Consider the following 133,542-nt stretch of genomic DNA (forward strand, 5'->3'; position numbering starts at 1 on the left):
ATGACAAGAGTACAAGAAAGTTAAACCGCCCAAGCAGGTTCTCGCTTTAATATATTTCATGAAGAAACACATTTTTAGTATCTCTTTCTCTATCATTTTGGGTTTCATTTTCATTGTCTTTGATATTATATATTGGTTCATTGTGGTAGATTACTCAAATTGCTTATGAGGATGAATTGGCAAGGAAGAGAATGCAGATAAGTACTTTATTTTGGGTTTTGGAATTTTGCTGCCCATGAATTGTAAAAAAAATATTTAATAGTTTTTTCCCTTGACAGGTTTGGTTAATGGGGCAGTTCTCACATATTTTTTATGATTTTGATGAGGTTAGTCATTTTGAGTTATGTTTCTTGTGGGCATTTAGATTAGTTTGATTATTTCATATATTAATTGATTCATCAAAGAATGTTGTTGTGTACTTAAACATAAATGCAATGTTTCTTATAGAGGTACTCTACGTGCATTTTATTTGCCCATGCATGGAGTTATGTTTCTCCGGATAAGTTTTCCTGCTGAATTCTTTTAGTGTTGGTTTCTTCATAGTGAACTTTTTTTTTTGGCCTCAATCTTGTTAGGCGCACAATGCTTATCATGGTGTTGGCATTGTCAAATTGATGGGCCGTAGCAGTAGATATATAGCTATGCATGCATCCCTAGCTAGTGGACAAATTGACATATGTTTGATTCATGAGGTACTTATTACTAGCAATTAATTGGATAGTTATCTTTGTGAGCTGTTACTGATTCTACTGATATGCACATCTAAGGTATCTTTTAATTTGCACGGGCCTCATGGTGTTTTGAGTCATCTGAAATACCTGATTGAGACAAAGGGTTCGGCTGTTATTTGTGTCGCAGAGGGAGCACGGCAGGTGAGTTACGTAAGGAATTCATATTTTCGCTTTTGGGTTGAATACTATTAATTGATCAGGAGATTTTAATTGTGCAGTTCTTTTTTGGCTTCATGAAATACTGTGAAAAACTGCCTGTGTTCATTTCATTGCATTGCATAGATCTTATAACTTCTTCATTATATTTTTCCCCAAGATGAAGAGTAAAATTCAGTATGTTATTGTTTTTTGATGCAGAATTTTATTCAGAAAACTAATGCTAAAGATGCGTTTGGGAACATTGTATTTGGAGATTTCGGTGTCCACATTCAACAAGAGGTTGGTGGTTGTATTTTGACTAATTTCATGTGGTCTTCATCTCTCCATGACTCTTGAGACAAGTTAAGTGGGTTGATAAATAATGAGCTGACTAAAAGTCTAATTTTTAACATCATTGATATGTGTTGCATGGATAAGAATGGACTGCACTTTGGCGTTTTAGTTGTCATTTGTCAGAGTTACAAATATGATATATTTTAAGCCATCAAGATCTTACTCTATTAGTGACTCTTTTTGCTAAGACTAGTCAGTTGCTTTTTTGATGTTCTTTGTGTGAATTGAGAATCACTTGAACTGGAAATCATTAGAAAACGTACTGATGCTGCGATCGATCGCACTTGGGAGTGCGATCGATCCCAAAATTTCGAAAACCTACTGATGCTGCGATCGATCGTACTCAAGTGCGATCGATCGCAGCATCAGTAGGTTTTCGGAAAATTGCGATCGATCTCACTCCAAGTGCGATCGATCTCCAAATTCCGAAAACCTACTGATGCTGCGATCGATCGCACTTGGAGTGCGATCGATCGCAGCATCAGTAGGTTTTCGGAAAATTGCGATCGATCTCAGTCCAAGTGCGATCGATCTCCAAATTTTGAAAACCTACTGATGATGCGATCGATCGCACACAAGTGTGCGATCGATCGCAGTTTTTTTTTTTTTTTTTTTTAGGGACCATTAGGGTCGACAATTGTCGACCCTAATGGTCAACTAATCAGCGTCTACTTCAAAGTGGACGCTGATAGTCAATTTTTTTTTAATATTTTTGGACCATCAGCGTCCACAACTGTGGACGCTAATGGTCAACTATTAGCGTCGACTAATTCTTTTGTGTACATCATCTTTAGAGTCAAACACATGTATCTTTTAGCGTCGATAAAGTGGACGCTAAAAGTCATCATTAGGGTCGACTCTAAGTGGACGCTGATAGTTAGTTTTTTTTTTAATTTTTTAGGACCATTAGCGTCCACTTTTGTGGACGCTAATGGTTTAACTATCAGCGTCCACTCTTATTTGGACGCTAATAGTTATTATTATTATTTTTTTAAAAGGGATATTAGGGTCCATAAAGTCGACGCTAATGGTTAACTAAAAGTGGACGCTATTGCTTGACTATTAGGGTCGACTTTCGCTCCCGTTTACATCATCTTTAGGGTCCAAACATTGCGACTTTTAGGGGCGATAAAGTGGACGCTAAAAGTGATCATTAGGGTCGACTTTTAAGTGGACCCTGATGATCAGACGTTTGATCATTAGGGTCGGACTATTAGGGTCGACACTTTTAGGGTCGAAAAGTGGACGCTGTTGCCAACAGCGTCCACTTTAGGGTCTTTAGGGGCGACTTTAAGTCGCCCCTAAAGAGCTAATTTCTTGTAGTGATTGCATCAAATTGAAAGATCATGGTGTGAAATTGATAGCTTTTGAAATTTATGGGAGTCTTCTCAAAGAGCGTGGTACTTCAGGACATTAAAACCTAACAATTAATAATAGAGGCGAAAGCAACTTTTTGCCAATTTATGGACCAAGTTTGGATGGAAGAGTCCAAATAATCTTTCTTTTATTTTATTTTTTATTTAAAAAAAAATAGTATAATCTGATTATTTGGACTTCAATTGGTTCAACTAACATATCCACATGCATAATTGCATATATTTTAATCTTTTTCAAGTGAAAAAAAGTTAGCATAATCATTTATTTATTATTATTATTATTATTTTATATTTTATGCCGGCTTACTACTTGTGTTTCCTTCGTCAGTCCGTTGCCTTTGGCCTTACTTGTCAAATTAACCCTTTTTTTTTTGAAATAATAAAAAAAAAAAAATTATGATCATGTTATCAATTCACATGCACAAGCTCACAACCGTGTGTATTTAACATTAATTCTCCATTTTTCTCTCTCTCTCTTTTTTCTTGTAATTTGGGTGGCATGGCTCGCTATGTACGTCTAGAAGTTATATTCATTACCTTTACAAGTCGAAGGAATAATAAGCTGTCGTTGATGGAAATAGATTTGTAACTTGTGCATATCACAAGTTAATCAAACGGACCAAAGTCAAATAGACTTTTGTAACAGCTGAAACAGATTGAAGTTAAATAGCTAGACTTTTGTAACACGTGAAACATAATGAAATGTAATAGACTTTAAACTTTGAAATAGTCTTCTCATCCCCAAGAAACTAATATATATTTTATTATTCTGTTTTTTTTTTCTTTAATTTTTATAGATTTATGTTTTCTTTCAAAATATATATATATATATATATAGACGATTCATTCGTTTCAAGAAGTTATGCATCTACCTATATATATTGTTGACTTTTCAAAATAGCCCCACAACCAAGGGAAACAAAAGTGAAAAGTACGTTTTTATCTCATTTTCAATTCTTTTCTTTGCATAGAAAATCAGAGATATGACTTTTCTCTTCCAATTAAATGATGGTGTAAAAAAAAAATATATTTAAAAGATAATGTTGACTCTTCCAATTGTGTTAGTTATAATGTGAACACCGAGCTTATTCCCATTTTGGTAACAAAATATAGGATGAAAACTTCAAATTCAAATTTGATACTTAATAACTTTATTTCGCAAAAAGAGCGTATATAAGATGCAATTTAAGAAACGTGCTTTTGTTTTTTTTTTGTTTTTTGTTTTGTACTAATGCCTACATATTATCTTATTAATATATCAATCTTAATACATATTTATGAAGTTTAACAAATATATTTTTTGTTGCACACAAATTGTGTTATAAAAAGGTTCATAAAAAAAAAACTTTGGCCCCTCCAAAGATTAAGTCGTGGTTCCGCCACTGGCTTAGGGAAAGCAACTCTTTGCTAATTTATGGATCAAATACTTTTGGATTTACTTTGTTATTGATTTGAATGAAAATCTAAATTTTTTTTTTTTTTTTTTTAAGTAAAAAAAAAAAAAAACAACTCATGCACTTTTCATACGCTACCCAAATCTTGATAAGTGACTAATTAAATATTTGTTGCACTAAAATTATAATATCCCAATTTCAAAGTTAGCTCTCATGAAGTCTTGGTCGTCGGGTGGAACTTTTGTATTTAAGAAGATGAAGCCACCATAGCTTGGGACTCTCGTGCAAACCAGCTGCTACGTACTCTCGATCGGCCGGCCGCCATGAACTCAAAGTCACCTACTCTCGGCCAATGGTCCACCGGTCTATATGATTGCTCTGAAGATTACGGGAATTGTAAGCCCTTTATCTTTATGTTTTTCTTTTTATTTATTTTTTTATATATATAAAAAATAGTATCAGCTTATTATTTGGACTGCTACTGGAGCATGCAACGTGATCAATATGCATGCATATATTGCATCTAATCTTTTTTAGTTGAAAAAAAAAAGGTGTAATAATTTTTTTACTGTTATTATTATTTCTTAAGGTTGTCTTACCTGGTGCTGTCCTTGCGTCACCGTTGGCCGCACTGCTGAGATCGTGTCTAGAGGTGCAACGTGTGAGTAAATTCTGCTCATCTTTCTTTTTTTTTTTTTCTTTCTTTTTTTTTTTTTTTTTTTTTTTTTCTTTTTGTTAAGATATATATTTTAAAAATTCACAAAGCTCCCTTCAACTTTTATGCGTTTGAAATTAAACTCTCAAAAAAGTTAAAAAAAATTATCAATTTATAGTATCAAACTTTCAATTTTTTAATTTGCAATGTTACCAATTCCTTAGTTTTTTTCTTTTTTTTCCATTAAATGCCGTCAAACTTCTGAAAATACCCATTTTCCTTTTAAAGAAACTTCACAAAACCCTACCTCTAAACTTTCACTCGTTTTGAAAGTATCTCTCCAAAGTTCAAAAAATCTCAATTAAAGGTATCAAACTTTCAATTTCTCTCAATTACCCCATTTAGTTATAATTTTTCTTTAAATGTTGTAAAAATTTTCAAAATACCCATTTTTTTATTATAAAAAAATTGTAAAGATACATGCTTTTATTATTATTTTTTTTAAAAAAAAAAACATATTTTCAATATTTTTGCAACTTCATTGCATTTTTTTATATATAAAAAAACAAGGGTATTTTAGGCATTTTGATAAAATTAACGAAAAATCTTAACGGAATGGAATAATTAAAAGTTTGATACCCTTCATTGAAAGGTTTTAAACGTTGAAAGAGTTGTGTCAAAACGAGTGGAAGTTATGGGGTTTTCAAAAGTTTCCCTCTTTTTATTTATTTATTTATTTATTTATAAGAAATAAAAAATTACAAAGATTCAGGCATACATATTTTTGTAAATTTTGTTAAATCCTTACTAACACCTGAACCTTTGCACCCCCTCCCTTAGGATTTAACGGAAAAATGTGATGGAGAGGTGACATTACAAAAAAATTGGAAGTTCAATATAATAAATTGAGAGTTTTTGAACTTTAAAAAGATAATTACAAAAGTGATGAAAGTTCAGGATGAACTCGTTGATGTGAAGTTTTCTCTCATACTAATTTAACTAAAAGCACTAATTATAATTAAATTAATTTGGCTTCTTTCATACTTTTTGCCGCTTGTTGTGCTGCGGGAGCAACCTATGTCCTCCTTGCCTATTTCGGTTGTGCATGTTTGTACACATGCACATTCCGAGACAAACTCAGAGCCTTGTTTTCCTTGCCGGAAGATCCGTGTGCAGATTGCTGTGTCCATTTTTGGTGCGCTCCTTGCGCTATTTGTCAAGAGTACCGCGAACTCGTAAACCGTGGATTGGACCCTTCATTAGGTAAAACACCATCGTCTTATTTTTTATTTCAAAGGAAAAAATATAAAGTCAATTCATGTGATTTACCTAATTTATAATTAACTCTATATGATATTAAAATGAATTCAAAAATTTATAAAGTATGTAATAAAAAAAATTAATTCATACAATTAAATTAAATTCTGTGTACTAATTTAACAAATTCCATTAATGTTTCTTCATCAATTGTGATCATATTATCAATTCACAAGCACGTACGTACAACTGCATGCATGCATGTATTTAACAATAATTCTCCATTTTTCTGTTCTAATTTTTTTTTTTGTTTGGCTTTGGATGTTGGATGTAATACAGGTTGGGAATTGAATGCTCAGAAAATGGAAGCTGCAGTCACAAGTGCTCCATCTGTTGCAAGGGGCATGGCTCGTTAAGGCTTTCGGGCTTCTTCCTTTAAGAACATGATCCTTTTTAGTTCAAATAAACTGAAAAATATATAGTTAATTATATTTGAAGGGTATATTTGTCTTTTCACTTTTTGATGGGACAAAAATTATCCTCTACTATAACTAACTGTATATTCTCCGGTTCAAATGAATTAGAGAGAATCCTAATTATCCTTGTGTTCTAGTTTGCCACAATTGTTACGTAGGATAATAATAAAATATTATTGCATGTCTTTAAGTTAATTATATTACCTTAATTTACATTTCTAAGGAATAATAAGTTGTTGTACGTTGTTGTTGGACATGATCGTACCGACTTGCATGCAACTTGTAGTGGAAGAAACCTAGAAAGCAATGTTTAGTTAAATATGAATTACTTTTATATATATATATATATATATATAAAATATCGATTAAATGATTAAATTTACTTTTTCTTACTAGCTTAAGATTTTAGAATATAAGTGATGATTTAATAATATTATGGTATCAGAGCCAATGTTCATGAGTTCTAACCATGACTCTATCATTCATTCCCCATTTAATTAAAATATTATACGTGTCAGTCACATCACGATGTTAAAGTATTGATTAATGATTAACTCGAACCGTAACTTCATCAATTTACTCTTTATTTCAATTAAATATTTTACGTGTTGGGTCTCACCTAATAAAATGAAGTTTGACATCTTTCTATTAACTTAAACTTTTGGAATAAGTAGTGATTTAACAAGTAGTAAATTGTATTCCCCATTTTTCATTTTTCCCTTCATTGAACCAGTATTAAAAAAATAATAATAAGAGTAAATTGTGTACCTTGTTAGAAAATTCAAAAAATGAGGGCATGTTTAAAAATATAAAAAGATATAAAAAGAAAAATAGAAACCTCTTTACATATTTCAAACACTAAAAACTCCTTCAAATATGCGTTAATTAAGCGGATTTTTCGTTGTGCCCAAACCATGAACACACTTTTCAAAACAAACTTCCAAATACTTCTCAACTAATAAAATACAAAACATTTCTCATGAAATAATTAACATCATATTTTTTCAAGTAGGAGGCTGTTGGTGTATAATATTTTAAGGTGCAGGGGTCCGGATTAAATGGATAGCAAAAATAAATAGTTTTTTTTTTTTAAAAAAAAAAAAAAAAAAAAAAAGAATTTAGAAAAAAGTAGGAGTCGTGCTAGGGGGCCACTTCTCACGGAGTGGCCACCAAACAAATCTAAGAGTTGTGCAGTGATCACTAGTTAGATCTGGTAGCTTGACTTGACTGTCAGGGCTGCCGGATCACCATCACGATGGATGCCGCCATTGTGGAGCAACACCTTTTTTTTTTAATTGTTTTAATTTTATTTTAAATTTATATATTTTATATTGTTAAAATTATTTTTTATTTTTTATTTTTCAAAAACACTTCTCAAAGTTTTACACCACAAGTCTTCTGGTCCTCTTCTCAATGACTATCATCTAGAGTCCAAAACTTGAAAGACCAAGTCATAGAACAAGAGAGTCAAGAGACACAATCAAAGTGTAATTAGGCTTATCACAAATGGAAAATAATTGCTTAAGGAGAGCTCTAAAGGATAAATAAAACTAGATCCAATATGCCTAGCTAGTACACATGCCATCTAATGACTTCTCTTAAGTTACATTAATTACAACTTATTCCACTAAAAGTTGTAATTGCACTCTGTTGTAATTACAATTCATGTGTTAGCCACATAGCACAAGAGAGTCAAGAGACACAATCAAAGTGTAATTAGGCTTATCACAAATGGAAAATAATTGCTTAAGGAGAGCTCTAAAGGATAAATAAAACTAGATCCAATATGCCTAGCTAGTACACATGCCATCTAATGACTTCTCTTAAGTTACATTAATTACAACTTATTCCACTAAAAGTTGTAATTGCACTCTGTTGTTTATTTAATTATACAAGAGCTTTATTGACTCTTTTCTATATTTCACCCCTCAATGAACTATCCATCGTGAAATAAAGTCAAATTGAGTAGATGTGGCCCTCTCATTCTTTAAGGAGTGAGAGGGGCAAGGGGAAAGGGTGGGTGGCCCCTTGCGCGCTTTAGGAGGAGCCCAGTTCCAGAAGGAAAAAAAGTTCCCTGGGCTTGGGCTTGAATGCCGGTGTTTTGCTAGAGAGAGGCCAAAGTAGGGCAGAGCAGGACTTCTTTCACGCCGTGAAAGGCAGGCCTTTTTCATGGCGAGTCACCTGTGGTGGCTTCTGTGAAAAGCAGAAGGAGAGTGGTGAGACGGGCCCCTTCACTCAATATCTGTAAGAGAGGTTGTATGAGGACTGATTCGACCCCCGGCTGGCATCCGATTTTGCCCGCGGACTAGACCTTATAGAATGGATTTAGTGGCTGAACCGCGTTACTTGCGATGGAATAGAGGTAATTCGCCGGGTCTTTCTTTTGCCCGGAGATGTGGGTTCGACTCCCGCTCATGACCATTCTTAAGAGTTTGTGCTCGACTAGCCAATTAAGTAAATCAATCGAAGAATAGGACTCTAGATAGTTCAACCAAATCTATCATTTGTCAGCTATATGAGATAACCTTTTCTCATTTTGAAAGAGCTTGTTAGGGCTAAAAAGAAATTCACTGATTTCACAGCTATATGAAATGAACTTTTTCACTTTGCATCTCTGTCATATAAAGGGAAATCCCAATCACAGATTTTTCATCTATATGCGCATGCAAAATTAAACTTTAGATCGTAGGTTTATGAATGGAAATTGATGTTTAATGAAAAATCCCAGGTTTATAGAATCTGGCGGAACAGTTGGGAGTGGACTTCCTAGCCCGGGGAAGGTAAAGAAAGCAGTATCGAAGCCGGCCACTGACTTAGAGAACAGGTCTCCCCCTTTTCGAGTGAAGAAAGGAGTCAGTGCACTTCGGCATAAGCCTTACTATTCATTACTATCACTTTATTTTCACTATTTCTTTATTCCTTGTGTCTCCAAATCAAATTCTTGATTATTCTTATAGTCTTAGAATTAAATTCTTGAATATATTTCTTTTAGACTAAAATGCTCAGGTTCTATAGTTAAAATAATTAATCAATTCCCATTAAATCTATTTTAAATTGGATATTTCTTATCTCTTTTAATTCCTATTAATGAGATTATAGATTTCATTTGTAAAAGTACTAGTGTTCCCGCAATATTACATGTGATCAACCAATGCACTGATATTTTGATCAACAATTATCTCACTACATGGAATTGTGATTTAGATCTTTTGTGGATTGATCTGATCATTAACACGCCGAAACCAAATATTATGGACTACATTTATCAAATGAATGAGCGATTTTGTTGTTCATCTCCAAAAAAAAAAAAAAAAAACAACTTTAATAATAACCTGTGAACTATAAGCACAATCACATAAAAATAAAAATAAAATAAAATAAAAAATCACAATCGGTACACGTGGAATGAGCATTTGCCATTACTGCCACAAACTAGGCAACCACATTAAACAACTATGTAGGATTGGGGATTCTTGCTTGCTCTACTGAGGGACATAAATTTGGTACAAACTGGTTTGTAGTTATTTTCATATAAAGCTATCTAGTAAAGTGACATGTATCCCATAACTACTAAAAAAATATGTGATTTTTTGTCCGCATACTTCCTTAATTCTAGCTTAGACGACATCTTATCCTAGTTAATTCCAAGAATTCGTAGAGTTTATCGCTCTAATACCAACTCTATAAAAACCCTAGGTTATTTAGCGGAAAATAGTTTAAAATGTTACCACTAACTCTTCATCATCAGATAAATTGCAACAAAAAGTATATATCCTTTTTTTTTTTTTTTTCCTACCACATATAACTATGTATATAATAATTGTTGAAATAAACTATAGAATACTAGAGAATATAGGGATAAACTGAATATTGTATTTATGTGTGTTTAGAACTGTATACAATGGGGTAAATAAGGCCAGACAGAATAGGAATTACAATCAAGGAATTAATGTACAATATTAAAAAATAATATCAATGTATATACAGGGAAAATATATCAAATCAGCAATTATGGTGATTATCAGAATATAATCAGAATATATTCTGATTATATTCTAACATCCCCCCTCAAACTCAAGGTGGTAATGTAGATGCCAACTTGAGTTTGGAAACAAGATCACGGAACCGTCCAGGTGGATGTGCTTTGGTGAACACATCGGCCAACTGATCAGCGGAAGCAATGGGACAGAGACGGAGAGTCCCCTGCAAAAGATGATGGCGCACAAAATGACAGTCGATCTCAATGTGTTTAGTACGTTCTTGAAATACATCATTATGCGCAATTTGAATTGCACTTCGATTGTCACAAAAGATAGGAGAACTAGAGGTCTGAGAAACACCCATATCATGTAGGAGTCAACGAAGCCAGAGGAGCTCAGAAGTGGTGTCGGCAAGAGCATGATACTCAGCCTCGGTGCTAGAGCGTGCAACAACTGATTGTTTCTTGCTACGCCAATAGATGAGAGAATCACCAAGTAAGAAACAATAACCCGTGGTGGAACGACGATCAGTGGGATCACCTGCCCAATCAGCATCTGAATATACATGTAAGTCTAATGATGATTGAGAAGAGAAATGTAAACCATGAAACAGGGTGCCCTTCACGTAGCGAAGGATGCGAAGAACAGTCACATAATGAACTGAGCGTGGCGCTGTCATAAACTGACTAACAAGGTGGACTGCATAGGCAAGATCCGGTCGTGTCACAGTAAGATAGATGAGACTGCCAACTAACTGTCGATAGAGAGTGGCATCAGAAAGTAGCTCACCATCAGTGGCACGAAGTTTGACATTTGTCTTTAGAGGGCTATCAACAATTTTGCAATCAGTAAGGCCAGCTCGTGAGAGGAGATCTGAAGCATATTTGGCTTGAGAGAGATAGTAACCATTTGGATCAGAAGACACTTCCAATCCAAGAAAGTAGCTGAGAAAACCCAAATCCTTCATCTCAAATTGTCGGCTCAAAAACTGTTGAAGGTTACGAATACCAACAGTATCATCTCCAGTAATAATCATATCATCAACATATAGTAAGAGGAGAATGAGACCAGCATCAGATCGCCGGATAAAAAGAGCAGAGTCATAGGGGCTAGAAACAAACCCAATATGCGCAATAGTGGAACTAAATTTGGCAAACCAAGCCGGCGGAGCCTGTTTCAGACCGTATAATGCCCGGCGAAGTCGGCAAACCTTGTGTGGCGGATGATCGTACCCAGGAGGAGGCTGCATATAAACTTCTTCACTAAGATCACCATTGAGAAATGTGTTTTTCACATCCATTTGAAAAAGATCCCAACGACGCACAGAAGCCACAGCAAGGAGTGATCGAACAGAAGTAAGGCGAGCCACGGGTGCAAAAGTCTCCTCATAATCAATACCATACTCCTGATTGAACCCCTTTGCCACAAGACGTGCCTTGTATCACTCAATAGACCCATCAGATTTTGTCTTAATCTTGTATACCCACTTGCACCCTACCACAGTTTTGCTTGGAGGTAAATCAACTAAGTCCCAAGTATGGGTTTTGGAAAGGGCATTAAGTTCTTCAGACATAGCATTCTGTCAAAGAGAGTTAGCATGGGCCTCACGGAAGGAGTGAGGTTCATGGAGAGTAGCAAGAGCAGAATAACAGTGATAATCATGAAGATGGGAAGGAAGAGATGTTACCCGAGTAGAACGACGAGGGATAGAGGGAGCGGGCTCAAAAGTAGATGGATCAACATCCAGGGCAGAGTCATTGGGGTCGACCGTCGGAATGTCGTCTGGAGAGCTTGTCATCCCTGCATCAAGATCAGTAGTGTCGGGGAGCAAATCAAGTGAGACATTAGTGAAGATAGGAGAAGGACTAGAGGGACGAGTAGGAAAAGACTCCATATCACTAAGTAGACTATGTTCCCAAAAAGTGACGTGCCGCGAGATGCGGAGCCGTTTGGAAATAGGATCATAACAACGATATCCTTTGTGTTCAATGCCATACCCAAGAAAACAATATAGACGAGAACGAGGTTCTAATTTTGTTCGTTCATGGGATGGAAGTAGCACGAAACAGACACAACCAAAGAGGCGGAGAGATTGGTAATCAGGAGGAGAACCATACAGAAGTTCATAGGGGGACCTATTTAAGGTAGTGGGAGATGGGACCCTATTAATGGTATAAACAGCAGTAAGAGCGGCTTCTACCCAAAAGTGTTCAGGGATAGAAGCAGATAGGAGCAAAGCCCTAACAGTGTCTAAGATGTGCCTGTGTTTATGTTCAGCACGACCATTTTGTTGAGAAGTATTTGGGCATGAGCGATGGGGAAGAGTGCCATTTTGTTTGAGGGTAGTAAGGAAGGTAGATTCACGATATTCCATAGCATTATCAGAATGAACAATTTTTATGTTGTGAGAAAATTGGGTTTGAATCATCCATTGAAATTCAGAGTAAATTTTCGGAAGTTCAGACCGATTTTGTAAAAGATAAAGCCAGGTGTATCGAGAAAAATCATCCACAAAAATGACAAAATAGCGAGATCCACCCATGGTGGGAATAGGCGCAGGGCCCCATACATCAGAATGCACCAAATCAAAAGGAGCAGAAGAAACAGATGTACTATTATTAAAAGGTAAAGCACTTTGTTTTCCAAGTTGACATGCAACACAATCAAATGACTCAGACTCAACAAACCCTAATTGACCACTTGTAGCTAAAGAACAAATACGAGAAATAGATGCATGTCCTAAATGAGAGTGCCATAAATTGAGGGTGGTAGAGGGAGACCGAGATGGAGTGGCAGCTGACACAGCAGGAGGAAGATGGAGTGATGAAAGCTCAAACAGACGTCCAATCTTACGGGCGGTCCCAATTAGCTGTCCCGTCTGTGGATCCTGCACATCACAACCTCGGTTAGAAAAGTGCAGTTCTAAGCCAAGTTCACAAAGTTGACCAACAGATAAAAGATTTAACAAGAGATTAGGCACTAAGTATGTATCAGACATAGATAGTTGATGAGTTGAAACAGACCCGATGTGACTAACAGCAAGATGGGAACCGTTAGCAGTGTAAATGGTGGTAAGCCTAGGTAACACAGATTTTGCAGAAAATATGGAAGAATTCGGTGTCATGTGGTTACAACAAGCAGAATCAATATACCAAGAGGAATTACCTGGTGTGGTGGACATGGCGGTATTAAGATTGGACTTAGATAAAACCTGATGAATGAGAGCTTCGATTTCTGCAGGAGAAAGAGTACTGGGCTGGGGTGCAATATCGGTGTAAGACATATCTGATGTATCAATATGAGTGACCGCAGCAGCCTTATGACTAGGAGCTCGATGATTCCCACGAGAAAGTCTTTTCCTGCATTCACTATATCTGTGGCCAAACTTCTGACAATAGTGGCACTGGATGTTCCGATTGGATGAGGAAGACCCGACAAGAATAGAATTAGGAGCACGCGCATTGCGGGATGCAGTGGCCATGACCATCTCAGAGGTGTGTAACTTCATAGTAGAGAATCGAGTCTCTTCTGAAACAAGTTCACTAAGAGCACTCTCCAAAGATGGCAGTGGTGAGCGGTGAAGAAGAGAAGCTCGAGTATGCTCAAACTCATCTCGAATTGCCGCAAGAAACTCGGCTAGGCACATGCTATCGTGAAAAGTGATGTACTCAGAGGCATCAACCTTATCCCTCCACTTTGGCTCACACAGTGCTAATTGATTCCAAAAACAAGTCATTTGTGAATAAAAATCAGTAATACTCTGACCTGGTTCCTGGCGCATGTGATGGAGCTTGGTCACAATCTGAAACCGCTGAGCAAGATCAGTAGTGCTGTAGCGCTGAGCTAACATATCCCATACATCTTTGGCATTGTCAAGATTGCCAAATGTCATGCTGATGGAGACCACACAAGTGTTGGAGAACCAAGAAATAATCTTGTAATGGATACTTTTCCATGTACAGAGGCGGGTTGAGAAAGCCGCAGCAGGTTCCTCTTTTCCAGCAAGAGGCTTAGGTTCTTCACCAGAAACATACTCCCAAAGACAATGTCCTTTGAGCCACCTACTCATATTTTGAGACCAAGCCGGGTAATTGGAGCCATCGAGAATAGTAGGGATAGGTTGGGTAATATCTTTGGTGTTTGGGAGAGTGGTAGGAGGTATGGCCATTTTTTTTAAAAAAAAAAAAAATTTATTTTATTTGGGATATAATCCGGCGTGGTTGGGTGTAGGGTAGGTTCTGTGAGCCTGGTGCGAGAATTAATCTGGTGTGGTCGAGTGTATGATAGGGGATATAAGCTTGTTTTTAAGGATTAGGATCTGGTGTGGCTGAGTGTATAGTAAGGAGTATAGGCTTGGTTCAAGAGGGCTGAGATCTAGTGTGGCTAGGTGTACTGTAGGTGTGTGAGCTCAAAAAGTAGGAATAATCTAGTGTGGCAGATTGTATTGTAAAAAAAAAAAAATGAGCTCAACAAGACAACTTACAAGGTGGCGGCGCGTGGCGACTCTGGGTGGCGCGTGCTTCAGCTGGTTCGACAGATCGGCAGCCTCCGATCACGAATCTGTGATTCGTTTATGAAAACGGCTGACAGGGGCGGCGCGTGGTGGCCGGAAACAGTGTGCGGCGGTGGTTCAAAATTCCACAGAAGGTTGTGGCGGCGCGTGGGGTCTCCTGGTGGCGCGTTCTTTCGGCAGGTCAATAGATCGGCAGCCTCCGATTTGGATTCTGGCAGAATTTTTTGAAAACGGCTGACTGGGGCGGCGCGTGGTGGCCGGAGGCGGCGCGTGAGGCGCGTGAATAGTGACACAGAGACTTCAGGCGGCGCGTGAGAGCGCGTTGAAATTCAGAACGTTGATCTAATAACTCCACAGGATAGATCGGACCTTTTTGAGCCTGTTGGTATAATAATTATACCAAAACAAGATTGAAAAAAGCCTTTGAACGGACTGACTTCCTACTTCTCTAGACAAGGCCAAAACTTGGCTCTGATACCATGTTGAAATAAACTATAGAATACTAGAGAATATAGGGATAAACTAAATATTGTATTTCTGTGTGTTTAGAACTGTATACAATGAGGCCTATTTATAGTTGAATAAGGCCAGACAGAATAGAAATTACAATCAAGGAATTAATGTACAATATTACAAAATAATATCAATGTATATACAGGGAAAATATATCAAATCAGCAATTATGGTGATTATCTGAATATAATCAGAATATATTCTGATTATATTCTAACAATAATTACGTAACGCCTCCAAAATTAAACTGATTAATTCGATCAATCTTTAAAAAGTCATTGGCAATATCCCAGACCAATTAACTAGCTAGTAATTGATTGGTGGTATTGCGTATTAAACAAGTCACCACCCGTCATAATGAAAATATGCGGAAAACAAAAATACATGATATGAGATTACTACAACTACAACTATTGATGAATATTATACATGTATCATTAACTACATACCTAAAGCTGCTAACAATATTTTATGGACATTAATGAATAATTATCCAGACTTAATAATACGAGTTATTCGCTTGACCTCTTCATCCTAACAAACTTTCTCACTCTATACTCAGACAAGTCCTGCTAAACCATAAAGCAACACAACTCTAATATGTTCGGCAGGTGAAAAAAAAAATAGCTGTGTAAGTTTACAACTTAGTAAGTAAATATTACTAGTTGGTAATGCAACGAGCCTTTAAATTACAATTTATGACTTGGAATTGTAAATGTGAATTTTCACAAATATAATGTTTATTAATTATCTTCGTTACTATGCCATAAAAATGTGGCTAATTTGTTTTAAAAGAATGATGAGGAAGTTTAAGGTTCTTGGAATTATGCTAACTTGAGGAGGCTCAAGATTCCTCAAAATATTTTTTCCATTGTTTTCTATTTCGTTGAAATTTCAAAGCAAACAATATATGGACCACCATCATTTTCTTATGAAGATGAGAAAAATAGAAGAAAAGTGTGTAGATACAATGGCTCGTCTCCATCAGTGAGTGAGAAAGAATATTGATTAGGGCCCACTTAACTTGTCTTAATGAAAGCATAGTCACTTCTCATCGTCCAGGTCTTTGCTTGTCATCTTGACCACGTCTTGGTCGTTTCGAATAGGACATTAATTAAACATTTGCATGCTTGACGAGGTTCCACTTCGTCTCATACACGTTTCAAATTTCTATGTTTTGTTTTTTAACCTGTTTTATATTTTTATTTGAAAAAACTTTACAAAGACTTTTGAACTACAACGCGTTTTAAGAAGATATTTTCAAGTTTTAAAAACTCTCAATTTTACCGCTCAAATTTTTTATCTAATGCAATTTGCCCACTTCGTCAAGTTTTTTAGTTAAACCCTATCAGAAACACTTAAAAATATCAAATTACTCTTCGATGGTGACCCAACCGTGAGTTTTGATTTTTTTTTTATACTAACTTTAGTTTTTTTTTTTAAAAAAAAAATACTAATTTGAAATAAGTGTAAATGTAAAATTTTATGAAAAAAGTCAAGAGTATAATGGTCATTTTATCGCTTTTAACATTTGCAAATTGACAGATGAAGTATATTGCGTAAAATTAAAAGTTCATGAGAAGTGAAACTCAAAGTTTTTGAAATTTGAAGGAATCTTCTCAAAACACCCAAGTGCAATTTTCCCTTGGCAAAGCTTGATTATATTATAATTTATTAAGCTTTATATTAAATATTAAGCTAAATATACTTAATATTTAATATAAAGCTTAATAAATTATACTTGCAATTTAATGCTTAATATATATGGCTCAAGTTTTTACAACTTATTATAGTTTGACTTATTAATACACGTACTAAATTTGATAATAGTAACCACAGAATGAATGTCAACCTCTAAACACTTCTCACTGAAACAATTTTTTTTATCATCAAATTTCTGAAACAATTTATTTTTTAATTTTTTAAAATTTTTAACAATTTTGGTAACGTGTTAAATTGACACGTTACCAAATGGTAACTTGTTAATTTAACATGTTACAATAATAGTAACGTGTCATATGAACACGATACCATATTGTGACGTGTTAAGTTGACACGTCACAATATGGTTACGTGTCAATATGACACGTTACAATAATAGTAACGTGTCAATATGACACATTACCATATGGTAACATGTCAATATAACACGTTACCATATTGTAATGTGTCAACTTGACACGTCACAGTATGGTAACGTGTTTGTTGCACACGTTACCATAAGATGACGTCATCTTATGGTAACGTGGCATTTTCCATACGTCACCAAATGGTGACATGTGGAAAATGACACGTTAGTATAATTTATATTGACGAGTCGACAATCAACACGTCACAATTTGGTGACATGGCAACAACTCATGAACAGTTGCCACGTCACCAAAAGCTTAGTTTTTTGTAGTGATATGACCCAAACTTGACACAACCCAATACAAAATTAGAAAATTAAAGTTCGGGGATTTGACTCATTTAATTAAATGGATTAGGTTAGGATTAACCTATATGGTCTTCTACTAATGCTTTGACACGACCCGAACCCGACACGCGAATACGAATTGCCACCCCTACTCCAAGATTTAAACTCGTGATGTGGTGCTTATTTTGATAGCGAATGTTAGGTATCTGACCAATACATCAAAAACTCCAAAGATGATGGAACGTGGAAAGTTAGACCCTTAAACCTATCTCATACTAGGCTAGCCCATTTTAGCGTGCATACCTCAAATTGAACCTCATCTGGATCATTACAATCTCTGTCTTTTTATTTTTTACTTTTTTATTTTTAAAAAATACACATACCCCCTTCAAATTAATACTCAATTTGCAATGTCCTCCCTAAACTTTTAATTGAATCAACATCCCCCAAACTACTATAAATTGCAATTAATGTATCCCTTTTTGTCCCATAAATAGACAAAAATGACCCTAAATTTTTTTCAATAAAACAAAAATATCCCTATAAATTTATTTTTTTTTTAAAAAACCACCATGACGACCCGGGTCCGTGACAATTGACACAGTATACTTTTCCCCTTTTTTTTAGTTGATAATGTCCTCACTTTTTTTTTTGACATGTCCACACAAGAGAAAGGAGAGGGTAATTCAAACTAGAGACCTCCGCTTCACGAATTAAGGACCTCACCTTTTATTTATTTTATTTTAGAAAAAGAATTGAGGACGTCACTTAATTATGAAAGAAACTGTATCTTATCCATATAATATATACACACTTATCACAATTGGATAATTGGTTATTATTGAGATATTGTGATTAATTGCAGTGGAGATCCATATTTCTTGGAACCTTTCTGGATGCAACATGCAACAAGTAGTGCACTTGTTGTGGCGGGTTGGCATCGAATGGGGTATTCATACAGTGATCACTCTTCCATCTCTCCAGAGCTCGAGAGCCACATCCGCACTTTACATTCCGTCGTCGGAAATGCTATCACCGCCGGAAGGTACATCGTTTTCGGCGCCGGCTCAACCCAACTTCTTAATGCTGCAGTGAATGCACTCTCCTTCGATAATTCCTCTACTCCTGCAAGGGTCGTAGCTTTATTTCCTTATTACCCGGTTCGTACTTGTTCTAACATCCTTAAACTACAATTTTTTTTTAACTATTATTTTCAAGTTTTTTACTACAATTCTTTGACAAATTCATACGGCATTTCACATGAATGCCACGTGATGTCAGTTGGGCAAAAAAATTTGACAGATAAATTTATTTATTTAGTGGTTGACATGGTAAGCACCACGTTAACTTATCAATTTGCAAGGAAAGTTACTTATAAAGCTGTAGTGTTCCTAACCGTACTATTTTAATGAAATTGTTTATGTTTTATTATTGATTAATGACATATACTATATTTTTATTCCACAACTATTCACAAAATATCAACTCTTGGTCTTTTTCTTTTTAAAATAAACAATGATTGATTTAAGGGTTGGTTGAGATTAGCACGCCAACAATGCAGATAAAAATATGGTTTTTAACATTACTCATTATTATTTTAGTAAAGACATAATAAAAAAAATGTTATATACTATACTTTTATTTTACTTTGTTAATAAGGGCTGGATGACAATTTCACGTACATTAGCAAAATATAATAAAAGTGTGACGTATAACATTTCTTTATAATGAATTAAACAAAAATTAAAAAATCAAAATTTAAAGAATTTCATGGTAACATATTCTTAATAATCTCAAAAAAAAAAAAAAAAAATTCATATATGGTTACTATATTTATAAGTAAAGTATTTTTCCTTTATAATGGAGATCGATCGTGAAGGTGAAATCAAAATATCACAGGTTTATAAAATGCAAACAGAGCTTTTCCAGTCGAAGAACTACACATTTGAAGGAGATGCATCCTTGTGGGAGAACAGTACCAGTAATGCTTCTATAAATTTCATTGAGTTTGTAACTTCGCCAAACAATCCTGACGGACACCTGAGAAGATGTTATGATTTTTACCATTTCTAAACTCACTGGTCATGCCGGCCTAGATTTGTGTAAGAATTTAATGACCCATATGACAGATTTGAATTTTTAGTAATTTGCTGTCTAGATTGTTAGAATGTGATAGAGTTTTATTGGTTGATATTATTATATTAGCATTGTGAAATAATTGTAAGGTAAAAATGTAGTTTTTAACATTACTCATCTAATCTTAATCCTATTAAACTAACAGATCGAATTGGTTTCCTATGAGATAGTTAAGATCTTGGACTTTATTGAATATTATATATAGATCATGTTTTTACGGAAATCCCATTATCTACCCTCATAAGCACTTAATAATAAACTGTTACTAAGGATGTTAAAGTAATGGTTAAGTGATTAAATTTATCTATTCTTATTAATTTAAGCTTTTGAGATAATTGGTAATTTAATATGGTATCAGAGCCAAATGTCCTGAATTCGAACCTTGACTCTGTCAAATGACCCCCATTTAAATTACATATTCCACGTGTCGAGAGTCACCTATTAAAAGGAAGTTTGAGCCCACACGTGAGGGAAAATGTTAAAGTAATGGTTAAGTAATTAAATTTATCTCTTCATATCAGCTTAAACTTTTGGGATAACTGGTAATTTAATAAATGATTCAATTATGTATGTAAGTGCATATGAACTTGTTCCTCATCTTGATGCAGCGTGACTTAGTGGGCTGCATCAGTGATTTTTATAAAAATAATTACCCTCCCCTGCATCTGTCCAATTCAGCGTGACTTACAATACCGATTATTTTTATACTGATATAAAAATAATTATACCGATTAACCGAACCAGCCAACTTCAGTATAAAAATCCTTAACCGATTACCGACTGACTTCTGGCGGTAGGCGGTTAATGTAAGATCAGTCACAGTCGATACGCGGTAAACGGTTAATCTGTCCGCCCCTAATGAAAAGTATTTAGTTTGGGATTGCGTTCGTAAAAAATTGGGGGCATTTCTAAACCGGAGGCAAAGGATTTTTTTTTTTTTTAAAAAAAAAAAAAACCCCACGATTTTAAAGGCCAAACCCTAATTTTATTAAATGTTTAACTGCATTTTTAAATAATACATTTTAAACACGTGTGAATTTAATAAACGGGGTTAATTGAAAAATGAGAAAAGATTTATGGACTTGAATTGCAGAATTTCTATAATTTTAACAATAGTAAATTGATCATGACGGCTTATGCATGGTTGAAGTGTGAGAGGGAAGAGGATAGAGATTGCTATTCGGTCCTGGAAGCAGCCAGTATAGCTGACCGGGAAGGTGGCATGTTTGGTGCTGAACTAGATCGTTATTTGCGTCTCAGTCTCACCCGAAGCCAAGATGATTTTGATTTACTCCTTCATCGCCTAAGCAAAATCTCAGGGGAAGAGGGGGCCAAGCCTTTCTAGTTTAATGTAATCAACATCAATTGATTACAATTACAAAGCTATTGGCATTTATTTTGTAACAAAATCATTATCTAGTGAAGTGGCCGGTCATGTCAATTGACCCGCTATATATATGGAAGGAGTAATATTGCTACTGGCTATTAATTATCTCACGCAATGGTTAACGGGGTGAGATAGTGGTAGAATAAAAATATAATTTTTAGCATTATCTAGTGAAGTGGTCATATCTATTGACCCGCTTAAAAATATGGATCCGGATTTTTTGCAATTAGAATTTATTCTTAAAAACCGGCTTGTAAAAGGCGGGTATCCAATAACTTATATACATATTATTAAGATTAGACTTAATCTATATGAGACACAAATATCGTAACACCATTCCAATCGATTCTATGGAAGCAGGGCGCTGGCCTTATTAGGCAGGCATCTCGGCTAACTTCATTTTTTAGGGCAGCAATATCCAATGGCGGAGCCAGACAATTCATATTGAGGGTGCCGCTAAAATTTTTTTGACGTCATAAAAATTTTCTCCACCCTAAAAATTTGGTAATTCACACAATATATGCATCGCAAAAAAATATCTATAAAAGTTCATAAATATGTGCTCAAATTGATATATTAGAAAATCATCTTCCATTTTGTTGCGAAGTCGTGTTTTAACAATTTTTTTTTAAAAAAAATTTGTTGTACCTGTGGGTGATCTTCAAAATTATGATGTGATCATTCACTTCTAATTATCCGTTGAATGATCACATCATTTTGCAAGCATATTACCAAATTGGTAAAATAGACGAGTTGGGCTTCAGGTGAAAGTTGTTTAATGAACACTATGGATATTAATTCACTTTCAATGAGCCTCTAGAATTTTTTTTTTTTTTTTTTAAAAAAAGAAGCTTTGGGGACACCCACAAAGCCTAAAGTGGCTCCGCCACCGGCGATATCGAATTGCAAGGAATCGGGTTGTACAGACTCGTCCACATGAATTCAGAAATATCAAATACAAAAGCAATTTTCCTAGAGCTTAGAGGTGTGCTGATTATAGTACAATTCAATCCCACTTTATCAAGTTTTAATCAAAGTCTTTGTACGATCATTTCCGCCCTTCTGTTTTTGTGGGCGAATCACAAAAACAATATAATATCATAGCACATTAAAAACACTATCAGAACACCAAAAAACATTTCTTTTACCTTATATTTATCACGCAGAAAGAAAAAAAAAATAGTAAGTGAAGAAAACAAAAGATAAATCACAAGTTACGTTAATTCAGAGTCTCATTGTAATAATGAAGAGAATGGAATTGAACCAGAGTTTCACTGGTCTTGGCAAAGTCTCACCACCTAAAAAAAAAGGGAAATCACATCTCAAAGGAAGTGCGCAGCTAATTTTTCATTCATCATAATCTGTCTATTACAATAAAACATTATGCTTAAATAGTCTAGGGGACTAAACTCCAACCATAACCCTAATGTGACTGACTCTGGTTCAAGTCCATTATTTACAAATAACTTAAAATTTTGGGTCGAGCCCATTATTGAATGACAAATAAAATTAATAACATAAAAATAAAACTAAAGGACCCAATTTATCTCTATGTTGAGTTCTCCATCTTTACTGGGGATCCATCTCTGAAATGGTTATACTTGTTGAACAACTAGGTAAATTTGTCTCTATCAAATTTATTTGAGTAGAAAATGCTATTTGTTTTGGAGTAGGAAGTGACATAGTTTCATTAATAAGCATAGAGATAACATCATACATGGTTGGCCTACCCGCTACAAACTCTTGTACGCATAAGAGACCCACGTGAATGCATCTCAAAATCTAGAGAGCATAATAGGATTCAACCAGAGTCAAATCCATTAGCTCCAAAGTTCTATTTTCTCTCCATAATTCCCAAGCCTACAACCAATCCATGCATGCCCCACAATTTATTTTCCTGTGCAATTTGAACATATAGAAACGAAGCATGATAGTATCAAGAAGTACAACACGATAAATATCTTATAGGAGAAAATTCACTTTACCCCCATGAAATTTTAAGTGTTTTTCAATTTAAACCATCCATTACAAATTTCCGTTTAATTGGACGGAAATCATCCAACGTGCGTCTCACGTGGGATTTTGATGCCTTCTATTCCAATTTTGCCCTCTACGTAATTACACTTATTCAAACCTATAAAATTGAAGGTAATTACGTAATTTCATAGGTTTTAATGAGGGCAAAATTGGAATAGAGGGCATCAAAATCCCACGTGAGACGCACGTGGAATGATTTTCGTCAAATTAGACAGAAATTAGTAACGGAGGGTTTGAATTGAAAATTTTTGAAACATTAGGGGGTACATTGCTAATTTTTAAACATTAGGGTTTCAATTGAAAAACTCCTGAAACTTCAGGTAGGTAAAGTGCACTTAACCCTATCTTATATAAATAATAAGATAATAAAATTACTTCCCATGTAATCCTTTTCGCTCATTCAATTAGAACAAACAAACCAAAAAAAAAAAAAGGTAAAGTCTACATTCCCCCCTCAAACTACCACCCAATTGACAATGTTCTCCCCCAAACTTTTAATTGTGATAATGTCCACTCCAAACTACCAAAACATTGTGAATGTCCCCCCAAAGCTAGCAAAAAGATAAAAATATCCCTATATATTTATTAATAAGATAAAAATACACCTATAAATTCGAAGAAAAAAAAGTAAATAAATTTTTTTTTTTTTTAAAAAAAAAAAAAAACAAAACGAAAATTCTAATTAAAAAAAATGATTTTTTTTAAAAATGAAAATTTTTATTTTTTCAAATGAATAATTTTTTTAAAATGAATTTTTTTTTTTAAAACGAAAACTTTTTATTTAAAAAAGTTATAATATAATTTTTTTAAAAAAAAAAAAGAAAAATGAAAATTTCAATTTTTATAAAGAAAAATCGAATTTTTTAAATTTTTTTGTTATAAAAGAATTTTTTTTTTTTAAATTTAAAATTTGGCCATCCCTTGGATTTATTTATTTATTTAATTTTTAGGTATTTTTTTCTAGAAATTTTAGTTTTTTTTTTTTTACTAAGGGTAGTTTTGTCATTGGGGGAACTTGACAAATTTTGGTAGTTTGAGGGGACATGGTCAATTGAATGGTAGTTTAAGAGGGAAATGTAGACTTTACCCAAAATAATAATAATAATAATAATTTTTACACAAAAAATATTTATAATACCAAAAAAAAGAAAAATATATATAAATAAAACAAAAAAAATCAAAATAACTTTTTTTTTTCTTAAAAAAAAAAAAAAAAAACAAGTTCAAATTATTATTATTTAAAAAAAAATAGAGGGGTGGGGAGGTGGTTCGAAAGGCCACCCCTACTGTCCTACCGAGTAATTCTAGTTGTCCTACCAGTGTCTAACTAGGGCTAATGTGGCGTGGACTTAGACACGCCGCATTAGCCCTATTAAAAAACAAAAAAAAAAACCTAAAAGTGAGTTGGACACTGGGAGAATTACTCCCTTAGGGGTGGCCCCCAAGCCACCCTAGAGGTGGTTGGGGGTGGCTTGCCGCCATCCCTGGCCCATGGGGGTGGCACGCGGCCTCCCCCGGAGCGAGCCACACCTCTCCCAGGGGTGGCTGCAACCCCTCTAATTTTTTTTTTTTTTTAAATATATATTTTTATGTGTATGGGTAAAAGAGTAAGAAATTTTGAAGTTGTTGGGTGCATGTGGTTGTTATAAACACAAATTTTGAGTGCCAATATTTTCAAAAATTACTTAGCGAAGTTTGAACTATAAGCGACACGTGAATAGTAATATTATTTAAACGTCACTATTTGTGCTCTTTTTTTTGAAGTGACGTTTGAATAGTAAAACTCGCATTTTAATGACGTTGTTAAATAACATCACTGTCCCAAATGTCACTAATTAGGCTTCCTTTTTTTTTTTTGAAGTAATTGTTTGAATTTAATAAAAAGCTTGCGTATTTGCTAGGGTTATAAGCTAGTTTTCCATAAGATTACAACTAATATACGTGAAACAATTGGAGCAAGCAGCCTTAATTACAAATCACGCATGCATATTATCACAAATTAAACTAACTTGTTTTAAAATAGATACTTGAAGTTGCTTCGAAGATCAAGTCTAACTTCTGGAAAATTTGACCAGGTTGTCATCCTGCTTACGGGAACAGGTATTTCACAAGACGCAGTCATAAATTAATTAAAAGCAAACCAGCCATATTCCATGTAACTCAAATTCCAATACAAAATAGAATATTGAGAGTTAATCTAAGTCAAAAGATTGGAGGACAAAAGAATTTAGGCTCGTAAAATGGTTTTCAGAAAATAATTTCCGCATTTTATGGTGTTTACTGTGACGTAAAATAGTGGTTAATCGAAAATATTTTCCTTTTGACCGAAACTTCTTCTTTAATTTTATAAAATGGTTTACGGTTTTCAAAACCGCATACCATTATCCGACTTTAAGCATCTCATTTTCAAATCGACGGACCTATTGAGGGTGACATGAACCCATCCATTTGGTAGTGGGCCCATGAGGTGGCTTCTCCTAGTTGGCTTTATTGTAGGAGTATTGTTTTACCGACTCATTCTCCAAGTCCTCCTAGGTGTAGGAGTTTGAGATTGACTGGGAGAAGGTTTTAGTCCACCTTGCTTTTGGATTTCCTTTGACCGACTTTGAGCCTTATAAAAGGCATGCTTCAGCTTGGTTCTAGTGTGTGCCAAACGTGAATGTATGTGAGCACCAAAGGGAGGAGAAAAGAGAGAATTTGATAGAAGGAGGTACAAGGGCTGCTGTTGTGCAAATTTATTTAACTCGCAAGTATACGAATCAATTGTAGTTAATAGATTGCAAGTGCGAGGTTGAACCCACAGAGAATTGTATTTTTGAAAGAGCAATTTAAATCTAAATTAATTAAATCCTAACCTAGTTCCAAAAAGGGTTTTGAATTTTGGTTTTAAAAATTAAAAGACAAACATAAACTAAATAAACTAAACTAAGAGATAAAATCGAATCATAACAACATACTTCCATGTTTTTATCAATATTAATCTGAAGTTCTCACAATTAAAATTTTAGATATATTTTACTATGCTTCAACAGTTAATCAAAATCATCCCATGTATCCATTCATTGCATAAATCACAAAAGGAATCCAATATCAATTAAATCATCAGATATATCCGTAAATCACAAAAGATATCCAATCTTAATTGAAACACTAAATGTATCCGTAGAACAAATCACAAAGGATATCCAATTATTTAAGCAAATAAAATCAAGCAATCAATTATGTGAAATTATCTTAAATCATCAAGTGTATACTTGAATCACAAAAGATATCCAAGAATCACTCCACATATTGAAAAGAAGTAAAACAATTGAAATATTAAACTCAATAAAATCAGATAAATAAAAACTTACATGAAAGTATTGATGTTCTTCATCGGTAAGGTTTCATCCCCAACCTCAGTTGGGAATTTAGCTCCACATAAAAATAAAACATAAATCTAAAGAAAACTTAAACCAAAAAGAGAAAAACTGTACAATTTTGCTCTTTGAAATTCTCTATCTCTTTTCTTCAATGCAAAGAAGTCTATTTATAGGCCTAGGGAAGTCCTACAAGCCCTATTAAACCTAGATAATTCGGAGGTCTGTCTCCCAGTCAAAATAGAAGTCTGAAATCGGAATAGGATTCGTCCAAATTTGCGTCCTTTAATTGCGGGGCGATTTTGGCATAGTAACCGTCTGAATTAGGAAAATCCTATTTCACAACAAATTGTATTATTTTGAGTTAGCTTTCCAATGCCACTACAATCACTCCAATCTGATATTTGACCGGAAAGTTATGGTCAAAATACTGAGACATGTGTAGAATCTGAATTTGAATCCAATCTGAAATTTTATCCAATCTGATCTTTAATCCAATCTGATCTTTAATCTGATTTAACATTTTCTTAGATTTGGTTAACTTAACCACATCATCTAGGTCTTCTCAAAGTATGCTATCTTCCAAACTTTGCATTTTTTCTTTTAAAGCTGCAGTTTTTCTTTAATGACCTACAAAACACTAAAAACACAAAACTAACACAAAATATTAAATACCACACAACTAAAGGATTAACTAATGTAAATAAATGGGTCCAAATATGAATATTTGGCACTTATCAAATACCCCCAAACTTACAATTTGCTAGTCCCTTAGCAAAACAAAACGAAAAATAAAATGAGAGCAAGAAACATAAATCCTCTTTCGTGGGAGAGACGATTGCATTTAGTATATGCAACAAGCCTTTTAAACCCTTAGGCATCCCTAGTGGACGAGTGAAGTCTCGTGAAGGCTTAGCAAGAATGATACCCACAAACATTGTGCACTATGTTGTTAACAATAAAGAAGTTTCACATAAACCATAGTTCTTATTTATGAGCAAACTTAAAAAGACAAACACCATCATCACAGTTAAAAGGAAATCCAAAATCAAATTACTCATAATTGACAATTAAGACCTCATATGTACTGAAAAGTGTAAAGTGTAATTAACATATAATCATGAAGCTTTTAGCTTAAACTCAAGACAAGTTCCATAAAATTTGTAAAAATCTCCATCAAATGAAACAACCAAGGCAAGATATGCATTTTTTTTTTTTTTTTTTACAAGCTCTGCAATGTCTAACTCCCTTAAGCTTTTTAATTGACTAATGTAACAAGTGTTAGGCCAATGACTCCCAAGCTAGGTGGCTTTAGGGCACTAGATGTAGAATATCTCTAAGGGCTTATTAACTTAAGTCAAAAAGGCTACGAAGCCATACTAGCCATATCATAAATCAACCCTGAATTTCACACCTTTTGACGCGAACACTTAATGCTTAATGAGGCAAAAGGTCTGGTTACTCAGCGGAAAACTCAACATGATCTTTCTTTTCTTTTTCCTTCTGTTTTTTTTTGATTTTTTATATCTTGGAAGCCAATGGTTATTCATCAATAGGTCATCCAACAAATCTCAAAGAGAACAAGCTTAAGCTCAAACATCATACCTCACAGAAAACATGCTAATGTACTCATAAAAATTTATCTCAAAACAAGTGAAATCTCTTTTACCCAAAAATAAGTCAAAGGATTCAAACTCCTAATGACATAATGATGTGTTCAATCCTTTAAGCAAGCTAATGAAATGCAAATCACAGTTACAGTTTAACTCAAACTTAACAACAACATAGCACAAATTTTTTTTTTTCAATTTTTTTTAAACACAAAATGACAAATAAAAATAAACAAACAAGAACAAAAATAAATAGACAAAGTGTTTTTCCATACCCCCAAACTTGAATTAGACACTGCCCTCAATGTGTAGTATAGAAATACATTACTGGAAATAGGGAAATCTCAAGGTGTGAAAAAGGGGCAAGGCATCCTCCAAACTCAAACACCAAAACACCTGTCAACAAAAACTAACAGTAAATTATTTATTTATTATTTTTTTTTTTTATAGAAACAAAAATCAAAAGATTAATTGCTGTTAGAAACAAAAACAAATAAAAATAACATGTAATGAAAAAGGAAAGAAAGAATTTGTGGAGTGAAGTGCAAAAAATAAACTGGAGGAGAAAACTTTACAGCGCTTCCCCTATCATGCGGATGTCCAACCAATCATTTCCACCATTTCTTCTTCAAAACTTCATACCCCTTTGGAAGGATATTTTGCCGTCTTTTGTAAAATTTCTTACTTTGAAGGATCTTCGTAGGAAAGTTGTTCCTAGATTTGTGTGCTTGTGTGCACAAGTCCTTGAGTATCTTGACATAAGATGGCTCTTTGAGACATTCAGGCGATGAAGCTTTGGGCTCTTGATGTGTCTCAAGAGGGACAGTGATGTAGGCAGGAGCTTCAGTACTCACTTCCATGTCACTAGGTAGATTAGGATCCATTGGGAGCTCACTATTCTCATGGTACTCAACTTGCTCAGGGTGCTCGACTTGCTCAGAGTGCTCAACTTGCTCTGTGTGCTCAACTTCTTCTTTTTCTTCCTCCTCAATGTTATTCACAATTTCCTCCTCATCAATCATGTAGTTTAGAATGAATGGACACTCTTCTCTCTTGTGATAAGGATTATAACAATATGAACATGCCTTATATAGTGGATGATTGCTAGGCAATGTTAGATGGTCAACTCAAGCTTCTTTGAACTAGGCTAATCTCTCGCCTATGTCATTAACATGGGTAGTTGGAAAATGTTGCACTATTGCTAGAGAAGCATAATAAGATTTGACAAATTCATGATGAGATATGCTAGCATCATCCTCCATCATGCTTACGTAGTGTAAAAAGAATGGGCATTCGCTTTTGTGGTGAGTGGGATTATAACAATATTCACAAAACAGAGATGGTTCACGTTTCTTCATAAATCTGGCATAGATAGACTTAGCTGCCCTGAGTTGGTATTTTTTGCTATCTAAGTCATCAATGTGAGCAGTTGGACAAAGTTGCCATATATCATCTTTAGGAAGATAATTTAATGTAGCATTTTCCTCTCTTTCAAAGTTGGTGGTGGCTTGGACATGCTCATGATAAGAATTTCCGGACTCATCCTCATCAATCATGTAGTGTCCTTTAGCCATCAACTGACTTTGAAGCTCTTCTTCCTTATTGTTATCCTTTATGCTCTCATTGTCCCAATATTGAGTCATTGGGTCAAGTTGATGTTCAGATGGATGTTCATTCTCACTCTCGCCAATCCATTCTTCCATCCCTGTGGTAGCTTGAGTATTGGCATCTTTGAGCTCTTGATTGAGTCTGTTCATAGCTTGCTTCATCTCTTGCACGTTCTTATCAATTGATTGCATGAATGCTTTCATCATGTCTTTCAGTGATGACTGTGGTGCAGGCTATGGCATTTGAGTAATGGATTGATCCACAGGTGCATGAATTGTTTGTAAGTTGAAAGTCTTGAGCTCTTGTACAACTTAATGCATATTTTGGATGCATGCTTTGAATGTGTCTTCCAATGATAACTCTTGTGGAAGAGGCTGTGGCACTTGAGTGATGGACTGATAAGCAGGGAGTTGAGCTTGGTGATTGAACTGCAGATAGCCTGAGTGGTACACTTCATCAAATTGGTGAGTGTAATTTCCTGTAGCCTGAGCTGATCCTGAGAAATCAGATTGGTTGCTCCAGTCCTGGTTATAAAAATTGAAACTTGAATCAAACCCGGACTGGAAAAACTGGTGTTCATTTATTCATATGAAAGTTAGATCTAGCTGCTCTGATTTGGTCAAATTTGTACCATAAGTCGTTGAGCTCAGCTCGTAGATTTGGACAATTGTTTTCCTCATGATAAGAATTGAAACAATATGAACATGGTTTATGTGGGTAAAAATTTTGATGGTAGTTGGTAGGAGCTAGTGTCCTATAACTAGGAGAAGCATTAAAATCATTAAAATGAAAATTCATGCTTCCCCCTCACTTTTTAGCATGCAGATATCCCACATAAAACATTAACCATTTAAAAGTTTTTTTTAAAAATAAAATAAACTAAAAAAACAACTAACACATTAAAAAAAATGAAAACTAAAATTTAAAAACTCACAAAAAGGGCCAAAAATAAATTTTTGGCAAAGATCTACGGAACTGCTGCCTTTGCTGTGACTGCGATCGATCGCACTAACAGGGGCGTGTGGAAGGTGCTGTGGCAGAACTGTAAAACAAGCAAAAACAAAAAAAACAAAACAACAAGAAAAATCGTTTTTTTTTTTTTTATTAGTAACACGAATAAAACAAAACAAATTCCAGAAAAATAAAATCCTAATTATAACTAGTAGAAGAATATAACTAATTTAGAAATAAATTTTTTTCAAAAAATAAATAATTCCCCGGCAACGGCGCCAAAAACTTGTTGTACAAATTTATTTTACTCGCAAGTGTACAAATCAATTGTAGTTAATGGATTGTAAGTGCAAGGTCGAACCCACGGAGAATTGTATTTTTGAAAGAGCAATTTAAATCTAAACTAATTAAATCCTAACCTAGTTCCAAAAAGGGTTTTGAATTTTGGTTTTAAAAATTAAAAGACAAACATAAACTAAATAAACTAAACTAAGAGATAAAATACTAAGATTTGGGAATTCACACTCATTGAATCATAACAACATACTTCCATGTTTATCAATATTAATCTGAAGTTCTCACAATTAAAATCTTAGATATGTTTTACTATGCTTCAATAGTTAATCAAAACCATCCCATGTATCCATTCATTGCACAAATCACAAAAGGAATCCAATATCAATTAAATCATCAGATGTATCCGTAAATCACAAAAGATATCCAATCTTAATTGAAACACTAAATGTATCCGTAGAACAAATTATAAGGGATATCCAATTATTTAGGCAAATAAAATCAAGTAATCAATTATCTGAAATTATCTTAAATCATCAAGTGTATCCTTGAATCACAAAAGATATCCAAGAATCACTCCACATATTGAAAAGAAGTAAAACAATTGAAATATTAAACCCAATAAAATCACATAAATAAAGACTTACATGAAAGTATTGATGTTCTTCATCGGTAAGGTTTTATCCCAAACCTCAGTTGGGAATTTAGCTCCACGTAAAAATAAAACCTAAATCTAAAGAAAACTTAAACTAAAAAGAGAAAAACTGTAGAATTTTGCTCTCTGGAATTCTCTATCTTTTTTCTTGAATGCAAAGAAGTCTATTTATAGGCATAGGGAAGTCCTAGAAGCCCTATTAAACTTAGATAATTCGGAGGTCTGTCTCCCAGTCAAAATAGAAGTCTGAAATCGAAATAGGATTCGTCCAGATTTGTGTCCTTTAATTGCGGGGTGATTTTGGCATAGTAACCGTCTGAATTAGGAAAATCCTATTTCACAACAAATTGTAGTATTTTGAGTTAGTTTTCCAATTCCGCTAGAATCACTCAAATATGATGTTTGAGTGGAAAGTTATGGTCAAAATACTGAGACATGTGTAGAATCTGAATTTGAATCCAATCCGAAATCTTATCCAATATGATTTTTAATCCAATCTGATCTTTAATCCGATTTAACATTTTCTTGGATTTGGTTAACTTAACCACATCATCTAGGTCTTCTCAAAGTATGCTTTCTTCCAAACTTTGTATTTTTCCCTTTAAAGTTGTAGTTTTTCTTTAATAACCTACAAAACACTGAAAACACAAAACTAACATAAAATATTAAATAACACACAACTAAATGATTAACTAATATAAATAATGGGGTCCAAATATGGAATATTTGGCACTTATCAGCTGCCACGGTGTTTTCTTCTTGGTGGTTTTTTGAGGAGCCAAAAACAAGTGATTAGAAGAAAAAGGTGTTGTAGAGTAAGAGAAGAAAATGGAGATCAGCCGCCATTTGTTTCAGCAAAAGAAGAGTTTGTATATCTGTCTTTTATATTATATTTTGGAATAATCTCCCTTGTGTGATAGTGAGATTTGGGTGTATTGGGGCTTTGGGATCTGAGTTATTTTCTCACTACTATTTTGTACTCTATATTTTGATAGTGGATTTTCTCTGAGTCGTCTCCACCGGTGGATGTAGGCTTGTTAAGCTGAACCACTTAAATCTTGGTGTCGTGTGTTGATTGCCTAATCTTTGTTATTCCACGTTGTTCTTATTTTTTGCATCTAACGGGTCTTGGGAAATAGGATTAATTTCTTAACAACTAGTATCAGAGCTTTTGGTTCAAGTGAGAGCGATGGCAGTAGAAGAAGGAAAGATAGGAATTGAAAAATTCAACAGCACAAATTTTGGGTACTAGAAAGTGCAGATTGAAGATATTCTTTATGGAAAGGACCTCTATCAACCTCTTTTAGGAGAACAACCCGACGACATGTATGATAGCGAGTGGGCTCTTCTTGATCGTAAAGCCCTGACAGTTATCAGGTTATCATTGTCAAAATCAGTTGCACACAACGTTATAAAGGAGAAGACCACAACAGGTCTAATGACGGCTTTATCAAGTATTTATGAAAAACCGTCGGCTAACAACAAGGTGCATTTGATGAAGAAATTGTTCAACCTAAAGATGGCGGAAGGGGCTTCAGTGTCACATCATCTCAATGAGTTCAACACCATCACAAATCAATTGTCCTAGGTGGAAATTGATTTTGATGATGAGGTTCGCGTATTGATCGTCTTGGCATCTTTGCCAAATTGCTGGGAAGCTGTGAGGATGGTTGTGAGTAACTCTATAGGGAAGAGTAAAGTGAGCTATGAAGATGTCAGAGATTTGATTCTCAGTGAAGAGGTTCACAGAAGAGATGCGGGTGGAGCCTCTTATTCTGGTGCTGCTTTAAACCTCAAGATTCGGGGCAGAGGACAAGACAAAAACTCTGGTTAAGGCAAATCAAATTCCAGAAAAAGGGAGAAGCAAATCTAGATTCGGACAACAACCTGAGTGTTGGAACTGTGGCAAGACTAGCCATTACAAGAAGAATTGCAGGGAACTGCAGAAGGAGACTAAGAATGATTATGCAAACATAGTGACAGAAGAAGTATATGATGCCCTACTTCTCTCTGTTGACAGTCCCCTTGATTCTTGGGTCTTAACCTTAGGAGTATCTTTTCATACGACAGCGATTCGTGAAATTCTCGAGAACTATGTTGGTGGAGATTTCAGGAAGGTGTATTTGCCTAATGGATCGGCACTGGATATTGTAGGCATGGGTGATGTTCGCATTAGAGCTCACAATGACTCGGTATGGAAGTTATAGAAGGTCAGGAATGTTCCGGAGCTGAAGAAGAACTTGATTTCAGTAGGATAGCTTGATGAGGAAGGGCATTCAATTCATTTCTATGGTGGAAAATGGAAGGTCAGCAAGGGAGCTAGGATTTTAGCTCGTGGTCATAAGACGAGTACTTAGCTCGTGGTCATAAGACGGGTACTCTCTATACGACTACGGACAGTAAGGATATAGTTGTTGTTGCAGATACGGGTGTTGACTCAAAATTATGGCACCTAAGGCTTAGGCACATGAGCGAGAAAGAGATGAAGGTACTTATGTCAAAGGAAAAACTATCGGAGTTGAAGTCAGTTGAGTCCGATTTGTGTGAAGGTTGCATCCTCGGGAAGCAGAAGAATGTGAGTTTCACGGAAGTTGGCAAAGCACCTAAGCTTGGAAAGCTGGAGCTGGTACACACGGATTTGTGGGGTCCCGCACCAGTGGCGTCTCTTGAAGGCTCACGGTATTATATCACGTTTATTGATGACTCAACCAGGAAGGTATGGGTTTATTTCTTGAAAAGTAAATCTGATTTAATTGAGACTTTTAAGAAATGGAAGGCCATGGTTGAGACTGAAACGGGCTTGAAGCTTAAGTGTTTGAGATCAGACAATGGAGGAGAATACACAGATGGGGAGTTCAAGCAGTTTTGTACAGTGAATGGGATCATAATTGAGAAAATCATCCCGAGAATGCAGCAGCAGAATGGCGTGGCTAAGTGTATGAACAGAACTCTCAATGAGCATGCTAGGAGTATGAGGTTGTATGCTGGGTTACCAAAGACTTTCTGGGCTGATGCAGTGAGCACTACGGCATACCTGATAAATAGGGGGTCTTCTGTTCCCCTGAGCCATAGACTACCAAAAGAAGTGTAGAGTGGAAAAGAGGTAAATCTTTCACATCTGAAAGTTTTTGGTTGCGCTTCGTATGTCCATGTTGAGTCTGATGCTATAAGTAAACTAGATGGTAAATCTAGTAAGTGTTTCTTCATTGGATATGGAGATGAGGCCTTCGGTTATCAATTTTAGGATGATCAAAATCGGAAGATCATTAGAAGACAGAATGTGACTTTTAATAAGTGTGCTACGTATAAGGATGGGTCAAGTGCAGAACCTGAAGTTACAGAACATGAACCGAAGAAGTCTGTGTTTGTTAACTTAGATGAGCTTTCTGAAAGTATAGTGCAGAAAGAGAAACAATTCATGGAGGTGGAGCTTGATGAACAATGTTCACTCACGGATGAATATGATGACGGAAAATCTTCAAGAGACTTACAGCCCCGGAAAGAATCTTATTCTTTAGCAAGAGGCAAAGAGAAACGTGATCAAAAGGCATCGGAGAGGTATGGCTTTGAGGACATAGTTTCTTTTGCTCTAACAGCTAGTAATGGAGATCCATCGTCTGTTCAGGATGGTACGCTAAAAGAGGTGGAGTTACTACGGAAAGGTAAAGCTTGGGAATCGGCAGAATTACCCAAGGGAAAGAATGCTAAAGGGTGCAGATGGGTCTATAAGAAGAAAGATTGATTAGAGAAAGCTGTATGGTCGACGGGGCTGATAGGGAGGCATGGTGTAATGTCTAAATTAGGTCCTATGCTCAAATTCATGAGGCGCTTGGACTTGAGTGACACTCGTAGAGTATGATTGCCCATAGGGGTTGAGGCGGAGACATCCAGAGGAGACACGTTTTGTTAGACTTGATGGGATTCAAGTCAAGGTGGAGATTGGTGAGGGTGACATGAACCCATTCATTTGTTAGTGGGCCCGTGAGGTAGCTTCTCCTAGCTGGCTCTGTAGTAGGAGTATTGTTTCACCGACTCTTTCTCCAAGTCCACCTAGGTGTAGGAGTTTGAGATTGACTTGGAGAAGGTTTTAGTCCACCTTGCTTTTGGATTTCCTTTGACCGACTTTGAGCCTTATAAAATGCATGCTTTAGCTTGGTTCTAGTGTGTGCCAAACATGAATATATGTGAGCACCAAAGGGAGGAGAAAAGAGGGAATTTGAGAGAAGGAGGTAAAAGGGCTGCCATGGTGTTTTCTTCTTGGTGGTTTTTTGGAGGAGCCAAAAACAAGTGATTAGAAGAAAAAGGTGTTGCAGAGTGAGAGAAGAAAATGGAGATCAGCCGCCATTTGTTCCAGTAAAAGAAGAGTTTGTATATCTGTCTTTTGTATTCTATTTTGGGAATAATCTCTCTTGTGTGATAGTGAGATTTGGGTGTATTGGGGCTTTGGGATCTGAGTGATTTTCTCTCTACTATTTTGTACTCCATATTTTGATAGTGGATTTTCTCTGAGTCGTCTCCGCCAGTGGATGTAGGCTTGTTAAGCTGAACCACTTAAATCTTGGTGTCATGTGTTGATTGCCTAATCATTGTTATTCCACGTTGTTCTTATTTTTCGCATCTAACGGGTCTTGGGAAATAGGATTAATTTCCTAATAGGACCCTGCCAAGACCCGCCCAGGACCTCGGCAGGAAATGCCCGGGACCCGCCTAAGACTCTCTAAGGACCCGCTCTGGACCTCGCCAGGACCTGCCCGAAACCCGACCAGAATTGAACGGGACTCGCTTGGACCTGCCCAGGACTCGCCTGGGACTTGATCGGTACTTGCCCGGAATCTGCCCGGGACTTGTAGGGGACGCCGCTGAGACCTTATGTATCAACACATCAGTACTCATACATAAATATAAGGAAGAATCTCATGCATGATACATGTTATAGGCTAGTAATATTGTAATTTCCAAATAAATCTGTTTATTTATATGTGTGCAAAGTAATATAACATTCACTTTGCAATATTGAAAGTTACAACATCATATCTTTAGGATTTGATAACATCACAACCGCAAACATCTTTATTAGCAAGCCGAAATTAAGTATTATTTATGGCTTGACAGAAAACAACATGAAATCGACAACTTATTATATATTATGGGGACACACAACACAATTAGCTTTATATGTAGGCATCAGGGTTTTCAATGAGGTACTCATCAACAGCACTGAAAAGCCTTAGGGCGCTTTCTTTGGCAGCTTGAACCTCCTCATTGTTAATCGAATAGTCGTCTTTGGCCTCGAAAATACCGATTAAAGTCAATATGGATCCTCCACTAGGGTTTGCCGCTATTTTGAAATCTGCAGAGATCTTCTCGAGCTTTTGGCCCAAAGGATCACCCTCGATCACGCTGTAGCTATATTTATAGTTTGCACGGTCGACAGCAACAACCTGCTGTTTCGCGTGCTTGAAAGGGCTGCCTGAAAAACATAGAAAAACACATATGCATTTTACCTCTTCTATCCAACACTTATATATATTATTATTGTTATTATTATTGTTAAGAATATTATGTTAGGGTTATTTACTTGTTATTTACTTCCTTAGGTATTAGTAGTTTACTAAGTTTACCTTTCCTTAGTCTATTAGGTTACTTGTCTCTCTATAAATAAAGGTCTCTTTATTCATTATAATCAATTAATATCAATACAATGTAGTCTATTGTGTGCTTCCGCTCTCTCTATTATTCTTCCGCTCTTCTATATCTCTCTATTATTCTAACATGGTGTTGGGTCATAAATCAGCTGGGTTGAGCCCAGTACAAAGTCTGCCGGCCCATTCCCAATGCTCGGTCATTTTTACTGTTCAAAATAAACTCATGTTCGGCAAACATTTTTATCTAATTTATATTGTCTACACTCGGTTAACAGGCTCGGTTAGCCGAGTCTGAGGCAGATACCAAGTGTTACCCTCAGGACTGTTAGACATGTCTGAATAAAATATCTTATGTACTGCTCCTCAATATATTGTTGACACGTGGACCCTCGATAAGTCCACTGTGTTAGATGAATAGGTACAACCCGATGGCTATAAAAGGGGGGTCCCCTCTCACTATTTCGGTAACTTCTTTTTACTCTCCAAAACTGAATATCCTACTTATCTTTTATCTCATCCATAATCTTCAAGTTTATTTTCCTCTTAAACATTGTGACTAACTTAGGCATCGGAGCTTTCTCTGGCCTGATAATGCTGGCAGCTTTGATCCATTTTCTTTGTTGATTATTCAGTTGATCCCTCAGTTACTCAGGGGCCCCTTTCCACTTCATCATTCGGAAAACTGCTCAAACAGTTTGGCGCCGTCTGTGGGAAACTCGATTTTTATCGGTTCTTACTAATCCTAATATTCCGATATGGTGAACACACCCCCACACCTTAGTACATCTCCACATCTAATCCCAATTGTCCAATCAGATATTCCTGGAACGTCACACGATCCAAATCCCCAGACAGCCATGTTGGAAGGTTTCCTAAAACGAATAGCCGAATCTATCGAAGCTATGAAAAAACAAAATGAAGAGATCGTCTCTAGGTTGCCTCCTAGAGAAGATTCAGCACCGAAGAGAAGACGAGAAGAGTCCCTCAGGGAGCCACCACCATCAGCCCGACCTCAATCAACTCAACAAGACGCTGGAAGTTCAATACGAGGAAATCCTCATACCGCTCAGACCAAGGAAAACTCTCATCGACGAGAGCTCGCCAAAAATTCACAACTTGGTGGCAAATCACACCATGGCGAATCCAGTCACGCCAAAACCCACCATAGTCATTCCCAGTGTAGCCATTCCCGTCATGGTCGGTCACATCATGTTCAACCTGCGGAGGCTGCTGTGAATAAAGATGTTGAAGATCTTAAAGAGAAGTACCAAAAAATGGCTTTCTTAATTGAAAATGGGGAAAACTGGTCTGCCACCGAGGAGCTTATGTAACACACCAATTTACCTTTTACTGATCGGGTGATGAGGTTTCCAATGCCTAGTAGTTTTAAGGTTCCTCGGATTGGCGAATATGACGGAAGTGGAGATCCTTCCGACCATATGGAAAGTTTCCGAGCTCACATCATCCTTCATGAAACCCCTGACGAAATCGCTTGCAGATCTTAGGACAATTTCTTGCCGTTCGGAGAAGAAAGAAGAATCCAACATATCTATTGTCCCTGGTGCAGGGAAAAAAGAATCCTTGAAGGATTTTTTGTTGCGGTTCAATCGGGAGAAACTGACAGTAGAAAGTACTGACGAACAGACCATTCTCTCAGCATTGATGCATGGTATACAGATTGAAGGGCCTCTGATGGCCGAATTGGCCAAGAAACCAAAAACAGGAACTCTTCGACAATTCAACAACAAGGCTGAGGAGTTCATCAATCAGGAAGAAACTATCTCAGCGTTATTGAAATCTAAAGCTGCCGAGAGTAAGCCTGCTGCTGGTCCAGTTATGACGAAACCGAGGGTTTTTGTCGAAAAGAAGAAAAAAGACCGCCAGAACCCTAAGATTCTGGAAAAGAAGGTTGATCTACCGCCCCGGCCAAATCAACATCAACAATATGTGGGATGGACACCCCTAAATACAACTGTTTATAAGGTGTTCATGGAAGTTAGAAAGGATCCCAGCTTCAGATGGCTAGGAAGGATGAAATCTCTTCCCCAAAACCACAGCACTAAGAAGTTTTGCGAATATCATAATGATCATGGGCATCAAACCGAGGATTGTATTAGTCTTCGGTTCGAGATTGAAAAATTTCTAAGAAATGGAAAGTTGCTGAACTTCTTAGCTGAGGAAAATGGCAAAGGGAAGAACCTCAGGACAGTCAGAGTCAGCAGTCCGGTCAGAATAATGATCGACCACACAACAAGAGGCAGAAGCATGACGAGCCGAGGGTTTCACAGAACAAGCAGCAGAATCCCCAGAACCAAGCCATAATTGGTGAGATTCGAACCATCTCGGGAGGTCTTGCTGGTGGAGGAGAATCAAGTTCGACAAGGAAGGCCTACGTCAAGCAAGCAAGAATGGAAGAGATCTTTGTGCTTGAAAAACCCTCCAAAGTCCACAAGCAGGAGCCGAGCATTCTAACATTTTCGGAGGAGGATACGAAAGAAGTCTCAATGCCACAGGATGATGCATTGGTGATAACTCTAACGGTGGCTAACCATGCCGTTCACCGAGTCTTGGTGGACAATGGAAGTTCGGCTGATATTATCTACTGGACAGTTGTTCAACAATTGGGAATTGGCCAAGAGAAGTTGAAACCCTTTCTGTCGCCATTGATAGGGTTTGCAGCTGAACGTGTCCAACCCATTGGGCTGATTGTTCTTCCGGTCACAGCAAGGACCGCCCCTAGACAATCCACTATCATGGTGGATTTTCTGGTGATCGACCGACCATCGGCTTATAATATAATCATTGGTCGTCCAGCTTTGAATCAACTGAGGGCAGTAACTTCCACTTACCACTTAAAGGTGAAGTTCCCAACAATTGAGGGAGTCGGCGAAATTAAAGGGGACCAAGTAGTTGCCAGAAGGTGTTACAATACATCTTTCAAGAAATGCCCAAAGTCAGCACTTTTGACGATCGGCAATTTGGGTGATGAGTGGAAGATGCAATTGAGAAAGGAGTCATCCGAGCCATTAATCGACATATCAATAGCTGAAGGAAAGGTTGTGACGATCGGTTCTCAACTAACTTTTAAGGTTGAGGAAATTCTTGTTCAGTTTCTCCGGCAAAACCTTGAAGTCTTTGCATGGTCTCCAGAAGATATACCAGGAATTGACCCCAAGGATATTGTTCATCATCTGAACATTAATCCGGAAGCTAAACCCGTGAAACAAAAGCGAAGGAAATTCGCTCCTGATAGAAACATGGCAATAGCTGAGGAGGTGGACAAACTTCTTAAAGCTCAGTTTATCGAAAAAGCACATTATCCTGATTGGTTATCTAATGTGGTGATGGTTAAGAAATCCTCTGGGAAATGGAGGATGTGCTTAGATTTCACCGATCTTAATAAGGCTTGCCCAAAGGATAGTTTTCCATTACCCCATACCAGCTCCTTGGTTGACGCAACAGCAGGGTATGAGTTGCTGAGCTTCATGGATACCTTCTCGGGCTATAATCAAATCTTCATGCATCCATCTGATCAAGAAAAGACAGCCTTCATTACTGACCGAGGCTTGTACTGCTACAAAGTCATGCCATTTGGTTTAAAAAATGCTGGTGCAACTTACCAAAGGCTGGTAAACAAGATGTTTCAAGAACAAATCGGGAAGAACATGGAGGTTTATGTTGATGACATGCTGGTCAAGAGCAAGCTGCGGGTAGATCATGTGATAGATTTGCAAGAAGCATTCAAGATATTGAAGCGTTACAAAATGAAGCTTAATCCTACAAAATGTGCATTTGGAGTTTCATCTCGGAAGTTCCTCGGTTATATGGTGTCCAGCCGAGGAATTGAGGCCAATCCGGAAAAGATCCAAGCAGTTTTGGATATGCAATCTCCAAAGAATGTAAAGCAAGTTCAACAATTGACGGGAAGAATCACAGCTTTAAACAGGTTCATCTCTCGGTCTACAGATAAGTGTCTCCCATTCTTTAAAATTTTACGCAAGGCTTTCGAATGGTCTGAAGAATGCGAACAGGAATTCGTGCAACTCAAGAGGTACTTGGTCAGTCCACCTCTTCTCAGCCGAGCCATTCCTGGAGAAATATTATATTTATACTTAGCCGTATCGCCAACTAGGGTCAGTGCAGCTTTGATTTGCGAAGAAGAGGAAGTTCAGAAGCCAGTTTACTTCATCAGCCGAGCGTTGCATGGTGTCGAAGAGAGGTATGTTCAGATGGAGAAACTTGCTTTCGCCTTGGTGATTGCCTCCAGAAAGCTCCAACCATACTTCCAAGCTCATACAATCAATGTGTTAACCGAGTATCCATTGAAGAAAGTACTCCGGAAGTTAGACTTGTCTAGTCGGTTGGTCAACTGGGCGATCGAGATTAGTGAATTCGACATTCACTTTGTCTCACGTAATGCGTTAAAGGTCAGGCTCTAGCAGGCTTTGTGGTAGAATTCACCAACATTCAAGACTAGGAGGATTGGCCAAAAAAGAGGACATGGGTGATTTATGTGGATGGTCCTTCTACCAAGAAAAATGGCGGAGCTAGGGTGGTGGTGATCACACCAGATGGAAGAGAGTTAAAAAGTTCATTAAGATTAGAATTTAAAACTACTAACAATGAAGCTGAGTATGAAGCTGTAATAGCCGGGCTCGGTTTAGCCCGAAAGCTGGAAGCAGAGTTTGTAGAGGTGCGGAGTGATTCTCAAGTTATTGTCGGCCACATTCGTGGCGAATTTGAGGCTCAGGGCAGCAAGATGAAGCTTTACTTATCTAAAGTCCAAGATATGCAAACATCTTTCAAAAAAATTCTGCATTGTTAAAGTCTCAAGAGAAGAAAATGAGAAGGCGGACCATCTCGCCCATTTAGGCTCTTTTACCGAGTATGGAATGGGGGAGTCTGACCAGCCAATACAAGTTCTACAACAACCTTCCATCATTGAGAAAGTTCTAATTTTGACTATCGAGGTCATGCACGCTTGGGCTGAAGAAATTGTTGGATACCTCGAAAAAGGAATTCTGCCAGGAGATAAGAGGAAGGCGGTGCAGTTAAAGCGAAAGGCTGCTTGGTTTACACTGGTCAATGGCGCTCTTTTTAAACGAGGCTTTATGTTGCCTCTCCTTAAGTGTGTTTCCAAAGAAGAGGGCAATTATATCCTTCGGGAGATTCATGAAGGAATCTGTGGCAGTCACTCGGGAGCCCGCATTTTAGCACACAAAGCAGTGAGAGCAGGATTTTTTTGGCCGAGTATGAACCAGGACTCCATATACATGGTCAAAACTTGTGACAGTTGTCAACGCTTTGCCAACGTTATCAAGCAACCTCCCGAGGAACTTAGCTCGGTTTCCTCGCCATGGCCATTTTCACAATGGGGGTGGATATAGTAGGGCCATTACTTGCAGGGAAAGGGGGAGTTCAGTTTGCTGTGGTCGCTATTGATTATTTCACCAAGTGGGCAGAAGCTGAAGCTCTGGTGAATATTATTGCAAAAAACATCGAGAAATTTCTTTGGAGGAGTGTCATTTGTCGATATGGGATTCCTCATGCTTTTGTTACAGACAATGGTAAGCAGTTTGACTGTGATTCCTTTCAAGATTGGTGTGCCGCATTTCATGTTTCTGCAATACTTTTCATCCCCGGGACATCCTCAAGTGAATGGACAAGTAGAAGCAACGAACAAAACCATATTCAAAATTCTGAAGAAGAAGCTCGGTCAGCACAAAGGGGGATGGGCAGAAGATCTTCCCGAAGTTCTATGGGCATACCGCACAACCAGAAGGACTCCGACTGAAGAGACTCCTTTAGCCTTAGCCTACGGAACCGAGGCTGCCATTCCTGCCAAGGTCGGATCAAGAAGTTTTCGAGTGGACACATTCAACCCCAATTTCAACGGCGAGGGTCTGAAGCTACATTTAGACTTGCTACAGGAAAAACAAGATCAGGCCCAGGTTACTCTGGCAGCATACCAGCAGAGGGTAGCTCGGTATTTCAATCGACGGGTAAAGCATCGCAGTTTCCAAGTTGGAGATTTGGTTTTGAAAAAAGTCACTCTTGCAACCAAAGACGCAACCAATGGGAAGCTCGCACCAAATTGGGAAGGACCATACCAGGTGATCAAATGTGGCAAATCAAGAGCCTACCATCTTACAAATTCCGAAGGAAAACAACTCCAACGACCATGGAATGCTGAACATCTTAAGAAATATTTTGAGGAGGTGGACAAACTTCTTAAAGCTCAGTTTATCGAAGAAGCACATTATCCTGATTGGTTATCTAATGTGGTGATGGTTAAGAAATCCTCTGGGAAATGGAGGATGTGCGTAGATTTCACCGATCTTAATAAGGCTTGCCCAAAGGATAGTTTTCCATTACCCCATACCAGCTCCTTGGTTGACGCAACAGCAGGGTATGAGTTGCTGAGCTTCATGGATACCTTCTCGGGCTATAATCAAATCTTCATGCATCCATCTGATCAAGAAAAGACAGCCTTCATTACTGACCGAGGCTTGTACTGCTACAAAGTCATGCCATTTGGTTTAAAAAATGCTGGTGCAACTTACCAAAGGCTGGTAAACAAGATGTTTCAAGAACAAATCGGGAAGAACATGGAGGTTTATGTTGATGACATGCTGGTCAAGAGCAAGCTGCGGGTAGATCATGTGATAGATTTGCAAGAAGCATTCAAGATATTGAAGCGTTACAAAATGAAGCTTAATCCTACAAAATGTGCATTTGGAGTTTCATCTCGGAAGTTCCTCGGTTATATGGTGTCCAGCCGAGGAATTGAGGCCAATCCGGAAAAGATCCAAGCAGTTTTGGATATGCAATCTCCAAAGAATGTAAAGCAAGTTCAACAATTGACGGGAAGAATCACAGCTTTAAACAGGTTCATCTCTCGGTCTACAGATAAGTGTCTCCCATTCTTTAAAATTTTACGCAAGGCTTTCGAATGGTCTGAAGAATGCGAACAGGAATTCGTGCAACTCAAGAGGTACTTGGTCAGTCCACCTCTTCTCAGCCGAGCCATTCCTGGAGAAATATTATATTTATACTTAGCCGTATCGCCAACTAGGGTCAGTGCAGCTTTGATTTGCGAAGAAGAGGAAGTTCAGAAGCCAGTTTACTTCATCAGCCGAGCGTTGCATGGTGTCGAAGAGAGGTATGTTCAGATGGAGAAACTTGCTTTCGCCTTGGTGATTGCCTCCAGAAAGCTCCAACCATACTTCCAAGCTCATACAATCAATGTGTTAACCGAGTATCCATTGAAGAAAGTACTCCGGAAGTTAGACTTGTCTAGTCGGTTGGTCAACTGGGCGATCGAGATTAGTGAATTCGACATTCACTTTGTCTCACGTAATGCGTTAAAGGTCAGGCTCTAGCAGGCTTTGTGGTAGAATTCACCAACATTCAAGACTAGGAGGATTGGCCAAAAAAGAGGACATGGGTGATTTATGTGGATGGTCCTTCTACCAAGAAAAATGGCGGAGCTAGGGTGGTGGTGATCACACCAGATGGAAGAGAGTTAAAAAGTTCATTAAGATTAGAATTTAAAACTACTAACAATGAAGCTGAGTATGAAGCTGTAATAGCCGGGCTCGGTTTAGCCCGAAAGCTGGAAGCAGAGTTTGTAGAGGTGCGGAGTGATTCTCAAGTTATTGTCGGCCACATTCGTGGCGAATTTGAGGCTCAGGGCAGCAAGATGAAGCTTTACTTATCTAAAGTCCAAGATATGCAAACATCTTTCAAAAAAATTCTGCATTGTTAAAGTCTCAAGAGAAGAAAATGAGAAGGCGGACCATCTCGCCCATTTAGGCTCTTTTACCGAGTATGGAATGGGGGAGTCTGACCAGCCAATACAAGTTCTACAACAACCTTCCATCATTGAGAAAGTTCTAATTTTGACTATCGAGGTCATGCACGCTTGGGCTGAAGAAATTGTTGGATACCTCGAAAAAGGAATTCTGCCAGGAGATAAGAGGAAGGCGGTGCAGTTAAAGCGAAAGGCTGCTTGGTTTACACTGGTCAATGGCGCTCTTTTTAAACGAGGCTTTATGTTGCCTCTCCTTAAGTGTGTTTCCAAAGAAGAGGGCAATTATATCCTTCGGGAGATTCATGAAGGAATCTGTGGCAGTCACTCGGGAGCCCGCATTTTAGCACACAAAGCAGTGAGAGCAGGATTTTTTTGGCCGAGTATGAACCAGGACTCCATATACATGGTCAAAACTTGTGACAGTTGTCAACGCTTTGCCAACGTTATCAAGCAACCTCCCGAGGAACTTAGCTCGGTTTCCTCGCCATGGCCATTTTCACAATGGGGGTGGATATAGTAGGGCCATTACTTGCAGGGAAAGGGGGAGTTCAGTTTGCTGTGGTCGCTATTGATTATTTCACCAAGTGGGCAGAAGCTGAAGCTCTGGTGAATATTATTGCAAAAAACATCGAGAAATTTCTTTGGAGGAGTGTCATTTGTCGATATGGGATTCCTCATGCTTTTGTTACAGACAATGGTAAGCAGTTTGACTGTGATTCCTTTCAAGATTGGTGTGCCGCATTTCATGTTTCTGCAATACTTTTCATCCCCGGGACATCCTCAAGTGAATGGACAAGTAGAAGCAACGAACAAAACCATATTCAAAATTCTGAAGAAGAAGCTCGGTCAGCACAAAGGGGGATGGGCAGAAGATCTTCCCGAAGTTCTATGGGCATACCGCACAACCAGAAGGACTCCGACTGAAGAGACTCCTTTAGCCTTAGCCTACGGAACCGAGGCTGCCATTCCTGCCAAGGTCGGATCAAGAAGTTTTCGAGTGGACACATTCAACCCCAATTTCAACGGCGAGGGTCTGAAGCTACATTTAGACTTGCTACAGGAAAAACAAGATCAGGCCCAGGTTACTCTGGCAGCATACCAGCAGAGGGTAGCTCGGTATTTCAATCGACGGGTAAAGCATCGCAGTTTCCAAGTTGGAGATTTGGTTTTGAAAAAAGTCACTCTTGCAACCAAAGACGCAACCAATGGGAAGCTCGCACCAAATTGGGAAGGACCATACCAGGTGATCAAATGTGGCAAATCAAGAGCCTACCATCTTACAAATTCCGAAGGAAAACAACTCCAACGACCATGGAATGCTGAACATCTTAAGAAATATTTTGTATAGAATTATAATTCTCAGAGCACTACTTTTGTTGTATTATTGTCATAACGAATAAATGCATATGAAATGAAGGATCCTCTGAGGTTATAGTCATGCAGAAATCTTAAGTATGTGGCGAACCATGCTTTCGGTTAACATTCAGAGAGAATATTCGGGTTAAAGGTTTTCCAAAAAGCTATCTTTGGAAAGGTGTTGATAACATTCTCCAACCCTTCAGTGAAATATAGCCATGGAGTCCTCGAATATCACTCGGTATATTCTCACCAAGACACTTTTACTAAACAAGTGTTTTCCGAACTTATCACTTTTAACCCAAAATATTCTACTTTGGAGGAATATAGCCGGAGAATTTCCCAAACTTTGTTCGGAGAAATTTCACTAAGGCACTACCCCGAAGATGAAATTCATAAAGTCTCATCAGAATATACCAAGGCGAAATATAGCCAAAGAATTTCCCGAATTTCATTCGGTGAAGTCTCACTACGGCACTTTCCCGAACATAAACCTTTGCTCCAAAAAGTTCCACCTCGGTGAAGCATAGCCGGAGAATTTGCCGAGTTTTGCTCGGTTAAATATCGCTAAAGTGCTTTCTCGAGAAAGAAGTACATGAGCATTGCCAAATTTAACCTTTACTCAAAGGTTCTACTTCGGAGAAATATAGCCAGAGAGTTCCCGAACGTATTTCGGTGAACATCCCTAAGGCGCTTTCCCGATGATAAAGTTCCTAAGCATCCTTACAACTACAACATTCGCCGAGTACTAAGTTTTCACGCCAAGCACTTTCCTCAAGCAAAATATTCAACTGTCATGATTGAACGTGATTTACTCGCAAGCAGCGTATTCTCGGTCAAACATGCGGCACGCTGCAATATTAGTTCAAGTTTTACACACGGTTCAAGTTTTTACACCTCATTAAGAATCCCATTAGTATAAATTAAATTTATAAACAATGGGAATTGGGGGGGGTGTACATAAAATTTAAAATTAAGTGTGCATGGAGAATTTAAAATTTCGACGAATAAACAAAAATTTCTTTCATTTTCAAGTAAAAATAGTTAGATACAAAAAGAGATGTGTTATCTCGGTATTTACTCTTGCAAAATCAAGAGGCATGGTCCCATTCTTCATCAGATACGGTTATTGACTTTTCCGAGTCCATAGATGAAGATTTCCAGCCTCAGGATGTTCGGCTGCAGCAAAAGATTCTCCAGTCTGGCGCCGAGCGAACGGATTGAAGCCGAAGACAGTAGTGCCTTTACAGTCGGGCATCTGCTCCTGACCGATTATGGTAATCTTTGAAATGGCCTCTTCGGTAGGAGGAACATCTTCAGGTTTGATTGTATTAAGGTCGACACCCTCGGGGGGATTCTTCGACCAGCTGCGAAAAGTTTTAAAACCTGAGATGAAACCCGTGCCCCAACCGTAGTCTCGGGCCCAGGAGGCGAAAGAGAGCTATTTGTAGAAATCCCGAGCTTTGTTCTTGTATCTAAACACTTGCTCTTTAGCCCATAGAAATTTCCCTTTGAAGCTCTCGGTCCTTTTTTCAGCAGCTTTGATCTTCTTCTTGGCCGACTTTCATTTTTTCTCTAAGGCCAGAAGCTGCTCTTCGGTTGCTTTCAGTTTTCCTTCAGCCACCTCGGCTCTGGTACACTAAGTAGCCGAGTATCTCTAAGCTGCTTCCAGCTTTTCAGAGACTTGGTTAATTCGAGACTCGGTTGCTCGACATTGAAGTTCGGCCTCAGCATGTTTCTCTTTGAAAAGAGCAACCTTGTCCGCCAGGGCAGAATTGTCAATGAGCAACCTCCTGTTTCTGGCTCTCTCAGTAATTCCCCGGACTCCTTGTTTCCGAATCCGAAAGTGCTCGAGAACACCGAGCCTCCAGATCTGTAACTTGTTTTCTGGTAAGGAGGAGCTCGTTCCCTTGCTGAGAAGACAGCACTTGAACCCGTTGTAGCTCAGCCTTAGTTTCTTCAAGTCTTTTCTTGGTATTTTTGGGTTCCAAAACTGAGATCTCATTAAGACTTTCCTTAAGCCAGATAGCTCCTTCCTCAAGAGTTGAAAAATCAGCTTGCAAACTTGCATGCATTGTTCTCTCAGCAGCTAGCTCAGACTCCAACTCCTGGCATTGAGAGACAGCTCCAGGACTTTGAGCCTCTAGCCACTTTATCTCGGCCTCAGCCTCTTCAAGTTTCTTCTTGGCATCCTCAGCTACCCGAGCTGAACTTTCAGCAGACCTTCTGAAATGAAGGTAGTAGTTCATGCTATGCATTGACCCCTGCAAACGGAAAGAAGTTATTAAAACAAAATATTATTATCATAAGTCAAGTGGATACAGATATATTTACCTCAAGCTGATGGTACAACATATGCTCCATCACTTCCTTCGGGAATTGAGCACTGATGTCCACTGGATTATTGGCCGGAATTGCACCGGCTAAGAGAGTGAAAGGATTCGCGAGCCAATTGTCACCTAACCGAGAAAGGGGCTCCCCAAAAGTCCAAAAGATTGGGTCAGGTGTGGGCTCTGCAGAGGAATCGGCTGTCCGCGGAGCCCCGTCAGGATTTCCCATAAGAACACTCGTTGGTTGCTCAAAGAGACTCTCCGGGGTCATACTCGGTGGTTCACTTCTCCCAGGTTGCAACGACTCTCTAAGATGTGATGATTCGCCACCAACTGGAAACTTGAAGCCAACCTCTTCTTCAGCAACTCCGCCAGCGGCTGCTGCAAGTTCCGCATCCAGTTGTTCATCATCTTCAGACACGTCAACCACCCCTTCAACAAAGGTGTGCTCGGCGACCATTGGCTCAGTGATTATTGGCACATGATCAGCAGTCTCAGTAACCGAAGGACCAGAGGTAACTGGTTCTTCAACCTCAGGCCCACTGCCTATAACTTCATCAACCACGGGCTCGGTGTTAACGACCTCAGGGTGTGGGGACGAATGTTCTCCTTCAGTTTGCCCTGGGTGGATCACCGCCAAGGGTTCTATGGTCGGTGTTTTAGAGGCTAAATAGGCGTAGATTTCACCAACATCTACCGGTTCTTCTTCCTCGGATTCAGAAGAACTTATCTGGACGGCCTCGGTAGGAGTAGAGGAACGAGGAACGGCCGATAGGGGGGTGACTTCCAGAGCTTCAGAAGTTGAAACTTCAGCTTTGACAGGTGTGAAAGAAGAAGATGGAGGAGTCCGTTTTGCAAGAAGGGCATCCTGAGCCGACTTATCATGTCTATTCAGGAATTCCCTGACCCCACCAAGGACCTCTGACTATGCCCTGATATGAGGAGCAGTTGTTTCTGGCTCAGGGGCTCTCGGATCATTTGTGCCCCCATTTCTCGCTTCTTCACATACGGTAACCGAGTGTGTTATCACTCCTCTCAGTGTAGGGTCGGCAACTAGCCCTGCGGTCTGCGAGCTATCCTCAGCAGCCCTAGTTTTCTTCTAATTTTTCCCCGTTGTGGTCTTGACCTTTTTCTTACTCTTCTGTAAAGAAGGAGTGTAAGGATCCTCTAGCTCATCAGCAATCGTCAAAGAGACTTTTGCACTAATTGGTGGCCTCGCCGAGGGTTTCTTTAGAGGAACATCTTCAGCTTTCCTCTTGCCCTTTCCTCTGGAGGACTCTCCGGCCCTGGCAGTTGGTCTTTTCGGCACCTCAACAGATGAAACTCTCGGTTGAGCAGCCTTTACTAGTCTTGTAGGTGCAGGAGTCCACACGTAGAGCCTCCTATTCTCATCAGTCATGAGGACATCGTAGTCCATATCCAGTGGATGATGCTCGGCATGCTTCAGTACATCCCTTACTCGTTGCACTTCTTCCCTGGTCAAGCTCGGTTCTTGTTAACCTGAAAGCAGATTTCAAGATTAGCTTTGCTGCAAAGAGGATATAATGAACAAATATGAAGTTCGGTTTTTTACCTCGGTTTGACGAATCGATAGTTTCCCGAGGGACACTTGGATCCCTAATTACTTCCGAAGGTGAAAATTCCCAATCACCTTGGGCGAAAAAGAACTCCTCTTTCCACCCCTTGTTCCTGGAGTAGGTACGCCTGAAGGTGAGGAGCTTCATTTTCTTCCGAAGCTGGAAGGTGAATAGGAACTCGGTTCTGGAGCACTTCGTCAGTCGGTAAATTTTCAAAAATTCCACTACGGTGAGTGGATGCTCCACTCCAAGAATCCTCGGCCAAGCGATCATACAAGCAAAGAATACCCTCCATCCATTCGGAGCTAATTGGTGAGGAGTTATCCGAATATAGCTCAAAAGCTCCCGAACTACCCTCGATAGGGGCAACCTAAACCCTATTCGGAACATGTCCAAATAGACACAAATTTCATTACTATCGGTGTCCACTACTGCTCCAACACTATCGGTGTCAAAGCGCAACTGAACCGAGTCTGGGATTTGCCAGTCTTCACGGATTTTAGGCTCATCACGTTCGAACACTTTTGATACCCAGGTAACCGGGTGTGATTCACCCAGTGCCTTGGGAACGTCTTCAACCCTGCGACTTATCAGGTATCGATAGTAGGGGAATATAAGACGAGGGATGGAAGTAAGTCCCTGTTGAAATATATGTGGGCAACGCTCAAACAGAGGTGATTGACCGAAAGTTCAATCAGAGGGAGGACGAAAGGTTCAGCCGAAGAAACAGACTCGACCGAAGCTCTAAAATACACTACTTGTGAGAAATAATACTCAGCAGAAAGGCTTGTATGCAGAAATGCCAAATTTGAAAGAAAAGAAAGATTGATGAGAACTCAGAAAGAACGAAAATGGCTTCTGCGGAATGATAGTGGAGTTTAAGCGAGGTGGAAGAAGGCTTTTAAAGGCTTTCGGAAAGCGAAACCGAATCGTCGCATTTAATACCCTAAGATTTAGGGTTCGGCGAAGAGACGCTTTCTCCGCGCAGAAATTGACGCGTGGCCACTACAAAGTTTAAAGCCGTAGGGAATTTGACGCGTGGCTCTCAAAAGGCAAGGTAAGAACAAACGCCTCGGTTACTATTATTTTTGAAAATTCAAAATTCAAAAATTTTAAAATTCAAAAGAACCACTCGCTTGTTTTGCCAAAAACTACATCATACTCGGTTGTTTACAGGTAATTTCCATATTCTGTTAGAAAAGGAAATTGGGGGGTAATTGTTGGGTCATAAATCAGCTGGGTTGGGCCCAGTACAAAGTCTGCCAGCCCATTCCCAAGGCTCGGTCATTTTTACTATTCAAAATAAACTCATGTTCGGCAAACAGTTTTATCCAATTTATGTTGTTTACACTCGGTTAGCCGAGTCTGAGGCAGATACCGAGTGTTACCCTCAGGACTGTTAGACATGTCTGAATAAAATATCTTATGTACTACTCCTCAATATATTGTTGACACGTGAACCCTCGGTAAGTCTACTGTGTTAGATGAACAGGTACAACCCGATGCCTATAAAAGGGGGTCCCTCCTCACTATTTCGGTAACTTCTTTTTACTCTCCAAAACTGAATATCCTGCTTATCCTTTATCTCATCCATAATCTTCAAGTTTATTTTCCTCTTAAACATTGTGACTAACTTAGGCATCAGAGCTTTCTCTGGCCGGACAACGCCGGCGGCTTTGATCCTTTTTCTTTGTTGATTATTCAGTTGATCCCTCAGTTACTCAAGGCCCCTTTCCACTTCATCATTCGGAAAACTGCTCAAACACATGGCATCAAACCATTCTAACATGGTATGAAAGCATATTTAACAATTATTATTATTATAAAAAGTAGGAGAGGGTTCTGACTTCTGAGGGTGATAAACCTGAGAATAAATAAAAAGTAGTTTTAAAATGCTAATAATATGATGTGTTGGAGATTAGGATAGAAACTAATTAACCATCTGCATAGGTGATCTTCCTGATGGTTCCCGGCCCTCCATTTCCATCAATGTTTTCAACACTCTGAACTACATTAGGTACAGCCTTCGGCATGAGGTCTTTGCTTTCGACAAAGGCGTTGAACAGCCTAGCTGGTGGAATAGTGGAGGTGACCTTAGCGGAGAAACTGCCGATAGGAAGACTCATGATGAACTAAGACCTTTGGATGTGATAAGAGGAAGAATAGTGAACTTGGGGAGCTTTTGAGTTGGCTACAAGTGAGTGCTAGAGGTTGGTATTTATAGACGAAGGCTGAGAGTTTTGTGTGGCATGCAAGGTCCAACTTTTAATTTTTTTTTTTTTTTTAATTTTTAATTTTTTTGTTTTTTTAATGCAAGGTCCCTTGTTCATCAATGAATGGTGGTAGATATTCCAAAAATAAAATATATATCTTCTTGGTTGTTGAGAATAGCGTTACTTGATTCGCTTTGCATTTATGGTGGTAGATATTTTAAAAATTCTAAATTTTTAAAAGAATTTAGTCTAGCCAAGCCAAGCTACCCAATAACGACTCGAATGGAGTTTTTTGACCAAACTCGAGCTTGAGTTCAACTCGGCTTTACACTTAAGCACGAGTCAAGCCAAGTCAGTCGAGTACTTGGCTTAACTCGAAATAGCATTTTTAACGAGCTCGAATTTCTGGTGAGCACAAGCTTGAACAAGGATTTTTTAGCTCGGCTCATTTAGAAGTCTTTTTAAAAGAGCCAATCCCAAAATCCCAAAGCTCAACTTGGCTAAACCTGATTACAACCCTAAATTTAGAAAAAGAAGAATAGAAGAATGCAAAATGAGGAATCGCTAAGTCACTGTTTAGATCATTGGATTCATGGTAAATCACAATTACATTTTGATTGAGAAGTAATTTTAAAAACTTATATCAATTTTAAGGATAAAAAGAATTTAAAAAGAATCATGGAAAGCATTACTCTCTTAAATTGCACTATTGGAAGCTAAGTTTACAGCACCAATATTGTAATTAATGGCCTTTTAATAAGACTTGAAAAATGTTAGAAATACCAAAAAAAAAAAAAAAAGTTCTTTACAACGCGTCCCTCGTTCCTCGTGCAAGCCTCCCAATTTATTTTAATCACATGAACCTTTTTAGCGTATGCAATTTGTACGAAAATTAGTGAAGTACCTTAAAACTCAAAGTCTCAAATTATCGATTAAACTTAAACTACCGTGTGATGACACGTTGGACAAGGAGTTCTAAGAAATAATAAAAAAGTATGTAACTCTTGTGCAACCTGTATTTGTATTTAAAAATTATAGAGCTCAAATTTATTAACATTATTGAGCTGAAGTTTATTAATTATAGTTTGAATCAACAATATGGCACAAGTGCAAACTGTATTTTTATTTAATAATTACCTTTTGATCGTGTTACCACGCAATGTCCTATTAACTAGGGGTGTAACTACCCTATAGCTAAGCCCCCCAAGTTATAAGGTGGTCCTTGCCCAACACCGAAGTTGACTTTATTCATTGTCATTTCTTGTCAAGTAGAGAGATATGGACCTCTTCCTATGTTAATTAAATTGCATTATTATAAGCTAAGTTTATAGCACCAATATTGTAATTAATGGCCTTTTAATAAGACTTGAAAAATGTTAGAAATACCAAAAAAAAAGAAGAAAGTTATGTTTTTTACAATGCGTCCCTCGTTCCTCGTGCAAGCCTCCCAATTGATTTTAATCACATTAACCTTTTTAGTGTATGCAATATGTACGAAAAGGCGTGAAGTACCTTAAAACTCAAAGTCTCAAATTATGGATTAAACTTAAACCACCGTGTGATGACACGTTGGACAAGGAGTTCTAAGAAATAATAAGAAAGTATGTAACTCTTGTGCAACCTATATTTGTATTTAAAAATTATAGAGCTCAAATTTATTAACATTATTGAGCTGAAGTTTATTAATTATATTTTGAATTAAAAACATGGCAAAAGTGCAACCTGTATTTTTATTTAATAATTACCTTTTGATCGTGATACCATGCAATGTCCTATTAACCAGGGATGGAACTACCCTATAGCTAAGCCCCCCAAGCTATAAGGTGGTCCTTGCCCAACACCGAAGTTGACCTTATTCATTGTCATTTCTTGTCAAGTAGAGTGATATAGACCTCTTCCTATGTTAATTAAATTGCACTATTGGAAGCTAAGTTTATAGCACCAATATTGTAATTAATGGCCTTTTAATAAGACTTGAAAAATGTTAGAAATACAAAAAATAAAAATAAAAATAAAATTATGTTTTTTCCAATGAGTCCCTCGTTTCTCGTGCAAGCCTCCCAATTTATTTTAATCACATGAACTTTTTTAGTGTATGCAATTTATACGAAAAGGAGTGAAGTACCTTAAAACTCAAAGTCTCAAATTATGGATTAAACTTAAACCACCGTGTAATGACACGTTGGACAAGGAGTTCTAAGAAATAATAAGAAAGTATGTAACTCTTGTGCAACCTGTATTTGTATTTAAAAATTATAGAGCTCAAATTTATTGACATTATTGAGCTGAAGTTTATTAATTATAGTTTGAATTAAAAATATGGTACAAGTGCAACCTGTATTTTTATTTAATAATTACCTTTTGATCGTGATACCACGCAATGTCCTATTAACCAGGGGTGGAACTATCCTATAGCTAAGCCTCCCAAGCTATAAGGTGGTCCTTGCCCAACACCGAAGTTGACTTTATTTATTGTCATTTCTTGTCAAGTAGAGAGATATGGACCTCTTCCTATGTTAATTAAATTGCACTATTGGAAGCTAAGTTTATAGCACCAATATTGTAATTAATGGCCTTTTAATAAGACTTGAAAAAAATGTTAGAAATACAAAAAAAAAAAATATGTGCTTCACAATGCATCCCTTGTTCCTTGTGCAAGCCTCCCAATTTATTTTAATCACATGGACCTTTTTAGCGTAGGCAATTTGTATGAAAATGAGTGAAGTACCTTAAAACTCAAAGTCTCAAATTATAGATTAAACTTAAACTACCGTGTGATGACACGTTGGACAAGAAGTTCTAAGAAATAATAAAAAAGTATGTAACTCTTGTGCAACCTGTATTTGTATTTAAAAATTATAGAGCTCAAATTTATTAACATTATTGAGTTGAAGTTTATTAATTATAGTTTGAATTAAAAACATTGCATAAGTGCAACCTATATTTTTATTTAATAATTACCTTTTGATCGTCCTACCAAGCAATGTCCTATTAACCAAGGGTGAAACTACCCTATAGCTAAGCCCCCCAAGCAATAAGGTGGTCCTTGCTCAACACCGAGGTTGACTTTATTCATTGTCATTTCTTGTAAAGTAGAGAGATATGGACATCTTCTTATGTTAATTAAATTGCACTATTGGAAGCTAAGTTTATAGCACCAATATTGTAATTAATGGCCTTTTAACTTGAAAAATGTTAGAAATACAAAAAAGAAAATTATTATGTTCTTTGCAACACATCCCTCGTTCCTTATGCAAGCCTCCCAATTTATTTTAAGGCGAAACTTCACTTACCCCCCCCCCCCCCCCCTCCTATACGTTCGTGGTTTTTGTAAACACTCCCTCATTGTTCAAAAGCTTTCACTTTGATGTATCCAATTTTCGTTTCCTTTCACTTTGCCCATTCCGTTAGGATTTTGTAGTTAAATCAAACGGTCAAATGAGTAAAAGTCCTTTATACCCCAAAATTTTTTTAAAATTTCAAATTTACCCTGATTTATAAATAAAAATTTATTATTATAATTATTATATTAAAAAAAAAAAAAAAAAAAAAAAAAAAAAAAAAGAAGTGACTTGCCGGTGGGTCACAAGACCCACCGTGGGTCAAACACCGTCAACTATTTTTTTTTTTAAATATATAATAATAATAATAATAATATGATCTTGGGTCACAATATGGGTGGGTTAGATCCACCGGTAAACCCACGGGTCAGGATTTAAAAAATATATATATTTTTTAATAAAAAATAAGGGCAAGATTGGAATTTCACACCCCTCCGTTATGATTTAATAGAAAATCCTAACGGAAGGGGCAAAGTTGAAGGAAACAAAAGTTGGAAACATCAAAGTGAGAGTTTTTGAACAATGGGAGAACGTCTGCAAAAACCGCGAAAGTATAGGGGGTAAGTGAAGTTTTCCCTTATTTTAATCGCATGAATCTTTTTAGTGTATGCAATTTCTATGAAAAGGTGTGGAGTACCTTAAAACTCAAATTATGGATTAAAGTTAAACCACTGTGTAACGACCCGTTGGACAAGGAGTTCTAAGAAATAATAAGAAAGCATGTCACTTGTGCAACTTGTATTTCTATTTAATAATTGTAGAGCTCAAATTTATTAACATTTTTGAGCTCAAATTTATTTATTATAGTTTGAATTAAAATTATGGAACAAGTGCAACCTGTATTTTTATTTAATAATTATCGTTTGATCATGCTACCACGCAATGTCCTATTAACTAGGGACAGAATACCCTATAGCGAAGCCACCCAAGCTATACAGAGTCCTTGCCCAACACCGAAGTTGCCCATATTCATTGCCATTTCTTGTTAAGTAAAGAGATATGAACATCTTCCTGTTAAATTGCACTATTGAAAGATAAGCTAATATCACCATTATTGTAATTAATGGACTTTTAATAAGACTTGAAAAATGTTAGAAATACAAAAAAAAAATTATTATGTTCTTTAAAACGCGTCCCTACAAGCCTCCCAATTTATTTTAGGATTAAATACTTAATACCCCCTAGGGTTTCATTTTTTTTTTTTTTTTTTTTTCTCTCCTAGGGTTTCATTTTTATCACAAAGGTACCAGTAATTTTGATAAAGACCAAATTGGTCCTTCCATCCATTGACCGTTAGTTGACTTAACGGAAGTCCACGTCACTGACATGTGGACCAATTAAAATTCGACATTTGGCATAAGTGGTCATGTCAACAGTGATGATGTGGCCACCTAATTAAATTTTTTTATTATTATTTTAAAAAATAATAATAAAATATATTTTTTCAAAAAAAAAAAAAAAATGGGGGGTCGCCGTTTGGCCGGATGGGGGCTGCCGAGCCACCCCCAAGGTGCCCAAGGGGTTGGCCGAAACCACCCCAAGTGGGTACTGGGGCACTGGGGGTGGCTCGGCCAACCCCATGGAGCCAAGAGCCACCCCTTTGGAGCCAAGGGGGTGACCGAAACCACCCTCAAATGAGGTGAAACGGTGCGTTTTGACCCAGACTAACGGCTATTAAAAACTTTTAACGGTAAGGATTTTATTGATATTTCGATTAACCTAGGGAGTAAAAAGTCGGAAACAAAAACTTAGGGATTTAAAAATTTTGAAGGGTTGACTCAGGCACTTATTATATATTTTCCCTTCTTGTAAAGTAGAAACATATAGACCTATTCCTTTGCTAAATTGCACTATTGGAAGCTAAGTTTATAGCACCAATATTGTGATTAACGACCTTTTAATAAGACTTGAAAAATGTTAAAAATGCAAAAAAAAAAAAAAATTATTATGTTCTTTAGAACGTGTTGCTCGTTCCTCGTGCACGCCTCCTAATTTATTTTAAGGGAAAACTTCAGTTTGGCTCCCTGAACTTCCAGCCGATTGGATAAACCCTTCTTGAACTTTCAAATCTCTCACTTTGAACCCCTGAACTTTAATTTGCTCGCACTTTGAATCCCTCTATTAGCTCTCAACGTTGAACTCAAACGGTTTGACTTTTTTTGCCCATTATACCATCACTCAGTCCAGTTGAAATTCCAAAATAGTTGAAAAACTACAGCACCCACCCCCAGCCCAAAATGACACCGTTTTTGGCATTAAAATTATTATTTTTTTCTTAAAAAAGAAAAAGAAAAAGAAAAAGAAAAGGCAAAATATTAAAAAATAAAAAAAAAATAAAAAAAAAATAAAAAAGAAGAAAGAAAAATCCGGGTGGCTCCATCCACCTCTTGGCCAAAATGGGGTGGCCGAACCACCCCATTTTTTGCCAAGGGGTGGTCCGGCCACCCACAAAACGCCAAAAAAAAAAAAAAAAAACAAAGAAAGAATGGGTTTTGAGCTTTTTGGGGGTGGCCAGACCACCCCAAGGCATGAGGGTGGTTTCAGACCTCATCTTCAATCTTGTAAGAAATGTCAATCCACCGTAAGGCATTTTGAAGTAGGCAATGCCGTTTTTATTCATTGTCTTTCCTGTATAAATTTATAATGGCCATTATAAATTTAGATCCCACCATTTTCTTGGATTGTATCTTTTCCAACAACCACTTTCTTCTCACCAGAATCTTAAATCCAACATTTTACTTCCATTTTTCTAAAAATATATATATAACCTCTTACAAATTGGAGGCAAATTGGAGGCTCATGTTTTATGAATATATATTTCTTCTTTTTGACATGTTCACACAAGGAAAGTGAAGGAAAAATTCGAACTAGTGACTTTGTTGCTTGATAATTTACATTTTAAAGGTTGATTAATTTGTAAAGGGGATATAGATATTGTAAACATTATCAACAAGTACGACAAAAAATAAGAAAAACCCAGCAAAAAAAAGAAAAAAAACATAAAAATAAAATGGAATCTCAAAACAACATCACATTGACACAAGATTGCCAACTACTTTAACTTTATAAAGAGGTGGGCCAGGGTGGCGACACGTCGGCATCTGTTTTTTCTAAATAAATGAGGGAAAATGTTACAATGGAGGGTATTTATCACTTCTGATTCGGATGGAAGAGAGAATGAGAGATCCTATGGGAATGCTTTCAAAAACAAGATGGGAGGCAGCCCACTTAGCTAAAGCATGTGCACGAAAGTTCGCACATCTAGACACTTTTCGAAGCATTCCAACTAGGAAAGGAGGATAAAAAAACACTAATGTCAGAAATACAATTAGCAAAGGACCAAGAAGAGAAAAGGGAGGGGTGATTAATAGCTAACACTACTAATTGAGCATCCCCATCTATTGATTTCTAAAATATCTCCTCAGTCTCCACAAGTTATGGAGATATTTGAAAATGTTAAGAATTCTCTCCCCCGCTGGCCACGGCTGATACTACTTCTGTGATTATCTTCTTGTTTTGCAGGTGGCTCTAATTAGCTCAGTCCGACCCATGCGAAATTCGGTGTCATCAAGTCTTGCTATGAATATGTATACATTAATTTTTGAAATAAAAATGAAAAATTAATCATCAATTCTATTATTAAAAAAAAAAAAAAAAAGGTTTTGAAATCATCCAGGTTCTTTTTTTTTTTTTTTTTCCGAATAGTTAAAGATGAAAACTTTGATAAAGGTTTTATTCAAAGTGTTAACTTTACAACGCAATAGATATACACAACACAAATTGACCTAAGACTGAAACAACTAGGAAAAATCTACTTTACAACTCATGCTCAGGATTTTGTTCTTTCTTGCTGCACACTTATGTGAATCTTCTCTTCTTGAATCAAATTGTGAGCTGTACGTAGTATCAAGAGAGTGTCCTTATGATACGACCAGTAGAGACCTCAAGAGGCTTTCCATATTTGTTTTGGGATTCTGCACTCATCGAGTGCTTTCCATATTGGTTTTGAGTTTCTACACCACCACGGATTCTGTCACAGTGATCGATCGCACACACTACAAGAATTCAAGTCTTTAGGGGGAGTCGCCCCTAAAAGTCTTAAAGTGGACGCTGTTGACAACAGCATCGACTTTTCGACCCTAAAGGTGTCGATGCTAATAGTCCGACCCTAATGATAAAATGCGTGATTATCAGCGTCCACTTAAAGTCGACCCTAATGATCACTTTTAGCGTCCACTTTATCGACCCTAAAAGTCGAAATGTTTTTATCCTAAAAATGATGTAAACGGAAGTCATAGTCGACGCTAATAATCAACCATTAGCGTCCACTTTTAGTGGACGCTGATAGTTAACCATTAGCGTCCACAAAGTGGACCCTAATGGTCTTTAAAAAAATTTTAAAAAAAATTAACTATCAGTATCCAAACCAAAGTGGACGCTGATAGTTAACCATTAGCGTCCACAAAGTGGACCCTAATGGTCCTAAAAAAAATAAAAAAATAAAAAAATTAACTATCAACGTCCAAACCAAAATGGACGCTGATAGTTAACCATTAGCGTCCACAAAGTGAACCCTAATGGTCCTAAAAAATTAAAAAAATATATATATGCGATCGATCGCACAATTGTGTACGATCGATCGCAGTACCAGTAGGTTTTCGACATTTTGCGATCGATCGCACTTGGAGTGCGATCTATCGCAAAATATAAAAAACCTACTTGAAAACCCTCTGATACTACGATCGATCGCACTTGGAGTGCGATCGATCGCAAAATATAAGAAACCTACTTGACAACTCTCTGGTACTGCGATCGATTGCACTTGGAGTGCGATCGATCGCAAAATATAAAAAACCTACTTGACAACTCTCTGGTATTGCGATCGATCGCACTTGGAGTGCGATCGATCGCAGACCCAGGGAACACTGGTATCAGTACCATATATCGGCTAACTCCTAACTACAATATTTCTAACATATATCGCTCTAAACATAGAGGCTGCAGAATTTTTGGCTCTTCAGTAGCTTCCCAAATTATCCGTGTTGAACATACATGTACTTTCCAACAACAAAAAATATTCATACTTTTAGCTAAAAAAATTCTGGCATTCTAAATTATTTCCATTTCAATAACATGCAAAGTCCATTCATCCAAAACATAATTGGCGTTTTGTCCATGTGTTGTTGGAATATAAAAGAACTAGGAAATCAAATCATTTCATTGTTGTGTTAAATTGAAGGATCAAATTGCTGACAGTAACAACAGGTTTCTCTTTTAAGCTCTCCCATCCCACTCTTCATAGAACTCCTTTAGAAACTCCTCCATGAACTTGTGCCTTTTCTCAGCCCTCTTCTGTCCAGCCTGAATTTATATAGTGAATATAAATGTATACAAGTCTAATAATGCACATGCATCTGTTGTGTTGTAAGTTCATATTAAGCACACAAATGATAAGAAAACCTGGGCAGGCAAGTTTGCTTTTACCTTGGTTTTCATCAAATCCTTCAGGTTCAGAAGCTTCTCATGAAAATGATTTACAGTAGTCAGCTCATCTTTCTTCATGTACTGTTCCTTGGATAAATCTGATCGAGGCTGAATCGTAGGATCGTGTAGCACCCTGCTCCTACTTCCACCAAAAGTAAAGCAACGAGCAATACCTGAAATTGAGAGACAGCTTAAGATTTGTGCATAGCTTGTCAATAAAGAATTTCTTCCAGTGTGTAATGCAGTATCAAATAATGGCATTGCGACAAGTTGAATTAAATCAGCAAAAGAAACAAGTACATTAAATAAACAAAGAGAAAATCTTTATGCACACATGTATCTTAATGTGCAGCTCACTTTTCAAGTAGCTAACCCAGGATAATATGGATGCATTTTATACAAAAGGGCACATTACGAATTGCACGAATTGCATCAAGACGATCAGCATCTTGCACAATTCCAAATTATGGAAAAAGTTCACCATTTGCAAGCCCGAAAACCTCCTCTTTAAAACCTGAAAAGTTAAAGGTGCATCTGCCCTAATTACTTTTGCAGGAAAAATATGAACTATAGTGAAGAGTTAAAAGAAGCAAATTTCTCAGAAGTTTAATGCCCATACAAGCATATAATGTGTTTCAACAAATAACAAAATTAAGATAATAGCCGAAAGAAAGGTGCTTCAAATTAAAAAACATAAGAAACTAGGAAAGATATGTTGATTATGAATGAAATACAGGAGAGACAGAATAACTATGTCAACTGGTATTTTCTCATCTTGTCCTCATTACCAACAGGCTCTGCATCAAACTTCTCATGAATGCCTCCATTTTTAGTTCTTCCAATGTGTATGTACCATGATGAATGTATGGTATGAGCATAGGAAGGGATGTAAAAGAAACACAAAACATCACTAAGATTGAAGTTCTACGAACTCATTTTTATAACCAGTAAGAAATTCAAAGAACCTTTAAACCAATATATGAACTAATATAATGCCAATGAATGGAAAACCAAACTAATACTTTCAAGTTAAGGTAATTTTTATAACAATACATATAATAATCTTTGGTACCGTACTAAAACTTATAAAGTTAAGGTAATTTATGTTGCAACTCTATTATTCATATTCAGCAGAATTATGATGTGTTAGGCCACCATATAACGTATGTCAATGCAGGTGACCTATAGAAAATTAAGAGCAAGTACAATGAGGGAAAAAACTCTCACCATTTATTGTAGAGGGATGACTCCCATGAGATGCATAAACCTGCAATGAACGATGGATTAAAATTTTCAATTTGATTCTCAGTGGAACCTGACAGCCGAAAATAATTCATTGATTATTGTTCATCTTTCTAGAGTGAACTCAATAGGTTCATCATGCATAAACCTGCATTACTCCACCCAAACCCCCTTCCTGCAACTCAAGCCCTTTATCCAAGGCAATACCAAAGCATGTAGGGGAAAATCAAAGGCATCATTTGGTTTTAAAAGGAAAATATATAATGATTCAATTTAGAGCTCAACACAACCCCAATTTGTCAATCTTCAAAAATCAAGTTTTCAAGTGCCTTGACTGCTTTGCAACTGAAATATCTTAATGGGTTTAATGTTTATTAACCCAGAAACTCAAACAAACCCCAAAACTGAATCAAGAATTTTGCTGAATTTAAAATCCCTAATTCTCCTAAAAATCATAATACATCAAAAATCTGACTATTACAATCCCAAATCGACAACTTAAAGAGACAGCAGAGACAAAGAAAAACAGAGACAGAGACAGAGAGAGACATACTAGTGCAGGAACAGTAATGGCAGAATAATCGCTGGCCGGAGAGAGAGAGCACTATCTGGGCGCCGTAGAGAGAGGATACGTCGATCGATCGGGGAGATGGAGAGGGAGATGGCCGGCCGGTTTCGACTGGAGAAGATGGCCGGTGGGTTGGCCAACCGTGCGGGTCACTAGGCGCCAGAGTGAGAGAGAGGTGAGCAGCAGGAGAGAGATCGAATGAGAGGGGGTGTTTTTGAGGGAGAGAGATCGAGAGTGAGAGTGAGATCGACAGTGAGAGTGATGAGGGAGGTGAGCGAGGGAAACACAAGTTTCGTGCGAAATATCTAGAGTGAGAGTGATGAGGGAGGTGAGCGAGGGAAACAAAAATTTTGTGCGAAATATAATCGATGGATCCCGGCAAAAATTTTCCCTAAAACGGGGTCGTTCTACCACTTTCCTCAATTAATTCCTTTTATATATATATTTCCAACTTTTATATGCACTTTATTGGTCAGATTGTGAGATCTTGGGTATTATTTTTACTTTTCTCCTTTTTGGTCAATATATATATATATATATATTAGTAATTAAATAGTATATGTTATATGAATAATTTAATATTTATGTGTATGTATTAGTTGACATACTAACTAGTTAGTTAGTTCATAAATTAACATATTATTTAGTTAATTAATATATATTAAGTAAATATAATTAAGTAAATGTTACTCAATACTTCTATGTATATTACTTATTTTATTATACATGTGTGTGTTATATATTAGTATTGACATACTAACTAGTAACTAGTTAGTTAATAAACTAACATATTAACTAAGTTAACATATATTAAATTACTAACTTACTATAATTAACTATAGGTTATTTTGACAAACAAAAAAATTATGTTACTTAATATTTGTATGAGTATTATATATATATGAATATATAATATACATACTTGTTAGTTACTATATACTAACTTAGTATTACTATATATTAAGCTAAGTGGTAGATCGCATGATCTAAAGATTATGTGAATTATTATATCATATGATTATATATATCACAAATTAAGTGATTAATATTAGAATCAACAATGTGTTTGTTTAGAAATATATGCTCTTGTTATGTTTAGAGTATTATGCTGTAGATATCATTATAAGTTAAATGTTACATCATATGGTCTACCATTATAATCTATATGATTATATAAAATGATCAATTGATGATTAAATCATATGATTATATAATAACAAAATATACATGTATAATATGACATAAGTCAGAAGTATACAAACTCATACAAATACAACAATTAAGTACCCAGATACTTAATAACTAGTTATTTAATAAACTAACATATTAACTAAGTTAATATATTAAATTACTAACCTAGTATAATTTACTATATGCCAGTTATTTTGACAAAAACAAATTATATGTTACTTAATATATATATACTTGTTTGTTAATATATACTAACTTAGTATTACTAAGTAAGTTCCATTTTTTTAAAAAAAAAAGTATTACTAAGTAAGTTAACTATTTTCAAAAAACAATGATACGATGATATATATGTATTATCATTCTAATTACACTAGATCATACTTAATTAGTTAATTAAGTATGATCTAGTGTAATTAGAATGATAATACATATGAACATGATCTAATAATGTTTTTTTTTTTTTTTTTTAGAAAACTTTGTCCTATTCTTCATGAATTAAGTTTCATAATATTTAAGTATAATGTATTATCACTATAATTTATATGATTATATGACATGATCAACTGATTATTAAATCAACTGATTATATAATAAAAAATTATACATATATAATATGATATAAATATACAAATACATACTAATACAATAATTAAGTATCTAGAGACTTAGTTTCAATGTATGTTATAAGTCAATCTATGTTATACATTACTTTTCAAAAAAAAAAAAGGTCCATCTATGTTATAAATTTTAATTACACATATATAATAACAAAAAAATTTATTCTATTTTTTAACCATTTTTTGAACATTGAGGTTCTTAATATTCATTTTGGTCATTTTTTTAAACCATTTTGTAAACAATTTTTTAAACTATTTGTTAGTTTACTTTGCTTTCTATTTTTTTATTTAAGTAAGCTTGGACTACTCTTTAGGGTCGACTTTCAGTGTGTCTTCAGCGTCCACTTTTAGTGGACGCTATTGGTCATCAATTTTAATTTTTTTAATTTTTCTACGTACTCTTTAGGGTCGACTTAATAGTGTGTCTTTAGCGTCCACTTTTCGTGGACGCTATTGGTCATCAATTTTTATTTTTTATTTATTTTTTAATTCTTCTACGTAAGTATTAGGGTGGACAAAGTCGACCCTAATAATTGGTCTTTAGCGTCCACTTTGAGTGGACGCTATTGCTCATCAATTTTATTTTTTTATTTTTTTTAAATTTTTTCTACCTACTCTTTAGGGTCGACCCTAATAATTGGTAGTGGACGCTATTGCTCATCAATTTTTGTTTTTGTTTTTTTTTTTTAATTTTTTCTACCTACTCTTTAGGGTTGACTTTGTCGACCCTAATAATTGGTCTTTAGCATCCACTTTGAGTGGACACTATTGCTCATCAATTTTATTTTTTTATTTTTTTTTAATTTTTTCTACCTACTCTTTAGGGTCGACTTGTCGACCATAATAATTGGTCTTTAGCGTCCATTCTATTGCTCATCAATTTTATTTTTTTATTATTTTTTTATTTTTTCTACCTACTCTTTAGGGTCGACAAAGTCGACCTTAATACTTAAGTATTTGGGTCGACTTTCCTAATAATTGGTCTTTAGCTTCCACTTTGAGTGGACGCTATTGCTCATCAATTTTATTTTTTTATTTTTTCTACCTACTCTTTAGGGTCGACTTTGAAAGTCGACCCTAATAATTGGTCTTTAGCGTCCACTTTGAGTGGACGCTATTGCTCATAAATTTTATTTTATTTTTTTTATTTTTTTTTTCTACCTACTCTTTAGGGTCGACTTTGTCGACCCTAATAATTGGTCTTTAGCATCCACTTTGAGTGGAAGCTATTGCTCATCAATTTTATTTTATTTTATTTTTTTAATTTTTTCTACCTACTCTTTAGAAAGTCGACCCTATTGATCTTTTTCCCGCCTCTTGAATAATTCCTGCGTGTACATTAGGGTCGAGTTATTAGCGTCCACTGTAGAGTGGACACTAATATTAATCTTTTTGGTCGGCTATTAGCGTCCACTTAGATGTGGACGCTAATACTTAACTATTATGGGCGACTTTCAAAAGTCGCCCCTAATAGTTGAGTATTAGGGGCTACTTTATAGTCGCCCCTAATGAGTAAATTTCTTGTACTGACAAGGCTTGCGCAGTTGCACTCGATCGATCGCTCACGGTTTTGTAAATCTGCGATCTTTTTTGTCAATGCAATCGATCGCACACTACTGTTTGCGCTCAATCGCACACGGTTCTGCTTGTTTGCCTGATATCCTTTAACACCCCCTGCAAGCTGATGGGTGAAGGAATCACCATCAGCTTGGACTTAAGAGAAAGGAACCATGATGATGTAAGTCCTTTAGTAAAGACATCTGCAACTTGATCATTTGTGGATATAAACTTGATAAGAATATCACGATTTAGTTCCTTTTCACAAACAAAATGATAGTCCACTTCAATGTGTTTTATCCAAGCATAAAACACTGGATTAGATGCCAAGGCTAAAACACTCAAATTATCACACCATAGAACTGGGGATACTTTGAGAAAGATGCCAATCTCTTTGAATAGCATTTTAATCCAAAAGAGTTCAGCTGTGGTTAGTGATAAAGCTTTATATTCATCTACAATGCTAGATCGAGAGATCACAGCTTATGTTTTTTGCACTCCAAACAGTAAGACAATCACCAAGAAAAAAAGCAAAACTTATGGTGGACCTGTGGTCATTAGGGCACGTTGCCCAATCTGAGTCACAAATAGAAAAATTCTCTCCTAGACATAGCTTCCATGATTGAACGCCGACATTTGAATTAACTAGAAGCAGAAAAGATGGGACAGGACAAAGACTATTGTCCTGACAATCACATCAATCTGGGCCAGCTAAAACCATTTTATGACATGCATGTCTCTTTTGTCTTAATCTGGGCCAGCTAAAACCATTTTATCACATGCATGTTTCTTTTGTCTTAAAAAGAGAGAGAGAAAAAAAAAAAAAAAACGAGGGTATCCAAACAGACTGAAACAGTTGTAAACGAGCTTGAAAGAAAAGAAAACATTGCTAATTAATAAGGCAAATGTTTCCGTCAATTTGGCTTGGTCGGCATTTTCCACGTTTGTTAATCTCTTCTTTATGAGAAATTTGTACGTGGGTGGTGATTGGAATCTCAGTTGGAGCAAGAAAGCTGCAGCTGAAGCTGTGGCAGCCATTGTTGTATTTTATTTTACTTTTTGGATAGACTGCATAGTTATTTTAATATTTGAGTATATAATGAGCTGAATTAATTCTTTAAGCACTTGAGAAAGTATGTATTCGATCCCACCCTATATATATAATGAAGTTAACTCATTAAATTTCATTAGGTCATCAAAGCAATTAGGATTGAGAAATTAGTGCCATCTACACACACAACATGACAAAGGGATGAAGATGGCAGACTCATCTTATCTCTCCTTAGACTACTCTACTATTGAACAGTTCACCTATTATTATTTTCCACGCCAAAATTGAAGAGAGGAGAAAAAGAAAACAGAAAAGGAGAAAGTGGTTGGAAACACTCATGAACCTGCTGCAGCGTGAATCAAGTTTTAGGAGCAATAATGCAAAATGAAAGGATAAGGATGAGTGAATTATTAATATGAATCTCCGCATTCCCACGTATGCCTAATTAGTATTAGTTATTTTAGTTTTTATTGATGTCTTGGTGGGTTTGGATCTTACTATGGCTCAGTCGAATTTGAGAAAGCGCATTTGGTTCTCACCGTCTAGACCCCTCCTGTGCTGCTCCCAGTGGGTAGGTGCTACTATGGTCACATCTAGGTAGGATAGCTACAATTAGTCTCCCCGGCCTACCATTTTTTATTTTTTATTTTTTTAAAAAAAAAAATAGAGTCAAAATCCAACTTCATATTATCCCATAAAAACTCACCCATTTATTGTCCAGATTATTAGAAATTTAGGCACCAAATTGTTGAGACTCTGGATCCAATGTAATGATTGAAAAACTCATAATAAAAGTTGTGATGTGATAATTATTTTTTTCTTCCTGAAATTGTAACAAAAGTTTACATGTCATATTTTATAAAGAAAAAACGTAAAATTAGTCATTGTCGTTTACTTAATTTACAATTAGATCCCCGTGGTATCTAAATGAACTCAAATGTCCTTAATGTATGCCAAAAAAATAATTTAGTCTTTACAATCAAATTTCATTAACTAATTTAACAGATTCTGTTAGTATCACACTGATCTAAATAGGACAAGTATCACAATTTTATTGCCTCTAATGTTTCACGCTATCAGAATCTGTTAAGTCAGTAAATGGAATTTGATAGTAGGGGCTAAATTATTTTTTGGGTATACTTCAATCTTTGAGTTCATTTTCATACCACATGGTATTAATTGCAAATAAGGTAAATCTCATGGACTGATTTTGCATTTTTCCCCTTCAAAAATTCTCAATGTTGAATATTCTTCATGAATAAATAGAAATGCCTTGAAAGGGTTTTAGCAACAACATAGAATTAGGAATATTGGGACTTTTTGAAATATTAGTAGGATGGCATGTGCAAGGCACGTGCTTAATTTCCTGGGTGTAATAGCATAATATAAAAATATTACAAAAGTAGAAAGGGCAAAAAAAAAAAAAGAAAGACTCTCATGTAAAATCAACCCTTTATCAAGGTGCTGTCTGTCGAGACGCAAATGGAAGAATCATAAAGTCCATTTCTCAATTTATTTTCGCAACTTCACTTGAAATTTCTCTGTTACATCCCCTTCCCGTAGCAAGGAGATATTACCCATTTGTCACGAGGTTATAATAATTCCATTAACAAAACTAATCCATAATATCGTTTCATAATAATATTACAACACATTAAATAAACTTATAACTTTATTCCTTTCCTCTTCTAGATGTTGCTTGTCTCTAGTTTCCTTGGCCTATAGCATCAATGACTTCACTTGGGTTGTTTTTTTATAAAGTTCTGAGAGAGAAAGTGAGTCGAATTCTCAGTAAATAGAAACATCATTCTGTATGTAAAATGAAAAATATTTTTTTAAGTACCAAAAATTACATCATTAAGTCCTGGAGCTAAATGCTTTTACTGCTATCTTCTGGACCCATGAAGATAAGTAAAAACAAAATAAGCATGAGTGGTATTGAGGTGATGGCCACATGGGAAAAATAATATAAATAAAATATAGAAAGGTGTTGGAAAGATTGATGAAGATGCGGGTGTAGGAGAATAAAGATACAGCAAAATAGAGAAAAATGGGAGTTCAGTGGAGTGGTGGAAAAACAAAATGAGAGAAAAATGTGAGTGGAAAAGTTAGTGGAGTGGTGGAAATGTTAGTGGAGTGGGAAAGTTTGAGAAAAATAGAAGAAAAAAAAAAAAAAAAGGTTCACTTAACTCACTCAAACTACCACTTCAATGACAATTTATTTCTCAAACTATTAATTGTGACAATTTACCCCCTAAACTACCAAAACAATGACAATGTACCCCAATGCTAGCAAAATGACAAAATTATCCTTAAAGAATTTTCAATAAGACAAAAATATCCTTAAAATTTGAACAAAAATATTAAATTTTAGTATTTTTGTTTTTATTTTAGTAAGGGTAATTTTGTCATTTTGTTAAAATTGGTGGCACATTGTCATTGTTTTGGTAGTTTGGGAAGGTAAATTGTCGTAATTGATAGTGTGGGGGGAGATTGTCAATGGAGTTGTAGTTTGAGGAGGTTAAGTGGACTTTATAAAAATAAAAAATAAAAATTAAATTAAATTAAAAAAAAAAAAAAAAAAAAAAAAAAAAGAAAAAGAAAAAGAAAGATAGCATGAGTAGTAGGGGAGAAAGAAGGAAAAAAATAAAAAATAAAAGGAAAGAAAGGAAAACTATCATTTACCAACATTCATTATTTTAATCATATTTTAAATTAGGGGAAACTACCTTTTGCCCCCATGAACTATAACGCCTTAACATTTTCTCTCCTTGAACTGTCAACTGTGTTATTTTGCCCCCATGAACTACCACTTTGTGCCCAAAACCTCCTTCCGTCAGTCAAAGCCGTTAACTCAGACGGTCAAAGGAAAAAAATAAAAATAAAAGGAACGAAAGGAAAACTATCATTTACCAACATTCATTATTTTAATCATATTTTAAATTAGGGAAAACTACCTTTTGCCCCCATGAACTATAACGCCTTAACATTTTATCTCCATGAACTGTCAACTGTGCTATTTTGCCCCCATGAACAACCATTTTGTGCCCAAAACCCCCTTCCATCAGTCAAAGCCGTTAACTCAGACGGTCAAAGTGACAATGTGTTGTAGTTCATGGGGGCAAAGTCGCACAAAGTGATGGACAGAAGGGGGTTTTGGGCACAAAATGGTAGTTTAGGGGGGCAAAGTAGCACAGTTGGCAGTTCGTGGGGGGAACGTGCCAAGGTATTGTAGTTCAGGGGAGTAAAATGTGGTTTCCCCTTTAAATTAAATACTTATATATTTCCTATGTCTCATTAACTTATTCTATCTCTTAATTCACTCAACAAAATAGTTGTTTATACGAAATCCATACCATGGCAGTAAGTAACTTCCTCTCCTGATCTCTTTGATACCTCTATTTCAAAGAAAACTTTTTTGATACACACCTGATTCAATCAAAACGCACCAAAAAAATTGTCAAAAATCATACAAAACCCACCAAGAAAATCATCAAGCACTAAAAGCAAACTAACTCCCTCTCTTGATCTCTTTGATACACTGTTTCAAACAAAACCCACCAAAAAAATTGTCAAAAAGTAAAGTAACTCCACTCTCTAGATCCCCAGATCTCTTTGATACACCTCTATTTCAAACAAAACCAAAAAAAAAAAAAAAAGGTTCAAAAACCCATACAAACCCTCCAAAAAAATCATCAAGCACATAAATAAACACTTAAAAAAAAAAAAATCAAAATTTTTTTTTTTTTTGATGAATCAATCCAAGAACCACATCAAATCTCTGTTAAGCACATGTTCCAAAATTGAAGCACACAAAAGCAAACTAACAAAAAAAAACCCACCAAAAATATTATAAAAACCCTTCAAACAAAACCAACAAAAAAAAAAATTGTCAAAACCCCATACAAACCCACCCAAAAAAATATCAAGCACATAAATAAACACTACAAAAAAAGAAATCTTTTTTTTTTTTTTTAATGAATCCTTACAAAAATAAACACTACAAAAAAAGAAATAATTTTTTTTTTTGATGAATCAATCCAAAAACCGCACCAAATCTTTGTTTGTCAAAAACCCATACAAACCCACCAAAAACATATCAAGCACATAAATAAACACTACAAAAAAAGAAATCAATTTTTTTTTATGAATCCTTACAAAAAAAAACACTACAAATCAATCCAAGAACCGCACCGAATCTCTGCTAAATCAATTTTTTTTTGATGAAGCAATCCAAGAACCGCACCAAATCTTTGCTAAGCACATGTTCCAAAACTGAAGCACAAAAAATTAAACTAACAAAAAAAACCCACCAAAAATATTATCAAGAACCCTTCAAACAAAACCCAAAAAAAAAAAAAAAAAATGTCAAAAACCCAAAAAAAACCCACCAAAAAAATAATGAAGCACATAAATAATTAAACACTAAATAAAAAAGTAAATCAATTTTTTTTTTGATGAATCAATCCAAGAACCGCACCAAATCTCTCTTAAACACATGTTCCAAGACTGAAGTACACAAAAACAAACTAACAAAAAAAACCCACCAAAAGTATTATCAAGAACCCAAACAAAAAAATTATCAAAAACAAATTCATACAAAGACCCACCAAAAAATTTGTCAAAAACGCATATAAAACCAACCAGAAAAATCAAGCACAAAAATAAAAATTACAAAAAACTTGACAAAATTTTTATTTTTTATTTTTTATGAATCCTTACCTCTATGATACACCAGTTTCAAACAAAACCCACCAGAAAAATCATCAAGCACATAAATAAACCTTACAAAAAATCAAATGAATCCTTATCTCATTGATACACCTGTTTCAAACAAAACCCACCAAAAATTGTCAAAAATTCATACAAAACCCACCATGAAAATCATCAAGCCATAAATAAATACTACAAGAAAATAAGTCTATTTTTATTATTATTTTTATGAATCCTTACACAACCCATACAAAACCGACCAAAAAAGAACAGAAATAAACACTACTGTTGATACACAGTTTTCCGAGCAATGACGTGGCACACTCGCCGAGGATTTGCTATGGTGTCCGAGGAGGCGTCGGGCTGCTAAAAGAACAAACAAAAGGATCAGAGCAACTAGTAGTGTGCCGGCGGGGGAAGCTTTGATGCCTACGTCAGTATTTTGAGAGAAGAAAGTATAAGCAACAAAGAGCTAGAGAGCAAGAGTTGTGATCACCTCAAAGTTGAGTTGAGACTTGCATTTTATAGGCATGGAGCAATTGGTTGATCCTCGTACGCTTCGATTTCCATATCCCTGAATATCTGCTGTGCAGTTATTGGAAAAAGATATGGATGTTAGCCGCCCTTTGATCTCAAGAGCCTGAGATCATGGGATAAGCGATTTTGCCTTGTTGCCTCTAGATAGAGATGCCCGAGTAATTCTCTATCACTCGTGTATAGCTTAGGCCTTGACAGCTTGGCTACATTCTGTTGAGAGTAGATAGCTGTTTAGATATGAGATAGACTACCTCGTTTGTATAGGGATAATAGATATCTATCTGGTGAGATGACCGACATGTCTTCGGCATAAGACTATTATGCCTTGTGAACTGACTAGCTGTCGGGTTGGGCTTACCGAGCTTTCACATGGGCTTAGTCTTAGCAAGTTCATTTATCAAATTTGGGCCTTGAGGTATGTTGGGCCTTACGTGGCCAATCCATGACCCAATAGTTACCCCCAATTTCCTGGTCCGAGTGACTATGAAAATTCATGTAATTCAGAATGGGTCGGTCCTCGGAAGCCCGAAGCCCGATCCCCTTTTATAGAGGATTTCCGAAAGTATCGAGGCGGGAAATTCGAATTTCAAATTTTTGGCGGGAATTTTCCCCCCAAAATTGACTGAGGTGTTTGATCTTCCCGAAGATCAGTGTCAGCATTGGTGTGGTCATTCTTTTGGCTGTCACACGTCATCGTCTGCAGAGGCATGTCTTTTACGGTGCTTTTATTGTGCATGTTTCCAAGGCAAATAGGGCTTCGCATGCTATCTCTTGAGGATATCCAAGTGCCGCCGACCCATCTTCTACACACTATATAAAAGGGGCCGCTTTTTCATTTTTCTTTCATTTTCATTCTCTTGCCCTTACCCTGCCGAACTCCATTTTCGCCTTTTGAAGCTCTGCAACTCTCCTTTCTTCTTACCCCCCACCATCAAACCGATGGTAGATCGGACTCATCTGTCACCATACACTCACCAAAATGGGTCAAGATGGCAGTTCTCATTCAGACTGCGGTCTGGGTAACACCTACCAGCACTGTGGAAGGCTATCCTTACTGTTAAATATATTGGATAATATATTCGAAGCGGAAGAAAGAGAGAGAGAAGAGAAGAGATATAGGACTACATTGTATTGAGTCTAATAATAATAATGAATACAAAGGCCTCTATTTATAGAGAGGCAAGTAACCTAATAGACTAAGGAATGGTAAACCTAGTAAACTAATGAAAGGTAAACCTAATAGACTAATAATACTTAAGGAAGTAAATAACCCTAACATAATATTCTTAACATCCCCCCTCAAACTCAATGTGTAAACTTGAGTTTGGATAAACGAAAAGGGAAAGAAAAAGGAATTCGCCGAAGAAGCTGCTTGTGCCAAAAGAGTTGCCGAAGTAACGCCATAAAAGTTGCTAGAGACCTATGGATTCTGCTTGAATTGAGCTATGCATTTAAGCTGGAGCTTGTTTCACTTGGTTGTAATTTTACTTGAAAACCATATACCAGTAATGAAGAAGCTTGCCTAGTCGGCTGAGAAAAGCAAGGCCGATTAAAAGGGGCTTGTTTGGCCCGTAACCCTTGGACTGTCTCGCCTGATCGGCTGAGCTAAAGTCTGACCAAAAAGTTCTAGCTAGTAGACCGTCTCGCCTGGTCGGCTGAGATAAGCAGGGCCGGTTGAAGAGGCTAATCATGCCTAAAACCCTTGGACCGTCTCGCCTTGTCGGCTGAACTAAAGTCTGACTAGTAGACCGTCTCGCCTGGTCGGCTGAGATAAGCAGGGCCGGTTGAAGAGGCTAATCATGCCTGAAACCCTTGGACCGTCTCGCCTTGTCGACTGAACTAAAGTCTGACCCATCTAACTAGTAGACCGTCTTGCCTAGTTGGCTGAGCTAAGTAGAGAGGGCCGGTTGAAGAAGCTAATCATGCTGGAAACCCTTGGACCGTTGAAGGGTCTGACCCAAAAAAAATTCTCTCTAGTAATGGATCAATGGCCTAGGAGAGACTGCAGTGACCGGTGATGGCGGTATTTGACGAGGCATAAGTGGGCCGGTTGAAATGGGTTTCTTTGGCCCGAAAACCCATGAACCTGAGGAAATATTGGTTTGACCTGAGAATGCCTACTGCAAGAAGAATTAATCGGATTGAACTGCGCCAAAGAAAACGCTATGGAATTGAATTGAACAATGCATGAACCGACTTGAACCGCATAAAACAAACGCCTAAATTTGGAGAAGAATCTTGTTTTCTGCCATATAGAGACGCCAAAAGCAAAAATAGACCACAAATTTGAAATCAGGACGAAAAATTGGGTATGAAACACCTGGTCAACTTTTTCAGTGGTCAAAGTCAAAGTCAACGGCCAAAGGTCAAAGTCAACGCTGACGTGGCACTAATGATGTGGCAAGTTCAGACTTGACACTGATGATGTGGCACATAGATCTGACGTGGCAGATGATGACATGGCAGTCTGGTGAATGGCGCGTGTGGTACACGCGCGAACGGAGGTGGCATGGTCTTGGCGCGTGGATCTGACGCGCGGAACTTCTATGGGCGCGTGGGGGCGCGTTCAGTGTCGTATAGAGGAGATGGAGCCTGTTCTGGAATCACCGAGAGTAGATCTATCGATCGGTGGTCTTGGAGAGGCGATCGGACCACCGTGGCGGCTGGTGGCGGAACGGCAGTGGTGGAGCAACCGGAACTTGAGGCGGCGCGTGGAGGCGCGTCCCATAACCTTTGGCAGCGTTCTAGACTGAATTGAGACTACTGGCGGAAGATCTATGGAACGGCACCGTAACCTGGCTGATCCACCGGACGTGGCGGCACGTGAACAAATTGAAAGCACCTTTGGGCGGCGATGAGGCTGTGTGTGGCAGCTATAGATTGAGCGGCTCCGGATTTATAGGCTAGCACGATTTTGTGACTATAGGCAGCAGAAAATTTGGCGGCGCGTGATGTAGGGCGACGAGATTGAAATTCTTCAAAAGGAAAACGCCAAAAAAGACGTTTATTGAAGGTCACAGAAAAGTAGCTCTGATACCATGTTAAATATATTGGATAATATATTAGAAGCGGAAGAAAGAGAGAGAGAAGAGAAGAGATATAGGACTACATTGTATTGAATCTAATAATAATAATGAATACAAAGGCCTCTATTTATAGAGAGGCAAGTAACCTGATAGACTAAGGAATGGTAAACCTAGTAAACTAATGAAAGGTAAACTTAATAGACTAATAATACTTAAGGAAGTAAATAACAAGTAAATAACCCTAACATAATATTCTTAACACAGACCAAGGACGACAAGCACCAAGTCAGGCTAGATAGCTACATCCCGAAGTCAATGAAGCTTTGGTTCGATGACAAGAAGAAAGGCGCAATCGTACACGTTGATGAAAATGAGGTATGCTTGTACGAGATCATGTTCTGGGCAGGCCTCAAGCTACCCTTCTCGATGGTTATTCGGGAATTATTGAGCCGTCTAAATGTTGCTCCCCACCAACTCATGCCCAATGCCTAGAGGGTAATTTTTGGCTGTATGGTCCTCTGGCCGATGACTCTTGGGGAAGGACATTCTCTCACTGTCCGAGAATTCTTGTGTGCATACAGACTCACAAAGAATCCCAAGAGTGACGCCCTCTTCAACTTCCAGTCTCGACCAGGGAAGTTGGTCTAGCTGGAGAAGACTTTGACCAAGAAGGTAGTTCGGGTAAATAAAGTCCTGGCATGGGTTCGGGCTCACAAGGATGCCATATATTACAAGAATCTAGTCTCCTCAGCCAAATTGAACCACATCTTGTACACCAAGGGATGCGCTTGGAGATCGAGAACAGGTCAGCCCTGGCTGTGAGGGATGTGGTGCCCGAGGTTCCAAGCAGACCAGCCGCTATTGCTCAGAACTTCTCCTCTCGAAGGCCAGCTGCGAACAAGGACAAACGTCCGATAGGCTAGCCCTTGAAGACTCCTGCCTTGAGGCTGACCAACGAGCATGAGGAGCCTGAGCGGCCCCAGTTGAAGAAGATGACAGTGGCCAAACCCATGGGGCCCGAGGCTCCTACTGCGGTAGAAAAACCCAGCTTCTCCCAACTTCTAGCTACTCGGAGGAAGACTGGTTCGGTGCTAGTCGTGCACCCGGTTGATGCGTACGAGGCCCTCCTCAAGGGCAAGCCTGTTGCTGTCAAGCCTCTGGTAGTGGCTCCACCTATCAACCCAGTAGGCGCTGCACCGCGACCACCATTCCCGTGGAATTGGTCTCTCCACTATGCTCGGGCCCAAACATCAAACCCCTCTTGGAGGAGATCAACTTGGAGTCGGAGTCAGACAACTCGACGGGGAATGAAGAAACAAGGGTCGAGCATGTAAATGACACTAATTTTTGAGAGGGTGTAGGTGAACCAGAAGGCCAATCTCTGGAACAGGTGATGGATTGTATATAATCTTTTCATTCGGATTTAATTTCTCCAATTTGAATTTGGTCACCACATTATACATGAAAGTAAGAATTTCTAGTCGTGCATATTCCTTTCCGGGGCACATTCAAGGTCCTCCACCAAATGGTACAAAAATGTATGGTGCAGGTCCCCCTCCCTTCAAATCTTGAAGGATTGAATTTATCTCAATCAGGAAAATATTCTGGATTTTTGTTTGTTGAACTTACAGTCCAGTATGTCTGCAAGAAATTGGATTCAGAAAATTAAGTCCCAAGACAATTCTAGTTTGGCTTGCAAGGACGGAGCCAGGGGGCAGGGGCATAGCGTCGTTAATGCCTTGGCCTCCGATAAGAAATTCTGGTTCCGCCCCTATTGGCTCGTATGTTCATAATTGTTACATACTTTCCATCCCTTTTGAATTGTAAAGCCTGCATAACTAAAGTCAGTTGTAACCTTTCTGAATTCTTCTTTTTATTAACAATAGTTAATAAAAAGAAGGTTGAAAAATAACCAAAATTTAATATATAAAATGGTTTTAGGGTGGCTAAATTTGTTACAATTAACATTTTTTGACTTTTTGGTTGTTTAATGTTAAGCTAGTTTCCTTTTTCCTCTTCTCTGCCAATATATAAGATAGTTTTCCATAAGATTACAATTAATATACGTGAAACTACATGCCTCACGCATGCATATTATCACCAATTAAACTAACTTGTTTTAAAATAGATACTTGAAGTTTTTTTTTAAATGTCCGCATAAGAGGGAGAGGGGGGATTCGAGTTAATGATCTCTGCTTCATTAGGCGTGATCCTAGCCAATTGAGCTACCTCTTAGGGATAATAGATACTTGAAGTTGCTTCAAATATTAAGTCTAACTTCTAGAAAATTTGACCAGGTTTTCATCCTCCGTAAGGGTACGGCTATTTCACAAGAAGCAATCATAAATTAATTAAAAGCAAACCAGCCATATTCCATGCAACTAAAATTCCAAAACAAAATAGAATATTGAGAGTTAATTAATCCAAGTCTAAAGATTCGCTAAGTCAACTGTTAGAGGGCAAAAGAATTTAGTCTAGCCGAACTCAAGCCGAGCCAAGCTACCCGATAATGACTCGAATGGACCTAAAAGGTGGTTCCCAAAAAAATAGTACTGTTTTTTTCTTAAAAATAGAACTTTAAAAATTAAATTTTCTCCCTCTAAATTTTTTTTAAAAAAAATTTTGTCACTAAATTAAAAGTTCTAATTCCACCCCTATTATTAACCGAATACTAAGGCTGCCAATATTCAAACCATTATGAATGATCTTGTTCAGTGTTGACAATTTTGAAATATTTAAGATAAGAATGTGATATCTTCAAAAATTTTCACACACCCACATATATATATATATATATATATATATATATAAACTAACGTCTAGTTGTAATGTGAATTAACAAAAGCCTCATTAAAAATCTACTTGGGCACAAAATTATATTTAAAGCACAATTATTTTCCAAAACTAATTAAATAACACTGCTGGGTGTTGCCGCGCGCGGCCCAGCAGTGGGTGCTCTATTGGGGTTTTTTATTTTTTAGATTTTAATTAGTTTATTTTTTAATAAAATTAGAAAATTATTATTTTAATTTTATGTGACACCAATAGACGTTACCTTTTTGGACGAAAAACACATGGATTGATTCATTTCAAATCTGCGAGGATATACCTAAGAAATTAAAAAATAAAATAAAATAAAAAAGAAGAAGCTAGCTACATATGGACCGTGATACACAGCACACGGCGTGCTGTGCACGCCTGTGCCAAAAAAAAAAAAATTTTACACACGGCGTGCCACGCACGCTGTGTGCTCTTTTCATTCACCCGCTAGATATCACTACAAGAATTTAGGTCTTTAGGGGCGACTTTGAGTCGACCCTAAAAGTCCTAAAGTGGACGCTGTTGACAACAGCGTCGACTTTTGGACCCTAAAAGTGTCGACGCTAATAGTCCGACCCTAATGATCAAATGTGTGATTATCAGCATCCACTTAAAGTCGACCTTAATGATAACTTTTAGCGTCCACTTTATTGACCCTAAAAGTCAAAATTTTTTGACCCTAAAGGTAATGTAAACGGAAACCATAGTCGACGCTAATGGTTAACCATTAGCGTCCACAAAATGGACCCTAATGGTCCTAAAAAAATAGAAAATAAAAATTCACTATCAGCGTCCAAATCAAAGTGGACGCTGATAGTTAACCATTAGGGTCCACAAAGTGAACCCTAATGGTCCTAAAAAATAAAAAAATAAAAATTAACTATCAGCGTCCACTTAAAGTCGACCCTAATGATAACTTTTAGCGTCCACTTTATCGACCCTAAAAGTCAAAATTTTTTGACCCTAAAGGTGATGTAAACGGAAGCCATAGTCGACGCTAATGGTTAACAATTAGCGTCCACTTTGAGTGGACGCTGATAGTTAACCATTAGCGTCCACTTTGTGGACGCTAATGGTCCTAAAAAATTTAAAAAAAAAATAATCTGCGATCGATCGCACAATCATGTGTGATCGATCGCAGTACCAGAAGGTTTTTGAGATTTTGCGATCGATCGCACGTAGAGTGCGATCGATCGCAGTACCAGAAGGTGTTTTGACATTTTGCGATCGATCGCACGTGGAGTGCGATCGATCGCAGTACCAGTGGGCTTTCAATAATTTGCCATCGATCGCACTCCAAACAGACCCAGGGAACCAAATTACTTACATATGCATAAATGTGATTACATAATGAATTATTATTTTTGATAAATACCTTATAGAGCAGGGAAAAATATATAACAAGGACTCTGAGATTAGTGTCACATATAACTCAAAATGCAAGATATCTAATGCAGTGACCCAAAACAAAATGAAATGTGACAAGCATGTTGGACCTATAGACAGAGTCAAAATGCTTATACATGATGATGTGTCTAACACACAAATTTATGATGTTTTAGGGCTGCCCTTACAAGGGATAAGAAGAGATGGTGGTGCAAATTGGAAAGATTGAACCATTTTCAGTTTATATTCCTCCTCTTTTTTCTTTTTCTTTTTAATTTCTCTTATTCAGTAAGCTCCTGGACCCAGAGAATAAAAATTTAAAAGATAAAAATGATACAAGAAGATCTTAACACGAAGTTGAGAAACTATGGATAGTATTAGTCACCAATAGGATAACCCAAGCTGCAACAATTACCACATTGCTAACTCTAATTCGACACCAATAATTCGACACCAACTTGACAGAAGTCAGATAGAAAAATTTCTGGTCCGAAATAATGAAAAACCAGTATCTGAAAATAAATAAATAAAATTAAAAAAAATTGATTTCTCTTTCCTTTTCACAAATTTTTCCAGAATCCAAACAGGAAATGAATCCAAAAAATTTATGTTCGTTCCCACGTTTAAAAGAGTACAAGTCTCTTAAATGAATCCCGATACATACAACCCGATCAAACTCGAAACAAATTTTCAATCTTACGACTTAAAGCCGTCCACCCCAACAAATCAAAAACAATTGCTTAGAATTGGACTTTTATCTTTTAATTTTTCCAAATTTTCTCAACACACAAACAGAAACAACAAGAAAGAACAATACCTTAGTACCCCCATCCAAACTATTAGCCCGACAAAGCCTCGCATAAATCTCTCGCTTACCCAAATTTCCCGGCAACTCACCCAACACTTCCCGCACAAGAGCTTCATAATTCGACGGCAACTTCGATTCCCACACGAAATCTGCCAAGGAAGCTCCGCGAAAGGCCCGATTCAGCCTCGCCAATTTGCAAATCTCCAGCGGGTCCAAGTTGACCAGAAGCAGGGCCACACAGCTCTCTGGTAAGTCCCCTAAACTGGGTTTTGGTTGCAAAGCCAGAGACCCATTAGACCCATTAGAGCCAAGAGACCCTATTGGCCCTAAGAACAAAACAGAGAAACTGGCACCCATGAAACAGAGCAGAGAGCAGAGAGCAGAGAGAGAGATTTTTATATACTTATAATTTTTAATTTTATTTATTTTTGTTTTTCTTTATTTTCTCCGGTAATATGTTTTTATTATTATAATATTAACTAATAATTTCCGTTTAATAAAGATCATTAAGTTGATATTTATCTTATAATTAATTCTAAGATCAATACAAAATCCAAAGATAATATAAGATCAATATAACTAATGCACTAAGATAATATAAAAAGCTTATAGTTCAATTGAATGTTTGATTGAACCTTCAATTGTATTCAATTTGATCGATCAATTGATCTTATCACTATCAATCTAACTAATTCATTAGGATCAATCAGATGTTTGATCGATCAATTGATTCCATTACGATCAATCGAACTAATTCACTATAATCGATCAGATTTTTGATCGAATGTTTGATCCTATCACGATTAATCGAACTAATTCACTATGATAGATCAGATGTTTGATCGATCAATTGATCCTATCACAATAAATCGAACTAATTCACTAGAATCGATCGGATGTTCGATCAAACATTTGATCTTATCACGATCAATCGAACTAATTCATTAGGATCGATCGGATGTTTGATCGATCATTTGATCCTATCACGATCAATCGAATTAATTCAACTTCATTTTCAATTGTTTCAATCTTTTTATTTGTCTTTAGTTTTGTTTCTTTTTATTTGTCTTTAGTTTTGTTTCAATATATTCATCATATCATATATATACACTATTAGATATGTAAAATTTAATATGAATTATGAAATGGGAATTAAGAATTAAGTTTTCATTCGGGGAATTAAATCCCATTTGGTTAGAAATCATTTGGGGAATCCACTTAAAACTGAAGTTTTCAAATTAGTCCGAATGAAAACTTTATCCTCCAAATGAAACTCCTAACCAAATGGCAAATATATACAAATTAAAATTTTTCTTTATGAGGATGGAATTGAAATAGAAGAATTTTTCCTTTTTTTTTTTAAAAAAAAACATATATATATATATATATTGAAACAACTGTACATATGGAATATTAAGTGAAAAGGGAGAGCTTTACTTTTACGGTTAAAATTTTATTTTGTTATATTTAACGATGCATATTGTGTCACTTTATTTGAAAATTTTAAACAATGCAGTGATATATACATAATTTTAGTGGATGCTATTGGGCATCAAAATTTTTTTTTTTTTAATTTTTTTTTTATTTTCCTACCTACTATTTAGGGTCGACAAACTTGGGCAAAGTTGACCCTAATGATCACTCTTTAGCGTCCACTTTTAGTGGACGCTATTGGTGATTAATATTATTTTTTTTTATTCTTTTTAATTCCTCCACACACTCTTTAGGGTCGACTTTGTCAACCCTAATACTTAGGCATTAGGGTCGACTTTCAACGTCGACCCTAATGATCACTCTTCAGCGTCCACTTTGAGTGGACGCTATTGGTGAATAAAATTTTTCATTTTTTATTTTTTTTAATTCCTCCACATACTCTTTAGGGTCGACTTTGTCGACCCTAATACTTAGGCATTAGGGTCAACTCTAAAGTCGACCCTAATGATCACTCTTCAGCGTCCACTTTGAGTGGACGGTATTGGTGAATAAAATTATTATTATTTTTTTTTTTTAATTCCTCCATAGACTCTTTAGGGTCGACTTTGTCGACCCTAATACTTAGGCATTAGGGTCGACTCTAAAGTCGACCCTAATGATCACTCTTCAGCGTCCACTTTGAGTGGACGCTATTGGTGAATAAAATTATTTTATTTTATTTTTTTAATTCCTCCACACACTCTTTAGGGTCGACAAAGTCGACCCTAATACTTAGGCATTAGGGTCGACTTTGAAAGTCGACCCTAATGATCACTCTTCAGCGTCCACTTTTAGTGGACGCTATTGGTGACTAATATATATTTTTTTTTTTAATTTTTTTAATTCCACCACACACTCTTTAGGGTCGACTTTGTCGACCCTAATACTTAGGCATTAGGGTCGACTCTAAAGTCGACCCTAATGATCACTCTTCAGCGTCCACTTTGAGTGGACGCTATTGGTGAATAAAATTATTATTTTTTTATTTTTTTTAATTCCTCCACATACTCTTTAGGGTCGACAAAGTTGACCCTAATACTTAGGCATTAGGGTCGACTTTAGAGTCGACCCTAATGATCACTCTTCAGCGTCCACTTTGAGTGGACGCTATTAGTGAATAAAATTATTTTTTTTTTATTTTTTTTTAATTCCTCCACACACTCTTTAGGGTCGACAAAGTCGACCCTAATAAGTAACCATTAGCGTCGACTTGGAAAGTCGACGCTAATGATCTTTTTCCCGCCTTTTGAATATTTCTCGCGAGAATATTAGGGTCGAGTTATTAGCGTCCACTATAGAGTGGACGCTATTATTCATCTTTTGGGTCGGCTATTAGCGTCCACTTGGATGTGGACGCTAATACATAACTATTAGGGGCGACTTTCAAAAGTCGCCCCTAATAGTTGAGTATTAGGGGCGACTATAAAGTCGCCCCTAATAAGTCGCCCCTGATGAGTCAGTTTCTTGTAGTGTATACACCTTCTTTGCCTATTAATATCCTATGTTTGCTGGTTCTTGCCCAACACCAAAGTGGCCTTTGTTGATTGTCATTTCTTGTTAAGTAGAGTAGAGAGATATAGGTCTCTTCCTTTGGTATCCACTTCAGCTTGTAATCCTCAGCATTTCACTTTCTTTCATGATCTTCTGCATTTACAGACACAAACCCATTTCCCCCAAGCTTCCACCAGGCAGAAAAGGATGGCCTATCATAGGTGAAACTTTGGAATATGCCATGTGTTGAGACATCTGAAGACAACTAAAATAATTGTTTTGCATTAAATTAATGTATTATTTGCTCTCCTAATTCTCATATGTTACATATTTATTATGTTACTCTCACAATTCTCATATGTTATATATTTATTATGTAACTCTCTTGATTCTCATAAGTTACATATTGAATATTTAACTCTCCTAATTCTCATAGATTACATATTGATTATGTACTTATTGTATTTGTTAGAATATATGAAAAATATATTATATTTTCCATATATTCCATAATTATGCTCATATTGAAATATTCTCTATTTATGGGTTGATTGTAATCATATATTGGGATTGTAATCAAATCAAGGGGATTTGATTACCAAACTTGTATTTAGACATTACCCTATAAATAGGGACCTTTGTATTGTAGACAAATCAAGTTAATGAGCACAATGTAGCCCTTAGGGGTATTCCGAGTGGTGGACGTAGGTGTTTAACACCGAACCACCCGTAAGTTCTTCTTTGTGTTTATTTTCTATATTGCTTCCACTTATATTCCTTCATATTTATTATTTCAACATGGTATCAAAGCTATTAGTTTACGCTAGTCAATCTAATAGTCCTGTGAATTATATATTTTTCTTCAATCTATTGTTTTGTTTCTTGAAAAAAAAAAAAAAAAAAAAAAACACTCTCACGCACGTAGAGAAGGGAAACAGTTGCACGATAAGTCATCCCCGGAGACGACCAGATCATCTTCCTCCGGCAGCTTGCCCAGCCATCCTCGTCCAACTCCTCTCACCAAGACCTCGGTGGTCTCTCTCATGCTCAAGTTGCCAGATCTGGCGCATCTCCAGCCGTTCCAGTCAACGGAACCGGCACTGCATCCGGCGTCATCCCACCTTCCAAGCAGAGCCGCGCCACCCTTTTGGGCTTCTCCGGCATCAGCCCACCGTCCACCAGGCCGCGACCTACAAACACCACTCAGACCACGCCGGAGAAAGCCACTGCCGGCCTTAGTCTTCGGCTTCCGCGCTGTCTAGATCTACTCCTCCGGTTATGCCAGCACCTTTCCTCCAGTCATGCATGGCCATTTCTTTTGTAGCAAAATATGCAGAGAAAGAGGAAGAAAGAAGGGGACAGGTGTGGAGAAACTGGTGAAAAAAAACAAAAAAAGGAAGGAAGAAGAAGCTGTCAAAGTGGACACATCACGCGCGCCACGCGCCGGTCAGATTCGATGCGCCGATCTGATAACCGCCCAAGTGGGCTCATTTTCTTTTTATTTTTGGTCCAAGTTAGCCCTTTTTATTTTTGGCTCATAGTCAGCCCTGGTACGTAGTCGGCTCCTTTTTTATTTTTGGCTCATTGTCAGCCCTGGCCCGTTGTCGGCCCTTTTTCCGTAGTCGGCCCCTTTTTTTACTTTTGGCTCATTGGCAGCCCTGGCCTGTTGTCGGCCCTTTTTATTTTTGGTTCGTTGTCAGCCCTAGCTTGTTGTCGGCCCCTTTTTTATTTTTGGCTCATTGTCAGCTCTGGCCCATTGTCAGCTCCTTTTGAAGTTTGGCTCGTTGTCAGCCCTGGCCCATTTTCGGCCCTTTTTGGAGTTTGGCCCATTGTTGGCCCTTTTGAATTTGCATTCACCAACCACTTGCTGCCGTCACTGGCTGCCTGCCAGCCTCCATCTCCTCCAGCAGTCGCCACCATCTACAGCTTGTTCTCTGCCTCCGCCACCACCGTCATCATTGTTTCGGATTTCAAACTCGAGGTTCTAAAATATTCCACCTTGAGTTTGAGGGGAGATGTTAGAATATATGGAAAATATATTATATTTTCCATATATTCCATAATTATGCTGATATTGAAATATTATCTATTTATGGGTTGATTGTAATCATATATTGAGATTGTAATCAAATCAAGGAGATTTGATTACCAAACTTGTATTTAAACATTACCCTATAAATAAGGACCTTTGTGTTGTAGACAAATCAAGTTAATGAGCACAATGTAGCCCTTAGGGGTATTCCGAGTGGTGGACGTAGGTGTCTAACACCGAACCACCCGTAAGTTATTTGTGCTTATTTTCTATATTGCTTCAGCTTATATTCTCCCATATTTATTATTTCAATAGTATTCTTAGCCTTATTCAACGATAAATATGTAATTTTATTGTACAATTTCTATCAAGTAAAAGAAAGATGTAGCCAAAAAAAAGGCTTTAACGTGTGGATGTAGGCCATATGCCGAACCACCTTAATCTGTATCTTTCTTCCTTGCTTTTTCTCTATATATTTTTTTTATATACTTTAACATGGTATCAGAGGCTTAGGCAACAATTTTTCTAAACTCAATTTTTCCTTAGCCATTTTTATTCATTTGCTCATTTTGCAATGGCTGAAACATCATCTAAAGCGATTTCTTTCATTTGAGAGCAATGATTCGCTTGGGTCACTCAATTATCCTCATTATATTCATCACTCGGATAGTCCAACAATGGTATAGATAAAATAGTTTAGATTTTTAGTAATTTGCCCGATTGTTAGAATATGAGAGATGTGTCCACAAGAGATAGCTCATTCGGTTGGGACCACGCCTAATGAAGCGGAGGTCACTGGTCCAAATCCCCCTCCCCTCTCTTGTGCGGACATGTCAAAAAAAAAAAAAAAAAAAAAGAATATGAGAGTTTTTATGTGATTTATCTGTCCGAACAGAGAGGTGGGTTGTCAGAGACCTGTTTGGACATATGAGTCTTATAGGGATTCTCACATCTACTGCCCCAATTGCTAGCAATTTTGACCGTAAAATTGTTGAGAATCTTTATCCCCTATCTTCTTTTTTTTGACATGTCCGCACAAGAGATGAGAGAGGGATTCGAACTAGTAACCTCCGCTTTATTAGGCATGGTCCCAACCGATCGAGCTAGCTCTTGGGGACTTTATCCCCTATCTTAATTTATTGCACTTACATTTTTATCTTCCAACCATTTTACAGTGCTTAGTCTTAATCAACCATTAGATTTTTTTTTTAATTTTTTTTTTTTAAACAAGGACTAATCAAGGGTTGGTTAAGACTATTATGCTAGCAATGTAAAATAATTGTAGGATAAAAATGTAGTTTCTAGCATTACTTATCGAATCTTAATCATATTAAACTATTTTATTGGTTAAATAAGAGAATTATTGGTTTCCTATGAGATCTTGGAATTTGTTAAATATTATATAGATATGTTTTTACGGAAAACCCATTATCCACCCTCATAAGCACTTAATAAGACTTAGTTGTAATAATAAACTGTTGCTAAGGATTCAATTATGTAAAAGCATATGGCTGCTCTTAATTCCACCTTTCTTTGTGAACTTGTTCCTAATCTCAACTCTCAAGTAGTTCTTGAACTTAGATTTGTACTACATGCAACTACTATATTACCAAAAAGTGCAGAAGAAATCTCTAACAATTTTGTTCGAATTTTTAGTAATTCTAATAAATGTGATACAGTTTCTATAGAGTCCATTTACTCAAATGAATCTCGGACAGCCCGCCTCCTGTTCGGATAAGTGAGCCTAATCATAAAAACTCTCTCATATTTATCGCCCGAATATTTTAGACATTACATTGTTGAAGATCCGGATCTGAATTTCGGTGATCATATGGTGGGTTTGATGCAGGTGGGCAATAATAAAGGATGAGGAGCTGTGTACGAACGAATGACAACGTATATGGCCTTGAACACTATTGGTGTTTCTCGTGATTCTCAATTAAGAGCTTTAAAGCTTATAAAAGTAGTCCTTGAAGACGGAGCAAGAGAAATATTCGAATTTGGTTACGAGATCATGAGAGATTGCTGGGAAAAATTGAGTAAGACTTTGTCCACGTTCAAACGCTTTTCTTTCCAGAAACTTACACCACAGTACTGCAGTTTTTCCCAGAAACTTAGAGCACCTTCTCCAGGTAATATTGTTACTCAAGATTTAATGATTTGATTGGTGGGTGTTCTTACTTTGATCATATTTGACAATTTACTAGCAATACATCACACAAAGAGAACACTAGTGCGTTTGGGTTCATGATTTCGTAGGCCAAACACATTTTTAAATAAAACCATGACAAGTATTCAGTTTGGGACTACGTTTATAAAAAAATGACAGCATTTTCAAACCAAAGGTAAGGTACTTCTACAAAAAAATTCCGTCTATTAACTTAACAGATTCTGATAGCGTGAAATGTTAGAGCCAATAAAATTGTGACACATGTTCTATTTAAGTAAGTGTCACACTAATGGAATCTGCTAAATTAGTAGACAGAATTTGACCCTGGGGACGAAATTTTCTTTTTTGGCATATCACAGAGACCTCTAAGTTCATTTTAATACCACATGGAGCTAATTATTGTAAATCTAGCAAATCACATGACCTAATTTTGAATTGTTTTCCTTTTTTTAAAACGCATGATTTTAAAGGCCGAACCCGAATTTTATTAAATATTTCACAGCGTTTTTAAAAATTGTGTTTTCATTAACTACGTTTTGAAATCACTATTTTATTCAAACCGCACATTTTTAAAAATTACATTTTGAAGAACAAGTGTGAATTTAATACACGGGATTAGCTGAAAAATCAGAAAAGAAATATGGACTTGAATTGCAAAATTTCTATAATTTTAACAATTTGAAATGATGACAGCTTATGCGTGGTTGAAGTGTGAGAGGGAAGAGGATATAGATTGTTATTCGGTCTTGGAAGCAGCCGGTATAACTGGCCGGGAAGGTGGCATGTTTGGTGCTGAACTTGATCGTTATGTGCGTCTCAGTCTCATCCGAAGCCAAGATGATTTTGATTTACTCCTTCATCGCCTAAGCAAAATGCCAAAATCTCAGGGGAAGGAAGAGGGGGCCAAGCCTTTGTAGTTTAATGTAATCAGCATCGGTTGATTACAATTACAAAGCTATTGGCATTTATTTTGTAACAAATCATTATCTAGTGAATTGGTCATATCTATTGCCCCGCTAGAGTAATATTGCTACTGTCTTATCATTATCTCACGGCTTCAGTGGTCAACGGGGTGAGATAGTGGTAGAAAAAAAAATATAATTTTTAGTATTATCTAGTGAAGTGTGGTTATATCTATTGACCCGCTTAAAAATATGGATCTAGATTTTCTATAATTAGAATTTACTATTAAAAACCGACTTACAAAAGGAGGATATCCAATAACTTATATACACATTATTAAGATTAGACTTAACCCATATGAGACACAAAAATCGTAGCATCATTCAATTCTATGGAAGCAAGGCGCCGGCCTTATCAGGCAGGCATCTCGGCTAACTTCATTTTTTAGGGCAGCAATATCAAATTGCAAGGAACAGTGGCGGATCCAAGATTTTGGTTTTGGGGGAGGTCGATTCTTGCTTCTGTTGGAATAACATCAACTGTACTAATGTAGCCTATAATGTCAAAGGTATTTATAACGTCTCATAAATGATCCACTGTTGTTGCATGGGGAGCTATCATATTTATTTGCTGGGATATTTGGGCATCTGGTAATCGGTGTTTGTTAGGAGTCTTGAATTTTTTTTTTTTTTTTCTTGGTGCACATCTTTATTCTTCTCTTAAGTGGCCACCCTTCTCTCTCCTACTGATGCAAGGAAACTAGCAAGTTCTTGCAAACAACAACCCAATGTTTTCTTTTATATTAATTGGTTGCGTAGCTGAGAAGGTACGTATGCCGGTTCCACAAGTAAGTGGTAGTTTCTCACTCCCAAAGACCCGCCATATGGTTTCTATTTTTCTTTTTTCTCAACTCCAATGAAGGGTTGGCATGTCATTGTCACCGGTTGCGGATCCAAGATTTTGGTTTTAGGGGGGATCGTTTCTTGTTCTGTTGGGATAACATCAACTGTGCTAATGTAGCCTATAATGACAAAGGTATTTATAACGTCTCATCAAAGACTCCACTGTTGTTGCATGGGGAGCTATCATATTTATTTGCTGGTCTTGGTGTAGATTGAGATATTTGAGCATCCAATAATCGGTGTTTGTTAGGAGTCTTGATTTTTTTTTTTTTTTTTCTTGGTCCACATCTTTATTCTTCTCTTAAGTGGCCACCCTTCTCTCTCCTACTGATGCAAGGAAACTAGCAAGTTCTTGCAAACAACAACCCAATGTTTTCTTTTATATTAATTAATTGGTTGCGTATGTAGTTGAGAAGGAACCACAAGTAAATGGTAGTTTCTCACTCCCAAAGACCCGCTTTATGGTTTCTACTTTTCTTTTTTCTCATCTCCAATGAGGGGTTGGCATGTCATTGTCAGCAGTAGCGGATCCAAGATTTTGGTTTAAGGAGGTTGATTCTTGCTTCTGTTGGGATAACATCAACTGTATTAATGTAGCCTATAATGTCAAAGGTATTTATAACGTCTCATAAATGACTCCACTGTTGTTGCGTGGGGAGCTATCATATTTATTTGCTGGTCTAGGTGTAGATTGAGATATTTGGGCATCTGGTAATCGGTGTTTGTTTATTTATTTAATTCTTGCTATACATCATCTTCCGATCTTTTTTTTCATTCTTCTAATTTTCAAAATTACCATTGGATCAATGGAGTTCTTACATGAACTCCACAAATCCAATAATAACTTTAAAAGTTGAGAAAATAGAAAAAAAGCCAAAATAGGAATGGAATCATTCCTCTTAATTCATCATAATTTTCTTCAAATTCTGAACCATGTTCACACTGTTCGATTCTATAGGATTCTGTATAAATATGATAGCTCCCCATGCATCTGGTAATCGGTGTTTGTTAGGTGTCTTGATTTTTATTTTATTTTTTATTTTTTTATTTTTTATTTCTTGGTGCACATCTTTATTCCTCTCTTAAGTGGCCACCCTTCTCTCTCCTACTGATGCAAGGAAACTAGCAAGTTGTTGCAAACAACGACCCAAGGTTTTCTTTTATATTAATTAATTGGTAGTGTAGTAGAGAAGGTACGTACGTCGGTTCCACAAGTAAATGGTAGTTTCTCGCTCCAAAAGACCCGCTATATGGTTTCTACTTTTCTTTTTTCTTATCTCCATTGAGAGGTTGGCTAGGGGTGTCAATGCGGGCGGTTTCTGCTAACCGCCTTTTTATATAATATATTTTTATAATTATAATTATAAAAATATTTATACATATAACATAATCACTTGATTATTAAATCACAATTTTTTTAAAAAAATAACTAAATCACAATTTGAGTATTAATATATTATCATTATAATTTATATAATTATATCACGTGATCAATTGATCATTAAATCATTTGATTATATAATAACAAATTATACATATATAATATGACATAACACATAAGTATACCAATTCATATTAATACAACAATTAAATATCTAGAGACTTATTTCCAATGTATGTTATAAACTTATAAGTCTATATAAGTCTACATATGCATATGAATAATATAAATGTATAATATCAATACTTAATCATATGATTCCATGACAATTCAAATATTTTATTCAAGACTTCAAGTGAATCATATTATTAATGTACAATGATGATATGATACGTATAATATCAAATTAAGTAATTGACAATGGATTAAACAATGACCAATTAACGTGTTACTTATAAACACAATTTAAGTATTAATGTATTATCATTATATGTTGTGACAGTTATCTGAATTCAGAACTTTTTTTTATATGTTGTGTTGATTTTTTTTTTTTTTTTTTTTTTTTTATATGTTGTTTTTTTTTAAAAAAAAAAAAAAAAAAAAAAAGTTAACCGGTTATGATTTAATATTTAAGGAAATTTTTTTAAAGTACAAGTAAATGTAAATTTTGGGTCAAATATTTTTGATTTTTCAATATGGGCTCTTTTTATAGCAATTGGGCCCAAGAAGACACTAAAAATACAAAAAAAAAAAAAAAAAAAAAAAAAAAAAAGGTAAAAAAGTAAAAAAAAAAGCCCAAAAAGCTCCAAAAAAAGCCCAATTTTGAAAAAGCCATTAGTGGACGGTTATCTATTTCACTAACTGCTAACCGTTAATCGCTAGGCGGTTAGCGGTTGCGGTTAGTGAAATCTACTAACCACTAAGGCGGTTACGGTTAGCGGTTATTGCCGATAACCGCTAACCGTAACCGCCTTGACACCCTTAGAGTTGGCATGTCATTGTCAACAATGGCGGATCCAAAATTTTGGTTTAGGGAGGTCGATTCTTGCTTCTGAAGGGATAACATCAACTGTACTAATGTAGCCTATAATGTCAAAGGTATTTATAAGGTCTCATAAATGACTCCATTGACTCCATTGTTGTTGCATGGAGAGCTACCATATTTATTTGCTGGTCTTGGTGTAGATTGAGATATTTGGGCATCTAGTAATCGGTGTTTGTTTATTTAAGTTTTCCTCCAAACTAGGTTGGAGGAAATTCCTCCAACCTTGTCTCTAAAATTGACATGTGTCCTCAAATATGTGCTTCTCACATGTTTTTTTTAATACCCTAATTTCCACAAACTATAGTTAACTCCACCGTCAGTTTCTCTCTCTCACGTTCTCTCTCTCTCTCTCTCTCTCTCTCACGTCCTCTCTCTCTCCTTCCCCTCCCACACGAGACCAAGCTGTCTTTCCAACCCAAAAAATCTCTTTATTGAAACTTTGCCAAGAGGTTTTTTTTAAAAAAAGAAAACATTTTTAAGAGGGGCGATTGGGTTTTTCTTAAATTTTCAAAACCATCTATTTAACAAATAAAGATTATTCTTCAATCTGAGCATTTTTTGATGATCCCTTCAATCTGAGCATGGTAAAATTTTTTTATGAAATTTCCAGAAAAGTTTCAATCTTTGATGATCCCTTCAATCTGAGCATTTTTTGTTATCTTTTCCGACTAAAAAAAGATAAAGTACAATTGTTATTTTTTGTTAAATTTTTAAGAAAACTCAATCAACCCTCTTAAAAATCTTTTCTTTTTTTAAAAAAACACTCTTCCGTAAAGACAGAGAGATTTTTTGGGTTGAAAAGACAGCTTGGTCTCGTTTGGGAGGGGAAGGAGAGAGAGAGAACGTGAGAGAGAGAGAGAAACTAACGGTGGAGTTAACTATAGTTTGTGGAAATTAGGGTATTAAAAAAAACATGTGAGAAGCACATGTTTGAGGACACATGTCAATTTTAGAGACTAGGTTGGAGGAATTTCCTCCAACCTAGTTTGAAGGAAAACTTTGTCCTTTATTTAATTCTTGCTATACATCATCTTCCGATCTTTTTTTTTTTTTTTTTTTTTTTTTCATTCTTCTAATTTTCAAAATCACAATTGGATCAATGGAGTTCCTACATGAACTCCACAAATCTAATAATAACTTTAAAAGTTGAGAAAATAGAAAAAAAAAAAAAAAAGCCAAAATAGGAATGGAATCATTCCTCTTAATTCATCATAATTTTCTTCAAATTCTTAACCATGTTCACACTGTTCGATTCTATAGGATTCTGTAGAGTTATTTTCACGTACTTAAGATATATGTTTTGGGATACAGTTTGTGTTGTCATGAGACTCTATTTATAGAGTCTCAACTCAACTCTTGACTAAGAGTTGTTTCTCTTGATCGGTTACCTTCACTAAAAGTTTTATTACCTTCCTGTAAATATTATACAATCTGATGTGAGAATGACCACACTTATAATAGTGTGATCATCCTATACACCATCACACCTAACCATAATGTAGCCTATAATGTCTTGAAGGTATTTAAAACGTCTGCATAAATGACTCCATTGTTGTTGCATGGGGAGCTATCATATTTATTTTTTGGTCTTGGTGTAGATTGAGATATTTGGGCATCTGGTAATTGGTGTTTGTATATTTATTTAATTGTTGCTATAATTAAAAATCACCTTTGGATCAATGAAGCTCCTGCATGAACCTCACAAATCTAATAATAATTTTAAAAATTGTGAAAAAAAATAAATAAAATAAAATAAAAAAACCAAAATAGGAATGGAATCATTCCTCTTAATTCATCATAAGTATTAAATTTTAGATTTAGTGGTAATTTTCATGACCATATCAAGCAAAGCGAAACCTAGATTTGAGAATATATATGAAAGTAATATATATATATTGACAGTTTATATACAGATATGGGAAACCCACGAGTGTCGGTCGAAGACAGAGCTGGAGATATGATTGATGAGACACAGCTGTCGAATACAAAATCTGCCACTTTTATCAACTTCACATGCCATTCAACTGAACCAAATTTAAATTTTTTTTTTTTTTTTTTTTTTTTTTTTTTTTTTTGCTCTAAGTGATTTCGAAAAAGCAGTTGGCAAATTTGCACCACTCATACAATTAGGCGCCTATTGACTTTTGACCGCATATTGATCGATAGAGAATCGACTTCTACCGATACCGATTAACCAATGGATGGTGAGCAAAATATATATATATATATATTTTTCGACAAATTCCGTTCGGTAGGAGAAATAAAATTTGTTAACCGAACCGACTTTATTAACCATCTACCAACCGACTTCGTCGATAATTTTTAATTTGTTCACATACCGACTTTACTGAACTGACTTTACCGACTGTGTATCGGTGTCGGGACAAAATTTCAGCGGAATAAGTCGATGAAATTTTCGACTTTATCAACATTTTGGCGAAACAAAATTTTTTCTACGGATACTGGCATCACCAAACGACGCCCAAGCCTAGTTACAATAATGGCAGGAGATGGGTTGGAATCCAAACCCCAATCATTTGGTGAGAGAAACTTTATTCTATATTTAATATTTCATATTCATTCATTAAGCTTATAGATCACATAAATATACATAAACCTGGTCTATAGCCGTTGGAATTTTCCACAGTAGACAATAGGACCCAAGTGCACTTCATTATTTTTTTTCTCTCAAACGTCACTAATTTGGGATTTTTTTTTTTTTAAGTGATTGTATGAATTTAATAAAACGCTTGCGTATTGCTAGGGTTATAAGCTAGTTTTCCATAGATTACAACTAATATACGTGAAACTATTGCAGCAAGCAGCCTCAATTGCAAGTCACGTATGCATATATATTATCACATATTAAACTAACTTGTTTTAAAATAGATACTTGAAGTTGCTTCGAAGATTAAGTCAACTTCTGGAAAATTTGACCAGGTTTTCATCCTCCTTAAGGGAAGGGGTATTTTACAAGACGCAATCATAAATTATTTAAAAGCAAACCAGTCATATGAAGAAATTTGTGAGTTTAACTCATCTTACAAAACCGATTCAATAAGAAGGGATTGTTCATTCCTTATAAACATACCCAAGATCTTGTCCACAGGAAATGTTGGATTATTCATCAACACACTCACTCACGTGCATGCCAATATTTTTCCTGGTCCTTGTCATGGGCTAAGTAGTGTGGGCTCCATTCGTCTTGTAGTAGGCTCTAATACCATGAAAAAATTTGTGGGCCTAACTAATCTCATAAAACCGGTTCGATAGGAGATGATTGCCCACTCCTTATAAACATGTACAAGATCCTTTGTCCACAAGCAGTGTGAGATTATTCCTTAACAAGCTTAAGTTTTTAGGACAAGTGGTGATTTAACATGGTTTCAGAGCCAAAAGGTCCTGGAATCGAACCTTGACTCTACCAAATCACCCATATTTAAATTAAATATTCTACGTGTTGGGCCTCACTTATTGAAAGAGAGTTTGAGCTCACACATGGGGGAGAATATTAAAGTGTTGATTAAGGATTAAATTTACCTATTCCTATTAGCTTAAGCTTTTGGGATAACTGGTAATTTAACATGGTATCAGAGCTTATCACATGACAAATGGGGCCCTCACTACTTATCCTGTGACAAGGACAAGGAAAAATACTGGCCTGCACGTGAGAGAGGGTGTTGAAGAATAATCCCACATTGCCTATGGACAAAGGATCTTTGGCATGTTCATAAGGAGTGGGCAATCATCTCTTATCGAATCAATTTTATGAGATGAGTTAGGAACACGAATTTCTTTACCATATTCCATGTAACTCAAATTCCAAAACAACATAGAATATTGAGAGTTAATCCAAATCAAAAGATTCGCTAAGATAACTGTTGGAGGACAAAAGAATTTAGTCTAGCCGAGCACAAGCCGAGTTACCCGATAACGACTCGAATGGAGTTTTTTTACCAAACTCAAGCTCGAGTTCGACTCGACTTTACACTTAAGCCTGAGTTGAGCCAACTCAGTCGAGTACTTGGCTTGACTCGAAATAGCATTTTTAACGAGCTCGAATTTACTGTTAGCCAAGCTCAGATAATGATTTTTTTGTAGAAGTCTTTATAACCCAATCCTAAAATTCTAAAGCTAGACTTGGCTTTATTTGATTACAACCCTAAATTTAGAAAAAGAAGAGTAGAAGAAAGCAAAATGAAGAATCGCTAAGTCACCATTTTGATCATTAGATTCATGAAGAAGTAATTTTAAAAAATTACATCAATTTTAAGAGAATAAATAGAATATAAAAAGAATCATATATAGCATTACTCCCAGTTAAATTGCACTATTGGAAGCTAAGTTTATAACATCAATATTGTAATTAATGACCTTTTAATAAGACTTGAAAAATGTTAGAAATACAAGAAAAATTATTATGTTCTTTACAACGCGTCCCTCGTGCAAGCCTTCCTATTTATTTTAATCGCATGAATCTTTGTAGCATATGCAATTTGTATGGAAATGAGTGAAGTACCTTAAAACTCAAATTATAGATTTGACTTAAACCACCGTGTGACCTAAGAAATAATACGAAAGTATGTCACTTTTGCAACGTGTATTTGTATTTAATAATTATAGAGCTCAAATTTCTTAACATTATTGGGCTCAAAGTTATTAATTATAGTTTGAATTAAAAACATGGCACAAGTGCAACGTGTATATCCTTTGGGTTCCTCCGGTCTCTGTTTCTAGCAGGTTGCTTTAGATCTAGATCCAGATCTAGTCTCTTCAACCTTAAATTTGATCGTCCTCTTTCGTCAAGGTGTGTCTTCCGAAGAGATGTCTACGATAACGTGCTCCTCCACTATTACTTGTGGGGTTTTTTGTTTTATGTTTTTTATTTTGTTGTCCTGGCCTTCAGGTTGAGGATGAGGTTGTTGTCTTGGCCTTCGGGTTGAAGATGAAGTAGGTCAATGTGAGGGCTTAACTATCACGACCAAATTTTTAGTTTTCTAGTTGTTTTTTATTTGGGCTACCCATGTCCTAGATTTAGTCTACGCGAAGCAGATCTGTTCCTTAAATGTAATTGTACATGAGTTCGCGGAAACTTGAAGTCATTTTTATGACTTTGTAACCATCATAGATTTCATCAATGGAAGTTTCATATATATATATATATATATATATATATATATATATTTTTTTAAAAAAATGCAGTATTTTTATAACTACATTAAAAATCTGGTACGAAATTATATTTAAAGCACAATTATTTTCCAAACTAATTAATAACAATGTTGGGGCGGCCGCGGCCAAGCAGTGGGGGTGCTCCCTTGGGTTTTTATTTTTTTTTATTTTTTTTTTAAAAGAAAAATTAATTATTTTAATTTTATGTGAGAAAAATGTTAGGGTGACACGAACATTCATTACTTTATTGGACCAAAAACACAGAATGATTCATTTCAAATCTGCGACAACATAAGAAATTAAAATAAAATAAAATAAAATAAAGTTAAGGGAAAGATCACAAAAGGAGCGTTCAGTCAGAAATTTATCACAGAATTATCCTTGAAAAAATTAAAAAAAATATATATAATAATAATGCTGTGGGAGCACTAACTCGAAGCCTAGTTGTACAACACATGCATACCACTTCAAACCTAACAATTTCTGGCAAATGAATAATGACATAAATAAATTTATGGGTTAATAATTTTTGTTAGTACCTAAATTTTTATTTTTTTCCTTTAAGTTTTTAAAAATTATAAATATAATATCCAACCTATGAAAAAATACTAAATCAGCCTTCGCCTTGTGTCCTAAAAATTTAAAATAATAAAATAAAATAAATAATAATAAAATAAAAAAACTAAAAACGTGTCAGTTCCAACTAAAATAATAATACCCCAAATTCCTTTTCTCTTCCTTTCCTCTCTGAAACACCAGTTCTTGCGATGATCTCTTTAAGAAATCCAACCCACTTTCACCAAGAAGTCTCTCCCTCTCTGGAGCTTTCGTTCGTGGGTTTCGATTGTGGAGTTTTTTTTTGTTGTTTGTGAGTTTCGGATTCCGATTTCGATTTTGCCGAATAATCTGTATTAGATAATCAAGTACGTTGACTAGTTCTCCAAGCCAATTTCAATTCAACCCACAATTTAACCAGTTTTTTCTCTACTACTTTCAATTAATCAAGAAAAAATTTACAATGCTTTAGAAATCTAGGAAAAAACTCATAACTTTTTAATTGAGTTATATCTGGCAAAAGGAAAAAATCATATAAACTCATAAAATTAGATCCTTGATCAGATTCAATCACCTCCGGCTCGTTGGTCGGAAGGGAGGATCTCATGGGTTGTGGGTTGAAGGGAGGAGACGGAGGGAAAACGATGGTGGGAGAGGGAGGAGCTCGTGGGTTGTCTGGGATGGCTCGACAACGGTGGGAGGGGGACGAGCTCATCTTTGCCGAAGGGATTTTCTGGTTGCTAGTTCTTCTTCGCCATCGCCGGAGAGAGAGAGAGTGTGTGAGCGAGCTGAGGGAGGGAGAGCGGTGGTTCTTCGCCGTCGCCAGAGTAAGAGAGAAAGTGATCGAGGGAGGGAGAGAGGAGAGGGAAACTTTAGGAATTTTGGTGTTTTTTAGGGTTTGGGGGACGAGAAAGAGATGAAAATGGGGAGGCGGCGATTATTTAGGATTTCGGTGTTTTTTAGGGTTTTTTTATTTTATTTTTTTATTAATTTATTAATTTTAATTTTTAGGACACATGACATATTATGTGAGTCACACGTGAAAATTTCATTAGTTGAGACTGATGGAGACTAACGGAAATAGTGATTCAGTATTTTCTCATAGGTTGAGTACTATATTTATACCTTTTTAAAATTTAGGGAAAAAAAAAAAAAACATAAAAACTTAGGTACCAAAATAAACTCTTGTACGAGTGTTATACAAGTGGTAATGATGTATCAATAAAAATCACTCCTAGATAATGTAACAATAACAGATTTTTATTATCACATTATCAAGATGCACGTAAGTTGTATAAGAGTCTTCTAAATAACATTACTATATTTATATTTAAAGAGTATTTATGAAAATTAGTTTTAAACGTAGGTTGTTTTTGTCATTTCACATGTTTTTAATGATTTTAATTAACGCAATAAAAAGAAAAAAAGAAAAAAGAAAAAACAAAAGAGTAGTTTAATGCGGCTGAACGTAACATGTGCTAATTCATCAAGGCAACATGTGAATGAGTGCCAGCTCGTAACAGTCTCTTGGTGGAGGAAAGGACAAGATATCCACCTTCTTTGCCTATTTATATCCCAAGTATGTTTGCTGGTCTTCTTGACCAACACCAATTGCCTTTAAGCAGAGAGATATGGACATCTTCCATTGGTATCTACTTCAGCTTCTAATCCTCTGCATTTCTCTTCCCTTCATCTTCCGCATTTACAGACGCAAACCCATTTCCCTCAAGCTTCCACCAGGCAGAAAAGGATGGCCTATCATAGGTGAAGCTTTGGAATATGCCATGGCCAACAAAAATGGCACTCCAGAGAAATTCATAACCGATAGAATGAGAAAGTACTCACCACAAGTGTTCAGAACCTCCTTTCTAGGAGAGAACTTTGCTGTCTTTTGTGGTGCCTCTGGGAACAAGTTCTTGTTTACAAGTGAGAACAAGCATGTCACCACATGGTTGCCGCAATCAATATTGAAATTTTTTCTTTTTCCCACCGATGTTGAATATTCTGCCAAAGTAGAGATAGCCAAAATACATGCCCTTCGCCCTGAGTTTCTCAATCCAGAAGCTCTGCAACGTTACATACCCATCATGGATTCCATGTCAAAACAACACTTGGAGAAAGATTGGTCCCCTTGTAAACAAGTGAAGGTAAGTTAAATCACCACTTATCTCAAAAGCAAACATTTATAACACTCAGTACCTTTGTTCTGATATCATATTAAATCACAATTTATTCTAAAAGTTTAAGCTTGCCAACATATAGTGTTAAAATATTGGGGAAACTTCATAAAGTTTTCCTGAACTTCCAACCGTTTTGAAAAATTCCCCATAAATTTTCAAAACTCTCACTTAGGCCCCCTGAACTTTGGTTTTCTCTCACTTTGGACCCTTTTAACGTTAAAGTCAAACAATTTAACTTTTTATACCCATTTTACCCTTCCCTAAAACTAAGTCGTTTTGTGCCCTAAAACTACAACACCTACCCAGCCTAAAACGACGTCGTTTTAGGCATTAATTTTTTTTTTTTTAAAAAAAAAAAAGCAAAATTAAAAAAAACAAAAGAAAAAAAAAAAGAAAAAAAAAAAAGGGGGGGAAATTGAAGCCACCCCCCTTGGCCAAAATGGGGTGGCCGGACCACCCCATTTTTGGCCAAGGGGGTGGTTGGAGCCACCCCTGGCCGATTTGGGGGTGGTCGAACCACCCCCATGGCCAAGGGGGTGGTCCTTGGCCAAAAAAAAAAAAAAAAAAAAAAAAAAAGGGGATGGGGTGCATTTGTGGGTGGCCGGACCACCCCCAAGGGGCTAGGGTGGCCGAAACCACCCCCAAGGGGCTGGGGGTGGTTTCGGCCACCCCAAATGCACCCCATCCACCACCCCACCCCCCCCCCCCCCCCCCCCCCTCCTTTTTTTTTTTTTGGCCTTTTGGGGGTGGCTGGACCACCCCCATGGCCAAGGAGGTGGTCCGGCCACCCCCATGGCCAAGGGGGTGGTCCGGCCACCCCCAGACCGGCCAGGGGGGGCCCGAAGCCACCCCCGATTTCCTTTTTTCTTTTTTATTTTTCTTTTGCTTTTGCTTTTCTTTTATTTTTATTTTTATTTTTTTTAATATTATGCTCAAAACGACGTCGTTTTTGGTTGAATGGTGATGTAGTTTTGAATCCCAAAATGGTGTAGTTTTGGAGTCCAAAACGACGTAATTTCGGTTGAGGGTAAAACGGGTATAAAACGTTCAAAACGACGTAGTTTAATGTTAAAATGGTCCAAAGTGAGAGAAAACCAAAGTTCAGGAGGCTTAACTGAGAGTTTTGAAAATTCAGGGAAAGTTTTTCAAAATGGCTGGAAGTTCAGGGAGACTTTCTTTAGGTTTAGACCTAAAGAAGAATATTTTATATTCTTCTTTATTATATTTCTTTGTAGGGTTTATATATTCCCGTTATGTTAGAGTAAGTCTATTGTTTCTTACACATTACTGATTGTCTCTTTATAAATGCAAAGTTATGTAATACAATTCAATATATATAGTACTAAAACAACGTAGCCCATACATCTCTCCGCTCTCTTTTATTTTTCTTTCACATATTTCTATATAACGAATGAATTTAATTATTAATTAATTTATATTACTACGTGAAATGAGAAGAATTGGTAGATATTAATCAATTAATTTATCATAGGTTTTCCCACTGTTAAAGAAGTACACCTTCGCAGTGGCTTGCCGGCTGTTCATGAATATCAAAGACCACGACCAAGTAACCAGATTTGCATATACCTTCAATCTTGTTTCTGCTGGCCTCTTATCCATTCCTATAAATCTTCCGGGCACAGCTTTCAGTCGTGCAATGAAAGCAGGCAAACTCATTCGTGAGGAGCTTTTGGGCATCATTAGAAAGCGAAAAATGGAGCTCTCTAGGAATATAGGATCTTCACAAGTAGACTTGTTGAGTCGTCTGCTCCTTGTAAGGGATGAGAATGGCAGTGGAATGGAGGAGAAGGAGATTGCTCATATGATTTTAGGTTTCATCTTCGGCAGCTATGTGACGATAGGTGCTGCCATTACAGTCGTCCTGAATTATCTGGCGGAGTTTCCCCAAGTATATAGCAAGGTCTTAAAAGGTACGTTTCTAATATAACCCTCAATAAATGAGACCCAACACGTAGAATATTAAGTTTACGTTGTTTGTTTGGTTGACAGAACAAATGCAGATTGTGAAGTCCAAAGGTGAGGATGAATTGTTGAATTGGGAAGACATTCAGAAGATGAAGTATTCTTGGAATGTGGCATGTGAAGCGATGAGGTTAGCACCACCAGCTCCAGGAGCATTCGGAGAGGTCACAGCTGACTTTAGTTATGCAGGTTTTACAATTCCAAAAGGATGGAAGGTATGTAATGAATATGCGTACATACGAGCCAATAGGGGTGGAACAAGAATTTCTCATGGGAGGGGTAAAGCATTAACGACGCTATGGCCCCCGCCCCCTGGTTCCATCCTTACAAGCCAACCTAGAATTGGCTTGGGACTTACTTTTTTTAATCCAATTTCTTGCAGACATACTGGACTGTAAGTTCAACCAACAAGAATCCAGAATATTTTCCTGATCCAGAGAAGTTCGATCCTTCAAGATTTGAAGGGACAGGGCCTGCACCATACACTTTTGTACCATTTGGAGGAGGACCTCGAATGTGCCCTGGAAAGGAATATGCACGAGTAGAAATTCTCACTTTCATCCATAATGTGGTGACCAAATTCAGATTGGAGAAAGTAAATCCGAATGAAAAGTTTATATACAATTACAATCTGTCACCTATTCCGGAAAATGGTCTTCTGGTTCACTTACAGCCTCTCAATAATTAGTGTCAAGAGTTGGTGTCTCAACCATGTTTAATAAACCCTTATTCCAGAAGCTGTCACATCCAATAAGAGAACACCTTGTTATGGTCCTTTAAGATGGTCTTCAAACCTCTTAATAGTTTATTTTATTTAGATTTGTCTTTATTTCTATATTAATCTTTATTTTCATGTAAGAGTCTTGATGACTCAGCCTAGTTTATATTATAATAAGAGCTACTGACTCAACCCTAGAATATGTAATGAATCCTCTATTTAAAGAGGTTATGCTATGAATAATGGTATGAAAAGAATTAATCACAAACTATTGTGTTTGAAAAGTCTAGGTTTCCTTAGAATCTAAGGTCTAGGTTCCCTTAGAACCTAATTTATCTCGTTGCGAACTTAGGTTCGTAACACACCCTCAGCAATAATTTGTTATCTACAGGTATCTTAGATTTCAAAATGCATTGTCTTAAAAATGCTGTATTTTCTTCTTTTATCTGACACAGAATTTTAATTTGATTTGTAAAACATTTTCTTTGCCTAAGCATGTGAAATTGGTGAAGTGCTTGCTTCTTAATTACACCACTAATTGCTCATGTTGAAGTTTGCATGATCAGGCAAGTGTAATATGCTTTTTTCTGGTCCAAACACAAAGAAATGCCACAGCCAGGGTGCCTGTTGGAGGGTAAATTGATAAGCATAGAGCATTGCTGTTAGATGAATGCTAGATATCACATTTTTATTCAATAAATAATTCATGATACTGTTAAAAAAATAATAATAATAAAAACCCCCAAGAGTTGGTTGAGACTTCCAAATCAATATTGAGGAATATATAGTTGTGAATTAAAATGTGATCACGTATAAAATGAAAATCAATTTCCATGAAAGACTTGATTAGATGACTACTAGGTTGCTCCTATATTGTCCCATCAAAGAATAGGAAGACATGAGAGGGGATACTCGGCCTCCATATGGCTTCGAGCAACAGTTCGTTGCTTACGTGAACTCTCATGCTTAGATATGGCTTGAGACGCTTGTTTAAGGCCATACAATGATTTATGTAGACAACACACATGATTCGAAAATTGTGGATGGGAAAATTCAGGAGGTTGAACTATGTAAACTTCCTCTTCGAAAAAACCATGAAGAAAGACGTTTTTGAATATCAGTTTGAAATAAGCACCAACTAGAAGAGACGACAATGGAGAGAATTGTGTGAATGCTAAAGGGTTTGGCAACAAGGCTTAAAGTTTCTGAAAAATCCAGCTCTTGTTGTTGATGATAGCCTTTGGCAATAAGGCGGGCTTTGTAGTGCTCAATCGAGCTATTATCCCCATGTTTGATGCGAAATACCAACAACATTTTTGTTTTTAGGGATAAAGCTAGCCGTCCACACTATGGGAGTAAAATTTGGAGGAAAATTTTGTCAATTTGTAGTATGCAATAGTAATAAAAAACTTGGAAAGTAGAGGCCATGATCGTAATCTCCAATTTTTATTTTCTTCCTCTCACTGGAATAAGTAATGTTATAGATCACATTTTTGTCTCAATTTGGAGGAAAATTTTGTTCATTTGTAATACCATTGATTGATTGTGCCAAATTAGCAAGGTGTGATAAAATTGAAATAAAAGTGTGGTGTATAACATTACTTTTTTTTTTGTAATTTTTTTTTTAAAAAAATTATTATAAGTTTGTAAACTGTCATATATATGAACACCAATCATTGTGGGGGGGGGGGGGGGGGGGGGGGGGGGGGGGGAAGGATAGGAATGAACCAAAAATTCTGCATTTAATATTTCATATTCATGATTAAATTTATAGATCCCATAATTTACATAAACCTGGTTATAATAGCCGTTGGGGTACAGTAGACACTAGGACCATTGAGCAGCTCATTAGGGCTGTCCTTTATGATTGAGAATTTCGGGCATTTGTAATTTGCATGCAATGGGTGACACATAATGAATCGCACCATCTCAATGTAGGGGGAAAAAAAAAAATTAAGGTCAAATGGTATGGTTGATTTACCCACCATGGATGAGTTTCGTGTTTTGGGGTGGTCGACCTTCTTAAAAGAGAAATGATTCTTCTTCTTTTTTTTTTTTTTTTTTTTTTTTGCCATAAGTCTTCTCCTATTCTTTTATTTTTTTCAAAATCATCATTGAATTTGTAGTTTTATGTGAGTTTTATACACAAGTCCTACAGATTCAATAGTAATTTTAAAAAATAGAAAAATAAAAGGACATAAATTGGGATGGCAATGAAATAATGTGAAAGTGCTTTAGGCTTTAATACCCAAGAGCACATCTTACGTACGCGTATGTTATATATAGATAACATGTAGAGTTTGTAATATTAGTAACTATACTTCTTTCTATTTTTTCAAAGCTAGTCGATAATATTTGAACTACATCTGATCTATATAATAGATAATATTTGAACTAGTCTAAGAAGTAAGAACTATAGTATAATGTAAACTCTTAGACTATGAGATAAATACTAATAGATAATATTTGAACTAGTCCAAGAACTATAATACAAAGTAAACTCGATCTTAGACTATGACATAAATATTATCTTCTTCTAGTGCTTTGATCTTTATCTCTAATGGGCAAGACCACCCTTAAAATATGGTTTGTTTGTTTTTTTTCTTTCTACGCTTTTCTATATTATTAATGTGGTTTGTTTCAGCTGATCATTACAAACAAATAGTTGAGATTTAGCGAATTGTAGACACATGCAATTTTTGCCTATTTAAATCCCAGGTATGTTGCCTTCATTCATTTTCATTTCTTGTAAGTAGAGACTAGAGAGAGATATGGACCTCTTCCTTGGGTATCTACTTCAGCTTGTAATCCTCAGCATTTCTCTTTCTTTCTTGATCTTCTGCATTTACAGAGACAAACCCATTTCCCCCAAGCTTCCACCAGGCAGAAAAGGATGGCCTTTCATAGGTAAAACTTTGGAATATGCCAAGGCCAGCAAAAGGGGCAATCCAGAGAAATTCATAGCCGACAGAATGAGCAACTACTCACCAGACGTGTTCAGAACCTCCTTGCTTGGAGAGAAGTTGGCTGTCTTTTGTGGTGCTTCTGGGAACAAATTCTTGTTTTCAAGTGATCAGAACAAGCATCTCACCACATGGTTGCCGCGCTCATTGGATCGAATTTTTCTTTTCCCCACCGATGCTGAACATTCTACCAAAGCAGAGGCAGCCAAAATGCGTGCCATTCGCCCTGATTTTCTCAAACCAGAAGCTCTGCAACGTTACATAACCATCATGGATTCCATGTCAAAACAACACTTGGAAACAGATTGGTCAACCCCTTGTAAAGAATTGAAGCTTTTTCCACTCTCAAAGAAGTACACCTTTGCATTGGCTTGCCGGCTGTTTATGAACATCCAAGACAACGAGCAAGTAACCAGATTTGCAAATCCCTTCAATCTTGTTACTGCTGGCCTCGTATCCATTCCAGTAAATCTTCCAGGTACAACTTTCAATCGAGCTGTTAAAGGAGGCAAACTTGTTCGTGAGGAGCTTTTGGGCATCATTAGAAAGCGAAAAATGGAGCTGTCAGAGAATATAGGGTCTGCACATGAAGACCTGTTGACTCGCATGCTCCTTATAAGGGATGAGAATGGCAGAGGAATGGAGGAGAAGGAGATTGCTCTTAGGATTATAGGTTTCTTCATCGCCAGCTACGATACGGTAAGTTCTGCCATTACAGTCATCCTGAGTTATCTGGCGGAGCTTCCTCAAGTATAAGGCGAGGTCTTAAGAGGTACGTTTTTATTAGCGGAAACTTCACTTTAATTAGACCATGAACTACCGCACATTTTGAGAAGACTTTCAAAATTCAAAAACTCTCAATTTACATCTCTAAACTTTCAATTTCAATCAATTTACTCTTATGTTAGTTTTAGCTTTTAAAAGTTAGTTAACAGAAATGCCAAAAAAAAAAAACAAAATTACCCTTTTTTTTTTTAATAATTTGAAATAAGGGTAAATTTGAAATTTTATAAAAAAGTCAAAGGTATAAACGTCATTTTATCTCTTTTAATGTTTAGAAGGGTAAATTGATTGAAATTGAAAGTTCAGGTTGTAAATTGAGAGTTTTTGAATTTTGGAAGGTCTTCTCAAAACGCACGGTAATTCAGTGATTTAAAATAAAGTTTCCCCTATTCATTATCTTCACATATTTTAAAAGTTTTAGCAAATAAAAAATTATAATTTTAATCATTTAATTCAGGATTATGTTAAAAAAGTGTTAAATATATTAACCACTTGTTATCTTTAACCTCAAAAAGGGATAAGAGATGATCCACAAATGTGTAATCATTATCACTTGCTATCTTTGTAACCACTCTGTTAACAACCACATTGTAAATCCTTAAAAGTATTGTCGTGTGGTGGCTTGCTTTCCACAAGTCAAGTGTGGCCCCATTCTTGTTGATTTTTGTTGTCTCATTTTTTTTCTTTAGCTTCTTTGTAGAAGCTTTGAAAGAACAACACCTTTAATTATTGAAGACAACCATTTGGTCCTTCAATGAAGAAGAGTGGCTTTGTGAGAGATTTGATACACCCGTTTTGCTTCATTTGTCTCACTTGTATTCTCTCAGTTTTGGAGTACGGAAAGGCCAAGGAGATAAGAGAAGTTTTCTCTTTCTTTAACTCTTTTTTGCGCGATAGTGAGAATTGGGTGAACCGGATCTTTTGGATTTAAGTAGTTTTCTTTGTAATACTCTTTATACTCTATCATTTTGATAGTTAATTTCATCTAGATCATCTTCGTCTATAGATGTAAGCTCGTTAAGCCAAACTACATAAATTTTGGTATTTTGTGTGATTATGTTATTTATTATTTTGTGATCTTTGAATTATTTTGTCGCAACAAGTATCGATGATACAAACCACTGAATGTGGTACAAGAGTAGAAACAATTTCATAGACATTTGTGTGTTTTTTTAGGCTCAAATCTACTCTCAACAAGTGACACTTAACATGTAGAATATTTAAGTGAAATTTGATGTGAATTACGGAGATAAAGTTCAAATTCAAGACCTTTATTTTAATACCATGTTAAACTACAACTTATCCTACATAAAGACAAAAAATTGTAAATTTAATCATTTAATTCATATTTTAATAACCAGATCAGACACAATAAAACATATTTTTGAATTTGATATGAAAGTGGTTTGTTTGGTTGACACAGAACAATTGCAGATTGCAAAGTCCAAAGGTGAAGATGAATTGTTGAATTGGGAAGACATTCAGAAGATGAAGTATTCTTGGAATGTGCCATGCGAAGCAATGAGGTTAGCATCTCCTGCTCAAGGAGGATTCAGAGAGGTCACAGCTGACTTTAGTTATGCGGGTGTTACAATTCCAAAGGGATGAAAGGTATGTAACAATTATGCAAATACAAGCTAACTAGGACAGAATCCGGATTTCTCATGAATGAGGCTATTGCCCCCGCCCCCTGGTTCCGTCTCTAGAAACTGAACTAGAACCGGCTTGAGATTTACTTTTGTGAATCCATTTTCTTGCAGACATACTGGACTGTAAATTCAACAAACAAAATTCCAGAATATTTCCCTGAACCAGAGAAGTTCGATCCTTCAAGATTTGAAGGGAGGGGGCCTGCACCGTACACTTTTGTACCATTTGGAGGAGGACCTCGAATGTGCCCTGGAAAGGAATACGCACGATTGGAAATTCTCACATTCATGCATAATGTGGTGACCAAATTCAAATTGGAGAAAGTAAATCCGAATGCAAAGTTTATATACAATCCATCACCTATTCCAGAGAATGGTCTTCTGGTTCACCTACACCCTCTCAATTAGTGTCAAGAGTTGATGTAATAAACCTTATGCCAGCAGCTGTCTATCGACAATCAGAAAAATATCAACAACTGAATGGTTTGTATTTTCCACACTTCCTCCTTCGGTGGTTTTTGTTTTTGTTTTTTTTTTTTTTGCGTGGGTTTACACTGTTGGAAGTCCCACATTGCTTGGGTATTAAGGGAGATAGGCCATTTATAAGATGAGAGGAAACCTCAACTCTTAAGCTAACTTTTGGGTTGAGTTAAGCCCAAGACCCATTTCTAATATGGTATCAGAGCCAAGTTCAATTGGTTGTGGCCCACCGTCTCCTATTGTCGCACATGTTGGCTTGGATGTCCTCCAGCCACTCGTGAGGGGGCGTGTTGGAAGTCCCACATTGCTTGGGTATTAAGGGAGATAGGCCATTTATAAGATGAGAGGAAACCTCAACTCTTAAGCTAGCTTTTGGGTTGAGTTAAGCCCAAGACCCATTTCTAATATACACCAAATACAAAGGTAAGAAAATAATGATACAATCTATACGATTTGCTGTAGCCATGGGAGTGATTGCTGATTTGGCAAGAGCCATATTACTTCTTTTGAGTAAATCCACAATGTACTTCCTCTATGTGAGAAATAAATGGTTAGAGACAGAGAGTTTCGACCCCAAGAAAGAAAATGAAATAGCTAAGGTCCTTTATTGTAAAGTCAGTATTAAGTAACTTGATGAGTGACTCAACGGCCATAGGATATGAATCGGTCACGATAATGTCGTCAACATAAATAAGGAAATAGATAATTGAGGATCCTTGGCAAAAAATTAATAAAGAGGAATATGCTTTGGAGCCAATAAAACAGAGTGTATAGAGACAAGTGCTAAGTCAGGAAAACCATGCTCGACGTTTGTTTAAGGCCATACAATGATTTATGTAGACAACAGACATGATTCGAAAATTGTGGATGAGGAAATCTAGAGGTTGAACCATGTAAATGTCCTCTTCTAGAAAACCATAAAGAAATGCATTTTGAATATCAATTTGACGTAAGCACCAACTAGAAGAGATGACAATGGAGAGAATTGAGCGAACGGTAGTGGGTTTGACAACGAGGCTAAAAGTTTCTGAAAAATCTGGGCCTTGTTGTTGATGATAGCCTTTCAACAACAAAGTAGACTATGTAACGCTCAATCGAGGTTTTAGCATGATGTTTGATGTGGAATACCCATTTACAGCCACCAACATTTTTGTTTTTAGGGATAAAACTATAGTCGACTCCTAGCCATGTTTCTCCAAGACAAGAGGCTAGGGTTTTCTCCCTAACTTAGCCGAGAGGAGCTTGTAGGCATTGGATGCAGACAACATTGAGTATAACATTGAGTATTCTTGTGAGCCTACTCTCTTGGTTATCTTCGGTCATTGAGGAAAAGATTCCAAAGCTTTGGAAATCCTAGAGATAGCTGTATAGTGAGAGAAACAAGAAGGAAAAGATTTTGTCTAGCCAAGGAGTAGCCATTTTTCTAAGAGTGCTTCTCTTGTCTTTTACTCTCCATGGCATGATCTTTCCATATTCTCTTGAAGTCGATCATTGGGATGATTCCACTGTGCATATGATATACAAGATCCCAACACACACATTGTTGGGGAGAAAATCTCCCATAGTGAGCCCCATTCTTTTTATACTTATTTACATTATGCTATCATCTATTCATTGAATAACATGTGTCCACTTTTGTTGGATCTTTGAATAAAATGAGGAAAGAAGAAGGAGAAGGGGTTTTCTCTGGATTTGTTTTCTCCTCACACACGTCTCTCTCTCCCGCACATCTCTCACTCTCTCACATTTCTCTCTCTTTGTCGGCCTTCACTCCCTCTCACTTCTCACATACCTCACACAACACACTAATTTATGGATAACTAGAGGCGGATTTTCATTATCTTTCTTATCCAAAAATAAATATGCTAAGATAAGTATTGGAGAATCTTCGACCTCAACTGAAGACCGTCTAACCTTGTTTTTGTTTTATAGAAACCTCATTATCGTATGGGAGTCCCTTCACAGCTTGGCTATCAAGAATATCGCTAGGCAATAAATGTTTGGACCTGAAAACGCTCCAACACACATGATATTTTTCAGTTAACCAATAGTGCCTATATATGCAGAGTCCTTCCACTTCTCATTAGTTTGCTACAAAGCATGTTCTTCGTTATTTGAAGAATACAATTGATGATGGACTTCTCTATTCCAAATTATCATTGAGGATGTTGTTTAAGGAACTTGGTATTGCTCTGGCCTATGCCCATATTTGCCTCTAATCCTTCTATATTAAAGGAATCCTTAACCTTTGTCAAACAATGTTACTGTTGATAATTATGCGGCAGTACTCTTTGGAGTTTAAATCACATGCATTTTAAGCATACATCAATTCAATATAATTAATTAGAGAAACTAATTGCACCCAATTTAAAAATAAAATTTAGTTATTTCACCATCATCAAAGTAGCTTTTGAAATTTGCTTATAAGAAAGGCAGCAATTGGGCCAGTTAGGCTGATGCTTCCAAGTACATCACCATATATATTTGTTTGAGCTTGAAGCAATGTATTGTCTTCCATTGTATGATATGATACGATACGATGGGTCAATTAATGGTATTCCCTTATCTCAAAGAGCCGTGACAAGATTAATAGCTATAAGAAAAGGTAGCTAGTTGTTGCACCATCGTGTTATGTCGCACTCATGCATTTTGATGGAGACGCACCCTTGCCTCCTCAACATTATTCACATCTATTTTCCTTCTTTCTTTTTGGTTATATTTGGCTACAATATTCTCAACATGGCTGCTCGATTAAATTTGCCAAAATATTGGTGCACTTCATTTGTAATGGTCAAAGTTTTAAGTTTTAAGATTTTTTTTTTTTTTTTTTTTTTTTAAGTATTTGCTTAATTTATTAAATTGATATTTGTTCTTAATTATAACATATAATTGTCACATATTCTATTAAAAATGCATGTGACGGTGACAATCACATACTTTAAGAATATATGTTAGTTTAAAAAAATGGATAAAAAAAAAATCTTTAACCTATTTTGGAGAAAAATTGTATCCAATTGTAATAGGCAAAAGTAATAAAGAACTTTTGCAAAGTAGAGGCTTGGATCGTAATCTATGTCGGTTGTTCTTTTCTTTTTTCTCTCACCGGAATGAGTAATGTTATACATACGCTACACTTTTATATATCTCACTTTGTTGATGTACGATGATGAATCAACTCTTGAAATTTTTTTTATATGTTTTTAACAATGGATAATCGAAAAACTTATTGACAGTATCACTTCAACAAAATGAGATAAAAATATAATTTTTAATTTTTCTCGTCGGAATCCCTTCTTCTTTTTGTAAATTTTTCAAAAAAAGTCCTAAGTTTGTAAACTATCATGTATAAATAATAAATAGGGTTAACTTCACTTTAAATCCATGAATTACCACGTGATTTGACAAGCCCCCAAACTTCAAAACCTCTCAATTTGAATCCCTCCATCAGATTTAGCTGTTAACTTCTAACGAAAATTTCCTAAAAAGATCAAAATATCCCTGATTTTCATTTTATTTATTTGTTATTTATTTATTTTAATTTGGAATTAAGGATAAATTTAGAATTTTATAAAAAAAGTCAAGGGTATAAATGTCATTATCTCACTTTTAACGTTTAAAATCTAACAGAATGATTCAAATTGACTGCAATTAAAAGTTTATGAGTTTAGATCGAAAGATTTTGAAGTTTAAAAGACTTATCCAATCCCATGATATTTAAGGAGTTTATCCCTAATAAATATGACAAGGACCCCTTTACCAAAAAGATTTGAGCATTTCTCACCGACACATTTATTTCAGGGCTAAAACTCTGAGATATGTATGATTGTGCTCGAGCTTCGTCCTCTCTGGTCTCTGAAACTCCAGCCACCCCCTCCCGACCCACTTTTGAGTAGAGGGAGCTTCTTTTTGAGACAACATTTGGAATTCGAGAAGACTTCCAACACCTTGAAGCTACTAGCTAGGCGGTTGAAGAATTCAAACGCCGTAGGTTGAAGAGAATGTTCAAGCCCGTCACCTCCACTGGCTACAAGAAATTGATCACACAGTTCTATGAGCATCTCAGTTTCGACTGCACCAGGCCGGGTATTATGTTCTCAACAGTTCAAGGCAAGGATATTGAGCTGACTTCAGTTGACATTGCCACTGCTCTAAAGTGCAATGATGAGCACCCTCCAGAGGAAGCACCATTTGAGGCACAACCTCCCAGGTTCTATGTTGCAGAAAAAATTACGGACATGTGTGAGGGGCAGTTTGCGGATAAGCATAATAATGCTGGCAGCAGGGCCAAGATGCCTCCACAACTCTAGCTTGTGGACTCTATTCTGCATCGTAATGCCTTTCCCTTGGGACAAAAAACTCTAAGGCAAGAGATCTATTCCTCCAAACACTTTACGCCTTTCATAAAGGTTTTTGATGTTCCATTCCTGCGATTATTTGGAGCCAAATTCACAAGTTCTGGAGTGGAGTGCATTTAGGAGGGAGCAGAGAATACCAACTAGTGGGGGCTGCCCTTTCCATTTTTACTCACTCACATACTTCAGAAAAAGGGCACCTCAGCAGATGGACCAGTCACTAAGACCCCGCGGTTTGGCATAAGACAATGGAATCAAAGTTGTTCACACATGCCAAAGGGGCCTCCAGCACCAGCAGTCGAGGTAGAAGAGTTTGAGGAAGAGCCTATGGAAGAAGATGAACCTGTAGCTGAGCAGGAAGCGGAAGAAGAAGAGGAGACTGTCACTATGGGTGCTGCACAATATTGTTCCATCAGTGAAGAAATGGCAGAACTCCGGTCTTAGCTGGCAGATCAAAGACTGGAGGCTCGAGAGGAGAAATTCCTCATAGACCAAAGATTAGCAAACCTAGAAGTAATGATGCGGTCCATTCTAAGCTGATTGCCACCACCTTCAGAAGCATCTTCTTCAGGGCAACAGTGAGAGGAGGACAACTGTATGGCTGAGGACGTTAAACTTAGAGACATTGAGACATTAAATATTGGAATTAATTGGAAGCTTCATATTTTTATGCTAGTTCACTTTACACTGTTTCAAATTTGTGATGCCTTAGCCTGGCTTTCGTAAGTAATTAGACTTTAAAATTCCAATTCATTGTGAAGATGGAGTTTATTTTTTTTTAAGCTTGCCAATGAATGAAAATCATGGTCTTGAGTGATACTTCAATTTTTGGATAACATGAACTTGTGCATAATGTTTGTGGGTAACATTCCTAGAAAACCCTCACGAGACTTCACTCGTCCACTAGGAAATTCTTAGGGGTTTAAAAGGCTTGTTGCATATGCTAAATGCAACCGTATATCCCACGAAAGATGGATTTATCTTTTTGCTTTATGTTTTCCATTTTGTTTTTAGTTTTGTATTGTTAAGGGATTAGCAATATGTAAGTTTAGGGGTGTGTTAAGTGCCAAAATATTCATATTTTAGCCATTAACTTATATTTGTTAATTCCTTAGTTTTGTTAGTTTGTGCTATTTTAGTTCTCTTATGTGTTTTCTGTGTTTTTGTAGGCTTTTGGAAGAAAAGAAAGCATTTCTAGAAGTCTAGGGCTTAAAAAGCAAATTTGGAAAAAACTGGAGGTTCTCACAGGGGATTTGCGCTCGAGCGCAGTACCAGAGAAATTTCAAACTAGCACAGGCTTGCGCTCGTGCACACAAGAGGAGGCTCGATTGCAGACCTACGATCGAGCGCACACGGGCTGCGATCGAGCGCACCCGTGCGTGAAGAGCAAGGGACCAGCGCCTTATTCCGGAAAGTGCTCTTTTTCACCCCTGCAAAACCCTAGGCAAACTAGAACGCAAAAGCTACAATTTTTAGGGTTTCTAAAGTGTTCCTAAGGCCTATAAATAGACCCTTAAGCTTATAAAATAGACATACAATTCCAATGAGAAGAATTGAAGGCTCTTCAAGTTCAAGTTTCGGGTTTATTCTTTTCCTTTATATTTTATTTTATGAAGATGTTTAACATCAAGCTCATGTGTAACTAAACTCTTTAGTAGGGCTAGATTGAAGCCCTAATTATGTTTATTTAATATTTCAATATTGATGCTTTTGTGATAATCATATTGTAATGCTTAACTTGATTAATTTCTGTTTTATTGAATTCCTCATATGTGTGTGCTTGATCAACATATGCATGTGGTATGTATTAGTTAATTAAGTCAATTTGGATGATCGAGTCCTGGGCTTAATAGAGTAACAAAAGAATTCCTCACAGGTTTTTGAGTTAATCAACAGGGAAAACCGAGAGTATACACCCATGCCCTAAGTTCTGTGTGTTTGTCGATTTCCATAGATTTATTCTTTCTTAAAGAATAACTTGTTATACACCCATGTTAAATCCTTTAAGAAAGAAAAAGAGTTAAAGTATACACATATGCCTAATTTGTTGCTTAGGGAAATCTATAACTTAAGGAGTATACACCCATGCCCTTGGGTTGGTAAACATTAGGTATTCATAATATGATTAAAGCATTGACATATTGTTATATTATTTAAGCATGATTAGTGGTGGATATCAAAGCCCTACCTTTATCTTTATTAACTCAAAAATCAATCTCTATTTTGTTTTAATTACGGAATTTATTTTAAGCGTAATTTACAACAATCCTCGTGGGAATGATCTCGTACTTGCACCCTATACTACTATTTTAATCTTGTGCACTTACGAGTTAAACGTACTTTTATTTGCCTATTAATTTATGTAGATATTTGCACAACACTGATAGTAGGTCATCAACGTCCACTTTTAGTGGACGCTAATAGTCCTCTATCATAATAAAAAAAAAAAAAAAAATTGAAAATCTAAGAGCATTAGCATCCACCAAAAATTGGACGCTCATAGTAGGTCATCAGCATCCACTAAGATAGTCCTCTATCATAATAAATGTCAGATTTGGTGACTTGTTTTCACAAGTCTTACCGTGGGCCCCACAACAGTATGGCATTCCATACTTTTTGACTTGTTTTTTCTCTCACACACGTCCATGTTGCTCTCCATTGATTGACCTTCTTCTAGAAGCTTTGTTAAACGGCTGGCTTTGTTTTATTATTGAAGCCATTCGGTCAAGAAGGAAGCAGCAACTTCAGCAAGAAAAAAAGAGAAAGAAGAAAAGAAAGAGTTGCCGAGAGAGAGAGACATGTGTTGAAGAGAGAAGAAGAAATACACCATTTTTTTTCTTCTTTTTGATCTCACTTTTGGAGTGCTGAAATGCTTAGAGAATTTTAGAGAATATTTTTTTCTTTGTATCTAATTCTCTTTTGAGTGAGATTGGGGTGTATTGGGGCTTTTGGGTTTGAGTGGTTTTATTCATACTACTCTTTGTACTCCACTATTTTGTTAGTGAATTTCTCTTGGAGCGTCTTCGTCAGTGGATGTAGGTTTGTTAAGCCGAACCACTTAAATCTTGGTGTCTTGTGTGGTTGTGTTATTTTTCTATTCTGTACTTTTCTACTTCTTTGGTGATCTTGGATTTGCATTTGTCACAACAAACTGGTATCAGAGCTTGGGTATTTATTTTGCTGGATGGCTACTGCAAAATTTGAAGTAGAGAAGTTTGATGGTCAGAATAGTTTCAGCCTTTGGCGCATCAAGATGCGAGCTTTGTTACGACAACAAGGCTTGGCGAAGATTTTGGATGGCGAGGTGCCATCAACATCATCATTGGAGGAAACGAAGGAACTTGAAGAAAAGGCCCACAGTGCAATTTTATTGTCTCTTTCAGATGGAGTTTTAAGAGAAGTTGTCGATGAAGAAACAGCCGCTGGACTTTGGAAGAAGCTGGAGAGCTTGTACATGAAGAAATCCCTCACCAACCGATTGTATTTGAAGCAACGGTTATATACCCTCAAGATGAAAGAAGGTATGCCTCTTTGTGATCATCTTGATGACTTTAATAGAATTATTTTGGATCTGAAAAATATTGATATTAAAGTAGATGATGAGGATCAAGCCCTGATTTTGTTATGTTCACTACCGGATGCCTTTGATAATTTTGTTAATTCAATGTTGTACGGTAGAGATACTATCTCCTTAGCTGATGTTAAATCTGCTTTGAATTCTATGGAGTTGAGAACAAGATTGAATAGTAAAGGTAGTGATAATCAGGCAGAAGGTTTATTTGTTAAGGGTCATTCAGAAAATTCTTTTAATTTTAGAGGTCGATCTAGTGAGAGGGATTCGGGTAAAGGTAAATCAAGAGGTCGATCGCAGTCCAGGTCAAAGAAGAAAGTAAAGTGTTACTACTGTAAAAGTATGGGCATTATAAATCCGAGTGTCCGAAGTTGAAAAATAAAGAGGAAGGTGATAAGCAAAGTTCCTCTTCTGTGGCTGGTATTGTTGAAGGAAATTCTAAGGGTTCAGACCTTGTCCTTGCAGTTACCATTTCTAATGGTCGTTCTAACGACAAGTGGGTCCTTGATACTGCTTGTACATTTCATATGTCTCCTAAAAGGGATTGGTTTACTACCTATAATTCAGTCAATGGTGGTTCAGTCTTGATGGGAAATAATGTCGCCTGCAAGATTGTTGGTATTGGTACAATCAGAATTAGGATGCATGATGGGATTGTGAGGACTTTGACGAATGTTCGACATATACCAGATTTGAAGAAAAATCTTATTTCATTGGGCACTTTGGACTCCCGTGGATACAAGTATTCTGGTGAAGGTGGAGTCATTCGGGTTAGCAAAGGCTCATTGGTTATAATGAAAGGTAACAAGGTTGATGGCCTTTACTTTCTTCAGGGTAGTACGGTAACAGGTTCAACTGCTGTGTCTTCTTCAGATGATCCAGATTCAGACACTACCCGGTTATGGCATATACGGTTGGGTCATATGAGTGAGAGGGGTATGACAATCCTAAGCAAACGGGGTTTGCTTTGTGACCAGAAAACAGGATCTCTTGACTTTTGTGAGCATTGTGTGTTCGGGAAATAGTGCAGAGTCAAGTTCAGTACAGGCATCCACAAAACAAGTGGTACATTGGATTATATCCATCCAGATCTATGGGGTCCCTCTCAGGTTCCATCAAAGGGTGGTGCTTGATACTTTGTTACATTTATTGATGATTATTCGAGAAAAGTCGGGGTGTATTTTTTGAAGAAGAAAAGTGATGTGTTTGTCACTTTCAAGCAATGGAAGACATTAATTGAGAATTAGACTGGAAAGAAAATCAAGCGACTCAGAACAGACAACGGCATGGAATTTTGTGGTGGTGAATTTAATAAATTCTGCAAGGATGAGGGCATCGCTAGACATCGCACAGTTAGTCATACTCCACAGCAAAATGGGGTCGCTGAGCGGATGAACAGGACCCTCTTAGAGAGAGTGCATTGCTTACTTTCAAATGCCAGGTTGTCTAGAGATTTTTGGGCTGAGGCAGTCAATACTGCTTGCTATTTGGTCAACCTTTCTCCATCAACAGCCATTGATTGTAAAACTACTTATAAGGTATGGTCTGGTACTCCTGCTGATTATTCATTTTTAAAAACTTTTGGTTGTCCTGCTTATTGTCATGTGAATGATGGTAAGCTTAAGCCTAGATCAAAGAAATGTATATTTCTAGGCTATGCGGATGGGGTGAAGGGATATAGATTGTGGTGTTCTGATCCTAAATCACCTAAGTTTATAGTTAGTAAAGATGTTGTATTTGATGAATCTGCCATGCTTCACCCACTACAAAAAAATATGAGTTTTTTGACGTGGCAAACAGTAACTTATGTTTGCCACGTCAAAAACTTTTGACGTGTCTAAGTAAGCACGTCAAAAAAATTTTTGTTGACGTGTCCTTTTCTACACGTCAAAAGTTTTTTGACGTGTGAAATTCACACGTCAAAAGTTTTTGACGTGTGGAATGGACACGTCAAAAACTTTTGACGTGTCAACTTGACACGTCAAAAGTTTTTGACGTGTAAATTTCACACGTCAAAAAACTTTTGACGTGTCAATTCCACACGTCAAAAAAAGTTTTTAATAAAAAAAAAATTAACAATAATTTTGATAGAAACAAATATGCATAAAAAATTGGCATAAAAAATTATTGTTAATTGGCATCAAAAACTTTTTAATGTTAATTGGCATAAAAAATTAATATTTATTGTCATTAGTATAAATTATAGTTTATTATCATTAGTATATATATATGTATGCATGCGTAAATTGATCAGTCTATTAATATTAATATGATAGCTACACATATTATTTTTCTATAAATATATAAAACATACTCGATGCATTTATTTTATAAGACCTGCAAAACTCATATGAACTCGACAAACACAATATATGCGGCCGGTTAGTTGATACATTTAATTATATATCTATACATCTAGAATATATGGGGGTTTTTTTTTTATTCTCTAATTAATTTTAATTGGAGAGAATAAATATATATATATTTATATATGATAGAGTAAATACTATTTCAATAACATTTAAATAAATAAAATTTTATGAAAATAGTTTAAATAAGATAATATATATATATATATATATATATATATATATATATATATATTATATAGGGTTTTGACGTGCCATGTTTGGCACGTCAAAAACTTTTGACGTGTCATGCATGGCACGTCAAAAACTATTGACGTGTCAAGAATGACACGTCAATAGTTTTATATTAATTGTATATATATATATATATATATATATATATATATATTATCTTATTTAAACTATTTTCATAAAATTTTATTTATTTAAATGTTATTGAAATAGTATTTACTCTATCATATATATATATATATATATATATTTATTCTCTCCAATTAAAATTAATTTGAGAATAAAAAAAAAAAACCCCCCATATATTTTATAAGACCTGCAAACCTCATAGGAACTCGACAAACACAACATATGCGGCCGGTTAGTTGATACATTTAATTATATATCTATACATCTAGAATATTAATTTGTTTATTTATTTATTATCTAATTAATTCTAATTGGAGAGAATAAATATATATTTATATATATGATAGAGTAAATACTATTTTAATAACATTTAAATAAATACAATTTTATGAAAATAGTTTAAATAAGAATAAGAATATATATATATATCATAAGTTTTTGACGTGCCATGTTTGGCACGTCAAAAACTTTTGACGTGTCATGCATGGCACGTCAAAAACTTTTGACGTGTCAAGCATGACACGTCAAAAAACCATATTAATTTTCATTTTATATATATATATATATATATATATATGTATATATGTATATGTATATATATATCGAAAATGATCTTAATTATGATATAAACAAATATGTAATAAACAACACTTGAATGTTAATTGGCATAGAAAATTAATTTTGATTGGGTAGGAAAATTATATATAGTTTATCATATTAGTATAAATGAAGTTGGTATATATATATATATATATATATATATATATATATATGCTGCATGCTTAAATTGATCAGTCTATTGATATTAATATGATAGGTACCCATATTATTTTTCTAAAAATATATGGGTCATATTCGATACATTTATTTATATAAGACCTGCAAACCTCATACGAACTCGACAAACACAACATATGCGGCCGGTTAGTTGATACATTTAATTATATATCTATACATCTAGAATATTAATTTGTTTATTTATTTATTATCTATTTAATTCTAATTGGAGAGAATAAATATATATTTATATATATGATAGAGTAAATACTATTTTAATAACATTTAAATAAATACAATTTTATGAAAATAGTTTAAATAAGAATAAGAATATATATATATATCATAAGTTTTTGACGTGCCATGTTTGGCACGTCAAAAACTTTTGACGTGTCATGCATGGCACGTCAAAAACTTTTGACGTGTCAAGCATGACACGTCAAAAAACCATATTAATTTTCATTTTAATTATATATATATATATATATATATGTATATATGTATATGTATATATATATCGAAAATGATCTTAATTATGATATAAACAAATATGTAATAAACAACACTTGAATGTTAATTGGCATAGAAAATTAATTTTGATTGGGTAGGAAAATTATATATAGTTTATCATATTAGTATAAATGAAGTTGGTACATATATATATATATATATATATATATATATATATATGCTGCATGCTTAAATTGATCAGTCTATTGATATTAATATGATAGGTACCCATATTATTTTTCTAAAAATATATGGGTCATATTCGATACATTTATTTATATAAGACCTGCAAACCTCATACGAACTCGACAAACACAACATATGCGGCCGATTAGTTGATACATTTAATTATATATCTATACATCTAGAATATTAATTTGTTTATTTATTTATTATCTATTTAATTCTAATTGGAGAGAATAAATATATATTTATATATATGATAGAGTAAATACTATTTTAATAACATTTAAATAAATACAATTTTATGAAAATAGTTTAAATAAGAATAAGAATATATATATATATCATAAGTTTTTGACGTGCCATGTTTGGCACGTCAAAAACTTTTGACGTGTCATGCATGGCACGTCAAAAACTTTTGACGTGTCAAGCATGACACGTCAAAAAACCATATTAATTTTCATTTTATATATATATATATATATATATATATATGTATATATGTATATGTATATATATATCGAAAATGATCTTAATTATGATATAAACAAATATGTAATAAACAACACTTGAATGTTAATTGGCATAGAAAATTAATTTTGATTGGGTAGGAAAATTATATATAGTTTATCATATTAGTATAAATGAAGTTGGTATATATATATATATATATATATATATGCTGCATGCTTAAATTGATCAGTCTATTGATATTAATATGATAGGTACCCATATTATTTTTCTAAAAATATATGGGTCATATTCGATACATTTATTTTTATAAGACCTGCAAACCTCATACGAACTCGACAAACACAACATATGCGGCCGGTTAGTTGATACATTTAATTATATATCTATACATCTAGAATATTAATTTGTTTATTTATTTATTATCTATTTAATTCTAATTGGAGAGAATGAATAATATGTTATATAAGATGAAAAAATTATATAATAAAAGAAATAAAATGTTAGTAGAAATAAGTTTTTATTATATAATTATAATTAAATTTATTAAAAATTAAAAAAACGGATATATGGGCTTGACGTGCCAAGTGGCACGTCAAAAAGCTCCTCGGGAAGGCGCGCATTTTTTCTGCAGCGCCTTCCCCTGCACGTCGTCTCCTGCAGGACTGCAGCGCCTTCCTTTCTTCTTTTTTTTCCCTCCTGCCACGTCATCCCCTGCATCTTCTTCTCTCCCATTTCTTTCTCTCACAGCGCCCAAGCCATTTCAAGCCTCCGCCTGAAACCCTCAACACCCATTTTCGTTTTTCTCCTTCAACCCAGCCAACCTCAACTCGCCTCTGCAGCATTTTTCACGTGGTTTTCTCCCCCTCGGTGGCTCTCTCTCTCTCGCCGGCGCACGTCACCGCCGTTACTCCCTCCGGCGACCACAACCTCGAGTTCGGAAGGCTCTCTCACGCTCTCACTCGTTCTCCTACTCGAAAATCAGGTATATATATATATATATATATATATATATATATATATATATGGGTTTATATACATATATATATATACACAGAAAATTATATATAGGTTTATATATCTGATTATATATGTGATTATATATTTCGTAATATCTATATATATATATATATATATATATATATATATATATATATATATATATATATACATAATCTGCAAATATATATATACAGATTATATATTTATAGATTAATTATATATATATTAATTAAATTATTTAATAGATAATTAATTAATTTATATAAAAAAAATGTAATTTACAATGTAAATTAATTTTATAGGTTAAGTAAGTAATTTATTTGTTTAAGATATATGTTTTGTAATATATTTGAATAGTTTGACATGTTTGGTTTGTATATGGTGAGAATATTGTTTAATGTATTTGCATGCATGCATGTACAATTACGTACCTTGGTAGTTTGAAATTATGTTTTTCTGGAGAATTTTGCATTTAGATGTAGACCCATATTTTGTGTAGGTTTTGATTAACAACGGCATATCTATATATATGATTCGTATGTGAATGTTTACATTTACAAAACTTAGAATAATTAAGTATGTCATTCCTAATATGCGTACGTATAAAGTAAAAAACAACGAACATTTGAATTGAAGCTGGATATTGGATTTCATCTACACTTTCCATACAAATGCATAAATGGTTTATTAAACGAAAAAAAGAAAACCAACATTTAACCTAACTAGCTATATGTAGTTTATTTAGGGTGCCCATATGTAATTTACTTAGGTTTTGCACATTAAGATTATGTAGATGTTATAATTAAAAGTCAATTTATGTGTTTGTTTATTAAAAGTGAAAATAAAAAAATTATAACGATGTAGTTAAAGAACCACAAAAAATAAAAGAACATCTAAGTAACTAACTTAGATTTATTTAATTTATTCAGTTAGGGTCTCAGTACTTAAAGCTATGGACAAGAGTTGGATGACACAGTCTAGGGGTACAAGGGAATACAGAGACGGGTGTAGATCATTCGTGGACTTTGCAGTTAGGAACTGCACAATCCCTGATGGAAAAATTCACTGCCCCTGTAAGGTGTGTCGTAATAAGCAGCGCCACTCGCCGGATTTGGTATTTGACCATTTGACAGGGGGTAAGGGAATAATGATTGCATACAGAATTTGGTATTATCACGGGGAGAGGCCTGTTCGGGATCCTGTTGCAGTCTCTACGTCGTCTACCACGAACACGGATCAGGGTTTAGGCGCAGCACAGGGTGAAAACATGCGGTCAATGTTGCGTGATCTATTCGGCATGCACGATGTCATGGAAGACAATTGTGAGCCTGAAGTTGCGGTGCAGGGGAATGAAAAAACTGTGAATGAAGAAGTCGACGACAGTGACAGAGTAAAGTACAGTAACTTGCTTAAGAAGGCAGAGAAGCCACTTCATGATGGGACCAAACATAGCAAGCTTAGTGCTACTGTACATCTGTACAATTTAAAGTGTGTTGGCGGACTTAGTAACACAATATTTTCATCTTTTCTTGAGTTCATCAATCAGTTGTTGCCTCCTAGTGATGAAGCTTTGCCGGTTAATACATATGAGGCAAAAAAGTTTCTAAGGGACATGGGCCTCGGGTATGAGAAGATACCGGCGTGTCCTAATAATTGTATGATATTTTGGAAGAACAATAAGGATTTGGATTCATGTGCTGTTTGTGGAGTATCTAAGTGGAAGGATGAAATTCAGTTGGATGAGGATGGGCAACCCATTTCATCGAGTAAGAAACGCCCGGTGAAGGTGTTGCGGTGGTTTCCACTTATACCACGGCTACAGAGATTGTTTATGTCAGAGCATACTGCTCCTTACATGAGGTGGCATGCAGAAGGCCGGACTAAGGACGGTGTATTGAGGCATCCGGCCGATGGTGAAGCGTGGAGGGCATTTGATAATTTGCATCCAGACTTCTCGGCGGACAGCAGGAACGTCAGGCTTGGACTAACCTCGGATGGATTTAATCCATTCGGAAACATGAGCACATCCCACAGCACTTGGCCTGTAATGCTTGTACCGTACAACTTGCCTCCTTGGACGTGCATGAAACAAACTTCATTTATACTATCGCTGATAATCCCGGGCCCAAAGTCACCTGGAATGGATCTAGATGTCTACCTACAACCCTTAATTGAGGAGTTACAAGAATTATGGACTGTAGGTATTCGCACATTTGACGTGTCCAAAAAAAAGAATTTTGTGCTACGAGCCCAGTTGATGTGGACAATTAATGACTTCCCGGCATACGCAGATTTGTCTGGGTGGCCTAACAGGGGTGAGAAGGCATGTCCCTGCTGTATGTACTCGACGAGGTCCAGGCGGTTAAAGCACGGCAGGAAATTTTGTTATATGGGGCACAGGCGATACTTGCCTATTGATCATCCGTGGAGGAGAAATAGAACAACATTTGACGGCAAACAAGAATTTGAATGTGCCCCAGATGTGCCAAGTGGAGATGAAATTCTTAGACAATTGCAAGATATGGCATATGGAGATGAGAATGCCGGTAAGGCAAGGGCGGATAAAAAGAAAAAAGACAAGAAACGAAAGAAGAGTGGGGCGACAGAAAGAGAAGGCGATACTAGTACTGCTAACGTGTTGTGGAAGAAGAAAAGTGTTTTCTTTAGGTTGCCGTATTGGAAAGATAATCTATTACGGCACAATCTTGATGTCATGCACATTGAGAAAAATGTGATGGACAACATTCTTGGTACAATACTAGACATTCCAAAGAAAACAAAGGACAACATCCAAGCCCGCACAGACTTGCAAGAAATGGGGTTGAGACATACACTTCATCCGTACACAGGCGAGGATGGTAAAACATATATGCCCGCAGCTTGTCACACGATGTCTAAGGAAGAGAAAACTCAGTTTTTGAAAGTGCTTCGAAATGTAAGGGTGCCGGACGGATATGCCTCTAATATTTCTCGATGTGTACGACTTAGTGATTGTACGATATTCGGGTTGAAGAGCCATGATAGTTACGTAATTATGCAACAACTTCTCCCTATTGCATTGCGTGGATCATTGCCAGGAAACGTGGTAAGACCACTTGTCGGGATTTCTGCATTCTTCAGGGGCATATGTTCAACGTCATTGACACGAGATGATATGGACCGATTAGAGGGTGACATTTATGTTACTTTGTGCCAGATGGAAAGGGTCTTTCCCCCAAGCTTTTTTACTGTGATGGTTCACTTGGTCGTGCATCTTGTCCGTGAATGCCGACTAGGTGGACCGGTACAATATAGGTGGATGTATCCGGCAGAGAGGTAAAATAGCTTTACTAATATTCATATTTATGAATTTTTATTTTATATTAAATCGTCACTAATTATAATGAATGAATTATGATCATATGTAGAAGTCTTGGGGTGTTCAAATCTAATGTCCGCAATAAAGCGGCTCCTGAGGGATGCATTGCGGAGGGCTACATAGCAACGGAGTTGGTTGCGTTCTGCTCAAGGTATCTAGACCACGCACCAACATTTCACAATAGGACTGTAAGAAACCCAGATGGTTCAAAGGGGGCGGGAACACGAGTTATCCTCGACCGTGTCACATTGACACAAATTCACCGATACATTATTTTTAACTCGGATGAGTTCCTTCAACTACGGACGTAAGTCGTGTTAGTAGTGTATACAAGTTCAATATGACCTTGAACCCTTAGTTGTGAATTATAATATAATTGAAACGTTGTATTGTAGGGTGCACATGGATACACTTAGGCGTTCATGCAGTAGGGGGCGAACGACGGAGGATCAGTTTGAAACCCAACATCATGCGCTATTCGCCGATTGGTACCGTGACTACGTAAGACTACCGTGACGTTTAACTGTTACTGACCCATTATATTTAGTTGTTGATTCATAACAACTAAAGAAACTTTCTTATGGTCAATTTTTACGTATGTGCTTACAGGTCGATCGATTGAACGACGGACAAAGGAAGGAATTAGGTCACAAACTGGTAATGCATTGTAGAGGGCCGAAGGCCACAGCGACTAGATATAACAGATATGTGATTAATGGAAAGCTGTTTCGCACTATTACATGCGATGCTGGAAAAAGGACCCAGAATAGCGGGGTGTGCGTGCCAACAGTTGATGGTGAAACGTACTATGGGAAGTTGACGGAAATAATTGAGGTGGAGTACTTCGACAGGACTAGGTATGTTTTGTTCAAGTGCGATTGGGCGGATAACACGAGGGACAGGGGGTACAAAGTTGACGAGTATGGCATACTGCTTGTCAGCTTCAAAAACCTTGTCCACCGGGGCCAGGAAATTACTGATGAGCCGTATGTGCTAACGTCACAAGTTGACCAAGTCTTTTACGTCCAAGATGAAAGGGACCCTGATTGGGCTTGTGTTGTAAGAACTAAACCTAGGAACGTATACGACGTTGGACAAGGTGAAGGTTCTGATGATGAAAGTGTCAGCTACCACGAGTGTGAGCCGCTCCGCATGACTAGCAGTAATGAAGTGGATCCCCAGGATGACATTGACTACATCCGACAAGACTTAGATCCGTATGTGATTTAAAAAAATTTAAAACTTTAATAATATATATCGTTCACATTTATTTTGACGTATTTAATGTTATTTCTTTCTACATTGATTGGTTATATTGGTGATTTTTTTATCTATTATATACATAATTAATTGAGTATATTATGTGTTTTGCAGGTTGACATGAGTACGCGGGGGAAGAGTAGACGACGACGGTCTCCACAGATAGACGACCAGGGGTATAGACCCTTGCTCCCTGAGCATGGGGAAGGGTCTCAGCCGGTTCCTTATGATCTTGGCACTCCATGTCCTACCATGAGCGAGTTAGGTGTATGTGGACATGGTGAGGTAGAGATGATTTTTTCCCATGAGTTGAACACGGGTATACCATACAGTGAGCCATCGCAGCCAGATGATAGCGAGACACAATACTATGGGGAGCATGCGGATGATGGCTCAGGTGACTTGGAGGCCGAAGATCCTCCAGAAGTGTTGGGCGGTCGAAAACTCCGGACAATAAGTAAGTATATATGTTTAAAAAACTCAGTTTGAATATGTATAAAATTTATGTAGTTAGTATTAAATTTGAAATTAATAAATTTTGCAATTATTAATGTGTTAGGTACCATGGGAGACGGGAGCACCCAATTTCAGGTGGTGGACATCCCACCATCGAACAAGAAGTGGGAGGTCCCCCTTGGCCAAAAAATTGTCTGCGAGTACAATAAAGCATGGCAGCCCGTAGGGTTTAGCGGGATGAAATTCAGAAGGGAGGCCGGGAACGTCATAAGGGCAGGGACTTATGTTAAGCTCCGGGATGAATGGGAGCATGTACATCCTCGTGCGAAGGAAGATATATGGGACACCCTTATGGTATGGTTACATTTTTCCTCATATTTTAGCATATGTATTTCAATATTTTAAACATTAAAGTGTGCAATTATATTTGTAATTTGTTTGATTTATATATGCAGACTCAGTTCTACATGCCGCCTGAATACAATATTGAGGCGATTAAAAGGGACGCCTTCAAAGATATGGGCACAAAGCTGAAGAGTTGGAGACACTCTGTAAAAAAATCATTAAAAATTCAAGCGGGTGATACTCCAGACTCAGTGAAGGCGAGAATGGGTGAAGATGCCGTTAGGAGATACGACCCAGTGGACTTGAATGTCTTGTTGGCGAGATGGTGCGACCCGAAAAATCAGGTACGTCAGGAGTGTTTTCAGCAATTGGCTAGTGGAATTAATTGTAGTTTCTTTAATTCTAATTGGGTTAGGCCTGACATTTTAAGACTTATATACATGTAGGAGTATGCTGCCAAGATGAAAGAATTGCGAGCAAAAAACAACACGCCTCACTGCACTGGGTCGATGAGCTATGCTAGAGTGACACATCAAGAGGTACTTATATACATATATAATCGGTTGTTTAAGTCAAAAACACGTCTTATGTTTTTTTTTGTATGCAGACCGTAGACGCGGGGGGCACTCCTCCAACTCGAGCGGAAAGTTACATCAAGACTCACACATACAAGGAAGGTGGCTATCCGAATGACGTGGTCAGAGAAAGATGTGTAAGTACTCAAGCATATATATTAACGTTCCTTATATATACGAGATACTAACTTGTTTTTTAATGTACAGGAGCTGATGCAGGAATTGGCGGCCACTGACCCGGCAAATACTGATACCGTGACGGAAGGGACGGTACGGTGGACACCTAATGACGCGTATGCTCAGGCGCATGGAAATAAGCCGGAGTATGCTGGTAGGGTCCGCCAGCTGGGTGCGAATGTGCTGCCGGTGCGGGGCAGCATACATTCATACTATACACCGTCCCAGACACGGTCTCAAAATTCCTGGAGCTCCTCGTTCTCACAGATGACAGATAGAATCAGAGAACTTGAAGAGGAGCGGGCAGCACAAAAAAGTGCAATGGATGAGATGGCGAGGTAGATTGAAGCACAAAAAGCCCAGATAGCAGAGAAAGATGACATTTTTTAGGCTCGTTTCCGCCAGCTCGAGGCAATGTTCGGGTCGACGTCTGGGTCTGCGCCCCCGAGAGGTAATTCTATATTTTATTTTGTTTTTCTAACAATTGTTCACTATTAGAATAACTGTTACAAACCCCTAGTTACAGCGGTCCATTTTAAAAATTACGTATATTTGCATCGTATTATAGAATAATTTCTAATTTTTGTATTGATTATTATTGGTTCACAATTAATTCGCAGGTAATGCAAATTAGGAGTTGGAGGATGATTGTGTTGAGTAGAGCACCATAGGGCTGGTCAACACTGTTTGTTGTTTTGTATATTGTTAGATACTCCAGAAATGTTTTGTATATGCTTGTTGAGACTAATTGAAACTAATTTCTAGTAGATACTCCAGAAATGTTTTATTGTATATTTGTTTTGCCTTGTGTTAGAACGTTTTTTTCATTTATATATATGTTTTGTTATGTGTTGTGTTGAAATGTAGTGTGTGTGTTGAAATTTTGTTTGTTGGATATTGGATACATATTATTAATGAAGTTGTGTTGTGTTGGATATCTATATTGGATATAGAATTTTGTTTAATGAAATTGTGTTGTCTTGGATATATGTGTTGGATATATATATTGGATATATTACCTTGTTTAATGAAGTTGTGTTGGATATATATATTATTGGTTGTGTTGTGTTGGATATATATTGGATGTTGGATATTCGATATATACTGGATATATATTGTGTTGGATATATATTGGATGTTGGATATTTGATATATATTGGTTGTGTTGTGTTGGATATATATTGGATGTTGGATATTGGATATATATTGGTTGTGTTGTGTTGGATATTGGATATAGGATATATATTGGTTGTGTTGTGTTGGATATATATTGGATGTTGGATATTTGATATATATTGGATGTTGGATATTGGATATATATTGGTTGTGTTGTGTTGGATATTGGATATAGGATATATATTGGTTGTGTTGTGTTGGATATATATTGGATGTTGGATATTTGATATATATTGGTTGTGTTGTGTTGGATATTGGATATAGGATATATATTGGTTGTGTTGTGTTGGATATATATTATATAGGAATATTTGATATATATTGGTTGTGTTGTGTTGGATATATATTGGATGTTGGATATTGGATATATATTGGTTGTGTTGGATATTGGATATATATTGGTTGGGTTGGATATTGGATATTGGATATATATTGGTTGTGTTGGATATTGGATATTGGATATATATTGGTTGTGTTGGATATTGGATATTGGATATATATTGATTGTGTTGTGTTGGATATTGGATATAGGATATATATTGGTTGTGTTGTGTTGGATATATATTGGATGTTGGATATTTGATATATATTGGTTGTGTTGTGTTGGATATATATTGGTTGTTGGATATTGGTTATATATTGGATATATATTAGATGTTGAATATATATTGGATGTTGGATGTAGATTATTGTAATTGAATATTTGAATGTTGGATGTTGGATGTAGATTACAAATATTGAAATTATTGGTTATTGGTTATATAAGGAATTATTGTAATATCAGGATTTATCAGGAATTGTAATTATTGGAATTATTTTAAAAAAATATATATATATATATATTTTTGACGTGTCAAATTGTCTGACACGTCAAAAACCCCCCACGTACAATTTTTTGACGGGACACGTCAAAATATTTTTGACGTGCCGAAATGACACGTCAAGAATATTTTTGACGCGTCAAAATGACACGTCAAGAATATTTTTGACGCGTCAAAATGACACGTCAAAAACTTTTCTGACGTGTCATTTTGACACGTCAAAAATATTCTTGACGTGTCATTTCGGCACGTCAAAAAAATATTTTTGACGTGCCATTTTCGACGCGTCAAAATTTTTTTGACGTGTCACTGTAGACACGTCAAAAACCCCAGTTTTTTGACACCTACCCTTTTGACGGTCGATGAACGTCAAAAACGACGCGTCAAGAGAGGTTTTTGACGTGTCAATACCATTGACACGTCAAAAACCCCCAGTCAAAAAAAAAATAAATTTTTGTAGTGACCCGAGAAAGGAGTTTATTGTTTCTGCAGGAAAAGAGCATGGTTCTAGCAAGGAGGTGGAGCTTCAGGTGGAGGCTTCACAGAGGGTGCGAGATAACACTCAAGATCAGCCTATTACAGATGTTCATGATTCCAGTTCTGATGATAATGATCCACAAGAAGAGCAAGAGACCAGTATTGCGGCTAGTAGATAGAGGAGGCAGATTAGGCCACCTCAGAGATATGGCTATGCAGATTTGGCAGCATATGCACTTACTGTGGCAGAGGACACTACAGTCCAGGAGCCTTCCACTTACTCAGAAGCTGTCACAAGTAGTGAGTCTGCTCAATGGGTTGTTGCCATGAATGAGGAGATTGAGTCTCTTCATAAGAACCAAACATGAGAATTGGTGAAATTGCCTAAAGCCTCTAAAACTGTTGGTTGCAAATGGATCTTCAAGAAAAAGGAAGGAATCCCAGGTGTTGAAGATGCAAGGTTCAAGGCACATTTGGTAGCAAAGGGCTATAGTCAGAGAAAAGGTATGGACTTTAATGAAGTTTTCTCTCCTGTTGTGAGACATACTTCTATTCATGTTTTGCTTGCCATGGTTGCTCTAAATGATTTGGAACTTGAGCAACTTGATGTGAAAACTACATTTCTGCATAGTGAGCTTGAGGAAACCATTTACATGCATCAGCCAGAAGGGTTCATTGCTGAAGGTAAAGAAGATCTTGTTTGTCAGTTGAGGAGGTCATTGTATGGCTTAAAACAATCTCCAAGACAATGGTACAAGCGCTTTGATAGCTTTATGATTGGACATGGTTACACAAGAAGAAGTTATGACAGCTGTGTGTATTACAGGAAATTGTGTGATGGTTCTTTTGTTTATTTGTTACTCTATGTGGATGACATGCTTATTGCTGCTAAAAGCATGTTGGAGATTAAGAGATTGATATCTATGTTGAGTGATGAGTTTGAAATGAAGGATTTGGGTGCTGCGAAGAAAATCCTTGGTATGGCGATTCACAGGGATAGAAAAGCGGGAAAGTTGTACTTGTCACAGAAAAAGTACATTGAGAAAGTACTTGAATGCTTTGGTATGCATAATTCTAAACCAGTGAGTACTCCGCTTGCAGCTCATTTCATACTTTCAGCAGCGTTAGTGCCACAGAGTGAGGAGGAGGAGCAATTCATGTTGCGTGTTCCTTACTCCAGTGCAGTTGGAAGCATCATTTATGCTATGGTGTGCACTCGTCCAGATATTAGTTCCAGTGTCACTGGTTATGTTGATTCAGATTATGCTGGTGATTTGGATAAAAGAAGATCTCTGACAGGTTTTGTTTTCACTCTCTCGGGGTGTGCCATTAGTTGGAAAGCAACTTTACAGTCGACGGTTGCTTTGTCCACTACGGAGGCAAAGTATATGGCAGCAGCAGAGGCAATGAAAGAAGCAATTTGGCTCAGAGGTTTGGTTAGTGATCTGGGTTTGCAGCAGGATGAGACTGTTGTATTTTGTGATAGCCAGAGCGCAATACATTTGACCAAAAATCAAATGTATCATGAGAGGACCAAACACATTGATGTCAGATATCATTTTCTTCGGGAGGTTGTGACACAAGGTGATATCATAGTGAAGAAAATTGCTACGGCGGAAAATCCAGCAGACATGTTGACTAAGCAACTTCCGATCCTCAAGTTTCAAGCATTGCTTAGGCTTGATTAGTGTTTGTAGTTTGTAATTACCCTTAAGGGTGTTGGAGGAGACGTCTTAAGGAGATTTGAGTTGAAGACTTGATGAAATTCAAGTCAAGGTGGAGATTTGTCAGATTTGGCGACTTGTTTTCACAAGTCTTACCGTGGGCCCCACAGCAGTATGACATTCCATACTTTTTGACTTGTTTTTTCTCTCCCACATGTCCATGTTGCTCTCCATTGATTGACCTTCTTCTAGAAGCTTTGTTAAAAGGCTGGCTTTGTTTTATTATTGAAGCCATTCGGTCAAGAAGGAAGCAGCAACTTCAGCAAGAAAAAGAGAGAAAGAAGAAAAGAAAGAGTTGTCGAGAGAGAGAGACGTGTTGAAGAGAGAAGAAGAAATACACCATTTTTTTTTCTTCTTTTTGATCTCACTTTTGGAGTGCTGAAATGCTTAGAGAATTTTAGAGAATATTTTTATCTTTTGTATCTAATTCTCTTTTGAGTGAGATTGGGGTGTATTGGGGCTTTTGGGTTTGAGTGGTTTTATTCATACTACTCTTTGTACTCCACTATTTTGTTAGTGAATTTCTCCTGGAGCGTCTCCGTCAGTGGATGTAGGCTTGTTAAGCCAAACCACTTAAATCTTG

At 36.5% G+C, this 133,542-nt stretch overlaps 2 protein-coding genes and 2 pseudogenes across 2 annotated transcripts; 3 read left to right on the forward strand and 1 right to left on the reverse strand.

Annotated features, from left to right (window-relative positions):
• The first annotated feature begins 14,406 nt into the window (after positions 1–14,406).
• On the forward strand, positions 14,407–89,202 carry LOC132185276 (tryptophan aminotransferase-related protein 3-like; annotated as a pseudogene).
• On the reverse strand, positions 69,509–81,501 carry LOC148584456 (F-box protein PP2-A12-like). The gene is made up of 3 exons (XM_088518693.1): positions 81,125–81,501; positions 71,182–71,254; positions 69,509–69,588 (listed from the first exon to the last, which is right to left on the reverse strand). Exons 1-3 carry the CDS (start codon positions 81,470–81,472, stop codon positions 69,545–69,547), a joined length of 465 nt encoding a protein of 154 aa, XP_088374819.1. The 5' UTR covers positions 81,473–81,501; the 3' UTR covers positions 69,509–69,544.
• Positions 89,203–99,850: 10,648 nt separating the features above from the next.
• On the forward strand, positions 99,851–103,488 carry LOC132185275 (beta-amyrin 6-beta-monooxygenase-like). Its single transcript, XM_088518302.1, has 4 exons — positions 99,851–100,386; positions 101,912–102,350; positions 102,430–102,617; positions 102,785–103,488. Exons 1-4 carry the CDS (start codon positions 99,871–99,873, stop codon positions 103,088–103,090), a joined length of 1,449 nt encoding a protein of 482 aa, XP_088374428.1. The 5' UTR covers positions 99,851–99,870; the 3' UTR covers positions 103,091–103,488.
• Positions 103,489–105,891: 2,403 nt separating this feature from the next.
• LOC132190660 (beta-amyrin 28-monooxygenase-like) lies at positions 105,892–108,923 on the forward strand (annotated as a pseudogene).
• The last annotated feature ends 24,619 nt before the right edge of the window (positions 108,924–133,542 follow it).

The sequence above is a fragment of the Corylus avellana genome, chromosome 7 (genome assembly GCF_965113065.1).
Source record: "Corylus avellana chromosome 7, dhCorAvel1.hap1.2, whole genome shotgun sequence".
NCBI lineage: Eukaryota > Viridiplantae > Streptophyta > Magnoliopsida > Fagales > Betulaceae > Corylus > Corylus avellana.

Excerpts from the sequence above, each read along its gene's own strand:
- LOC148584456 (XM_088518693.1), bottom strand. The coding sequence starts at position 81,472 with ATGGGTGCCAGTTTCTCTGTTTTGTTCTTAGGGCCAATAGGGTCTCTT. Across the intron at positions 71,255-81,124 it reads GTTTGGATGGGGGTACTAAG|GTGTGTATCAAAAAAGTTTT; the intron begins GTATTGTTCTTT and ends TGATTGAATCAG. Across the intron at positions 69,589-71,181 it reads GGAAGTTACTTACTGCCATG|AACTTTATAAAAAAACAACC; the intron begins GTATGGATTTCG and ends TTTCTCTCTCAG.
- LOC132185275 (XM_088518302.1), top strand. The coding sequence starts at position 99,871 with ATGGACATCTTCCATTGGTATCTACTTCAGCTTCTAATCCTCTGCATT. Across the intron at positions 102,351-102,429 it reads ATATAGCAAGGTCTTAAAAG|AACAAATGCAGATTGTGAAG; the intron begins GTACGTTTCTAA and ends TTTGGTTGACAG. Across the intron at positions 102,618-102,784 it reads CAATTCCAAAAGGATGGAAG|ACATACTGGACTGTAAGTTC; the intron begins GTATGTAATGAA and ends AATTTCTTGCAG.